This window comes from Euphorbia lathyris, chromosome 10 (genome assembly GCF_963576675.1).
Source record: "Euphorbia lathyris chromosome 10, ddEupLath1.1, whole genome shotgun sequence".
NCBI classification, from domain to species: domain Eukaryota; kingdom Viridiplantae; phylum Streptophyta; class Magnoliopsida; order Malpighiales; family Euphorbiaceae; genus Euphorbia; species Euphorbia lathyris.
In genome coordinates this window covers 58,813,799-58,957,977 of record NC_088919.1, presented here as the reverse complement: position 1 = coordinate 58,957,977, position 144,179 = coordinate 58,813,799, and the positions used below count along the sequence as shown (strand labels likewise).

The following is a 144,179-nucleotide window of genomic DNA, read 5'->3' as shown; positions in this document are numbered from 1 at the left end:
GGACTTAGAATGCAATTGAAATCCCCCAAAACTAGCCAAGGGAGCATTGACAACCCTGCCACACTCCTTAAAAGATCCCATGACTCCCGGAGCCTACTTCTTTCCGCATACCCATAGAACCCTACAAATCTCCACACTCCCTGAACCAGATCTTTAATGACTAGGTCAATATGATGATCAGAGTACCCCTTTACCTCCATGTCCATTCCCTCCTTCCATAACACAGCAAGACCCCCACTCTTGCCCCTCGCATTCACACTCATAACCCCTGTATACCCCAACTTCCTACCTAACCCTCGAACTCTATTCTCATCTGATAGTGTCTCCATAAGGAAAACCAAATCAGGTTTGTTAGCCCGGACTAACTCCCCCAATGCTCGAACTGCCCGAGTGTTTCCCAACCCCCGACAGTTCCAACTAATGCAACTCATTGCCCCGGGCGGACCTGGCTTCCAGGTCTCACCTCTTCAAATGTCAAAGGGAGCTCTATATCTGTCTGCAGAAAAGAACTACCCATTATAGTGCCGGTGTTATTCAATTGCCCTTGTCTCCCCTGATTGCTAATATCATGCAATGATGTCCCTTCCCCTCCTCTCATTGCTTCCTCCCTTCTCCTCTATCTGTCATCATGAATATCAATCCCCTCGTTCTCCTTCTCCCTCCCCTCTTCTTCGCTCGTACCTCCCTCTCTAGAGAAACCACCACTTGACCCCCCCTCTAAACACCATCCTCGTAGTTTGATTATGGATAGGATGGCGATTCAATCTTGTGTTCAACCTCAATTCTCCCATTGCTCTAGGCAAGTCCCCCTCTCCTACTCCTCCCTGCCCTGGTTCCCTCAACCACCTAGACCCCCCTTGGTTCACTCCTCTACGCACTGGTGCCTTTAACCACTCTCCCCACTCCCTTTTCAATTCTGCCCCCCTTGCTCAAACAGCCTAGGGCAAAAACGGTCCGTATGAGGCATGACCCAGTAACCCACACAGATAGAAAAAATACACCAAGCCTTTCATATTTAAAATTCACAAATTGCCAATCTCCCTGAGCCCGGTGAATTTTTTTGAACCTCTTTAGAGGTTTGGTCACATCTACAGCTACCCTTATCCTCATATAGGATCTAAAGATGCCACTATTGTTGTTCACATCATACTCCCTGAACTCCCCAATAAAATTACTCAGTTGTTTCCCTACATGTTCAGACATAGCACCTAAAGGCAGATCAAAAATTTGAACCCATATCTCCATACAGTTCAGGTTGACATTTTCTGGATTTTCAGCTAATTGGAGGTAATTAGTCACTAGCACATAATTATCAAAACTCCACGGGCCTCCCCCTAGCATTCTATCACGATCAATTATATGGTAAAATTCAATAGTGTACAGATTCATACCTATTTCTTGAATTGTTACCCCTCTGCCTGGTCTCCACAGGTTTGCCATTCTGATCTTCATCGCGGGGACATTTATCACTTTGTCCTACACGAACCTCCCGACTAGACACAGGCATTCTCGCGGTTCCGCCTCCACCGGAGCAGCCAGCCCCAAGTCCATCCCGGGCCCTTCGTCCCCCTCCTCTCGAAAACTCCCAGCATTCCTCTCCATCTCCCCCGCCCCTGCTATCGACCTCTTCTGTTTCCCCTTCTGTCTTTTCTTTTCCGGTCGGCGACGAACCTACTAGCCCCACCTTTTCACTCCCGCAGACCGAGCCTCCCTCTTCCTTCCAATAAACCGCCGGCGACACCACCGATCGTAGGAACCTCCACACTCTTCGCGTCGTCCCCTCCTCCTCCTATGGCAAGACGCGGCTCTCCTCCTCGCCACAAAAACAAAACCCCCCTACTAACCTGATTGCAACTGATCGGATCCCAAATTTGAACAAAATCAGAGAAGAAAAGACGATCAATCTAAAACTCCCACAGCAGGCGGAGACCTAAAACTCCCACAGGATTGCAACTGATCGGATCCCAAATTAGTTATTTTTTTGGTCATATTGTAAAATATGTTTTATAGATGTAATTACAAATTGAATATTCTCACTATTTCAAATAATAGACTCGTTCGCGGCATATATATTTTAACATTTTATGTAAGAAGCATAACTGATTGATTTATTTATTTATGAAAATACGTATATCATTTTATTAGATAAAAAATACAAATACAATATGAAATTGAAGTTGTAAATGAGTTGAGCCGTTCATAAATGGTTTGGTATTTGGCTCGATAAAAGCTCAATCATGTTCAATTCGATTTGTAAACGAGCCCAGTTTGAACACAGCGAAGTTCGGCTCGAAAGCTCATGACCAGGCTCGATTGTAGATTCATAAACAAGCTTATGAGCAAACTCGATATCATGTTCATGAATATGCTCGTCAGTATGATTGGTTCGATTTTTTTTAATAATAGTATTTTTATAAAGAGAGAAATATAAAACAATGTAGTTTTGTAGATTTGAAAACTATATAGTTTTTGCGTTAAAAAATTTTCAAATCAATATAATTAATGGACATAATTAATGAGTTGCTCGCGAGCGAAGTTAATGAACTGAATTAGTGAGCTCCTTGCGAGCAAAGCTCGCGAACAGGCTCGTTAGCAAACTCGCGAATAACTCATGAATTGCTCACAGACACAATGTTAAGCTCGAGCTCGTCAAATTTCTAACAAGTCAAACCTGAGCATGCCAAAGCTCAGACTCGGCTCAATTATAGTCCTATATGAAATGTACATTGCTAATATTAATTTAGAGTAGATCTGTTCATGGGCTGGGTCGGACCGGGCCGGACTTAACCGGATTTTGTATCTAATTACTGTGTCCAAACCCAGCCCAACACACACTATATTTACATCGGGCTCGGACCGGGCTGAACTAGACTAAAAAAATTAATTCCCAAGACCAGTCTCGCCCATCCACCTAACATATTTATATTAAATTTTTTTTAGTATAACTTAAAAAATTAATTTGTCATTATAAATAATAAAAATTAACACATTAAAGTATTTGTATAAATAAAGAAAAATGTAACAAACATATATTTATAAACTATAATTTAATAAATAAAAGTTTGTAAGAAACAATAAAAACATGCTTACACATACATTGCAATTTTGTTTTACAAAACATCAATATACTGACCATAACAAAAAAAAAAAAAAAATCAATCTACTGTAATTTAAACTAGTTAATACAAATGCGTAAATTTCATTTCATAGAGTCAGGGTGTGAAAATTCAATAAAAACTAACATTATAAATATAAATAAAATACTAAATGTAATTAAATTGTATAGAATTATTTTACAGTTCAGATTGGACCGGGCTAGATTTGGGTTTTGAGATAAATCCTAATTTCAACCTATTTTTTACGGGCTCAGGTCGGGCCCAGCATATAAAAGATGGGTTTGGATGAATTGGACAGGCCAACAGACTCATCAACAGGACTAATTTAAAGTAATAAGTGCCTTGCTGTAAAATGTAGCAAAATTTTGCAGCTCAATAGAGCTGCAAATAGTAAAGGTACTCCATTTTTGGAGTAATTTTCAAATCGCTCTAAACTATACAATCACTCAATCATATGAACTGACCAATTATTAGAGAGAAAAGTATAAAAATAAATTATGTTGTTTGACCTATTTTTTTGGAGAGTTCATGTGATTTAAAAGTTTACAAACATGAGTTTTGTGATTAATGAAATTTTGCAGTTAAATGATTTCTTAATCTTTTTTTTTTCAAAAATACTTGTGGTTTAGTTAATTTGCAAAGACAAACTTTGTATTAGGTGATTTATAATGTTAGTCTTTTTTAATTCATCAAAACCGATCCCTTTAGAGGTAGATAGTCACCACAACAATTTTTAATGGAATGAATGAATTTGTAAACTTAATAAAGCACAAAATTCATGTTTGTAAACTATTAAACTATGCGAACTGTCTTTGCAAATCGGTCAAATTACATTATTTATTTTTATAATTTTTTCTTAATTAAACTTTATATTATATTATTTAAAAAAAACCCAAAAAATTTAATTAACTATTCAATATCTATTCTCTTCAAAACAAAAAAAACTACTCACCGAGTTTCATAATATATGTCTTTTTACACAATTGTTTTGTTGTTGATACACGTTGTTTTCATTCAATCCATACACGTTACTTGCTTTTTACCCAATATACCCCTATTTAAGTTTGCATTTTTTATGTTGAAAATAGATAAAAATTAATTAATTAATGCGATTAATACAAAGATAACAAAGTTTTTTAGTAAAAATTAATTACATAAATTAATTTTTTGTGTTTTAAGCTTTTTTTTAAGAAAAGACCATGCACTAAATATAATCATAATACAAGGCTTGAAAATGAAATCTCGAGGACTAATATGCCACTCTATCAGTCCTGGCATAGAATAAGATGCCCTTGCAAGTTCATGGGCAATACATTCCCAGAACGATTAGCAAAAATGATATTAATATCATTAAACGAATTATCAACCTATTACAATCATCAAGAACAAGGCCGTAATAAGACCTGAATGCATGTTGATTAAGATCTAAAACCACCACCTATGCATGTGTTTCAACAAGACAATCATCCATATCCTTTCTGTTGGGCCAACTTAGAGCTTCGCAAATAACCATTGCTTCCCCTACATGAGGCAAGAAATCACCTCGCACAAGTTTGGAAAAAGCTCCACAAAATTTATGGTTGCAGTCTTGTAACACAGTCCCTAAACCCAGCAAACCTCATCCCGATATAATAGAGGCATCCACATTCAGTTTAAAGCGAGCTGAAGGAGACCGTAACCAACGGCAGCCGAGCAGATCCAGCCACACCTGGAGCAACTGGGCACAAACAGAATATTCAATATCAAGTAATCCAAATTAACAAAATGAATATAATAAATGGTTCATTATACTTAAATGTTTTTATTCTTTATAACAAAGAGTGAAGGTTTGAACCTCACTTTAAACATTGAGCAATCTTAAACCTTTAAATCAATTGTTCTATTTATATAAGGTGTCTACCAACCAAGGAATGAATATTAATCTGGATGTAGATATTACTTAAAGATATCGTCATAGTGATAAAACTATCTCGTAATTTGATAGAAAAATAATAATATAGAATTACAATTAATAGGTCCCACTAGCTTTGAAAGCAAGTGAATGAAGATTTAAAATATTTATCGAATCTATTAATCAGATAAATTATAAAAAAATAAAATAGTCAATCTTTGTTCTCATAGATATTTTAAGATGAGACAAAGTTGTACTTTTGATAATTATAACATGTGTCAAAACAATTATTTTGAAAATACAGCCAATCATTTGGATTTTAATAAAAAAAAACAGTCAAATCTCAATACTTTTGTAAAAGAGCATTAAAATTAATGGGTACCACATGTTTTAATCTTAGATGGTCAATTCTTACTAAGGCTAAAGGTGCAAAAATACATTATTTTTTTAGAATAAATAATTTATTTATTTATATAAATTAAATAGTGGGGTAAAGAAACACTTCCCCACTATTTATATAATTTAAACAAAGAAAAAATATAAAAAAATAATTGGTAAATAGATTTATAGTTTAAGAGGGTATTTACTTACTCATTTTTATGTTACTATTTGTTCTTTTTACTTTAAAATGTAGAGTTTTTGATGTTTGATTAGTTATTTTATGTTTATCTTGTATATTTAAAGTAGCATTTTATAAAAGCAGAGAATTCATGCTTTTTAAAAAAACATATTTTTTCAACAGCAAACAGCAATGATAAACAGTAGATAAACAAACGGATCCTAAACGTTTATAAAAGTTTGTAAATAGAAGTTTATAGTATTATTTAATTTATAAAATAAGGTATTTTAAATTACACCAAACACATGTTTATTTTGAAAATAATTATTTTTACATATATTTTATAAAACACGACCCTCCTCCAAAATACAACTCCTTAAATCGAAACCATAAATTATATGTTAGAAATTTTCATTTTTACTAATTTGACAGTTTATTGGGGATTGAGGAAAATATGGTAGTGGATAGGAAAAAATGGAGGGAGAGAATTTGTATCGCTGACACGACTTGATTTCACGATTTTATATGATGGTTCATGTTAGTCGACCCCGAATCATTTCGGGACTAAGGCTTTGTTGTTGTTGTTGTTGTACTAATTTAACAGTTTATGAACTAAATTGAGATTTAATTCATTTTACATATTTCCAATTTGATTTTAGGGTCTGTGTTTTGTCAATATATAAACGTAATTTACAAAATAAATAAAACTATTGAAAAACTATTTGAGATCATCAACATCTCAAGAAAGATTAAATGATTTAGCAATTTTATGTATTGAGAGAAATATATTAGAGAATTACGTACTCTGAAAGTATTATCCTAAAAAAGCATACAAAATAATAAAAAACTGAGTGACAAGTTCGCAATAAAAAAGATTTTACGTATATATGAATTGATAATTAAAAACGGAGTGTCAAGTTCGCAAACTAAGAAAGAATTAAAGAGTTAAAAGAAGAGAGAAAGAAGAAAGAGTAAAATTTCTAAGTGGTTATATATATATAAAGGACATTTTGAGAAAATCACAAATATATAATCTAGATAGGTAATGATTTGAGTAATTGGTATAAATTTGTAAATGATCCCATTTTATAATTTTACCATAGAAATATGGGTTATGAATATAATTTAGTATAAAATTTAATAGCTTTTATATTAGGCTTTTTAAAATTCACTAAACAAAATCCAGTTCTAATGGATAGGGATGTAAATGAGCCGAGCTCGAGTAGGCCAAGCTTTGGCCTACTCGAGCCCGGATCCACAATTTCTTATCGAGCTCGAGCCGAGCTTCGAGTTCGGTTCGAGCTCAATTTGTTGTTCGAGCTCGGCTTGTTTAGCAGCTCGATTGTTCACGAGCTGCTCACGAGCCGAGCTCGTTTATCAAGCTCACGAGCTTGCTTATAAACAGCTCGTTTTATTTATTCGTGAGCAGCTCATTCATTTTGCTCATGAGCAGCTCGTTTATTTTTCTATGAAAAACTCATTTCTTGTGTTCGTGAGCTTTGATCACAAGCAACTCATTTGTTTTGCTCATGAATGAGTTCGTTTATGGTGTTCACGAACAAAATAATATCAAATTCGGTATATCAAATAATATTAAATATACCAATGGGCCATTAATTGGGTATACTTGTAGTATAAATTTATACACATTACTAAACTTTATTTTTTTAAAAATATATAAATATTATAATTGAGTTAGCTCATGAGTTTTTTTATCGAACTTGTTCATGACCTTATTCACGAGCCTCTAATCGAGCTTGCTCGCGAGCTTTGGTCTGCTTAATCTCGGCTCGTTTATAACCCGAGCTTGAAAATCGTGCTCACGAGCAGTTCATTAAAAAATCGAACCGAACTTTTATCAAACTAAACACCGAACTGTTTATGAGCAGCTCGGTTCATTTACAGCCCTACTAATAGATATAATTTACTTTTTGTTTTCTTTCTTATTTAATTAAAATAATATATTGTGATGAGAAAACAAAAGTCATTGTCTCGAGGTATTTTAAGATGAGACAAACTGAACCTTTTGGAATTATTTTAAAGTTGGAGCCAATTATATCTCTATATCATTTAAAATATTAAATTATAACAATTGGATCCATAAAAAGTATAACCAATCATATGAGAAATCATGTCAGATTAACTTTTTAGGTTGTAAATAGTAATGTTTTAAAAATCGGATGAGAAGTCAATCAAAAAGTGGAACCAGATTGACAATTAGGTCAAGAATTAATTAGTTTAATTAATTGATTCGGATTAATGGAATTGGATGGTCTTACAAATGATATATATTTTTTCATTTAATTTAAATTATAAAATTTACTAAGAGTTTTAGATTTTATTTTATATATATTTAATCAAAGAGTGAGGGTTCGACCTTACATTGGGTCAGTGGGGAATTCAGGATTTGAGGGAGGGGGAGGGGGCAAAACTGTATGAACTTTTTTTTGGACAAAATAACATTAATTGAAAAAAATATACTTTAGTACATAATTGCTATTCGATACAAAATGTCTTAAAATTAAAAAAAACTTCTAATGCTAAGTAGATCGACGATTACGAGGTGGAAATTGACATCTACGATCTGTCATAGCTTGAAAACGATCCAAAATATCTTCATTAACCCAAAATTAAGAATAACCCAAAATCAATTCAATCAATAATAACAAATCAATTCAACTAATAATGCCAAATCAATTCAATCAATAATAACAAATCAATTCAACTAATAATGCCAAATCAATTCAACCAATTCAATCCATTAACCCAAAATTAAGAATAACCTAAAATTAAGAACAATCTATCAATCAATCAATATACATTAACCTAAAATTAAGAATAACAATTAAGAACAAACTAAAACCATCAAACAATTAAGAACAAACTAACTAATTGACAATATCCATTAACCTAAAATTAATTTAACCTAACATTTAATTTAACCTAAAATTTAAATTAAAGGATAAAAAAAAATTAAACTAACCTGTTTGGAGATGGTGGCCGCCGGCCGGACAGAGACGAGGAGAGGAGGAGGCGTCGACGCTGCCGGCGCTGCTGCTGGATGGAGGAGGGAGAGGAGGGTCGTGCGCTGCGCTGGAGAGGAGAGGAGGTTTCTAATCCTGGATTCGCCAAAATCGCGCAAGGAAGGAACGCGAGGAGGAGGGAGCGCAAGGAAGGGCGATGGCTTATGATTTGCCTAAGCGCTGCGTTTTTATGTTTGGGAAATAAACCATAAACCAAAACGACGTCGTTTTGGGAAAAAAAAAAAAATTTTCCCGGATGAAGGGTGGGGGGGGGGGGGGGGGGGGGGGGGGGGGGGGGCAAATGCCCCCTTTGACCCCCCCCCCCCCCTAAATCCGCCCCTGCATTGGGTATGGAACAATCTAAAATTTTTGTGCCAGTTGTTTTATATATTTGAGGTGCTTGTTAACCAGCAAACATGGATTAGTTTAGATGTGAATATGGCTTAAAGGTACCGCTGCGGTGGTATGGACCCTCCAGGATTACCTCGTGATTTGATTGAAAAAAATATTCATTACTTTAATTGTTAATTTTAATCCATATAATTTTGAATAAAAATATAATTTCTAAAAACATAATTATTAATTGACGTTTACCACTAAAATGTAGTTAGATTAATGATATGAACCTAGAAATATTTTAGTATTATAAAAGTAAGCATAGCCTAACCTTTTTAGTATCATAATGACTTGTTTTATTAAATAATCTAAACATTCATTAATAAATTCAAGTATCATATCTTTATTACGTGTTTTATTTTACTTTCCAAGGAATTAAGAAGATTTAGGATGAACTTGCAACTAAAAGTGCAAAAGAACCAAGCTTATGAAAAAAAGCTGAAATTCCAGATTGCGCGAGCACACAATTTCCAAATATTTCACAGATGCTGCAACAAACATTTCCTTCCTAGATTTAAAGATCATATTATTCGAGAAACATTCCATAAAACTTACATTCTTCCAAAAATTGCATCTTATCATCCCAAAAGACATTTCCTTCTAGAATGATAGTACTATTTGTTCATGATTCTTCCTAATCAAATCCAATGGTGCTTATCCCACATCTTTCATGTTCATGCAAATTTGAATAATTAATTGCTAGCTTTATCACTTTGCATCTCAACCTCCATTACTATCCACTTGCCAATAATAAGCAGCGACCCTTCAATGTTAACAACAACGCCGATAATAAACAGCGGCATTAGCTTCATGTCTATGATGTAAATAGTAATAAGAAAATGATGAACAGAAACAACTTTTAACAAAAATATGAGTTGTATCAATAATAAGAAGAAGGCATGTGAGGGTTGTTGAAGTTTTGTTAATTAAGGCACGAACAGAAAGGAAACTGGTTATAAAGAGGGAAATGGAGAGTTAGAGAGATATGAAAAGAATAAATGAAGGAGAGAGAAAATGATAGATGTGATGAAAAGGGTAAAAATGTAATTTTATATTAGGTGTGTCAATTTTTTACTTTTAGAGAGATTAAAATCCTGATGTGGCGCATTGACTTCGAGTCGACAGGTCACAATTATAGGTTATACACTTTAGTAGGAGGTCACCAAAAAATTTTATATTTTAATATATAAAATTGAAAGTTATATACTAAAGTGTGAAAATAGGTAAAAATTGTATACCAGTATATAATTTATGTAACTGTTAATTTATTGCGCAAATGTTGAAATTGAGCTTTAGACGCTGGTTAATGGTCATACTATTGACCATAATTAAATATTTTATAGATTCTTTTGAATTGTAATTTGTAACATTGTGATGTTTTCGATTTTTTTTATTAAGATTTCGATTTTTTAATATGATATATTGAATATTTGATCAATTATAATCGTATATATTGAATTTTTTAACATTAAATTCAGATAAAAGCATAGAATCTATTTTATTTGCTTGACACGTTTATAATTCTATAATTTAAAATAATATCCTTTTTAGAAATAAAATAAAATTTTAATCGGTCTAATGTGTTTATATGAAAAGAAATAACAAAAATATTCTAAATAATCGGAGAGATCTCAAAATTACATTTTCTAACTTAAATGAAATTTGTTTGATGTTTTGGCCAGTTTGATGTTCATTAAGTTACGGACGGGTCGGCTGCTGGGGCGCCAGGTCCTGCGGAGGCTGGTAGAATTTTCCGTGTCGGCAGGCATTCCGTGTCGGCAGAGGCAATGCTTGTGGCTGTTTTGCTTTTTCGATTCCAAATAGTTTTGCCATGTGGCCGAGATGAGGTCTGTCATTTTTGCTGTTGAAATGGTGTGGGAAAAGCACTGACATCGCATGTGAATTGAATCAGACTCGACACTGGTAGTGCAGATCCTTCGTGGTCGTTCTGTTCGAGTTCCCTAACCGATTCGTCAAGATTGGTTGCGTTGTCTAGACCTTTGTTCCCAAATGGAGGTGGTGATAACTCACATCTATCGTGAACGGAACCGTACCGGAGACTCCCTAGCTCGTTTCGGGGTCAGTGCTCAAAATTTAATTTGGTGGCAATCGACTCCTGCTTTCTGTCACCTGTTTATTTTTTATGATTTATGTAACATCGCTCATTTACGATTCTTTTAAACTCTCTCCTTGTACTTTTTGCAATTTTTTAACATAGCTCGGGTTTTGTTGGGGAGGTGCTAGGGATGCCAACCTAGCTGGGATGTCCTATTACCTTCCCTCACATCGTCCCAATCTTTATTCAAAAAAAAAAGTTCATTAAGTTAAGTTAATGAAAACCTTTTTTTTTTTTGAAAAAAAGTTAATCAAAACTTATATGCGATTATAATTTTCTTTTTTATGAAAAAATGCGTGACTGTATTTAAGAAAAAAAATTAAGGTATTTCCGACGATTTCACACATGTGAATATATATATTTTAGGCTCAATACATAAATTGCTTCTGAACTTGTTCCAAAAATTTAATTGACTCCTTGCATTGCAGTGCCGGACCTGGGCTTAGGACCCAAGATTGGAAGGGGTCTAAAAATTTTTTTAGGTCTATAAATTTATAGTGTATTTTTTTAATTTTTAAAAAACTTAAATAATTGACATTTTAGATTTTAAAAGGGTCCGCTTGATTTTTTTAATATAAATTAAGAGTTAATTTTTAATAATATATATCGTACAATTATTAATGAAATATTTTTTTATTTAATATTTATTAGAATTTTTTTATTTTTTACATACAATTTCTTATTATTATTAAAATCACCTTATCTCTTATTTCGTCAAGAGCATATAAATTGTCAGGACTGGTTCTGGTACCAAATCATCAAAACATCAAACCACATGTTTTTTTTAACTTATCCCTTTTTTATTATTATTATTAAAGGACTCTATCTGGTATTTGCATAAGGCCAATAAAATGTCAGGATCGGTACTAACTCCTTAAACTTACAAAGTGTATTTTTTTTGGCATCTTAACTAGCTTAAATTAACCTATTTTTCACCTAGATTTGTTTAAAATGATCTATTGTCCATTGAACTTGTTTAGAGTGATCCATTTGCCTTCTGAACTTGTTTAAAGTGATATACATTTCAATTTGTCTAAATCTGTAAAAACAAATTAAAACTTAAAAAAATAAAGGCCTAATTCGCAATTCTACATCATTAAAACAAATTAACTTTCTATTTTTTACATGTTTATGCCATTTTTATAGATTTAGAGACCTTAATCGTGGCATTTTAAGTAAGTTTAGAAGACTAATGAGACACCATGTAAGTTTAGACGGTCAATCAGACTTTTTGGACTAATTCAAAGGCCTGCATACCAATCATGTTTATATAGTGATATTCAAAACGATTTTTATTAATCGGGTGTATTACTCCCTATTTGTACAGTAATTAATTGAATGCTTAATATACAAAACTAGGCTTAATACATCATTTGCCCTCTCAACTTGTCCAAAAAGTTTGATTGCCTCCCTGAACTTTTAAAGTGTCTCGATAACCCCTGAACTTGCATAAAATGTTCAGTTAGCCCCCTGAACTTGCGTAAGATGTAATCAATTGATCACTCGGTTGTAAAAAAGTAAGTTAAATGCGGAAAATGTATTGCACGTGTCTTAAAAAAAGTAAAACAATCAAGATCGTGGTATTGTGGTTGTAATATTAAAGAATACAAGGTTTATAATTGAGCAAGTAATAACTTCATTTTTACTATTTTTGAATTATATAATAATGTTCTAAGACATTTGCAATATATCTTCCACATTTAACTTACTATTTTGCAACATAGTGATCAATTGATTACATTTTACGTAAATTTAGAGGGTTAACTGAATATTTTATGCAAATTCAGAAAGTTATCGGAACACTTTGAAAGTTCAAAAGTCAATCAATATTTTTGGATAAATTCTGGGGCAATTTTGCCATAAAACTAGAAATAAAAAGCATAAATACATAGGGTTTGGGAAAGAAAGAGATGCATGTGCCGAGTTAATTAATTAGTAGTACAATGCATTCCGAAATGATGATAAGAATGATAAAAAGGACAAGACATTACAAAACGACCAGCTTTACTCTCTTCTCATATTTAATTTAATTTAGTTTACCCAAAAATAAGTTAAAATGAATCTAAATGGAAAAAAATAAACTCCCTGGATTTGTAAAATAATCTCGTAATTTAAAAATTTGTAAACAATAATATTAGGTTTCTGAAGTTCGTAGTTAAAAGATCCGTGAATCCATTTTTTTATTAAATAATATTTGTGGTTTAATTAATTTGTAAAGTGAGATCTTATATAAAGGGTAATTTGTAAAATCTTTTTAATTGCTTCAAATTAGACTGTGTATGGACCGGCGAGTCCGTCCAAACCCAGATCTATTTAGCCGGGTTTGGACACATGAAATTGGTGTTAGGCCTGGGCCGGGCCCAAGTCCGTATAAACCCGTCAGAAACTGGACGGGCTTGGAATATATGAATTTTCCATTGGACTGGACTGGCCGGACCCGACCCGACCCTATATATATATAAACTAATTATATTTTTTATGAGATGATATATATACTTATCTTACCACCAATACACAATTAGTTTATTATAATTTTTCCAAACTTATTAAGTATTGTGTTGTGTGTACTATTTTTTTATTAAGAAAAGTTGGTGTGACATTTTAATTGTATTTTTTTTAAAATATACAGATGAACTTGGACGGACGGGCTTGGGATTCATATTTTAGACCCGAGCCTAGCCCGAGTCCGACTCAATTTATTACGGTCTGGGCTTGGGCTCGTCAGATTTTATTAAAAGCCCGACAGGCTCGACCCAGCCCAATTCATGTCCAGGTCTACTTCAAATCACTTCCTTTAATCATTCCGGCCCAGCCCAATCCATGTCCAGGTCTACTTCAAATCACTTCCTTTAATCATTACAATAATTTTTTTTTTACATAATGTCTAAATTTGGAAATTGTACAAACAAACTTTTAATGTACAAGACTGTTTTTCCAAATAGGTAAAACTAAATAACTTATTTTGGTTGATGTGGACATCTCCAACAAGAAGCTAAAGAGTAGGGTGAACACACCTTACAACACGCCGTGCGAAACTGAACCAAAATGAAGCATTGTGCGATTTTCTACCCACACGGCGTCATCGAGGGCACACGCCGTGTGAGCATCAAGCAAAGCTATGGAACTTTGCATTTAATTTAGTCGTCGTATGTCATTGTTGATACGCTGAGTGAACTTCGAAGATGCGCAATTGCAAGGAGACGAGGCGAAACTGGCTGGGCGCAGGATGAAGGCCACACGCCGTGTGGCATAGCTTTTCCAGAATTCTAATTTCCTTTGCAACCCCTTATTTTACTATTTTGTCGCTTAGGCTTCTTTCCCTAAATGTTATTTTAGCATACTTTTCTCATCTTATCCCTATCTTTTCTTATTGTTTTGCAACACTAACTAGGTTATTTTAGTCTTTTATTTTATTAATTGGGAGAGCTATTTAAGCGGCATTTGTAAGAATGAACCAACTTTTAAGCAATCAATTTCAGCTTCCATTGGAGAAAAGGTTTAACCTTGTACTTGGATTAACTCCTTCAAGCTAGCTAGGCTTGAGAAGGATCTCTTTCATTCATTCAATAGTTGGTTTAATACATCGTTTGCTCCATGAACTTGTCCAAAAAACTTGATTGGGCCCATGAACTTTCAAAGTATCCCGATAGCCCCTCAACTTGCATAAAATGTTCGATTAGCCCCATGAACCTACACAAAATGTAATCAATTGACCACTTGATTGTAAAAAAGTAAGTTAAATGTGGAAAATATATTGCACGAGTCTTAAAAAAAAAGTAAAACGACCAAAATCGGGGTATACAGTTCTAATATCAGAGAAGACAAGTTTTATAGTTGAGCAAGTAATAACTTCATTTTTAATTTATTTTTTAATTATGTAATAACATTCTAAGATGCGTGGAATATCTCTTCCGCATTTAACTTACTTTTTTACGACCAAGTGATCAATTGATTATATTTCACGTAAGTACAATGGGCTAACTAAATATTTTATGCAAATTGAAAAGGCTATCGAGATACTTTAAAAATGCAGGAGGCCAATAGGGGCAAATGATGTATTAAGCCTGAAGAGTTCAATATTACTTTCCCTTAATCAAATTAGAGCTTTTCTCACCAACCAACCAACCAACTAACCGAGCAACAAGCCAACAACCAGTACATATATGTATAAAGAGAATTATTAGTGGGTAGGTAACATAACTTCATTCATAAATAATTATGAAATACATTTCATTATTCATTATTCATTTTCACATTATTCTAACAGTTAGAAATTATGATAGAAAGTAAAAATATTTTGTATTTTTTTAAGCATTAATATTTTCAAGCAAATTAGTCAAAAAAAAAATATTTTCAAGCAAATTATGATATATAATGAAATTAATGGAAAAATTATAAAATTGTTTCAAATAGAAGACTCATTTACATATTTAGACCAATTACTCAATCTGTTACCTATCTAGACTATTTTTTTATAACTTTTCCAAAATACCCAAAACCTTTCGTCTTCCCCCTTCATTGTCTATCTTTTCATCTTCCCCTTCCTTTATATTGTGTGAATCACCTCCGTTTTCTTTATCATCGTGTCTCTTCTTCATCTCTTTGTTTCTCTGTTTTTGTGTAGTATGGTTCTTCATCTTCATGTTTCATGTTCGTCTCTTGGTTTCTTTCTTCTTTGGCAGATCGAAGGCATCGTTATACGACGTTCTTCTGCGTTTATCATATGTTTATTGTCGATTTCAATGGCAAAAAAGGCAAAAATAAGGTAAGTATCTACCGTTTCATCTTCATATTTTTTCCAGAAATTATTTCGAAAAATGAGTTTTCATCACATTTTGCAAAGTCGACGGACAGAAAATCACCTGGAAAATGATGATTTTGCTTCGCAGAAAGCAAATCGGCGAAGCCTGCGAAGCAAAATCATCATTTTCCAGTTTGTTTTTCTCGTCGCAGGCTTCGCAGAATCGCTTTCTGCGAAGCGAACTCATCATCTTCCAGGTGATTTTTGCTTCACCAGACTTCGCAAAATGTGACACAAACTCATTTTACGAAGTAAAAATCATCATTTTTAGTGTCTTTTGCTTCGCAGACTTCGCCGATTCTCTCTCTGCAAAGCATTTCTTTCATTATTTCCCTAAAATTCCTTAATTTTTGTGAAAGTTGGATATAAAAGCATCAATCACATAGATCCATTTATCTTGAATACAAAGACATCAATCAAAGTGAGGTGTGATTGAGATGTGATGAAGATGGTGAACCTAGCGATTTTTCTTGAATTCTTTCTTGAAAAGAGAAGAAAAATCACCATTATCATCCCAAAGGCCATTTATTCTACATGACACCGTTAATTTTTCTCGCCTGTAAAGCCTATAAGCAAATTCCTGGGGCTTATGGGTTGAATTATTGTTTGTAATCTTGTTGTAAATTTTGATAATGTTATGATTTTAATGTTAGAACTATTGCTGCAATCTTGTTGTTATGATTTTAATGTTATATGTCACTTCGCATTTTTCGCAAATTGTGAAGCCTGCGAAGATAATACTACTTAAAAACATGGCTTTTACTTTGCATTTTGCGAAAACTGTGAAGAAAAAGTCATTCTGCGAAGTAGTATTACCTTCGCAGGCTTCGCATATTGTAAAAAGTGCGAAGTAATTTTCATATTCTTAAGTAGTATTTACATTCACAGGCTTCGCAGATTGCGAAAAATACGAAGTACATTTCATGTTCTTAAGTAGTATTATCTTCGCAGGCTTCGCATTTTGCGAAAAATGAGAAGTAAAACGGAAGAGAGAAAGAAGGAAGAGTAAGTAATTTCTATGTGTTATATATATGAAGGGTATTTTGGGAAAGTCACAAAAAATACTCTAGATAGGTAATGGGTTGGGTAATTGGTCTAAATATATAAATGGGTTTCCCATTTGACACAATTTTATAATTTTCCCGAAATTAATTTCATTTAATCTTTCTTGTTACAATTGATCCGTAAATATGACTTTCATTTTGAAAAACAAATGCAACAATAAGGAAGAAAATCTGTTGTCCCCATTTCATTGTCTCATTCCATGTATCTCTCATAAAAAGTGGTCCTCACTTAATTAAAATAATATATTTTATGAACTAGGAGGACCCACATATTAAAAGTGGACCACTTTTTGTGAGAGGGACATGGAAGAAGATACTGGAATGGAGACAACAAATTTTCCTAATATAATCAATAATATTATATAAACAATAAATATATTAGAAAACAATCAAAACATTTCAAAATAACTCAATATCTCAATAATATATATTTTTCTCTTTTAGTAAAATAATTTGTAAATTTTTTAACTCTTTAAACAAATTTTAACTATCAATATCACAAATTAGTATTAGATTTATAAAATATTAAATATATCTAATTCTTCCAAACTAAGCACTTTTAATTGTTTAGCATTCAACACACCAAAACGACGAAAATTTAGGGTACTAGAGGCAAAAAAAAAAATTGTCCAGCCCGTACAGGTTGGACTTCAGAATTTTTTTAGAACTCTATAAATTTAACTCGATACCGTCCACACGACTAAAATTACACCCTCATATATAAATTGATGCCTCCATCACTGCACGGTCACACATCACGAACACCTCAAGGTCGGCCCTATATACGTTAGTGGAGATTATCAGGGTTGATTCAACTGTAAATCAATGACTTCGGTGGCCAAAAAGTGCACGGTACTTCTATTTATGTTGTTCTTTATATGGGATGGTGCTTTCAACTTAGCACATAAAGTAATTGATAATTACTTACCTTAGTAAGGAATTGAAGGAAAAATAAAAAGAACCTGAAATTTACCTCCAACCTACCTAGGTACGAGAGATCTCCAAACAACATCCTCACCATTTAGAACTTAGGACTACGTGTCTGGAAGCTAATTTTCAAAATTTAAAACAAATCAACGGTGAAAATTATGGAAAAGTCAAAACAGTGAAGCTAAACATCATAAGAATAAGAAGAAGAAGTCTCATGGCTGTTTGTTTACTCCATTTCTACCTCCTGTTTGTCTTTTCATATTGAAAATGAAAGTTTTAGGTGTTTGGTTAGGAGCTGATGTTTGTCTTTTCATACATGAAAATTAGCTTTTTATAAAAATAAGGAATCCCTGTTTTTCCAACAGGAACAACAAACAACAAACTGGAACATGAAATAGTAAACATCAATAGCAAACAGCAGGTAAAACAAATAAGTCCTTATCCTAGAAATGATGGAAATGTAGGCCAAATAAATGACAATTTTTTTTATTATCTTAATATGTAAAGTATCAAAACTTTCAATTCATAATTTCTTTTAAAGCTTTCCCCAAACTTTTAATTTACTCCTTAAGACATAAAATTAGTTTTTAAACTATATTTTTATTACCCAACTAATTCATCAATAGTGTAAACGCTATGATATATTCTAATATTGGGATATAATGAATACAAATTAAAGATTCGGGCGTGACCACACATATAGAATTGTAAAAGCGAAGGAACTCTATTACGTGCCATCTGCACCTTTAATACAATTTATTACCACAGTAAAAGCATCGTAATGGGATTGTTCTTAATCAACCGGTTAAAAATATTTCCTTCTAGAAAAATATTTCCAAACCATTATTAGGTTGAGAATTTTTTTTCCAAACAACACTAAAATGGCGTTGAATTTTGGTTATTGCGAATGGTTAATTGATTCATACTTATTTTGAATTTAACGGAATTATTTTATTATATATATTCTAAGTTAATTATTTAAATGCATTATTTATACTTAAGTAACTTTAAACTACAACATATTTAAAAAATAATATAATGAGGGTATGGAACCTCTTTGATGATTCTGTCGTCCGATGCTCCTCCTATGATAAAAACGGTCATTGGAAACATTCCGAAAGTCAAAGGAGAGAATGCGAAATATAAATAAAATATAATAGGAAAGGAATTAGAGATTGAATATTGGGGATCTCTACAAATAGCGCTAGTTTGCCTTTATATATATATATATATATATATATATATATATATAATATTTGATAAAAAAAATATTTATAATTTTCTAACATATTAAATCGTGTATCTACTATTAAAGTATATATTAAGTAACACATTAAAAGTATATGTAAACAGTCATTAACCATAACTTAATGGAGTTAAGTAAAGCCAATAACAGATTAATAGAGTCAATGACAGTTTGGCCGAGTGGTCTAAGGCGCCAGATTTAGGCTCTGGTCCGAAAGGGCGTGGGTTCAAATCCCACAGCTGTCAAAAAAATCATTTTTTTTTGTGTTTTTTTTTTACTTTACATGAGAGGAAAAGTTTGATTTTTTTTGTTATATATAAGGCTTATAAATATTAGGAATAAAGTGAAAAAATATCCCTAACGTTTATAGTCAGAAGCAATTTTAATTTTAATATCTAAAATAATGCAATTTTTTTTTGAACCAGAAAAGATGATTAAATAAATGATGGACTTGCATCCATAACAATAGTGTTCACAAGCCATTCCGGCACAACAGTTGAAAGGAAATCGCTAGCATTGGAACAGGCAAGCCTAGCTACCAAATGAGCTGCACTGTTCGCTAGTCGAGGAATAAAGACTAATTTAAAAGATGGGTTGGATCTTAGGATTAAACGACAGTCTTCTAATATCATTCCAAACTCAGAGGTATCCTGCTTTCCAGAGTGTATATTATCTACCACAAGTTTAGCATCAGATTCAAATTCAACAGCTGTATATCCCATATTAGAGAGCCAAATCAAACTCGTGCGAATTGCAAGAGCTTCAATGACCTTTGGTTCTTTGATACCTGGAATGCAGCTACTGCTACACAATACGAATGCTCCCCTTTCGTCTCTGATAACCGCTCCCATACCGCTGCTTCTTAGTTCTTTAAAGATTGCCCCGTCAATATTGCATTTGACGAAGCCGGGATTCGGTGAGCTCCATCTCTGATCTGTCGCCCCATTGCCAGCAACATTTGTCGACCCTGGTTGCCAATTGCTTGACTCCTTCCTCCTGGTACTTACGGTAGCGGCCTTGCTTTGATAAGCTCTCCAGTCTTGGGTCGCTTCCAAGCTGCTACGCCAACTGGCATCTGCCGGCCACCATCTCATATGCCAGAGGACTCTGTTTCGGTGATCCCAAATTGCTTTTACTGCACAGCATAATCTGACAATCATGTTGTTAGACAAGGTGCCGAACGGCCTCACCCGGGCGGACCGGGGGGTGGACACCTCATGGCGACGTAAGCGGTGATTGGCGCCGAAAGCAACCAATCGTGGAACCAAGCTGCTCGGCAGGACCGGAGCTCGGAGTATGGAAGAGTCGCCACCCACGAATGGGAAAATGAACACCGATCCCTTGCAGGAGACCGGTGAGGGTTCGGGAAACTTAGGTACGAGCCGAGAAGGCTAGCTCCTTTCCGGAGAAAGGCTACTAGGCACCCCGACATCGCCCGGTTATGAACCACCGGCCTCCTACTCAGCGTGTTAGGCGATAACGGACTAATCGCATATTTCTTTAAGTTTGAAATTCATTTGAAACATTTTCTTTCTCGTTTTGAAAACCGTTTTGATCATATATTATTGAAAGCCATTTTAGTAAAGAATCACCCATTTACACAAATTCAAAATACATAGGAGAGAGAGGGGGAGAAGAGAGGATGGGTTTATTCACAGTGTGATTTTATGCTTTAGACTATACACTAACTCTAAGCTAATCTCACTCCCCGAAAACGAGTTTATTTACACGGTTCGTACCTTAATCGCCGTTGGAACGATTTAGGTACGTTTCAAAACCCCGATAATTTACATGACATCGACTCGAATCGCCGTTGGAACGACTCGAGCGTTTGAAAACGTTTGAACAAGAAGTCTTAACCGAAAACGTGATTAAACATACAAGTTCATTTATTTTTGTACAAATCCATTTGAATAAGAAAACGATTCAAAACTCTATTATTTACAACAACACGATTTTAATTACAAGGTTCGCTTAATCCGTCGTTGGAACGAATTAAGGTTTCAACACGTGATATTTTGGAAATGGTTTAAAAATGACAAGAAAACGTTATTTACACTTTAGGAATATCTAGAAAAGCTTTAATTTAAACAAACAAATTAAACTCTCTTTTTGTGGTTTATTTTCCCCTTTTTCACTCAATTATCCTTTATGTAAATAAAATGACAACAAGTAATGAATTAAATCTCAAATTCACCCACATCAAATACATTTGAAAGAGTATATATATAAGTAGGAAAATAGAATAAATATACATAGATATACATATGTACAAAAAGTGAGTAATAATACCCACTAAAATAAAATAGGAAAAATAATACACATTAATAAGTAAAAAAATAGTGATGAAAATACTACTAGGTATAATATGTTTTTATTCTAACTAAAAACATGTAAAGGAAATGAATAAGGTTCATAAACAAGAAAATAAAATTTAACCCCCAAAATGGTTTATGATGAATATGTATAGAAAATAACCTCTAATAACCCCAAAATAACAAATATGTATAGTTTAAATGAATTAAATGGCAAAATCTATATATATATACATATAACTTTATTAAACCAAATTAAATGAAAACAATATACAAACACATTGAGTAATATATATACAAAATATTTAAAAATAGCATGAAAGTAAATATTACATAACTATACCTATATATATAAAGGACCTAATGTCTAAAAGTTGAGAAAGGAGGACCAAAACAGCATTTTTTACATTCTAGCAGCTTTACCGACGGAAAATCCGTCGGTAAACAGCCTTTACGGACGGAAAACGGGAAATTACAGACTTAGTCCAACAGTTTCCAGATTTATTCCAAAGCTTTAGATTAGATCTATTCTATCGTTTTGGGTCCCCGAACTACCAAAATTGGATCATAGTCTATAACGGAGATCCCTAAAACGACGTTTCATTTTTAAAACATTATTTAGAAATATTTTCAAAAAACTTATAATTACAACGTTTTTTTTAATTCCCGAACTACCTTTGAATCGGATCACGGTTCGTATTGGGATATTAAAACGAGGTTTTTATTTCAAAACAAAATCGTACGTTTATTTAACACGTGGTGAAAATTAAATAAATACGGGATAATAAATAAAACGTGATAAATAAAAGACTAAATAAATAAAAAACTATAACATAAAAAATAAATAAAATAAAACGAGTCTAGTCCTCGGATAATACCTTAAGATCGGTATCTGACAGTCGAAGTCGTTTGATTCCACGAGTTATGATTTTCCGGCGTTTTTTGTGTTTTCGATAAAATATTCAACTTTGGAAATTTTGGATTTTTTTGGGAAAAAAATATTTTCTCCAAAAAATTAACTTTCTCTCTCTAAAAATGTCTAGAGTGAGAAAGCTCCAAAAATTCTCTTTCTTAAATGCATGGGGATCCGTGCCTTATATAGGCACGGATCTCGGAGACTTTGGGCGACGCCCGATTAAGATTGGGCGTCGCCCAAAGCAGGTTGGGCGGACGCCCAACCTATGTTGGGCGGACGCCCAACTTGCGTTGGGCGAACGCCCAACCTGGTTGGGCGCGCGCCCAACAGGCGTTGGGCGTTCGCCCAACGCTGGTTGCGCGTTCGCCCAACGGCCGTCGGACGCTCGCCCCACCTACGCTGGGCGTTTGCCCCCACGTCGTTGGACGCTCACCCAACGGCCGTCGGGCGCGCGCGCCCAGCGGACGTCAAGCGTGCACCCCGCGCCGCCGGGCGCACGTCCAACTGTCGTCGGACGCGCGTCGGCTGCCGTTAGGCGTTCGCACCACGTCGCTGAGCACTCGCGAGCCGTCCACTCGACGACCGCGACTCCCACTAACTTCTTCCCTTTTTATTATATATTTTTGTTTTAAAACTTCCGAAACCAACCGCTTCGGCCGTCTTGTTACAGGTTTTCGTCACAGGTCCTCCGACTCGGTGTCTACACATGTCCTGGTTTGGGCCACACAATGATTGCAGGAGCCAATCTGCAAAATTCGCATTGTCCACACTCGGGGTAGGAACTCCTGCAATTCACCAAATGTCACCTGCAAAACAGCAATCGATAAATAAGTGGTTATCTGTTTCCTCTTGCTCCACGCACATAGGACACTCGGTAGTAATAGGGACTCTTCTTTGGGCCAGACGAGCTCTAGTGGGTAAGCATCTCGAGCAAAGACGCCAAATAAACTGCTTAAGTTTGGGTGGAATCATCAACTTCCATAACCTCCTCCACCCTTCCTGAGCTCTACTACCTTCAGCAATTCCCATGCCAGTCAAGTAGCCTGAATGAACATTGTATTGACCATCCCTTGACCAGTGCCAGATTCTCATGTCTTCCCCTACATGATATGGCAGAATAATGTCGCTAATAGCCTGCACCCTCTCCCATTCTCAAGTAGTAAGTCAGCCACTGTCAAATTTTCCAAACCAGGGACCACAAAGGAATTTATACAAAAATTCTCTAAATTTGGTACCCATGCATCTTCCCAGACTCTAATGGACTTGCCATTTTCCACTCTCCATCTAATCCCTTTTCTCAATATGCTAAGGCCTTCCCATATACTTCTCCAAACCATGCTAGGATTATTGCCTAATTTAGAGAAAAGTAAGTCATCCCTAGGAAAATATTTAGCTTTGAACATTCTACTTACTAGAGTATTTGGGAATTTTAGCAATTTCCAGCCCTGTTTACCTAACATTGCCAGGTTAAACATATGTAAATCTTTAAAGCCCATCCCTCCTGAATCTTTTGGCCTACATAATTTACCCCAATCAAACCAATGTATATTTTTCCTCCCTTCAGGTTTCATTCCCCACCAAAATGAATTCATTAGTTTTTGCAATTCATCACAGATAGATAAGGGTAAAAGGAACGTACTCATACAAAAGGTTGGCAAGGCCTGAGCCACAGACTTGAGAAGCACTTCTTTTCCTGCCTGGGAGAGGAATTTTAGGCCCCACGCACCAAACTTCTTGCGCAATCTGTCGACCAGGAAGGTGAAAATTCGACGTTTCGAGCGACCAATAAGGTAAGGTAGCCCCAGATATCGCCCAGTATCAAGCGGTGTACTCACCCCCAAAATCGATTTAATCTCATCTCTCACATCCTCTGTCGTATTTAAACTGAAGAAGATCCCTGATTTAGTTAAATTTACTACTTGCCCTGAAGCTACTTCATACTCAGTTAAGATCTCCATTACCTTTCTAGCCTCATCTGTCGTTGCCCCAAAGAATAAGAAACTTTCATCAGCAAAAAAGAGATGTGTAACAGCCGGTGCCCTACTGCTGATCCTACAGCCAGAGATAAGCCCTTCATCTTCAGCTTTCCTCATCAGTTTAGATAAGACTTCCGCACATAGGATAAAAAGATAGGGTGAAAGAGGGCCCCCCTGTCTCAGGCCTCTCCCAGGTATTACTTGATCAGAGCATTCCCCATTCACTGCCACTTTATATTTCACTGTTGTGATACATAACATCATCCATCCGATCCAGGTCTCATGAAATCCCATCCGAATCATAACTGCTTTCAGAAAATCCCAATCAACTCTATCATAGGCCTTGCTGATGTCAATTTTTAAGGCAACTTGACCATTCCTCCCCCTGTTCAACCTCTTCATACCTGCACATTATCAATTATAGACCTGCCTGGAACAAAAGCAGATTGGGTTTCACCAATAATCTGAGGGAGAATCTTTTTCAATCGATTGGCTAAGGCCTTTGCTATTATTTTATAGATGACATTGCATAGAGAGATAGGACGAAAATCCTTGAGCATTTGAGGATTATTGATCTTGGGTATAAGGGCAATTGTAGTATCATTTACCCCTATAGGGAATTCACCCTCTTGAAGCCATTTTGCGCATGCTGCACCCACATCTACTCCCAATGTATCCCAAAAGGCTTGATAAAATCCAGGGTTAAGCCCATCAGGTCTAGGGGACTTGTTGGGACTCATAGAGAAAAGGGACTGTTTAAATTCTTCCAGTTCAAAAGGTGCAATAAGAAGATCATTTGTATGGGGATCAATGAGTGGATCAATTACCTGGACCGTGTCTGCCCTTGCCAGATTCGAAGTGGAGAAGACATTCTGGAAATAACTCTGCACAAGATCCATTAAATCAGCCTAGTTTTCAATCACATCCCCATTCTCATCCATTAATGAGGCGATCTGGTTCTATTGTCTTCTTGTTTTGACATTTACATGGAAGAAGTATGTGTTTTTGTCTCCTTCAGTCAACCAAAACACCTTAGCCCTTTGTTTCCAATACATCTCCTCAGTTTCCAGAGTGTCATTAAGTTTCCTTTTGGCAAGGAAATATGAGGTAATAGCTTCCCTATCACTACTACCATGTAATCTTTCCATTTCGGTCCTCCATTTTCTGATCTGGCTTTTAAATCTCAAATTGAAACCCTTCCCCCACAGTGCCATTTTCTGTACACACGACTCTAATTTATCCTGCACCGGTTTACCTCACTGCTCTCTCCAGTGCCTTCTGACTAGAATCTGGAACTCCCGCTCTTTAAGCCAAGATTCCTCGAAAAAAACCCTATTGCCTCTACCTCTTCTCCTCCCCCTCTCCAATTGAAGGGAAAGTGGAAGATGATCCGAATACCATGTCATGCAAGATTTGAGATGGTAATTTGCAAACCTGTTCAGCCACTCTGCTGAAGCAAAGCTCCTGTCAAGCTTTTCTCTCACCCACATCTCAGTGCCCCTACCTCTTTCCCAAGTAAACGGGTCACCCTTCAGCTCCAGCTCACACAAACCACACTCCTCAATTGCTTTGGCAAATTCCTGCATTAGCAGGTAAGGGTAACTAGCTCCCCCATCCTTTTCAAAGCTGTTAAGAATGCAATTAAAATCTCCTATCACTACCCATGGAAGGGAAGCATCCCTAGCCAGTCTCCTCAATAGCTCCCATGACTCTCCATGTCTATTACGGTCAGCAAAACCATAAAAACCTACCAATTTCCAATCTCCCTGGGCCGAGTCAGAAATAATTGCCTCAATATGATGATCAGAAAAACTTTTAACCGCCACCTGAACTCTTGCCTTCCATAACAACGCTAATCCACCACTACGACCTCTTCTACTCACAGGGAATGCTCCCTCAAACTTCAATTGTTGCTTTATTAAACTTAACCTCTGATCCTCAACCAATGTTTCCATTAAAAATACAATACTGGGACTCTGGGAAGAAACAAGCTCCTTTAGGGAGCGAACTGCCCGGTGGTTTCCCAAGCCACGACAGTTCCAGCTTAAGCAACTCATTCTCCCCGGCAACCCTGATCATTAGAGCTCGCCGAAACATTTTCCTTAAGAATCCCCTTATCCTTTCCAAAAATAGAGATTCCTCCCTCCTGTCTACTCTCTCCTTCCTTCTCCCTACCCTCCCTCTCCCCCCTGACCTTCCCTTCTTCTCTTTCTAATATCGTTTAATTCCATCTCAGTATCCTCACCCTTATCTCCCTCTTCCTCCCCCTTCTTCTCACTTCCCTCATTTTCTAGGAGAACCTTAAAAAATGGCCCTGAAATAGGGCAAATCAGAACCTCCCTCTCCCCTTCCCCAACATGTCTGGTCGATCCACTCTCCCCTCTCCCTCTCCCTGTGTTAGTTATATCCCTCATGACACCAAATCCTCCTCCCCTTCCCCCTCCAAACCCCCTTTGATTCCCTACTATACTGATCCCAAAGCTCTCTCTTAACCATTTCGCCCCATTTTGATCCCCTCCTCTTCTTATTGGGGCCTTAAGCCATTCCCCATATTCTCTCTGGATTCCCCCCCTGCAGATTAAAAACTCTTTCACAAAAACGTTCCGTATGGCCCAGGCATCCACACACATAGCAGAAAATCCCTAACCGTTCATACTTGAATGTTGCTAGAGACCAGACATTTCCTACGCTCTTTAGTTTTTTAAATCTCTTCAACGGGTGCTCACTGTCTAGACTGACTCTGATACGCATAAATTGTCTATGGATACCAGTGTTGTTATTCAAATCATATTCCTCAAAGGACCCCAGAAAGTTGCCTAGTTGTTTACCTACTATCTCAGACATAGTCCCCACAGGTAACCCATAAATTTGCACCCAGATAGAGTAATTCAGTAAATTCACATCATCCACATGGACACCAAAATTCCAGACATTCATAATCAACACATAATTATCAAAGGACCAAGGACCTCCAGCTAACACCCTATCCTTATCAATCGGGTGAAAAAATTCAAAAGAGTAAAGATTAGGGCTTACCTCTTGAATCTCAACTCCTCTAACCGGTCTCCACAGCACAGCCATTCTGTTTTTCATGCTCAAGAAGTTGAGCGGTCTGTCCGCAACAAACCGTCCCAGAAAACGGAGTCCCGCATCCACCACCACCTCTGCTACAGGGGGCACAATCAGGTCAAGATGCCCCCCTTCCTCTCCCTCAATTCGAAGCCTCTCCATTTCCCTATCCATTGATCACAGATACAAATCCCTGCCCCCTCAGATTGAACCACAACACACAAATCACAAGCAAATCGAATTTGTCCCTGCCCCCTCAGATTGAAACACAACACTCAAATCACAAGCCAAATCGAAATTAACCCTGCCCCCTTCGATTGCAACATAGCAATCTTCCTCAACACCCGCCTCAACACTCCCTCTCAATAAATCACCAAAGTTACAGTAGAAAAAAGACACAATAGCAATCTTCCTCAATTCCCAATTCAGCAGAGAAAAATCCCAAAGTGGAAACAAAACTTTGGACGAATCATAATTCAAACAGCAAGCTTATTCAATTTGAGCAAAAATCAAGAAAGCACCCAAAATTAAAATTAAGCCTTGCCCACATTTCAGAAGAAATTAATCCAATTTGAACTCAACTCATATCTAATTACCATATCAAACAGCAACCATACGAGCAGTTTATCAAGAAAGCAGAATAATCAAGTCTAACCCGCTAGCATTTGATAGAAACCACCGCCAATCGCACTCAACTACTGCTCCCTGAGACCCAACTGGTAGCCGACCAAGAACAGCGATCCCGTATTCCCAAACGCAAACAGAAAAAAACCAGAAAAGCAACAATCAAATAACCCTCTCACACCACTCATAAGGAATCGGAGAGACGATTTAAACTTTCACGGCGGCCGGAGAGACGAAACGACACTCCTACAGAGAAACCTAGGCGGCGGCGCTGGAGAGACCTTAATTCCTTTTCAATTTTTTTTTTTTTTGATGGAAATAGTTGTATTTTCAATAGATGAACGAATAACAAGTACAGCAAACAAACATAAGGAATAAAAATCTTACAAGATCCATAAAGGCACTAAAATAAAAATTATTAATTGGTTAAAGCTCTAAAATAATGCAATTTTACTCATAAAGTTAACAATGAAAAGTTACCCATAACATTGATAAGTTTAATCAAGTTGAGATATAATTCATCAAACTGCCTTATTATTATTATTATTATTATTATTATATATATATATATATATATATATATATATGATAATAAAAAATATTTTAAATTTTCTAACATATTAAATCACATATCTAGAATATACTCCATCCGTTTCATATTACATGTCTTTCTAGAGATTTTTTTTTCATATTACATGTCATATTATATGATCAATGTACATTAAGTCGCATTCTGTGTGCTATAAAATATGGGTTTATGGAGATTAAAATAATGGATTTATTATAAAATAAATAAAATAGTGAAATCAATAAGACATGTAATATGAAACAAATGAAGTATTACAATATATACTAAGTAACACATTAAAATTATATACAAGCCACTAACCATAACTTAATAGAGTTAAGTAAAGCCAATAACAATTTAATAGAGTTGATGACAGTTTGGTCGAGTGGTCTAAGGCGCTAGATTTAGGCTCTGGTCCGAAAGGGCGTGGGTTCAAATCCCACAGCTGTCAAATAAATCATTTTTTTGAGGTTTTTTTTAAACTGCAAAATATCCTTAACGTTTGTAGTCAAAAGAGAATTTTGATCTTTAACATGTAAAATAGTGCAATTTTAACAATAACGTTAGTAATTAAGAGCAATTTTACCCCTAATATTGATAAGTTTGGTCAAGTTGAGATATAATTCATCAAACTCATGAATCTTATCATCTACATTTCATTTGTGCATTATTTTATCATTAATTAGTAATAGATCTTAAACATAGGATTAGACGTGAAAAAAATATACTGTATTTTATATGCGTTGGAAAAAAAGTTTTAAATATTTCGCCGGATCTAAAAATATTAATCTCCAATTCTATTATTAAATAAAAAAAATATGAATTTTTTTTTAGAACCAATGGATATTGGTGCTGAATCAAGAACAAAAAAAAAATCTATGTTTTATAATGATTTTCAAAATTGACCCTTACTTGTTAACTATAGGAGTAAAATTATTTTTGATTGCCTAGGATAAAAATTGCACTATTATAAACATTAATTATAAAATTATTCCTAACTGTAAATCGTTAGAAGTATTTTTTAATTTTATCCCTGAATACTAATTTGACATGTTCAACTAATTTGTGCAATGAATGTGCTTATTGTTATTTGTTATTGTTTTTCTAACGTTCAATATGGATGAGGTATCTTATACATTTTTTCTTGTCCTAATAACTCAAATCAAATGGCGTGATTTTTATTTTTAGGAGAGAGAAAAAATTAATATATGCAATCAATTTGATTAAGAACTTTGTTCCGTTTTGTGTTTTTTTATATAGTTTATACGACTTTTTGATTCAAGGTTTTTAAAAGCTTTCTGTATACTTTAGTACTCGAGACCTAACTTAAATGATTTAACCACTCGAGCCAATTTTAATTGGTTATGCTCTTTTTGGAAGGATATTAAATTTTTATCAATTATTTTTTAACTCATTAATTCTTAATCAATTATTTTGTAACTCATTAAATTCTTTTTTTTGTATGCCTTAATTGTATGCGCTATTGTTGCAAATATTAATTGATTAAGCATTTAGGCTTCAAAGTCCACGAACTTCCTCCAGAAAGGAATTAGACCCATCAAGAAAATCAGGCCGCCCTTTACAATTTGTGCAAATGAATGTGTTTGTTGTTATTGTTTTGATGTTTTATATATAACATTCGATGTGGATTAAGCATCGTATGCATTTTTATCCTGATGACTCAAGTCAAAATGACGTGGTTTTTGTTTTCAGGAGAATATATATATATATATATATATATATATATATATATATATATATGCAGTCATTTTGTTTTTAAAAAATTTGTTCCATTTTGTGCTCTTTTTAAAAAGGATATATTAAATTTGTAATCAATTATTTTTTAACACATCAAATTCTTTTTTGTGTCTTAATTATATTGTATGTGTTATTTATTATAAATATTAATTGACAAAGTATTTGGGCTTCAAAGCCCACGAACGATGCTCTAGGAAGGAACTAGGCCTACCAACAAGATCAGGCCGCCATTCGTATGTTACTTGTGAGTGACTGCAGTCTGATAGAAACTAGAGGCATCAAGAACTTTTCCCAACTTTATTACTATTATCTTACCCCAATAATGGATCCAATTTTCTATCTCTACTCATTCTCTCCCCACTTTATTACTATTATCTTCATATTAGAGACTGCTCAAAAACCGCTCCCAACGCATGTACAATAAGCAAGTATGTGAAGTCATCTGGAGCCCATTTTCTCATCATTAATTAATAAAATCGAAACGGAATAACAATAATAAATCAAATGAAATTATAGAATTTCTTTAAACCATCCAACAACAAAAAGTGGGACAGAGTAATCTGAGATCGTATTATTTCTTAAAGCGAATTTAACCACAATTGGCTTTCGTGATATAATGACTAAAAATTAAAGATATGAACATGACCACACATATAGAGTTGTAACAGCGAAGAAACTCCATTACGTGACATATGCACCTTTAATACAATTTATTACCACATTAAAAGCACCGTAATGGGATTGTTCTTAATCACTCGTTAAAAACATTTCCTTCTAGAAAAATATTTCCAAACCATTATTAGGTTGAGAATTTTTTTTCCAAACAACACCAAAATGGCGTTGAATTTTGGTGATTTCGAATGGTTAATTGATTGATACTTATTTTGAATTTAGACGTTATCTATATTCTAAGTCAATTATTTAAATGCATTATTTATACTTAAGTAACTTTAAACTATAACGTATTTAAAAAATAATATAATCAGGATATGGGACCTCTTTGATGATTCTGTAATCCGATGATCCTCTTATGTTGAAAACGGTCATTGGGAATATTCGGAAGGTCAAATGAAGAATGCGAAACATAGATAAAATATAATAGGAAAGAAATTAGAGAGAGAATGTTGAGATATCTACCAATAGCGTTGGGTTGCCTTTATATATGGCATTGTGTAGGTTATATGTATCTATGGGCATGTTTTAAATAATGGATCTGTCTTGTTGTGATGGATCTTGCTTTGTTGTGATGAGTTCTACTAGGTTTTGCCTTATTATTATTATTATTATTATTATTATATATATATATATATATATAATATTTGATGAAGAAATATTTTTAATTTTCTAAGATATTAAATCGCATATCTAGAATATACTTCATCCGTTTTATATTACATGTCTTTCTAGAGATTTTTTTTGTTTCATATTACATGTCATATTATATGATTAATACACATTAAGTCACATTCTGTGTTCTATAAGACGTGGATTTATAGAGATTAATTAAAATAATGGACTTATTATAAAATAAATAAATAGTGGAATTAATAAATAAGGGACAACATAGACTTTTTTTCTAATATTCTTAATTTCTATGCAACTCTCTAAAAATATATGTAATATAAAACAAATGGAGTATTATAGTATATACTAAGTAACACATTAAAAGTATATACAAACATCCATTAACCATAAGCTAATAGAGTTAAGTAAAGCTAATAACAAGTTAGTGGAGTCCAAGACAGTTTGGCCGAGTGGTCTAAGGTGCCAGATTTAGGCTCTGGTCCGAAAGGGCGTGGGTTCAAATCCCACAGCTGTCAAAAAATCATTTTTTTTAGGTTTTAATTAATAAGAAAGGAAAAGTTTGATTTTTTTTGTTATAATGATTTTGTTATATATAAGACTTATAAATATTAAGGATAAACTGCAAAAATATCTGTTAGAAGTAATTTTGATCTTAATATTTAAAATAGTGCAATTTTACTAGTAACGTTAGCAATGAAGAGCTATTTTATCCTTAATATTGATAAGTTTGGTCAAGTTGAGATACAATTCATCAAATTGTCTTATTGGTCACGAATCTTGTCAGCTACATTTCATTTGTGCGTTATTTTATCACTAATTAGTAACAGATCATAAATTTTTTTTAACTATTTCGTCGAATCTAAAAATATTAATCTCGAATTATATTATTAAATCACACAAAAAATATGAAGTCTTTTTTTAGAACCAACAGATATTGATGCTGAATAAAGAACAAAACATGAGCTAAATTTTATATTTTCTATTATTTTGAATATTTTTTTAATCTTATTATATTAAATAAATTATAATTTACTATTCAAACATGAGCTAAGGTAATAAGCTAATTGAAAAAGCTCTTTACCAAACATGAGCTTTTTCAAAATTAGTTTTTTTTTTTTTTTTTTTTTTTTTTTGAAAAAGCTAATAAGCTAATTGGAAAATCTCTTTAGCCAAAACAAAGAAACAAATCAAAACCAACCAAATAATTAGGATAACATAAAGTATTTAATGTTCTTATCAAAATTGTTGAATCCACTTTTTACCAAGCTAATTAACAAAATTTGTAAGATATAGAGGTTAAAAATCTGTGAAGGACATAATTATACTTTAGATTTTAATAAACCGTGTAAATTTCACTATGCATCTATATAAACATAGCTTCACTATTTTTATGTAATAGCTAAGATATCCTTGCAAGGTAATACATCCCTCTCTTCCAGTGAAATGCATACCTAAATCACAGAGAGTTGATAGCAGTTCCAAAAAGTTTGCAAACCAAAAGCACAAAGTTGAAAGCATAATTCCAGTTCTTGGCTTAAATGGCAACCAAATCCAATCGTTTTAATTCGTTTTTCTAAACATCATCACTGATATAGATGTATATGAAAAACACAGAATGATATGAAACAAACAATAAGATCAGTTAACTCTGGTGATTCATATACACATTCAGTTGGTTTGATAAGTAGAAATAATTAGACGAACAAACCTATAAGATAAATAAAACAAAGAAAATGTGAGAATTTCTCAATTACTATTGTGATGCAAAAGTGCCAATAAGCTAAGAGGCTATCAACAATACAAAACGTGAAATTCACGAAAACTTTTGTAAACCAACGGGGAGAGAAAGTTAATTCTTAAAAGCACTAATAACTTACATATCATTGACATAAATGTGGCCTAGAAGATGAATTGCCCTGAAACAGAACACCCTCAGCAGTGAGCTGAGAGAAAATTATCACCAAGTTAGAAATCGATTGAGGATGAGGGAAGAAAAGGATAATACAGAAGATAGATAAGGTGAAAGAAAACAATTGCCTTGATCCTGAGTTGATTCGCAGACAAGTAGTTGAGAAAGATGGAATGGTCAGTAGTTTAGGGATTTAGAGGGAGGGAGAGGAGCAGTTCCCATGTGTGAACGTGAGTGGAAATAGAGGTGTAACCGCTGGAGAAGGGATGAGAACAAATGTTATGGTAATTCAAAAAATTGAGACGAAGACATGTCAGCGTAAGTGATATGGAGAGAAAGACATGTCAGCATTTTTCTACTGATTTAGTATATTGTATGGATTCGATGCGTAAGCATGTTATGCATTTTTTATCCTAATGACTCAAATCAAAACGATGTGGTTTTTGTTTTTAGGAGAGAAAAAAAATATGCAGTCATTTTACCTAGAAAAATATTTTGTTACATTTGTGCTCTTTTTAAAAGGGATATATTAAATTTGTAATTTTTTTTTTTTGTAGATAACATAATTAATTATTTTTTAACACATCAAATTATTTTTTATGTCTTAATTATATTGTATATGTGTTATTTATTATAAATATTAATTGACAAAGTATCTGGGCTTCAAAGCCCACGAACGATGCTCCAGGAAGGAACTAGGCCTACCGATAAGATCAGGCCGCCCTTCGCATGTCACTTGTGAGTGACCGCGATCTGATAGAAACTAGGGGCATCAAGGACTTTTTCCATCCCTAGGAACAGACCTACAAATAAGGGGATCTTACCCCGGTAATGGATCCAATTTTCTATCTCTACTCATTCTCTCCCCACTTTATTACTATTATCTTCATATTAGAGACCGCTCAAAAACCGCTCCCAACGCAGGTACAATAAGCAAGTATGTAAAGTCATCCGGATCCCAATTTCTCGTCATTAATTAATAAAACGAAACAGAATAACAATAATAAATCAAATGAAATTATAAAATTTCTTTAAACCTTCCAACAAAAAAAAGTGGGACAGAGTGGTATGAGATCTTATTATTTCTTAAAGCGAATTTAACCACAATTGGCTTTCGTGACATAATGACTAAAAATTAAAGATACGGACATGACCACAGATACAGAGTTGTAACAGTGAAGGAACTCCATTACGTGCCATCTGCACTTTTAATACAATTTATTACCACAGTAAATGCATCGTAATGATATTGTTCTTAATCAACCAGTTAAAATTAGTTCCTTCTAGAAAAATATTTCCAAACCATTACTATGTTGAGAATTTGTTTTCCAAACAACACTAAAATGGTGTTGAATTTTGCTTATTACGAATGGTTAATTGATTGACACTTATTTTGAATTTAGACTGAATTATTTTATTATCTATATTCTAAGTCAATTATTTAAATGCATTATTTATAATTAAGTAACTTTAAACTACAACATATTTTAAAAATAATATAATGAAGATATGGGACCTCCTTGATGATTCTATCGTCCGTTGCTCCTCCTATGCTGAAAACGGTCATTGGGAACATTCCGAAAGTCAAATGAGAGAATGCAAAATATAGATAAAATATAATACGAAAGGAATTAGAGAGAGAATATTGGGGATCTTTGATTTGCCTTTATATATGGCTTTGTGTGGGTTATATGTACCTTTAGGCCTGTTTTAGTTAATGGATTTGTCTTGTTGCGATGAACCTTGCTTTGTTACGATGAATTCTACTAGGCTTTATATTCATCATCATTATATATATATATATATATATATATATATATATATATAATATTTGATAAAAAAACTATTTTTAATTTTCTAACATATTACATCACATATCTAGAATATACTGCAGTATATATTAAGTAATACATTAGAAGTATATACAAATAGCCATTAACCATAACTTAATAGAGTTAAGTAAAGCCAATAACAGATTAATAGAGTTAATGACAGTTTGGTCGAGTGGTCTAAGGCGCCAGATTTAGGCTTTGGTCCGAAAGGGTGTGGGTTGAAATCCCACATCTGTCAGATAATCATTTTTTGGGTTTTTTTTTTAAAAACAAGAGTGGAAAAGTTTGATTTTTTTTATAATGTTTTGTTATATCTAAGACTTATAAATATTAAGAATAAAGTGCAAAAACATCCCTAACGAAAGTTTGAATTTGTTTTTTTATAATGTTTTTGTTATATATAAGACTTATAAATATTAGGAATAAAGTGTAAAAATATCTCTAACGTTTATAATCAAAAACAATTTTGATCTTAACATCTAAAATAATGCAATTTTATCCATAACGTTGGCAATAAAGAGCAGTTTTACCTCTAACATTGATAAGTTTGGTCAAGTTGAGATATAATTCATCAACCTATCTTATTATAGTCATGAATCTTTTTATCTACATTTCATTTCATTGTGCATCATTTTATCACTAATTAGTAACAGATCACAAACATATAATTAGTCATGAAAAAAATAAAAAATATATTGTATTTTGTATGAGTTGGAATTTTTTTTTAAATATTTCGGCGAATCTAAAAATATTAATATCCAACTCTATTATTAAATCACAAAAAAAAATATGAAATCTTTTTTTAGAACCAACGGATATTGGTGCTGAATAAAGAACAAAAAATATATGTTTTATAATGGATCTAAAATTGACCCAACTTGTTAATAATAGGGATAAAATTATTTTGATTGCCAACTTTAGAAGTAAAATTTTCCGACGGTAAATGTTAGAAGTATTTTTAAACTTTATCCTTAAATGCTAATTTGACATGTTCAACTAATTTGTGCAATGAATGTGCTTATTATTATTGTTTTTCTAACATTCGATATGGACTAGGCATCTTATACATTTTTTTTGTCCTAATAATTCAAATCAAATTAATATATGCAGTCAATTTGATTAAAAACTTTGTTCCGTTTTGTATATTTTTTATAGTTTATCTGATTTTTGGTTCGAGGTTTTTAAAAGCTTTAGTATTTGAACTTGAAACCTAACTTAAACGACTTGAAACCCTTAACCACTCAAACCAATCTTAATTGGCTGTGCTCTTTTTAGGAGGATATTAATTTTTTATCAATTGTTTTCTAACTCATTAAATTTTTAATCAATTAGTTTGTAACTCATTAAATTCTTTTTTGTATGTCATAATTGTATCCATTATTTGTTACAAATATTAAGCGATGAAGCATTTAGCCTTCAAAGCCCGCGAATTACCTCCAGAAAGGAATTAGACCCATTAACAAGATCAGCCTGCCTTTTGCAATTTGTGCAAATGAATGTGTTTGTTGTTATTGTTTTGATGTTTTATATATAACATTCGATGTGGATTAAGCATCTGATGCATTTTTTATCCTAACCACGTGGTTTTTGTTTTCAGAAGAGAAAAAAAAATGGGTGTTGTTATACTTAGCCACAAATTCCCACCCCTAGCTCCGTGAAAGGACGAAAATGCCCTTTCATTGGTTTTGGGTAGAAAAAAGCCTCTTTTTTTTGCCTTTCCGACACACGGGCGTGTGGCTATCACGCCTCACCGTGTGGTCGGGCGTGATAGCCACACGCCTCACCTTGTGGTCGGGCGTGTAGCTATCACGCCCGACCACACGGTGAGGTGTGATAGCCACATGTCCGACCTCACGGTGGGGCATAATAGCCACACGCACGCGTGTCGGGAGAGCAAAAAAATTTAGTCCGCTATTTAATTAAACCCGTAAATACATGTTACGTGTTCAAACTACACAATTTTAATTAAAACCTGTAAATAACATACAATTTTAATTAAAACCCGTAACAATAATATAAGTTCATGAATAAATATTAACTAAAATTAACAAAATAAATTAGCAAAATAAAAATTTAGTTAAACAAAATAAAATTTACAACAACCAAACTTAAACAAATTAAATTTACAATATAAAAATTTAGTTAAACTAAATTAAACAAATTAAAAATTATAAAAATTTAATTAAATTCAACTAAATTAAAAAAAATTGCTCATACGCCACACGGGCGTATGGGCATCACGCCGTCACATTGAACATCACGCCTCACCACAGGTGACGGCGTATGAATATCACGTCGTCACCTGTGGTGAGGCGTGAGGCTATCACGCCTTCACCTGTGGTGCGGCGTAATGTTCATACGCCGCACCAGAGGTGACGTTGTGATCTCCACACGCCCGATGTCCTGATTTCGATTTTGAATAACAGCAAAATCCGATGCAAAAAAACGTCCAAAAAACATCAAAATCAAACGGAAATACGTATCATAGGTCCCTTTCTTTTACCGATCCATGTTTTTATTGATAAATTAGTCCGGATTAGATTAAAGAGAGTTTAGGTTGTTTGAGAGGATTTGAGAATTCTAAAAATTGTCTAAAGGGTATTTCGGTATTTTCACGGGGCTAGGGGTGGGAATTTGAGGCTGGGTATAGTAATTCACAAAAAAAAATATATATATATATATATAGTCACTTTACTTACAAAAATATTAAATTTATAATCAATTATTTTTTAACACATTAAATTCTTTTTTGTCTTAATTATATCATATGTGTTATTTTTTTTTAAAAAAAAATTTTGCGCACAATGCGCTTACATTAAAGAAGAAAGAAAAATCCCCACCAGACCCGTATGTGATTCGAACCCATGACCTCCCAAGGCATAGGTAAACTCTCAACCACTAGGCTAAAGCATTTGAGCTTCAAAGCCTACGAACGATGCTCCAGGAAGGAACTAGGCCGACCGACAAGATTAGGGACTGCGGTCTGATAGAAACTAGAGGCATCAAGGACTTTTCCCATCCCTAGGGACATACCTACAAATAAGGGGTTCTTACCCGAGCAACAGATCCAATTTTCTATCTCTATACATTCTCTCCCCACTTTATTACTATTATCTTCATATCAGAGAGCGCTAAAAAACCGCTACCGACGAAGGTACAATAAGCAAGTACATGAAGCTATCCAGATCCCAATTTCTCATCATTAATTAAAAAAACGAAACAAAATAATGATAATAGATCAAATAAAATTATAGAATCTCTTTAAACCTTCCATTAAAAAAACAAAGTGGGATAGAGTAATGTGAGAATTAGCTATCATGATATAACATAAATGTGGACAAACTTAAATCATGTGTAGAAGTTATCACTAGAATAGAAATATATATCAAGAAACAAAACCCAAAAATTACATGAACTTCGTTGTTGATTGAAGTTTTTTTTTATAAAGGTCAAAATTAATTTTTTATGATGAATGAGATTAAACAGCCATCAAGGGCAATCAATGTTTAACATGGAAATAAGAAAACTAGGAATCAAAGAAAACAACATGAAACAAGAATAAAAACGAGAAGATTGTGACGCTATGTGAGCCGCGCTGTTAGCTTGTCGCCTTAGAAAACTGATAGACTAACTGTTATTTGAAAGAGGATTGACTGAGATCGATCAATGATGCTCTCAAATGAAGGCATGCCAGTTATTTGAAAGAGGATTGACTGAGACCGATCAATGATGCTCTCGAATGAAGGCATGCCGCTTCTCGCCACACAACATATGCATATACACAACAAATGAAATGAAGGCATGCCAATTTTCAATTCCCATTCCGTAATGCACACAAAAATCCCAACTTCAACACCTTTTCGACTAAGATTGTGTTTGAGATGTAAGAAGTCCTAAGAAATCTCCAAACAAAGACCCGAACCTTATGAGGAATATTCGCCTTCCATATTTTATTCCAATCACCAGCAACATGCATACGATCTTTAAGTGCTACAACCTCTTTCGCCAGTAGATAACCACTCCTTACTGAGCAGATCCCATTTTTATTATTGTTCCAACTAATTGTATCCAGACAGCTAGTAACATCTTGAATATTTTTTTTTTTATAAATTTGTATATATAGTATACATACATTAATTTCAATGTTTTAAACAAGGTGTTTCTGGGAGAGCAAGTGACAGGTGACAAGAACCTTAATAGTTTTGATTAGATTGATGAGCATGACGTAAGCATAATTTTATATATATATGTATATGTGTGTGTGTGTGTGCGCGCGCGCGCGCGCACGCGTTACTTGAATTGAATGGTTTGAATTGTTGAGTACATACATTTGTTGTGAAATATTTGGATAACGTGAAAGGAGTGGTTATATTGTTGAGATTATTGTCATATGATCAGACTAGAATGGTTTGAAGTTCATAAATTCTGATCTATGAAGAGATTGAGATGTTTATGAATTGTGAGTTTGTGTTGGAATATATTTGTGTTAGAATAAAACTGTCACGACCCGAACCTGGCCATGACCGGCGCATAAATTAAGACTACCTTCACCTATGCTAGCCTCAAATTCAAAGTGCAAATTAATACTTGTTTAACTAATAAAGGCTTCTAGCCTGATGATACAACTTAAACTGTGAAGAAGTATATACCATAAATTTATCCAAAAGTCTCCAAATCAGTATAATAGCAATATCTAACTAATAATATCCTCCTTCAACATCGAACCCAAATGTCTGCGCATCTATAGAGATCTTAATCTGAAAAATATAAAATCAACGTGGTATGAGATTTCGTCTATGCGAGCGAAAATCTCAGTGAGTGATAATCATAGCACAACAGACGAGGGAACAGGCAGATATGCAGATAAGTTTCAAATTTATTTTTAGAAATTTATCAAACATGATGGTGCAGATTAATCAAACAATATTGCGATATTTGCTCAAATCAAGTAAATCGAATAATAGTAATTAAATTACAGATATGATCAAAACCACGGTACAGTAACATCAGAATAATGATATTCCACATTGCCAAAGGCCAGATAACAGATATAAATGGTAGCGCTACCAGATTCAGATACAGAATGTCTTCACTGACCTTATGCATGATTCTAATACAACTGACACAAAGACAAACACGTACACAGATAAAACAATAACAAATAATGCAAGCCTAATATGAAGGTCAGTGAGACATGAAAACAGATACAGATAATACTGAGCACATGTACCGGTTTCAAAGTGTGTAAATTATATCTCATAATATTTTTCAAATAACTTAAATATCCAGATGACAGAATTCAATTAAAATTCCAGATCTTCAATACAAACGGAAACAGATAAATCAATCGATGAACAAAATTAAATATAACCTCAAAATAGTTTTACCTTTCCAAATAAATAAATGATATAAAAAAAAAACTAATATATAAAAGGCCTGTTCCCAGAAGCCTACGCTCTAATGCAAAGAATATTTGACAAATAAGTTTAAGCTCAAGAAAATGTTTATCATCTAACTAAACAATGGCTATTTTGAACAAATAGCATTTTTAGGAAAATTCATCACAACTGTTTTAAAGGAACGAAAATAGGAGATAAATTTAAAAATCGGATCGAACTATTTTTATCAAACGTTTTAATATTAATCCCTAAAGGACAGAAAGATGTTTTAAACGAAATACTTTTATCAAACAGATTTCATGCCAGAGATTTCAAAATCAAACAAATAGTGTCATGAACCATAATTACCACTCACCTCGAACTCCAAATAATAGCCAGATCCAAATCTTAGTTATCAATTTTTCCAATCCATCTGAACACCGTCAAATTTCCTTTTGTTGTGAGAAAACTCAATGGCATATGTGAAAGCTCTTCCAAAGTGGTGGCTGCCAATATATTTTGTGGAAAAGAGTACAGCCTAAAACCTATTTTTACAGAATTGAAAAGAAACCCGTTTTTCTTAACGAATCCTAGTAGAAAACCGAAGCTTAAAGATAGGAGATATTTATGGTTTGGTAGATTTTTTTTTAAAATAGAATATAATAAAAACAAATATATAAAATACCTATACAACTAATTAGTTCAAAAGAAAGCCCACTACTTACAAAATTCATTTTTTTTTACTTTCGTAATTATCTAAACAATATCATAAAATTTTAAAAGTCATTATCTCCCTAAATGACAAATATTCATAAACTAATAAAATATAAAATTGGTAATCATTACCATTTTTTTAGAGATATTTATATAATAATAAATTTAAATATATATATTTTTTAGAGACATATATCTTAAACGGAAAAATACAGGATATTACATTCTCTCCCCCTTAATAAAATTTCGTCCTCGAAATTTAAAATAATGTTAATTTTCTATCGAAAACCTAGATTAACAAACCTGCGACATTCACTGAATGTCAAAAAAATACGGGATATTACATTCTCTCCCCCTTAATAAAATTTCGTCCTCGAAATTTAAAATACGAACGTCTGCCGAAAGATTGGACAGTACCTTATTTTAAAACAGCTCTGCACTGCACGTCTGTTGATCTTAATCCTCTAAAATGTCAATATTGATATCCTACCATCTTGCAATAGTTACATCTGCACTAACTCCACATGTTCTTAAACTATACATCCTCCTGATTATCCCAATCAACCTAGAAAACTAACAAGAGGTTTTTTTTCGGTCCACTTAAAGAGAAGTGAGCTAAACATATTCTTGCCAATCTCAAGGTCTTGATATAACACCTATTTACCATAACACTTTATCCATACTATTTACTTTCAATATAATGAATGAATAATATTTACATTTTTATCTTCCCTTCTAATTAATTATTCCACTCACTCTTTTTGCCTACTTAACTCTAACTATTTCAAATATCAATATAACCATAATTTCAGCATCCAAAACCATATATAACGATTATATGGTATATATATATATATTCTCAATCATTGAACTCTCAAAATAAATTAACTAAATCTAAAACACTTTCAATTCGATTCTCCAAATATTTATAAACCATTTTCTTTATAAGCCTTAAGCAAATATGAAAACTTAAACCCTTACTAATATCTTAATAATTTATAACCTGATAATGAAGGCTCTATAAAGCACTAAAACTCCATGTAAACATCAACTCACTTAAATTTTCCAGACCATGAAAGCAATACACAAAAATTCCTTTATTAAGATATTTGCTAACTAGAATTCTAATTAGACCAGCTTCAAATTATTACTAAACACGCACTAAAAAAATCCAATAACCATTCAAATCCTTTAATTAGACATCTCCAACATAAAATAAGTTGTAACTTTATCCTTATAATAATGGTCATAATGTTTACATTTCTTTTATCAAGCAAACTCCACTGAAATAATTTAACCACCAACACCCAACATATCCAAGGCCATATATAAGAATCCTAAACCATCAACAGGAAACTCATTTATTCTCTTCAAAACATCTTTAACTAATCACAAACATATTTCAATTTCACACCTCAAATTCATGAGTAGACTACCTGATGTTCAAAAACTCAACCATGGAATTTTTTTTTTAACTTCCAATTACCTTGATCGAAATTTGAGGGCCTAGAAAAAAAAATCAATAACTCAAACCTTAATAAGACAAACTCAATGGAATAACGCCACTCTCAAAACTCATATATCTATTACTATTCAATTTTACATACTCAATCAATAGAGCATTGAGAACCTCAAATGAACTTCCACTTAATTCTCCAAATCGTATAACAAGATCTCCAAATAATAGTTTGAACTTAAAGCTTTAACAAACCAACTCCAAATTATAATATCAATATTAAGGCATGTAAATCTACAACCATCAAGGACCTTATAATAACTAACTCTTTGATTCAAGAAACCCAAAATTAAGGTCAACCATATAAACAACCAATTTTTTTTCTAACCATCGAATGTACTCTTATGAACCCATAATTCAAACTCATCTTTAAGCTAATGCACCAATCTACCCCTATAAATAGCAAACCTTGATTATAATATTTAAACTTTTGACCAAAACTCTAAATAATAGATTCAGATACATCACTACCCAAAAAATCTAAACCTGGCTCTGATACCACTTTTGTCACGACCCGAACCTGGCCATGACCGGCGCATAAATTAAGACTACCTTAACCTATGCTAGCCTCAAATTCAAAGTGCAAATTAATACTTGTTTAACTAATAAAGGCTTCTAGCCTGATGATACAACTTAAACTGTGAAGAAGTATATACCATAAATTTATCCAAAAGTCTCCTAATCAGTATAATAGCAATATCTAACTAATAATATCCTCCTTCAACATCGAACCCAAATGTCTGCGCATCTATAGAGATCTTAATCTGAAAAATATAAAATCAATGTGGTATGGGATTTCGTCTATACGAGCGAAAATCTCAGTGAGTGATAATCATAGCACAACAAACGAGGGAACAGGCAGATATGCAGATAAGTTTCAAATTTATTTTCAGAAATTTATCAAACATGATGGTGCAGATTAATCAAACAATATTGCGATATTTGCTCAAATCAAGTAAATCGAATAATAATAATTAAATTACAGATATGATCAAAACCACGGTACAGTAACATCAGAATAATGATATTCCACATTGCCAAAGGCCAGATAACAGATATAGATGGTAGCGCTACCAGATTCAGATACAGAATGTCTTCACTGACCTTATGCATGATTCTAATACAACTGACACAAAGACAAACACGTACACAGATAAAACAATAACAAATAATGCAAGCCTAATATGAAGGTCAGTGAGACATGAAAACAGATACAGATAATACTGAGCACATGTACCGGTTTCAAAGTGTGTAAATTATATCTCATAATATTTTTCAAATAACTTAAATATCCAGATGACAGAATTCAATTAAAATTCCAGATCTTCAATACAAACGGAAACAGATAAATCAATCGATGAACAAAATTAAATATAACCTCAAAATAGTTTTACCTTTCCAAATAAATAAATGATATAAAAAAAACTAATATATAAAAGGCCTGTTCCCAGAAGCCTACGCTCTAATGCAAAGAATATTTGACAAATAAGTTTAAGCTCAAGAAAATGTTTATCATCTAACTAAACAATGGCTATTTTGAACAAATAGCATTTTTAGGAAAATTCATCACAACTGTTTTAAAGGAACGAAAATAGGAGATAAATTTAAAAATCGGATCGAACTATTTTTATCAAACGTTTTAATATTAATCCCTAAAGGACAGAAAGATGTTTTAAACGAAATACTTTTATCAAACAGATTTCATGCTAGAGATTTCAAAATCAAACAAATAGTGTCATGAACCATAATTACCACTCACCTCGAACTCCAAATAATAGCCAGATCCAAATCTTAGTTATCAATTTTTCCAATCCATCTGAACACCGTCAAATTTCCTTTTGTTGTGAGAAAACTCAATGGCATATGTGAAAGCTCTTCCAAAGTGGTGGCTGCCAATATATTTTGTGGAAAAGAGTACAGCCTAAAACCTATTTTTACAGAATTGAAAAGAAACCCGTTTTTCTTAACGAATCCTAGTAGAAAAACGAAGCTTAAAGATAGGAGATATTTATGGTTTGGTAGATTTTTTTTTAAAATAGAATATAATAAAAACAAATATATAAAATACCTATACAACTAATTAGTTCAAAAGAAAGCCCACTACTTACAAAATTCATTTTTTTTTACTTTCGTAATTATCTAAACAATATCATAAAATTTTAAAAGTCATTATCTCCCTAAATGACAAATATTCATAAACTAATAAAATATAAAATTGGTAATCATTACCATTTTTTTAGAGATATTTATATAATAATAAATTTAAATATATATATTTTTTAGAGACGTATATCTTAAACGGAAAAATACAGGATATTACAAAAACATAAATAGCTAATTTGGATGGACATGTACAATGGTCTGAAGGTTTGTTTGCATGATCTTGAGACAGTGCCGCAAACGTCTTAAAGAGCATAATCTCATTCACAACTCATCACAAAATTTTCTTCTTCGATATTCTCGTTCTTAGTCTAACTGTGATATAACAATTTTTATGGGTAACGTCAAAAACTCCTTGCTGTGGTTTTCGTTTTGCTAAAAACGAGGGTCGTTTAGTTTGACACTATAAAAATGACCGTTAACGACCTCAAAATGAAAAATTCAAGAATTAAAGTTGTTTATTACCATATTTACTATGGAACCAATTTTTTTATTTTCCAAAATCATCATGTTTGGAGCATTCTCTCTCTAGACATTCAGTTTTTCTTTTCTCATCAAACAACACATAAATGATCTCAAAATTAAAAAGTTGAAGAATTAAAGTTGTTTAGAATATAATTAAGTCTTTAAACTTTTCAATTTTTGTTAGCATCCTCTAAATTAAATTGGTAACAAGGTGATTTGGACAAAGTAAAATAAAGTAATAATAAAAGCATAAGGATAAAAATAAAGCAAAAAAGGAGACACACATATGTAGGAAATGTACAAATTATACATGGATCCTATCACATCAGATTACAGCTGTCAAGTTGTTAGAATTCCGTTAACAACTGTTAACAGTTTTGGAGCCATTTCTGCAGCAGTTTCTGGGTTCAGTTAAAACTGCATTTTTACTGTATTTCTATTTTCTGTATTCTCTATAAATACCATCATCTGTATAATGTCAAATTTACATTATTTAGATGAAATACACTTTCTTCCTTTCCATTTCTTTCCTTACAGTTTTGTTTTCATTTAAGCTTCTCTATAAGCTTTATAACATATTTACATGGAAAACCCTTCTGCAAGAAAAAACCACGGGCAACCGAAAATAATTCTACTAATAATAATGGGAATATAGAAAAATAAGACTCTCTCAAGCACACTCAAACTTGAGGTATATATTTTTAGAATACCATATTATACAAATTGCAATGCACACATTTAATATCCTCTAATTCTACATATTGGAAAGTCCTTGTTATTAGTAAAACGAAAAATCTCAATTATCTTCTATTTACAAACGAAAATCACAGTCATCGTCTTGATAAAAATTTTTTATTCAAATTAAAGTGAAAACAAATAGAATGTTTTTTTGAGACTTTACCACTTTTTATTGCAAGTGAAATAAATGCAAATAAATTGGCCATTAATCATAACTTAACACAGTTAAGTAAACGCAATAACAAATTAATAGAGTTGATGACAGTTTGGCCGAGTGGTCTAAGGCGCCAGATTTAGGCTCTGGTCCGAAAGGGCGTGGGTTCAAATCCCACAGCTGTCAAAAGAAATCTTTTTTTTTTTAGGTTTTTAGAATAATATTTTACTAAATTCTAAAAAGGAGGAAATTTTTTCTTGCTGTAGAAATATATTTAGGTAGATTATAGAAAGCACCATTTATTTAATTAAATTTTTTTATTGAGATTTCAATAATTAGAGTGGTTTCCAATCTAAATTTTAATTTAATAAATTATTGAAATTTCGATTCTTAAAAATTATGTTTATAAATAATTACTAATCATAATCAGTGTCCAAATCTCTCAACAACAATAGCCTAATGATGTATAAATTACACTCATGACCACTGAACTTTACCTATGGTCATTGAATTTCAATTTTTAATGTTATAACTTTACATTTTTTAACAGTTATGATCATTCAACATCTCAAAACAAAAATAAAAATTCAAAGAGTTAATAATATTATAAGGAACTTTAGTTCTTGAAAATTTTCGTTTTAAAATCATTTAGGTGTTTGGTTTGGAGAGAGAATGAATTTTTAAAGAGAGAAAGCTTAAAAAAATGGTGATTTTGAAAAATAAAAAATGTGGTTTGAAGGTAAATGTCGTTATGAAAAATTTTAATTTTTGAATATTTTTATTTTGAGATTGTTAACAATAATTTTGAGGAGTTAGTTAAAGTTGGCCACACGTACAAAAAAAATATTGTGGTTTATTCGATTTGCAAACACACTTCCGATTTAAAAACTTGCAAACATTAATTTGTAGTTTGCAATCGAAAGATTTGTGAGTCAATTTTTTCGTTGAAAAAATATTTATGATTTAGTTAATTTTTAAAGTTGAGCCTTATATATGAAGTAATTTGGATAGTCATAATTTAAACCACGGTCTTTTTTGTAATTCACTCTAACAATAATATTTCGTTCTCTCTAAATTATTCAAAAGGTTTGATCTTTATTTGGTTTTTCTTGTTCAATCTAAAATTAATTTAATTTTAACAAAAACTACGGCCTAGGACCTTTAAAATACTGGAGCCGCCTCTAGCTCTAAGGGGTATTCAATTTTGTAAAAGAGAAATGACCAACATAATACTGATTTGACATTCGACCACCATGCGTGCACCACCATCCGTCCATCGGACCGAACCTAATCGGATTGTTACGAACACTTATTATCTTTTAAAATCAGTTTTTAAAACGCTTATCGTGATTTTTCTCCACAAAATCTCCCCTACTAATCAAAATCTTCTATGCATGTTATTTTCTCCCCTTTCCATATAATAGTGCAGAGAAAAAATCTTCTGAATTTAGAAAAAATATTTCCCCCCTTCCATATTGAATAATTCTAAATTATGCAAATCAGAATTGTATTTATAGTGCGTTTTATTAGATGTGATTAAACTAAAAAATAAAGCGAATACAGAAAAATATGAGGTATGTATTAGTAGTCAAATTAAAAAAAAGATTTTATCGCTATTGACGATCGTCTCAATGATATAACAGATTACGCAATCGAACTTCAGAAAATATATTTTTCATCAATCTTTTTTGGCTCTGAATTTTAAAAATTCCCATTCTATATAAATAAACCGAAAAGACATGTCTGTTCATGAATGAACACGACTGTTCACGGACCGATACGACTATTCACAACGGAGACGACTGTTTACGAATGAACACGACTATTCATGAAGGGAGGTGTTTGTTGGTATTTAAATTAATTATTTAATTTTATTCATTTTTTTCTAACAAAATCAACACAAATAATCTGGGTGCATGTATGTAAATAAACACATATCTAGATAATTCTTGAAATAAATAAAAAAGGAAATTGTGTCAAGTAAAGTAATTAATCCTAACGAATAAAAAATGATAAATCAATCAATTAATAATCATGTAATTAAATAAAATCACAAAAATAGAAATTTAATTCCAAATTAACTGAATCCAAAAAAACGGCTATTTAATCCTCAAGAACTCACTGAAAAAACTCATAGAAATATTATGTTTTCTGCAATGGCTATTAGAGTTTGGATTTTATTATTTTTGTTAATTGGATTTTCTCGTGTTAATGGGAGAAAAAATTCATCTTCTGTGATGAAAAATTACACCATACAGGTCTATTTTTTTTTTTATTATTGCTCTTAATTTGGTTAATACTTATTTAATTTTCAGAATTTTTTTTATTTCTTGATGTTAATTGTTTTTTGAAATTTTGATTACTTGTTGCAGGGTGAGAATGGAGAAGTAATTGAATGTGTTGATATCTATAAACAACCAGCTTTTAGTCATCATTTTCTCAAAAATCATGTTATACAAGTAATTATTTCTATTCGGCTTGATATATAAACCAACAGTGACGGTTTTAGAATTCATTGTTAGAGAGTGTTTGTGGTGGTTTCCCGTGATTTATGAGGATTAAACTGATATTTCCTGGGTGTTTTTACATAAAATCAAAGCACTGTAAGCAGTTTCTATAGAAATTTTGATGTTTTTCGGCGATCAGTGGGTGCTCATCAAGTCCCCTGAATCCGTCGTGAATACACATGACTTTTCATGGTTTTACACCGTGTACTTATACTTTGATTTATCGTATATTTAAATTTGTAATTTCTTATCGATTTAAAATAATTTATCTAGAAAAGGAATTGGTTTTTCTTATTTTGGAAATAGTGTAAATATTTTAAAAAAAGAACTACGGTATAAGGAAAGTAATTAATGATAGGTTAATAACTTTTTTTCTGGAAAAATAATTTCTATTATTTATTTTCCCTTATTTTAAAATATTTATCTTTTGGTAAGAAAAAATTCTCAAAAAAGTAATAAATTTTTTAATTTTGATTTATACAGATGAGACCCAGTTCATCCCCTAATGTACTAAAAGAAGATGAAAAGCAATTTCAGAGGTGGCAAAAGTATGGAAAATGTCCAGAAGGAAGTATCCCAATTTTAAGAACAACATTATTTAACCACAGTAAAACTCAATTAATTCTGCAAAACACTCCACAACTTACTGCACTCGGTAAAAAACATCGTGAGGTAAAATTTTATATTAGTAATTATTGGCTTGAGCATTATTTTTTTATTATTAAATTTGATATTTGTGTTTTATTTTTATTATTATTATTATTATTTTTTTTGGAAGTTTGCATTTGTAGCGATGCCACAAGGTGGAAAATACTATGGAATAAATGGAAGATTAAATCTGTGGAATCCAAAAACATATAATGGAGAATATAGTTTAGCTGAAGTCCGCCTTACTGCTGGTATCATAGGCAATGCTGCAGAAATTAATAGTATTGAAGCTGGCTGGCAGGTACTTAATTGCATTACTTTTAATAAGTTCAGTGGGGTAAAAGACAATTTTAATCAAGTTTAAGGGCTTAAAGTGTTATTTGGCTCCCAAATCATCTTCCCAGGTCCAGCCCAGCCTATACTATTTAAAGGTCAGGCTTGGGCTGGACTCAGCCCGAGTATGGGTTTTGAGATAAATCCCAAGCTCATCTCATCATATATTCGGGTTTGTTTGGGCTTGAACCGGACCGGGTCAAAAACTAATTATGCATGTCCAAGCTCAACCCATATAGAGCGGTTCTGGGCGGGTCAGCGGGTCCTTGAACATATCTACTAGTGACTTACGTCTCTCCTTATATACGCGCTAATTTTAATTGGAACAAATGTGATTGATTACTCTAACTCAACTCAACTTTGAATATCAGGTTATAGAAGATAATCCGAAGCTGTTTATTCACTGGACGGTAAATTTGGTTAATTAAAACTAATTAATTTGTTAATCATGATTTTTAAGTATATACTAATATGTTTTTTTTAATTAATTATATTTATAGAGAGATAATTTCAATCAAACAGGATGCTACAATCTTAATTGCCCTGGTTTTGTGCAAGTCAGCAATGTAATTGCCTTAGGTGCTGATTTACACCCCGTATCTACCTATGATGGTCCCCAATTTGATCTAGTCATTACTGTTCATAAGGTACATAATTACTCAATTATTTTTTTTTATGGTTCCCTGATTTGCAGATTGGTAAAATACAAAATTTTACAAACCATTGGATTGTGTTTGTAAAAAAAAAAATACCACAGACACTCATCTGCAAATTCGTGTAACCACAGAGTATCTGCTTGTAATTAACTCTTATTATTATTATAAAATTAAGGGACTACGAGTGTAATTAACCCGATCAATTATGTTTTAGGACATGGCAAGTGGAAATTGGTGGTTAAAAGCAAATGGACAAGACATAGGATATTTTCCAGGGTCAATATTTACAAGCCTAGCACAAAATTCAAATCAAGTAAGTTGGGGAGGTGAAATTACTGATTCTAAAAGAAAAGCTTCTCAAAATCATACTTCTACTCAAATGGGAAGTGGTCATTTACCCTCTGAAGGCTATAAAAAAGCAGCTTATATTCATAGTATTCAGTATATGAATGAGTCTGGACAATTTCTTGATGCTGATCATGATAATAATATGAAGACATTTGCTCCTTTTCCGGGTTGTTATGAATTGGCGTTTGGAGAAAAGGGGAAATTTGGTCTCGGTGTTCATTTTTTCTACGGCGGACCTCCACCGAGCTGCGGTGGCATTCCTGGAACCAAACCGTAATGTAAATTTAGGAGAACCATGTTGTGTCTGAAATTCTTACTTACAGTATGTAAATAAATTGTACATTTTTCTTTATTGTAGGAATAATTATATTAATAATAACAAATAATTTGGTTAACTACCTCAACATGAAAATTTCAAGAATTAAAGTTGTTTAGTATCACATTTACTGTAGAACTAATTTCTCTCATCATGAAAAAACCGCCGAATGACCTCAAAACTAAAAAATTGAAAAATCATTAATGGTCAAATCGGAAATATCAACTAAAAAGTCCTTAATTTTGCAAATGACTACAAACACGGTCCTCATTATTGATATTTTATATAATAAAAAATGAAATTATGACCGAAAATCAAGGCTTAAGTTGAACATTAATGCGATTAATTACTGTTTTCATCAAGTGCAAGATTTGACTCACTTTAATACATTTCTGCATTTCCCACACTTGAACCCATAGAAGAAAGTTTGCATTCATGAGAAAGCCACACCTTCAGAAGGACAGGTTTCGGGTTTTGGTCGAAAGAGAAAAGACAAAACTCAAACAAATTTTTAATAAACTACTGTTCAGTTCTTATAATTTACAACAGAAGAATCTTGATTACATTAGCCACAATTTGGAAGAATTAAGTTTCCAGCATTCCAACAGTTTTGTCAACGAAATCATGGAATGTCCAACATCTCCAGAATAAATTTTGAAGCTAAAAAAAGTGGATTTTGATGCAAAATGACCCAAAATCTAATAAAAGTAGGGTAATATTCTCCAGGGAACAAGTCTACGGTATTCAGACCATATTTCTTTATACTTCTCTGCACAACGAGCCTCGTCTCTTCTTTCTCGCCATATCAACAAAATCAGGAGATATATCGGGTAGAAGTACGGAACCAAGGAACTACAAAACAAGGCAACTCTCAAATCGTAACTTGTCTGCATTTCAAATGGAATTGATATAGGAAAAAGAAAAGGAAAATTACCTTATACCACAAGGTAAGCTAAAAGATAGAGCTAACAACAGATCTCCAAGATAATTACAATGTCTTGCAATTCCCCTTCAACAAAGTCAACATCATAGCATTAGTTAGTTGAAAGTAGTGTTCAGATTGAATTTGGTCGGTCACAGTTAGATAACGGTGACTGACCAAATTCACATGGTCAGTCACCACTGGTCTGTCCCAATCCACAAACTTCTATTCAAAAGGAAAACTCATTGAAGCTACTCTGTAGAGACTGAAAAACAATCTATTAAGAACAAGAGAGCCATGGATGGAAGAGACAACATAGCTGCAGAGCTATAGACCCGAAACATACAGTTTACAAATGCTTCTTTAGTGTGAAATTTCTTAATTCTGCACATACGTTCATAATGTTTCCTATATAGGTTCAGCTTATATCATTCAGACAAACTGAATTTTCTAATGACTTGCACACCAGTCCATCAGTAATACCACCGCTTAATAACAAGGATAGAAAATTTTCATAATTATGATCAGGTAAATTCTTACCAATAACCAGAAGCGAGGAGCTTTCCGCCGATAACCCTTGGTGGCTTACCCCATATCAGTGCTTTTGGATCCTTTTTGAAATCATGCTTTTGCTTGTTAGATCCTCTGAAGACTAGGTACCTGGGCAGTTTCATGGATGATAAGTGCAACTTTGCCTAATGCAATAAGTAAACTTAATCTACAAGAGTATCTATTAATAGCCAGAAAAATAAGTTACCCCATAAGAAAGACGAAGCAATTTGCTACAATAGCAGCTGTTGTAAGTTCCACGTGGTTACCCAAAAGCCACCATCCCTACAGAAATTTGACGGTCGTCAAATTTATACTTCATACTTGAAGTGCTTTGCAAAGGTGCTAACATAGTACAAGGGGAAAAGACAAAAAAGAATTTTTTTTCCAAAAAGGTGAGTAAAACGTATATGAAGAAGTCCAACGTACCCCAACCTCATCATTTACCAAAAATATGGTTAATCTTGAGTGGGAAACAAAATTATCCAGCACAGTTACACAGTACCATCTAACCATAATCAGAGTAAGACCGAAAATGCAACTATCATGCTTATGAGGTTTTCAGTTATGTTCACATTATCTAAAAGGTCAACGTTCATGAACATACCTGGATACTAAAAGTGAAAGGTATCCAAACAAGATCACCAAACACCAACATGAAGCCCAATCTCTCTGCAATTATGTCCCATCTATGAAGTAGATGGATGAAATACATGAATTCCAACACATGTATTATACAATATATATTAACAAGGAATTAATGAGAAGCAGGTGAAAAAGGATAAGCAAACAAGTTAATGAACATAGAAGGAAGCTCATACAAGGTAAAACAAACACAGATACTATAAATATCTTAAAAAGACATGATAGAGAATGTGATAGATAATGCCAATATAAAATTAAGGGCAATAATGGAATAGAAAGAACACGTGGGTTGGCTTAGCTAAAGTTTGTTATATTTGAGGTTATATAAGGGGAGTGGAAGAGTATTCTGGAATTCATTTTGGGAATCGGCCTTTGGCTTGGGTGGAGAGTGTCAGAAGTACAAATTCTGACCTAGAATTAGGGAAGAAGAAGAGATATAAGAAGAGAGAGAGAGAGAGAGAGAGAGAGAGAGATTGGGAAGAAGAAGAAGATTAGGGAAGAATGAGAGAATAACTTTTCATTAGGTATTTTGATACCCAGCTAAGAAAGAGGCATGCCCTCTAAATAGCCAATACAGCAAACGGTTACAAAGGAAAAGGTTCTGCCAGCTGGCATAACCAACTACTACAATCCAAAATAAGCTAAAGTTAAAATAACAAAGCAATAAAACAACAAGGAATAAACACAATCTCTCGGAATGAGAATTGCACACCACTTAACAGAATTAACTACCCTTCAGGATCCTAATTACACTTTAGGTCCTTGAACTCTACGTTTATACGTAACAATACCCCCTCCTTTAGTGCATTCTTGTCCCCAAGAATGAAAAAATTCCGGAAATTGAGCTGCAACCATTGCCTGATCCTCCCATGTAGAGTCTATAGATGGCATGCCTTCCCACTGAATAAGCAATTGTGGAGTTCCTACCCCATTGATCTCAACATGTCTGGAATTGAGCACTTTAGAAGGTTGAATAACAAACTCACCGTCAATAGCAGGAGGCAAGGTAGTTAATGTAGGAGAAAGAGAACTGGGCTTGAGTTTCAAAAGAGAAACATGGAAGACATTGTGGATTCTACAATTTGGAGGCAGCTGAAGTTTATATGCAACCTTACCTACGCGTTCCAAAATCTGGAAAGGCCCGTAATACTTAGCAGAAAATTTTAGTGAGGAGCGTAGGGCTAATGTGGATTGTCTATAAGGCTGAAGCTTAAGGTATACCCAATCACCAACTTCAAAATTCCTGTCTGTTCTTTTCTTATCAGCAAACTGCTTCATTCTATTTTGAGCAGTAGTGAGATAGTCCTTAAGTGCAGCATTCATTCGAGAACGTTCCTGTAGCAAGTCTTCCACAGCAGCCACATTGGAAGATAGAGAAGGAAGAATTGGTAGTTGAGGAGCATACCCATACAACGCTTGGAATGGGCTCATATTGATGGCGCTGTGATAGGACGAGTTATACCAAAACTCTGCCAAACTAAGCCACCGAACCCATGTCTTTGAAGCTAAGAAGCACATACTCCTGAGATAATTTTCAAGACACTGATTTAATCTCTCAGATTGTCCGTCTGATTGGGGATGGTAAGCACTACTGAAGTGTAAGTGAGTGCCTAATTGTTTCATAAGCTCTTTCCAAAATGTTCCTGTAAATATTCGATCCCTATCAGACACAACTGAGTGGGGCATGCCGTGTAATTTAAAGATATTATCGAGGAAGACCTGGGCCACCTTTGCCACATTAAAAGGATGGGAAAGAGGAATAAAGTGACCGCCCTTCGAGAATCGGTCTACTACCACCATAATAGAGTCAAATCCATTTGATGTCGGAAGTTTTTCTATAAAATCCATGGCAATTTCTTGCCAAGCCCCAGCTGGAATAGGCAGCGGTTGTAGGAGCCCTGGATAGGCAGCATGATCAGCCTTACACCGCTGGCATGTATCACAATTTGCCACCCATTTTATGACAGATTTGCTCATGTTTGGCCAATAGAAGTGATGTTGTAACCGCGTTAAGGTGCCCTTGATTCCCGAATGACCTCCTATGGCAGAATTATGGCATGCTGCAATGATTCTGTGCTGCAAATCAGTTGTGTCGCCAATGTACAACCTGGTTTTGTAACGCAAAATGCCATTTGATAGAGTATAGTGTGGGTGTGAGGTGGGTTGTACTGTGAGTTGTTGAATCAGGTTAGAAGCTACAAGGTCGCCCACATATGTAAGATGTATATCTTCCATCCATGAAGGCATGTGAATGGAGATTGCCAAAACCTTGGCAGCTGGTTCTTGTTCCTCTTGTTGCCTTGACAAGGCATCCGCTACTTTGTTATCTGCACCCTTTTTGTATTGAATTGAGTAGTCCAGTCCCAAAAGCTTAGAAATACCCTTATGTTGCAAGTATGTGTGTAGCTTTTGCTCCAACAGGTGTTTAATGCTTTCGTGATCTGTTTTAATTATGAAAGCAGCTCCTTCCAAGTAGTGACGCCAAGTTGTACATGCCTGAAGTATGGCCAATAATTCCCTCTCATGGGCCGAGAGTTGTTGATTCCGTGGGCTTAGAGTTTTTGAAAGATAGCAAATAGGCCTGCCCTGCTGCATCAGAACTGCTCCAATACCTGTGCCACTAGCATCACACTCTAAAACAAATGGTTGTGAGAAATTTGGTAAGGCCAAAACAGGAGCCTTAGTCATGAGAGTTTTTAAGTAGTCAAAAGCCTGTTGAGCCTCTGTAGACCAACGAAATTGGTCCTTTTTAAGGAGATCAGTCAATGGTTTACTAACTGAACCATATCCTTTGATGAATCTCCTATAGTATCCCGTAAGCCCCAAGAACCCTCTCAATCCTTTAAGGTTATGTGGAGTAGGCCAATTAGTCATGGCAGAGATTTTAGAAGGATCAGTAGCAACTCCATCTTTAGAAATGATATGTCCTAGGTAAGCAACATGGGCAACCCCAAACTCACATTTCGATGCCTTAGCAAATAGCTGATGAGAAACCAGTAAATCAAAGACTAACTGTAAATGATGCAAGTGTTCTTTGTCAGATTGGCTATATATAAGGATATCATCAAAAAATACGAGGACAAATTTTCGGAGATAAGGCTGGAATATGGTATTCATAAGTGATTGAAAGGTAGCTGGAGCATTTGTTAAGCCAAATGGCATTACAAGAAATTCATAGTGTCCAGAATGAGTTTTAAAGGCAATTTTAGGAATGTCTTCTTTCTTCATCCTAATTTGGTGATAACCAGCTCTTAAATCAATCTTAGAAAATACCACTGCACCCTTTAATTCATCAATCAATTCCTGAATGACAGGAATGGGAAACTTATCCTTAATGGTAGCCTTATTAAGCTCTCTATAATCAACACAAAATCTCCAAGTTCCCTCTTTCTTCTTCACTAGTAAAACAGGGGAAGCATAAGGGCTGGTGCTAGGTTGTATTACCCCATTATCTAGCATTTCTAATACCAATTTCTCAATTTCATTCTTTTGGTGGTGGGAGTACCGATAAGGCCTGACATTAATAGGATCTGAGGCAGATTTAAGAGGAATGCCATGGTCATGGCTTCTCTCAGGTGGTAAAGTAGTTGGTGGTAAAAATAAGGTTGCATATTCATTGATTAAAGGTTGGTAAGTAGGAGATACCTTCGGGAGATGAACATCTTGTTCTGCAGCTGGTTGGATAGCTGAAACAGAAATGAGGAATAACTTGGCTGTGACTCCCTTCCATCCTCGAGAAACTAGATTGTTAAGGGACTTCATTATCATGGCCTTGACCTTAATTTCTCCGGATAATCCTTTTAGTTCCACCTGCTTTTGGTCCTTAAAAATAAGCAACCTATTATGCTCAAAATCAAATGTTACCGGCGTATGTTGGACCATCCAATCTACACCCAATATGATATCATAGTCTCCCAATGCCATGGCCCTCAATGGAAAAGAGAATTTGGTGTTGTTCATTGTCCACTGACAATCACTACACTTAGTGTTAACAATCAGTCGCCTTCCATCTGCAACAGATACGGCTACAGGTTTAACCTGAAGTAGAGGCAATTTGGCCTCCTTAGCCACTTGCAAATCCACAAAGCTATGCGTACTGCCGCTGTCTATCAATATCATAATGGCCTTCTTGTTCAACACACCGCGAAGCTGAAGAGAATTATCTGTTATGCCTCCATCCAATGCATGAATTGATAAGGACATTTGTGCTGGACTATAATCTCCTGCTACTGCAGTAACTTGTTCCTCACCTTCTTCTACAATTTCAGATTCAACCTCCTCATCCTCCTCTAGGTTGATTACATTGAGATGTTTCTTAGGATTGCATTGATGTCCTGGAATAAACTTGTCTCCACATTTCCAGCAAGCACCGGGTATCTTTTTGAAGGGATTTTGGTTTTGGTTAAAGGTAGGTTTGGTTTCTGTTGGCTTTGGTATAATAGCAGTAGAAGGGTTGAAAGTGTTTGAGGGTGGTTTATAGGTAGATATAGGGGTAGGGTTCCATATTTTTGTGGTGGTGGATGGAGAACGAAATTGGGCCTTTGGCTTGACTGCCTCAATCAGATCCTTGAGGTGAGTTTCTTGGTATTTAGCTTGCCTAATGGCAGCATAGATCTCAGTAGGTTGATAGGCCCTCACGGCAGATCGTAACTCAGGTTTCAGACCTGCTATAAAACTAGAAACATAATAAGAAGGTGTAATGGATGGATATTCCTTCTCCATTCTGATTTTGATAGCTTCAAATTGCTCCTGGTACTGTAACACTGATGTAGTTTGCCTCAGGTTAGTGATCTCCTCCACTACATCCTTGATGTCTGTCTCCTGGAACCTTTTGCTGATTTCCTCAATAAATTCTTCCCAAATGGCTTGTGGATTCTCCTTGATCCAATTTTTTAAACCATTTGTCAGCTCGTCCCTGCAAATACAAGCCTACCAGGTCTATTCTTCTTTCAAGACTTACTTCAAACAGTTGGAAGTACTTCTCACACTTGCTAGCCCAATTTTCTACTTCTACACCTTCAAATGAGGGCAACTCGCATTTAGGAAGCATTTTGTTGAAAATCGGGATCCTGGTGTTTGGATCTGAAGGTTTGGAAATTAATGGCTTCTCGCCCAAGAGTCCCTTATCCAAGTTAACACCCAAGCTCGTAGAAGCGTCTTTAGCAGGGTGAGAGTGAGCAAAAGTTGATTTAAGTGGGGAAGTTTGAGCAGAATTACCAGATTGAATCAGGCGATAGAGGTTGTTAAAGGATGTTTCGATCTTATCTTCAAGGGATTGGTGAGAAGTAAGTTGCTCTTTTCGAAGTAACGATTGCTCGAGACAGAACGAATCCATCCTCTGTTTCTGTGCAACTTGAGTATCTTCCATTTGAATCTGCATCCTCTGCAACTTGTCAGCCGTTTCTTCCGATTTTTCCAGGAACTTAGGAGTGAGTTCGTTGATTCTCTGATCAAGATCTTCCATATCGAGACGTAGTTGCGCAGCACGGGTTTTCTTAGGGGAGATGTTTTTCATAAAAGATAAGAGGCCGGAGGAAGGGTGTCTCTGATACCAATGTCAGAAGTACAAATTCTGACCTAAAATTAGGGAAGAAGAAGAGATATAAGAAGAGAGAGAGAGAGAGAGAGAGAGAGAGAGATTGGGAAGAAGAAGAAGATTAGGGAAGAATGAGAGAATAACTTTTCATTAGGTTTTTTGATACCCAGCTAAGAAAGAGGCATGCCCTCTAAATAGCCAATACAGCAAACGGTTACAAAGGAAAAGGTTCTGCCAGCTGGCATAACCAACTACTACAATCCAAAATAAGCTAAAGTTAAAATAACAAAGCAATCAAACAACAAGGAATAAACACAATCTCTCGGAATGAGAATTGCACACCACTTAACAGAATTAACTACCCTTCAGGATCCTAATTACACTTTAGGTCCTTGAACTCTACGTTTATACGTAACAGAGAGGTTCTCTCCTTAGGCTAGCTATGTTGTAGAGTTTCCTATTACTGTTTATTGATCTGTGTTTGAGTTTGAGTTTCCATCAAGACACCATTACCATAATGTAGAAATAACATACATATGGTCAGATTGCATTCTCAACCATAGGGCACAAAATGTGCAAGATCTTAATTTGTATAGAAACTGGATAATGATTTAAAAACTTGTGCAAACAATATTATGAGCTGAGTATTTGAGCTTGAGTTAATTTCTTCACTTGATTGGGAAAAGCAGCAGAAGTTCCAATAATATATCTATATACTCTTGAAATTTAGGTGTTGATCTATTTTTAACATTTCAAGTTTCTTCCCTGCTATTCCATTTTAATTTTACTCTTAAGAAAATTTCAGAATGTGCACATATTGATCTTAAGGTGTGAAGAAAATAAGCCACTATTGGTTCATGTCCTTGAATTGGAAGAGTTTGGTGGAAGCTTATAGTATAAAGTAAATAGATCAAGGCCTAGTTCCTTCTCTTTTGTATATTCAGATAAGTTATTATGTTTACAATGTACCAAAGTAAGAGAAAGAAAGAACAAGAGCGTTGCAAAATAATTCTGCAGTGAAGCAGAAAGTTGAGCACTTACGTGGAGGTCATGTATTCCTCGTGAAAGAAGTAATCTAAGATGTATAACTGAAACAAGGAACCAAAGAAAAATCAGATTTAGCAATTCAATATGAAATCAAAATAGATCTGGAAAGGAAATAAGATAAACTCCCAAGCATCACCAGATTACCGCACAGAATAGTTGGTAGAGGATCATAGAATGGCTCAATGTTTCATCTTGTATACTTTGTGCTAGAACTGATAGGTTGATAAGTAACCATCCCATCATCCCAGCTCTAACAAAGAAGAATCTACAAGAAAGAACTTTGTTGCTGTTAGTCTGTCATAATTCTGAACCCCTGATTAAATTGACAAACAATAATGATTTCCATATATTGGATCGTCCTCTATATGTTGTTAAAAGGTGAAAGTTACTAACTAAAGTGGAATTATGAAAGGTTCATGCTACGAGAACAATGAATGAAATTGCAGCACTATTAAGAAAGGCAGCACCAGCTTATTAATATTATATACAGCACTCAGCATCAGACTATTGAATTATGATGTCATGTATTGCCGATAACAAAACACTTCCAAACAATTAAAGATAGGATTACATACTTGAGGTCAATGCCCAAAAATTGGGGGTTGAGCTGTATACCGAACCACCTGTTGCATGACGAAGAGGGTGACGACATTAATGCTATGTTTGTTTTGAAGAAAGTGGGGAAGGAAATGAAGGAAATATGGATGCATCTAGACATATGTGTATTTATATATATTCGTATTTCCTTCCAACACTTTCCTCAAAAAGAACACACTAGCTTATTGAGAAAAGAAAATTACTCCAGAAGTGAAACAGTAAGAAAAGGTGATTAAATATTTCAGTTCATGGATAACATGATGAAAATATCTTTGAAACAATGAATGCACATTAAGAAGGGAGTGGATGCGATAGTGAAAATATTAAATGATAAACTCTTTGTCAAACAAAGACTCAAAAAATGGTAAAAGAGAACAAGTTGTCTGACCTTATTATAAAATAATGACACCCAACAATTGATGGAAAAGATCAATAAGTCCACCAATCTCAAGTTATGGACCCAACTTTTTTCGGTTAAAATAGTTAAAGTTGGATTGACATTTGTGATTTCAAAATTTCTAAAAACCCCTTTACAAGCTCATGTCTGCTCTAGCAATGACAGGATCATGAACATACAAGACTATTAAATCACATAAAAGATAATAGTATGGAAGAGGATGAAAATTTAGAAAGAAGTAATAAGGCCAAGCTTGCTTCTGCAATATATATTTTTTCCCTTATAAGTCATATTATGTGTTCCTTTAACTACAGACAAGAAACCGGAACCTTGGAAAAAACAGACAGGATGTTAATTGTGCAAGGACATGCTTAAATCCCGCTAGTAAACATATTAAATTGAAGAAAGCTATGTTTTCAGAAGTACCAGTCATGTATTAGGTTTCCACTGACGTGAGGCTTGAGAGAAGAACTCCGGTCTTTTGTATTGCAACCAGCAGCGTAAAGCATCAAGGTAACCTGAATGTAAGAAATAAATGGGAAATTAGGAACAAAAATTACAACTTCACAAACAAAATAAAGCAACAAGAAGCAACTACAGTGCAGTCGGTACATATTGGCCTCAGAAACCAATATCCAGAACACAACAAGAAGAGGACCGTAAGGAAATTTACACTAGATTTACATTTTTAGGTTTGATGGCTAGAAAAAAACTCCGCCTGTGAGGGTCACTTGGTGGCCTTTACAGCCGGTCCCAAACCCGGACAAAGGAGGAGGGTTGCGGTAGGTTTGTGGCGGCCAGCGTAAAACTTAGCCACATCTTATGACATGAACCACAATATAAATATCGTTGGGGCGTTCCCTACTCAGCGACGCGTTGCACTTCCTAGACCCGGGTGTAGTGATAAATGTGCAATGGTTGCTAGGTCGTCGCCCCGAAGCGGCGAGCCACCCCAGGACCTGGGGGTGGTGTCAAATATGCAAGGGTTGGGGGTAAATAAGCTAGTCCGCGGTAATGGTAGGGGTAAGGGTAGTAGGTTACGCTTTGGGACATGGAACATAGGTTCTTTGACAGGAAGATTAGCTGAAATTGTAGATGTTACGAAGAGGAGGAGAATAAATATAATGTGCCTACAAGAAACCAAGTGGGTTGGAGCCAAGGCTAGAGAGATAGCTCCTTGGGGTTATAAGCTTTGGTACTCAGGAAAGGATAAGGGTAGAAATGGAGTAGGTATTCTTATTGATCGGGAGTATATTGATGATGTAGTAGCGGTGTCTAGGAAGAGCGATAGAATTATGAGTGTTAAGCTAGTGATAGGGGATGAGGTTATGAATGTCATTAGTGCATATGCGCCACAAATAGGATTAGATGTCTCTATAAGACAAGCTTTTTGGGAGGACTTAGAGGAAGTGGTGCAACAGGTTCCTAGGGATGAAAAAATGGTACTGGGGGGTGATCTCAATGGACACGTGGGTTCTAGGCGAGATGGGTTTGAGAGTGTTCATTGAGGGTATGGTTTTGGAGATAAGAATGAAGCAGGAAATGATATTTTGGAATTCGCATCAGCCTATGACTTGAGTATCATGAACACATGGTTTATGAAGAGAACATCTCACTTAGTGACTTATCGGAGTGGCGGTAATGCGAGCCAAATTGACTTCTTCTTAGTAAGGAGTGCTTGGAGAAAGAGTTATATTGATTGTAAGGTGATCCCTGGTGAGAGTACGACAACCCAACATAGAGTAGTGGTGCTTGATTTTCGAAGTAGGAAATGCATAAGAAAACGAACACAACAAGTGGAGACTAAGATTAAGTGGTGGAAATTGCAAGGGGAGAATCAACAAAAATTTGTGGATGAGATGACCAAAAAAGATATTTGGACTTGTAATATGGATTTAGATATAGATTCGATATGGACTAAGATGGAGCATAGTATAAGGGAAGTAGCGAAGGAAGTTCTAAGGGAATCTAAAGGTAGCATGCCACCGGGTAAGGATACATCTTGGTGGACAGAAGAAGTACGACAAGCAGTAAAGAGTAAGCGAGAATCCTATAAAATATTGGGAAAATGTAGGAGTGACGAGAACTACGAAAAATACAAAGAGGCTAAAAGGGAAGTAAAGAAGGTCATACGAGATGCTAGAGCAAAGGTGAATCGGGATATGTATACAAGATTGGATATGAAAGAAGGGGAAAGAGACATATATAGAATTGCTCGGATGAGAGATAGGAAGACGCGAGATCTCGGAAAAGTTAAATGTGTGAAGGATGTGGACCAGAAAGTCCTAGTTGGAGATAAGGATATCAAGGAACGATGGGGGTCATATTTTGATGACTTATTTAATGGAGATCGCAGACAAGATGTTGGAGATATAAGTATCCCTCACGATATGATAAATCATGAATGCCTGCGGAGAATTCAAAAGGGTGAAGTCAAAATGACATTAAATAAGATGAGGTTGAAGAAAGCAGTAGGACCTGATGGCATCCCTATTAAGATTTGGAGATGTTTGGGAGAGAGAGGAATCGAATGGTTGACGACGTTCTTCAACAAAATTTGGAGAAACAATAAGATGCCATCAGAATGGAGGAAAAGTATTTTAATCCCTTTGTATGAGAACAAAGGCGATGTCCAAGATTGTGCCAACTATCGAGGAATCAAATTAATGAGTCACACTATGAAACTTTGGGAGCGAGTGATTGAACAAAAGCTAAGGAGGACGGTGAAGATCTCGGAAAACCAGTTTGGCTTTATGCCGGGAAGATCAACTATGGAAGCCATCCATCTAATGAGACAATTAATGGAGCACTATCGAAATAAGAAGAAAGACTTGCATATGGTTTTCATTGACTTGGAGAAAGCATATGATAAGGTACCAAGGGAAGTACTTTGGTGGGTCTTGATAAGGAAAGGCATTTCGCGGAAATATATTGACATCATAAAGGACATGTATGAGAGAGCATGCACGAGTGTACGTACTAGTGTTGGGAAGACTGAAGAGTTCCCTATTACGATTGGAGTTCATCAAGGTTCCGCACTAAGCTCATTTCTTTTTGCCATCGTTATGGATGAACTAACAAGTTCACTTCAAGATGGTATACCATGGTGCATGCTGTTTGCAGATGATATTGTGTTGGTTAATGAGACGAAAGAAGGAGTGGAGAGGAAGTTGGAACTATGGAGACAAACTCTGGAATCTAGAGGCTTTAAGTTGAGCCGAAGTAAGACAAAATATTTGGAGTGTAAGTTTAGCGGCCATAGGAGTAGGGAGGCAGGGACAATCACCCTAGATGGGAGAGTTGTTCAGGCCTCAGATTGCTTCCGGTATTTAGGATCTATTATCCAAACGGATGGAGAAGTAGATGGAGATGTTGCTTATAGGATTAAAGCTGGTTGGTCAAAGTGGAAGAGTGCTACGGGTTTCCTTTGTGACCCCGGCATGCCTAATAGATTGAAGGGAAAATTCTACTGCACGGCAATTAGACCAGCATTGTTATATGGTACGGAGTGTTGGGCAATGAAACACTGTCACATCCATAAAATGTCGGTGGCGGAGATGCGTATGTTGAGATGGATGTGTGGTCATACGAGAAAGGATCGGGTGAGCAATGAAATAATTAGGACAAAAGTAGGGGTCACATCTATCGAGAATAAAATGAGAGAAAACCGACTAAGGTGGTTTGGCCATGTGAGACGTAGAGCGCTTGATGCGCCGGTTAGGAGAACCGAAGAGTGGCAAAGGGATGTAGTGGTGAGGGGTAGGGGAAGACCTAAGCAAACTTGGAGGAGGGTGATCGAGAGTGATATGAGTTTACTGGGAATTGAGGAAAATATGGTAGTGGATAGGACGGAGTGGAGGGAGCGAATTTGTGTCGCTGACACGACTTGATTTCACGGTTTTATATGATGGTTCATGTTAGCCGACCCCGAATCATTTCGGGACTAAGGCTTTGTTGTTGTTGTTGATGGCTAGAAAAAGGAGGAGAAAAGGAAGGACCACTAAAGATAATGATTCAGCAATCAAAACATTAATCTTAAATAACTGTGATCAGGAATGGTGTGTCAAAGGCCAAAAAGTAGAAATTCAACAAAACTTACAAGAGTACTGAATATAAAAGTTGTTGATAGCAGCTCAAAACCTCTCTCTGATATCACCTGTAAACATTTTTAATAAATTAATAACAGTACCTATATGGGCTAAAAATGCCTCCTAGCAAAGACATCCAATTTACTGTTGATCCAAATAAAAGCAGGCAATCAGGATTCCCCGTCAAGTTCAAAAGAGTGTATTTAAACGTGGAAATCGGCAAAGGAGACAAAGATTGAACTGATGAATACATACGGTGGGTGATATAACATCCATTTTAGCACTCATCACAAGAAGAGCAACCAGCAGCAGCAATGACAGCAACCCTATAAAGCAAGGAACCATATTATTACAAGCATTAAGAGCCACAATTGAACACAGAAAAGGAAAAAAAGCTAATAATAATTCAGACTCATAGAGTAACAGACCATTGCAACGATAATGAAGACAAGAGCCATCCTGCAAGGTCACTCCAGGAACAACTTTTCCAGGTAGAATAGATCCAGCAATTGCCAGATACACAAAGAATATAGCAAGTATAGCACACTGCACAAAAGATAAACCAATAAGACCTTTTTCTTGAGGCAACACACATAACATTACACAGAAACTGGCAAAAGCCAATTACAAGCACCAAACTAAGGAGAGGGAGCAAAACATTCGCCCAAACCAGATTTTGAAATTGCCAATTTTGCTAAAGCATGAACAATTCCGTTATCTATTCTCTGGATAAACACAATACAAACATCATTAAGCTCCTGAATGAGCTTTTTTTACAATCCGAAATTATAGTTCCTAATAAAGATAAATCAGTGACGGCTATTGAATGCACGAACACTCGACAATCCGATAAAACAGTGAGATTATGAATACCACGAAACCGTGCCCATCAAAATGCTTCAGAACAGACAAAGCTTCTGTCATACTTGGAGTTGTACAACTAGCCAAAACACCCGATTCATAACCAATCCGAATTCCATTATTATTAGTAAGCACACAACAAAAAAAAGTGGAACATGATAAATGACAATGAATCCCAGCATCAACATAAAGCGTGAAAGCTAACCAGAATGTGTTCAAGTAGAAAACAAAGGATATATAGCAGTCACCATAGAAGCTTGTAAGACCAATTATTGATTATAAAATTCTAAGAAACAGAGCAATGCTTAAATGGCAGAGGTACCTACTGAGTTCCAAGAGGGAATTAGGGCGTGAAGAAGAAAATCCAGATCCATTTTCGTCAGTCACAGCTGCCCTTGCTATGCTTTTCACAGTTTCTGCTCAGTACTCTGCGAGCAGAAAATGTTTGAGCGCTGAGATCGATCTTGAATCTGGACCTTTGGAGAAAAATCCCACTCAAAGCTTCATGCCATTTTCGGCCTCATGGTCTAACTGAAAAAAAAAAAAATCTATTTCGGAAATTGAAAGTAATTGGAGGAACATGAAGAAAAGAAGAGTAAAATTGAAAATGGCATTATCTTCAATCAGTACTAAGTTAATCATATCTCTTGCTAGTTCATCTACATTTCAATCCAAACCCACTACACCGAAAAAACTGTTTTCTACTACTTCTCCGCTATCCAATTCTGTTAACATTGCTATTAGCAGCCTAAAACTCTTACCTTCAACAAGTAGGGTTTTTGCTGCTCCTGCGAGTCTGAATGCTGAAAAAATGTAGAATATCCTCCAGAAACACTTGATGAATCTGACGCTGATAGTTTTCAGGTATGCTCCGATATGTTTTCACAGCTGCTCTGCGTTTTTTTTTTCCAGTTGCGCTGAATTGGATAGTAACTTTAATATCTTGTTTTTACTGGGTGTTTTTTATATATAAAAATAAAAAGGGTAAATAATTTATTAGTGTCATAGTTTTTACCTAACACATCTATCTTTTACCGTCCTTTTATCTATTTTTTTTATATTTTTAACCGACTTAACTTTTAGGACAACCACACTAAAATACAAGTTGACCATGTTACTCTATTGTTTTATATATGTCTATTTATGCTAAAATATAACGGTTACAAGTCTAAAAAAACTAGACAAAAGGACCAAAGGATTAATATTGGTAAAAGCTAGGGGTCTTATAATGTATTTTTGAAAATAGAAAGACTATAATGTATTAGATAAAAATTAGGGAACTAATAAATTATTTATCTAAATAAAAATTAAGTGGCATAAAATAAATATTATTCTATAGAATTAAACGTGAATGGTGAAATGAACCGTAGAATGAAATCGATTGAGATTTCAATTTGGATCTTTTTTTTTTTTCATTTGTGCCCTCATTTTGTTAGAATAATTATCTTCCTATCTCCTCCCTCAAAACAACCTCATCTTAATCAGTTACTTTGTTTGTGTTTTTTTTTTTTTTTTTTTTTTTTTTTTGTAAAATGAGGAAAGAAAAAACAAAACAGTAAAAAGAGAAAAGCAAGCTAAATAATAATGTCTCTAGGAAAAGAGCATCCATGAAATCATCTCGGAGAACATCCTTCAGCACGGCAGGCGCAGAAGAAAAATTCAGAATCCCAGGGGAATGAGTGAGTCAAGCCAGCCAGGAGGTCAGCACATCTGTTCCGTTCCCTATGAATATGAGATATGAAAATCTTATCAAAACTAGGGAGGAGAGATTGAATTCCCCGAATAAAGGCCCGTGAAGGATGGTGTAGCGGGCAAGCTTGATTCACAATTCTAACAGCTTCAAAGCAATTTGACTCCACCACCACCGCGAAGCAGTGCCGACTAAGAGCTAGAGTGATACCAGTATGTACCTTTTATAAAAGGTATAGTCTTTCCTTTTTTTTTTAAGAAAGTAGATAACCTTTCAACTTCTCTATTATCTCTAATTTTGGTTCTCTCTCCATCTTTTGTCTCTGTTTTTTGGGATAACGTACAAAAATATCTTAACATTCGGTGTCAGGAGTAATTTTATCTTTAACGTCTAAAATAGTGAAATTTTACACCTAACGTTTGTAGCTAAAAGCAATTTTATCCCTAACGTTGATAATTTGTTAATTTCAAACACTATTATAAAACACAGATATTTTTATTCCTTATTTTGCACCAATTGCATATCAAGCAATTTTATCCCTAACGTTGATAATTTGATCAATTTCAGACAATATTATAAAACACATATATTTTTGTTCCTTATTTTACACAAATTGCATATCAATTCGTTCTAAAAAAAGATTTCATGTTTTTTTTTTAATTTAATAATAGAATTGGAGATTAATATTTATAAATTCGGTAAAAAAATTTAATTTTTTTTGTCTAATTCGTATAAAAGACAGTTTTTTTCATATCCCAACATATGTTTGTGATTTGTTACTGATAAAATAATGCACGTGTGAAATGTAAATGACAAGATTCATGACCGAGAAGACAGTTTGATGAATTATTTATCAAATTGACCAAATTTATCAACTTTATGTGTAAAGTTGCTCTTGGTTTCCCATGTTATGGGTAAAATTGCACCATTTTAGATGTTGGGGATAAAATTGCTCATGACCCAAAACATTAGTAGTATTTTTGCACCTTACCTTTTTTTTTATCTTTCTCAGTTCGTCTTCTTTTTCGATGTGGGTTTTATAGTTATCAGATAGATTGATCTACACAGTTGTGTGGTTCTATTTCCAGGTTTGTGAGTGGTTATTTGTTGCTAGGTGTGTGTGGTACAATAAGCTTATTTGATATGTGTTTTGGACATGACGTTTATTTTGGCCATTAGTAAAATTTCAAGGAATTTGGCTGCACCCAAGTTCTAGGAAGAACATGATAACCAGTTCTTGGATGTTTTTTGGACCAATATCTTTATGTTTTTAAGTTTTATCTGTTTGCAAGTCTCATGTATTGTGTGATGTTTTCACGGTGTTTTTTTTTGTGCGTCATATATCTGTATAATAATATATGTTTTCATAGTGAATTGCATATAATGTTTAATGTAATGGTTTTTTCAATCAAACTAATTATGAAGCACACGTAATTTTTTAAAAATGTTATAAAAGTTTAGGGAGATAAAAGAACATTTACACGAGTCATATGACTTTAGGCTTTACCAAATAAAATAATATTACCTTTATTATCAAATTGAAGAGATATATATGTACCAAATAAAATAATATTACCTTTATTATCAAATTGAAGAGATATATATGCGCGAGATTAGATGATAAATAAATCAATATATGTATAATCAAAATAAAGTAAATAATTTAATTTATGCTTGTATTTTCAGAAGCTCAATATGTTATTGTTGTGATATTTGCTTCCATCACATGTTAACTTACTAAACTATTGAATGCTTTTTTTTTAGAAAACATTCTTTTTTTAATATTTAAATTTCTATAATTATCTTCCCATTTTTTTACTAAATTTTATTTTTCAATTTATTAAAATGATTACATTTTCTAAATACCCGAAGCAAAGCAAAGCGAGGGATTTGTCCTAGTTAAATATTATAAATAATAAAACAATTAAATAAAGTAATGTGTAATTTTTTTATAAATACTAAAGTTAATTATATTTTTTTATTGGTAATATTTTAATTTATCTAAATAAGTACACTAAATATTTTTAAATAATGTTATTTAATAAGTTAAAATAAGCACTTCATATATTAATTTTAAATATTTAAATTGTATTAATATCAAACAACCACTTAATTTTTCTTCCTTTGATAAGAAGTCGAGGTTCACGTTTATTGTTTAGGTACATGCGCTGAGAACGGTCTTTGGAATAGTTCTGATGATCAAGTCAGTAAATGATAAAGATCAGTAGAGAGAGAAAAAGCTACTCCTCTTATAGTGCATGGTAAGTTTTATTTATAGGTTTTGGGTGAAATAGTGGTAAATGATCGAAGTACCCTTAGAATCTTGGGTCCACTGAATAGGGAACTTCCAGGGTGTCAGGATCTGATGGTTCCTCCAATGTCGAAGGGTCATGGAAGTTGGGTTCGACGGTCAGTCCGAAATCGAGGAATCTCAGATGCTTCATCAAAAGTCCCCCTTGTGGCGATAAGTCACGGTGTGCGATGCCTTCAAATGGTGATGAGGGAGGGGAGATGCATGCATTTTTATCCTATTTCTACGTCTGCGTGCTCTCTTTGAATGATTTTGGCAGCTGTTTTCTTCAGTAATAGTGCCACGTGGCCTGGTTTATGCTTTCTTTGAATGATTTTGGCTGCTTCAATAATTGAGTTTGTCAGGTGCCATAAATGGATTTTGGTTCCCAATGTTGGTGACCTTTGAGCTTTCCTTGTTTTGGTTATAAAATCGTTTTTTCTTCCCTCGTTTTGTCTCATTTTGCTTTTTTGTTGTGCTCTTGTTCGTATCTACAAGGTTCGCAACATTTCTTCTGACAAGCTTCCATTATTTCCAATGGCTCTTTGTTATTTCAAGCAAGTTATTATGAGGTCAATGATTTGCTACCTTCCTTGTTTCTTTTCCTCCTTTATGCATATCATTCCCCCTAGTTTAAGATGAACATTAAGGTTTCTAGAGTATGTTTATTAGTGAGCTTAGTTCAGATTGCCCAGTGGAGAGGTTAGCGAATGAGATGGTGAAGGAACAATTGGGAGAGGATTTACGGTCAGAGGTAGGACCGTCGGGGTCAGAGGGATCGAGTGAGAAGGTGGCTACGACCTTTGTAGGTGTTAGAAGGAAGGTGGTTGTAAAGAAGCACTCCGTTTTGCCGCGGCCTGGTGAGTGGGATTCCTACCAAATAATTAGGAGATAGTAGTGGGTTGAGTTCCTAAAAGTTCTATTTTCAGTTTTAATGATTAGCCTATATATAGGCATAATATTTACGTTTTTTTAGAAGAATTCTTGAGATTTTATTTAATAAAAACATTATTTTTCTGCCACTGTCTTCTACCCTTTTAATCCAAAAATCCTAACAATTGGTAGCTTTATTGATCTTAAGGGATTTGTGAGTATTTGTGAGAAAACAAAATCATGAATTCTTTCTCCTTCAATTTCTAATGGCAAATATTACTAAATTTAGGCTGTCAAAATGAAAGCTCATCTGAGAGGTTCGGGTTTATAGTAGTGGGTTGAATCTGATGGGGAGATACCACCTCTTAAAAACAATCTAACACTAAATCAAATTAGAGCTCATGGAGATGAGGCTCCAAGAGTTTTATCAATAATTCATGTTATTGTCTCATAATCAATTTTCACAAGAATCATAACTTGTAAACAGGAAAATAAACTTGGGATAAATTAAAAGAACTTTACCAAGGTAACGAAAGAACCAAGAGGATGCATGTCTTGAATCTTAAAAGTTATTTTAAGACTCTAAGGGTCCGTTTGGTATGCCGTAATGCAATGTAATGTAATCAAAGTTGTAATGGAATGGAATGGAATGGTAATTCCATTACCATGTTTGGTTGACAATCATGATGTAATGTAATGACCATTACAATATTTATATTTTCCTAATTCAATGTAATCATAAAATTTTATTTACATAATTAAAATCGACGAAAAACATGAAAAGCACGAAAAATGTGAAAAATCGAATCGAAATCAAATACAAAATTAGATTAACCGAAATCAATAAATTAGTATATAGTTTTCGTTTTTTCTTGTTTTTTTTTACATTTTTCTCGTTTCTTTTAATTTCCATTTTCAACAATTTTCACCGTTTTTTTAATTTCCATTTTGCAACATTTTTCACCGTTTTTCTATTTTCTCTTTTTTCCGGTTTTTCATTTTTCTTTTCATTTTTTCGGTTTTTCGCATTTTTTTCATTTTTCTCGTTTTCAATTTTCATGTTTTTCTACTTTTTGAGACGTGAGTAGGGGTGTGCATCGGTTCGGTTTAAACCGCATACCGAACCGAGTGAATTCGGTTTTTTAACAATTCGGTTCGCCATCAGTTTTAATTTTAAATGTATTTCGGTATTCGGTTCAGTTTGATAGAAAATGTAAAAAAAATCGAACCACACCGAATTACACATATTTTACATTTATATATATATATATATATATATATATATATATATATATATATATATATTACAAGTTTAGTTTTTTTTTATTGTTGAGATAATAATCCAATATAGATATATTTTGGAAATATTTCAATTTTGTTGTTGTTGAGGTAAATTTAATGAGAAAATATAGTGAATTTTATTTGTTATTTGTTATTTTTAACTTAATTCGGTTTGTTTTAAACCGAACTGAACCGCATATTTCGGTTCAGTTTTAATTCGATTTTACCTATTATCCGGTTCGGTGTCGGTTTGAATTATTTTGATCATTTCGGTATTCGTTTTTTTTTATTCGGTTCGGTTTTGTACCGATGCACGCCCCTAGACGTGAGATTTGAGAAATGAGAGGTTAGATGACAATGTAATGAGAATTCAAGTCATTTTTCTATGTAATGGGGATTACAAGATTTCTTCAACAAAATTTAACTCAAGGTTTTCTCATTCCATTACAATGAAATTGTAATATGCAACCAAACATGGTAATGAGCCTTCAATGTAATGGCCATTCCATTACGAAGCTCATTACGTCTTACCAAACGACACCTAAGTATGAAAGAAAGAGTTGATTCATGAGTATTATGATAAGTTGATTGCGGTGGTGAACAAAATTCGGCTGATGGGAGACAATCTACTAGATAGTAGAATTGTAGAGAAATTATTTGTGAACTTGCCTGAAAGGTTTGAGGCAAAACTTGCATCTCTTGAATACTCAAGAGATATAAGTGAATTGACCTTATCCGAATTAATTAATTATTTGCAGGCTCAAGAACAAAGAAGGGCAATGAGAAATAGAGAAAATGAACAAGTTGTTAAAGGAGCTTTCCTTACCAAAACTTCAAAAGGAAAAATGAAAATTATCTGTATGGTCTTTTTGAGAAGTACGACCACGAAGAAATGGCTGTTGGCACAAGAGGAAGCCTCGATGTTTTAAATCCAAAAAATTTGGGCACGTTCAAGGAAATTGCAGAAATAATAAAACAGAAGAAAATGTCAATTTGACATATGTTGTTGTTTTAATGTTGAAGAGAAGTGCTCCAATAATTGAAGGTGGGTGAGAAGTGCACCGAGAAGCTATTTCTATGAAAAGTTCTCCGATTACAAAGTGATGATGGGAAGTACATCATATGTCACAAACAAAAATCAACTTTGAATTAAGAGGGAATGTTGAGATTTGATTTTGATTCAAAGTTGATTTTCACTAAGTTTGAATTGTTAAAAAAAATAGTATGTCTTCATTATTTCATTGTTAGTGGAATTAGTGGGATTCCTAACAAATAATTAGGAGATGGTAAGTTGAGTTAAGTTTTATTTTCAGTTTTAATGTTAGTTTATATATAGGCATATATAAACTTTTTTTAGAAGAATTGTTGAGATTTTATTTAATAAAAAATATTATTTTTCTATCGCTTTCTTCTACCCTTTTCATCCAAAAAGCCCTAACAATTAAAACACAAAGGAAACAATATTATATCTTTAATCTCCTATGAATTTGATTGTGTCAAACTCTAAAACTAATAATGTCTTCAACTTTTATATATTTAAATGTATAGATATAGATTTGAATAAATGTTAAACTAAATTTCATCACATTTCTTTATCATATTATCATATTGTTACTCTTAAGTGTTGAAGCGAGCTTACACTCACTTGATTCAAATCTTTGTCAAGTTTCATATCAAGAAATGTCTTTCCATGATAAAACATTCATACTATTTTTCTCATATAGGTAACTAATTAGGACAGTAAAGTAGATCTAATTTTCCAATTATGTTAAATAAAAACCCACCTCAATAAAAAGTTGCTACAAAACATTTCTCAATATGGATTCAGATGTAATTAATGTATAAATCTGGTGCAAAACCTAATTCAATATATCAAACATATTTAAAAATTATCTAGCACTTACATGGTAACAGCGCTATGGTTAATCCAATTTTAGGACTCAATAACCGACCTCCTCTAACCCCATATCTACAACGTCGGTTGGCCATAAATTAAAATAATAAAAATGCAGGCTATGGGGTTCGAACCCATGCGTACTTATGTACAGAAGATCTTAAGTCTTCCCCCTTAACCTCTCGGGCAAACCTGCTTGTTTATGAATTAATTAAATGAGTAATTATTAGCTAGAGAATTTATTTTATTAAATAAAAATTATAACTTTTCATTTTATAGAAGGAAAATTTAGAAATTAAAAAGTGAAATATAATTAAATAAGATAAAATATTTTATTTCGAAACAAGCTATATTTTTTCCAAATAATCTTTTGTTGTGAAAAAGGAGCCATAGTTTTATTATTTTTAACTATAAAATATTTCTTTTATATAATTTTTTTAAAGAGTGGAATATTGGAGACTCCAAAGGCCCTAAGCGACCATCCATATCGTCTCCCACAAGAATCGATATTGCTTTCCAAATAAAGTGTTAATATGTATGAAAATTATAGATTTTTTTTAGAAAATATATATTAAAGATTTGAATCCTTTCAAATTGAGTTTCAATATGTTTAATACATCTTAACTATTCATTGTAAAATCAATGGTGAGCTCGAATTATTTAATAATTAATTAATAAAATTTTAAAATTTATTAATTAAACTTCCAACCATTACTTTTGTAAGTTGAAATTAACTCGTTTGGTTCAGGTATTAGCTCATAATTGTTGTAGTAAATTGTTTGCTATTAGCTAAAGATAAATTTTTTTGATCGGGATATAGTTAATTGTCTATTAGTTAAAGATAATTAGTGTTTGGTAAACTTATAAAAGGTTGTTGTTAGCATGTGAAAAATACTAATGTGACTATATTAAATTTTCAAACAAAATATGACTATATCATTTATCAATATAAAATAATAATATAAATAAACATGGTATACAAATATTAATAAAAATAATCTAAATAATTAGATAATTCAAAATAATATAAATTAAAAAAATTAAAAATATATTATATATAATGGAAAAGAGATATTTGTTTTAGAGAATGGTGATGGTTAAAGAGAAAAAAACGAAAAAAAGAAAATTAATTATAGGTAAAATCTAAAAAAAAACTTTGTGCTTTCCGTTTTTGTCAAATTGGTATTTGTAAAAAAAAAAAATTGTCCAAACAGTGTTTAAGGTTTTGTTAGGTTTGGAGAGGAAGTGGACTTGAAAGTGTGATTACCACTTCGATTGGGCTTAGACTGAAACTCAAACACCTCAATTGAAAGCAAACTAGTAATCATTAGCGGGGAAATGAGAGTGATTAACTCATTGCGTAGTAGGTGAGAGGATGAGAGTGAAAGATGAGAAGAATTCTGTCTGTCATTCATATCTTTATTTAATTTAATTAATATTTTATCTTTTTTAACAATGTAATTTCAACGGAATAAAAATGAAAACATCAAAAGAAACGTCAAATAATTATATTTTGCTTTCTATAAAAAATAATGTCAAGGCCATGGGCGGGAACTCCCCCGCCAAACTTTTGGACGGAAATATATAAACTATCAACAAGTTCCGTCAATATAGATGACGGAATTCCATAAAAAAATTACTGATGAATTTGTTTCATCTAAAAAATTCTATCAGTAATCAAGCATTTTTTAGTAGTGAATGTTGAAAAAGCTAAAAGGACAAAAAAAAACTAGAGGTTTGGAGGAGTATTTAGGGTTTACGTGATGTTCATTGTTTAGGGTTGAGGCGCATTGGGAATGGAAATAATGTATTTATATGGAGGGATCCTTGGATTACTAAGAAAGGTAGTTTCATTCCTATATTAGGATGTGAGGCTATTCTTGATAACACTAAGGTTTCAGATCTTTTTGTCGAATGGGAACATTGCTGGGATAGAGACAAGGTGAATGCAATATTTAATGAGGTGGAAGTAAACGTGGTTAACAATATGGTTTTACCACAAATGAATATTGAAGATCGTAAGATGTGGAACTTTACTAAGAATGGTATGTATTCGTTAAAAACAAGCTATAATGCATACAAGGCTCATCACCACTCTCAAAATGGAGATAAGGGTTATGACAAGCTTTGGAAGCTTCATATTCCTCTAAAGACAAAATTCTTCCTAAAGCAATATCGAACTACCTCCACACGTATGCAACTACAGTCTATAAGGATGGAGGTCCCGCTAATGTGCACGATCTGTGATGATGACACGCGTCTTAACGGGATTTAGCACGTTAGACGTCGTAGGCGGCACATATAGGCCACCCCCACCTTCTGGACCTTAGTTCGTCTCCAAACTTATTTCGGTCAAGGGGTTTTGGGATCTTCAGTCACGTTGGTCTGGTCCATTTTGTCGAGATGATAAATAAAAATTAGGGTTTGTGTTTCACACATCCATCGCCGATATTAGAACTGTTCAGATTCGAATCTGAAAATTTCTAAATAGCCAATACCAGACTATTTAGGCGATTTTAGTCTCTTTAGACAATCTAAACATGCATAAAATACAATCCAAAAGCAGTTCTCTCACAAAATAATTAAAAAATATATTTCAATTATATCCAATAAAAAGATTTATTCCTGCATATTTGCGAATCTAGAGCTGACAGGACACAAGATCTATAACTCTAACACCAATGAAAAAAATATATAACATAATCAAGTCGGGTTATCAGATTACATAATGGATGGTGGATAACTTTTGATGTGATTAACAATGGAAGAACATATCACCATGATCTTTGCATTACTGGACACGATTCGACTACACTGAGGTTAATCATAAGAGGAAATGATAGATCCACGAACTAAGAGTGGTTGCACGTGAGAGAGAGAGAGAGGGGCATCACATATTACCCGCGATAGAGGGAGGTAAACTTTTTATTTCTTAACTTGCTAGATTGATTATATTAATTTAATAAAAAAACAAGGTGTCTATTTATAAGGAGTGGTTAGGGCAAACGTTAGTCTCATTCTCTCTTAATAGATCCAGTCTGTTTCATTTACGGGTGCACTTTATATTCGACCTATACCCGAATATTTCCAACAAATATAAAAAGACTCAAAACTTATGAAATTATGAAATAATGTAACAAGAATGTTTGAATGCTTAAAACTACATCTGTTTACGGGTTCAGGTACTCGTCCGGTCCATTCAAGCCCGTGTCCCTTGGGCCAGGTTTGGATAAGAAAAATTGCCCTTAGGTCCAGCCCGTCTATATTTTGGACGGGCTTGGAATTTATAAAAATAGCACGGATTGGTCCAGCTTGGCCCGCCTAATACTAATTAATAAATTTATATATTAATATTTATTTTTAAGTTTCATAAAAAAATATTTATTTTTAAGCACAAATTTTATTTTTTTATTAGTAAATAAATATTATACATATATTTTTAGGTGGACTTATATGGGCTAGACTTGAGATTTGATTTTTGAATCCAAACTCGCCTAAATTAACAGCGGACTGGACTGAATCTGGACGGAATATGTTTAGATAAAAGCCTGATGGGTCCGACCTGAGCCCGGTCCATGAACAAATCTACTTAAAATTGGTATGCTCATTATAATTAAAAATAACAAAAGATAACATATACAATATGAAATCAAATACAAAATATAATTTGATTAGCCTTATTCTATATTCAGATTTATTTTTAGATAATTCTTTCGGTAAAATTTCAAATTATAAATCCTTAACTCAAACTTTAAATTACAAATCTTAATATATTTGATGAATTTAATGCATCATAAAATTTTATTAATTTTTTAGAAAATGGCAATTAACAATTATAGATTAAATGTCCTCTAAGTTTGAAAATTATAGAATATAAGTTATGAGTCTACAAAATAAAAAGGGGAAAAGAAATTATAGAATAAAAAAATAAAATAAACAAAAAAATGATATCAGAATTAAAGTGCAGGCTGTGGGGTTCGAACCCACGCGTACTTATGTACAGAAGATCTTAAGTCTTCCCCCTTAACCTCTCGGGCAAACCTGCTTAGATGTTAAAGTTCAAATAATTGTTTTAATAAATAGTATTAATTTAAAATCACAATATAATTCCAAGTAAATTTGTATTTGTAATCGAGATCTTATTTTGGGGAAGAAACCCTACGCAGATCGAATTGAAGAGAGAGAGGAGGCAAAGAGCGAACGAAAAAGAGGAAAACCATGGCGGAGCACTTAGCTTCCATATTTGGAACAGAGAAAGATAGAGTGAATTGCCCCTTTTACTTTAAGATCGGTGCTTGTAGACATGGCGATCGATGTTCCAGGCTCCATACCAAGCCCAGCATCAGTCCTACCCTTCTTCTTTCCAACATGTATCAACGCCCTGACATGCTCACTCCCGGCGTTGACGCTCAAGCTCAGTCTCAATCCCTTGACCCTCGCAAGATCCAAGATCACTTCGAGGATTTCTACCAGGATCTCTTTGAGGAGCTCAGCAAGTATGGAGACCTCGAGAGCTTGAATATTTGCGATAATCTCGCCGATCACATGGTCATTCTCTCTCTCTAGGGTTTTCATTTCCTCTTTATTTTATTTTTTTTAGGTTTTTGTTGATTTCTTATTTGAACTTGTTGAACAGGTGGGTAATGTTTATGTTCAGTTTAGAGAGGAAGACCATGCTGCTAATGCGCTTCGCAATCTTACTGGAAGGTTTTATGCAGGTTTGTAATTTCATTTTCCTGCACTCACTTTTGATTTGGTTGTTACATTGTTAAATTTTAGGGTTCGATGGTTAATTTTAATTAATTGGCTGAACAGATTTATTTATTTTTCCTGTTAGATGCTTCTGAATATGTATGTATTGACCCTCTTGACTTTCTGGTGTAATCTATTGCTGGGTATCACTGTGCTTTGTCCGGTGTCTTGTGTATGGTCATATGCATAACTTAAATGAAGTAAAATTGTAAGGAACCGAACAAGTATTATCCTCCTTCTGTTAAAAAAAGGCGGAGAATTATTTACTGTTCTGTCTAAATAATTGTTAGGTTATCATTCATGATAGTTACATGGATTCACCTATGATTGAACTTTCTACTCAACTTTGACAGTTCAAACTTCAAACTATTATCTCTAATTGTTGCTGTTCATGGATTTTATATTTCACCATTCATAAAATTGTGTATTCACATTATAGTGATGTGGTATGGTGATACGTAGACATGGTCATAGCACGCTTCATGTTTTGTAGTAAGTTTGCATTGTTTTTGATGTAAAGGAACCAAATGTAGGTCGAATTCTGCTTTAGTTATTTTGGACTGATAAGTGGGAAAATATTGCTAGCTTGGTAATTTAGGCATATAAATCTTATGCAGCAGCAGAGTAAACAGGTGTTTTAATGGCATGCGATTGTAATGTTCTTCTTGTATTAGAGCAGCCAATATAATACCTTTTTTTTCAGTTCATTCTATCTTGCTTTCTCAGTTCATGGATTTCATTCTTCTTGCTGGTAGTATAGAACATCTATAATTATGACGCTATAGCACATTCTGATATGCCATAAACTCTGAATCTAATAGGCCGGCCAATCATTGTTGACTTCTCTCCTGTCACGGATTTCCGTGAAGCTTGGTAATTTAGGCATATAAATCTTATGCAGCAGCAGAGTAAACAGGTGTTTTAATGGCATGCGATTGTAATGTTCTTCTTGTATTAGAGCAGCCAATATAATACCTTTTTTTTCAGTTCATTCTATCTTGCTTTCTCAGTTCATGGATTTCATTCTTCTTGCTGGTAGTATAGAACATCTATAATTATGACGCTATAGCACATTCTGATATGCCATAAACTCTGAATCTAATAGGCCGGCCAATCATTGTTGACTTCTCTCCTGTCACGGATTTCCGTGAAGCCACATGTCGCCAATATGAGGAAAATGTGTGCAACCGTGGTGGCTATTGCAACTTTATGCATCTGAAAAAGATTAGCAGGTAACTTTCTTTTCGGTGTAATTGTTTTTTTGAAGTATACTGATTTTGCTTCTGTAGTCCAGGTAGGATTTCAATGGTCCATTTGTTGACCTTTTCTATTGATCAATTTTAGGGAGTTGAGGAGGCGCTTATTTGGGAGGAACAGAAGAAGACGTAGCCGCAGCAGAAGCCGTAGTCCTAACAGGCATCGCGGTTATGAAGAACGCCCGCATGGAGGACGCGGAGGAAGACGTGATGATGATAGGGATCGTCTCCAAGAGAGGGGTAGGAGGCCTAGAAGCCGAAGTCCTGGACGCAGAGTAGGACGAAGTAGGAGCCCGGCATCAAGGAGGAATAGAAGCCCCCCTGCTAGAGAGAGCAGTGCTGAAAGAAGAGCTAAGATTGAGCAGTGGAACCGGGAGAGAGAACAACCAGAACCTGGTACCAGAGACAGAGATAGAGATAGAGATAGCCAAAACCCTGATAATGATCGGAACAGCAATGGTGACTCAAAGAACGGAGATTATTATGATGATCCTCAGCTCCAGTAGTAGCTCTGTCGATACAAATATCGACTCCATTGGATTCATCTGGTTTGTCTCTTAGCTACTTAATTGGCTATTAGGAAACCTGTTTTTTTCTTAGACATAAAGAGATAGCAACTATTCTATTGATAAGATGGCCCATTTAGAAAATACATCTTACTCCCCATTTCCACTGTGCAGGTGGAGTACAGGTCCACTTTCTTGTGTTATGAAAGTAAAATTCCAACTTTTGCCCTATAACTGCCTCATTAAATTAACAGGAATAAGGATAATAATAAAATAAGGAACTGGACCAAGAAACACCTTCACTTCTCACGTTTTCAACTTTTTCTTCTTTATTACAAGGTGTTTTGGGATTTTTCTCTTGATCATCAAGGATGGTTTTTTCTAACCTTGTCCATTTCAAACACGATTCACTTCATTTTAAATTACACATAGGTCTTTATGTAACCTTGAAATGAGATCCCACTTTTTTAAATGTCCACAACAATACCATTTCTGAGTAAACGAAACACAGGAGGAGGCTATATCTGCTCGATTAACATGTCTCTCATTATAGCCAATTGCAGGCAGGCATGGGTAATCAAATTGTACAGAGATTATGCATGTCCTTTTGTTGTTTGAATATCATTTCTCTTTTAAAGTTATCATCTTATGTAGTTTCCAAGTTTTGCAGGTTCAGGCTTTCCTGCTTTACAGGATCGGCCTCTATCTTTTATGGTAGGCTTACCATGATATTTGTATACAGGTTGGCTGTTTATCTGCAGAGGGTGTTTGCAGGATTCTAGTGTTTTGTTGTGGAAGGATTGAGAAAGCTACTAGACTTATCGAAACGAAGAGAACTTCCGACCTTAATATGGGGAAATAGCTGAGTTCTGCGATCGAACAATTTGTATTTCAATTTTTTATAGATGGTGAGAAGCAGCAATTTCTATTTTTTTCCTAGGTAGTCAAACATTGTTGGTATTTCGATTTGTCGCCTTTCTTTGTTTTCGATGAATGGGTTGAGCTTGTGAGCAGAGATATAATTTAAACCTGCATGTTTAGTATTGGAATTCAATTTTTAACATTAGAAACTTCTTGCTGACCTGTCTTGGAATTGCCTTGTAGTAGGAACCTTTGTATCCTACAATTTGTTTTACATTTGGCATCATAATATTTGGGTGGGTATGCATAGAATATATAGTGAGACTAAGAACCCTGCTGGATTTGTAGATGAGATGTTTTTGTCAGGAGCAGAAGGTTGGAACTAGAGTTTCTGTAGTTACGGGTGGCAATTCGGGTTGGTGTGTCATAATATATGATATAAATGCGTAAAAAATGATAGACGGGGTTGTATTGTGTCAAAAATTGCAATCTATATCTGTAGTGCTCATGTCATTTTGTAGGTGTCTAATACCAGTTTTTCTGTTTAGTGTTTAGTATATGATACTTACCAGTGTTGTGTTTTAGGATGAGGGATAATGAATTAATTTCTTGTCACCTAAAATTAAGTGGGTTTGAAATGTTTCTCTTATATCAGTGATTAATAATTTGATAATTTTAGGAAAAAATGATTTTAGGATGGGTGCATTTCATAGTGGATTTGAATGCAATGGGAAATTTACATAGAAATTCACTTTTGAAAAACTATTTACAATTATGTCAAATCATAGTTTTGAATTATGTCAAACTAATAAAATCATTATTTTTAATGATTAAAGTTTATAAATTAGAAGTCTAGAATATATTATCAAGAGTTTAGGATTTATGAATTGGGATTTAAACTTCTTAACTTAGGTGTAAAAGCATATTTTATTTGGTATATATAAAAAAAAAATAACATATTGAGAATTAAGTTTGATGATATAAATGTTAGAAGGGTCAATTATTAGATTGCATATTAGAAGGTTGAATATTGTTTTAAATAAATTAAAAAAGTTAAGGCAAAAAGCATTGCCCTCTTTGGTAATTGAGATTTTGATTAACAGAATTGTTTGGTGAAGAGAGGTTTAAAAGAGTTTATTATGTCTAAAAAGCAAATTTTGATGTCGTTTTTTCAATTAGATTGCTCTATCTCTTTTTGAATGATATTTTCATCTCTAATTACTATCATTTAGTTCCAAGTTTTATTATATTTTTATTTGTCATTTTACATAAATAATGATTGCTATCAGTTAAGTTTTACGGCTCTCAACTAATGGTTTGGGTAACATAATCATTATTAGTTCATGATTTAATAAAAAATATTTTATTTTTCACAAATAATATAGTTTAAAAAACATTTATTAATTCAAAAATTTAATCTAGTAGTAATAAAATTGTAAAAGAGGCTTTTATTATAATACCAATGAAATCAAAAGAACTATCATGTAGATAGGGGTGTAAACGGGATGGAGAATGTGTTTCTCATCCTCTTTTCCCAATTAGTTGAGGTTTTTCAATCATCGTTTTCGTGAGCTAAACATGGATAAATTTATACCTATCCTCATCCCGCAAGGAATCCTCGTCCCTATGAGGATCTTTATTTCCTATTTATAGATACTCTAAAAATGTTATCTATATTTTCTATTCCTCATTCTCCGCGGAGAATCACTGTTTATGTTAAAAAAAATTAGTAAAGTAAAAAACGTTTAAGAAACAATGACTAATAATATCAAGTATTAACAATCATTCTTAAATTTTTCAAATCATAAAAAAATTAAAAATTAAAAACAACCAATCATCTAATTAAAATGTATTTAAATCATAAAAAAAAAAATCAATTATAACGGGGATTCTCATTGTGGGTACCTTTCCCCTTCCCCTCCACATTCCCATCACGGGGGGCAAAACTATCCCATCTCTGTCTCATAGGGATCTTTATCGGGATATTTCTGTTCTGTCGAAGCAGGTCACCGATGGGGATGAGGAATCCTCGTCCCATTTATATTCCTACATGTAAACATAGGGTAATTAGCACCGGTGGTCACAAAAGTTTAATTTGTCTCAATAAAATCACTTAAGTTTGTTTTTGTCCTAATAAAGTCAATTTGGACGTTTTTCGATCATTTTTTCGCCAAAATTGCTCACGTGGCATCTAATCACATGTTTCAACACCATATTACATAATAAAAAAATTAACCATAAATTAACTCAAGTAAATAAGGGTTATCAATTAAAATTTTAATTATATAAATTAACCTACGTAGCGTATAGATTATCAATTAAAATATGTAGTTACATTTTTTAAATATGCTAGGTGGCACTAACGTGACGTTGAGATGCCACGTGAACAATTTCGGTGAAAAGATAATCGAAAAACATCCAAAGTGACTTTATTAGGACAGAAACAAACTTAAGTGGTTTTATTGAGACAAATGAAACTTTTGTGACCTTTTGGAGATATTGTTCAAACTTTTATGACCACCGATGCTAATCACCCTGTAAACATAGGCTTGCCACATTTTTTTTTTGAATAAAAGGATGCTTTATTGGCTGATATCAGCTAAAAGAATAGAGATAAAAAAAAGGGAGGAGTGCAATGCCACTCTCCACACGAACAGACGAAGAACTGACCGCTCTAGCTAGACTATGAGCTGCACAGTTCGCTGAATGTTTAACAAAGGAGATAGACGCATTGTCTAACTCATGAATCAAATGAATACAATCTGAAGGACCCAAAAGATGGGTTACCAATAACAACAATCAAATACGCGGAATACCAATAACAATACCACAAGGATCAATCTAACAAACAATCAACCAAAGCACAACCCAAGTCCAAACAAAAATAGCAACTATAACTACAAGAATGGAAATCCAAAACCACAATCAACAACACAAGATTTATACGTGAAAATCTCTTCGGTGTGAAGAGTAAAAACCACGGGACGTTTGAGGAGTCCACCCTACTTCTCTTATTATGATAAAATTGAGGGCAAAACAAACCCAATAAAGTCTTACAAAAGGTTTATAACCCACCAACAATCATGAAACAATAAGAGATTTGAAGAAGTAGACAAATACCAAGAAAGAGAAGAAATCATTCTACAATCTGCCCCAACTCCGAACAGACCTTCCCGACCTCCGAACGGCAATCCCAACGGTAAGAATAAGGAACAATATGTCTAGAAGCTCCTGTCCAAAAATCGTGACGATCCGACGGTTCAATCTCCGAGAATCGACAAAAACGTGAACTGACCTAAAGAGAGAAAGACCAAATCCGAAAATCTCTTTTGTGTGTGTCTTTTCTTCTTCCTTCACTAATATTAAATGAATACCACTCATTCCAATAAATACACATTAATATAGCTTCTCAAAGAAGACAAAATTAATAATAAATGGACTTTAAATATGGGCGGGACCCATAACAATCTCCCCCTCCAGCCCATCACGGAGAGAAGAAAAACTCAAATTCTTCAACGTTTGAATCTCATCCCGAAAAGCTTATTACAAAGCTCAAGCTTGCTTCCAGGAACCACCTTGGTTAACATGTCTGCTGCATTTTTATCTGTGTGGACTTTCTTTAACAGCAATTCTTTCTCTTCAATCACATTCCGCAACCAATGATATATGATATCAATGTGCTTGGTACGAGCATGATACATGGCATTCTTGCTCAAGTCCATAGCACTCTGACTGTCACAGAATGTCACATACTCACATTGCTTCAAACCCAACTCTTGAAGGAACCTCTTCAACCAAATCATCTCTTTACATGCTTCCACAGCTGCTATATACTCTGCCTCAGTAGTAGACAATGCTACACACTTTTGTAGCTTGGATTGCCATGAAATGGCTCCTCCTGAAAATGTAAACACATAACCTGAGGTAGACTTTCTATTATCAAGATCACCAGCCATGTCAGCATCTGTATATCCCTCAAGAATCGGTTTTCCACCTCCATAACACAAACTCAATTTGGAAGTACCACGCAAATATCTGAAAATCCACTTAACAGCTTCCCAATGAACCTTACCCGGATTGGATAAGTATCTACTCACCAAACCAACAGCCTGTGCGATATCTGGTCTAGTACAAACCATAGCATACATCAAAGAACCAACAGCAGATGAATAAGGAACAGAAGACATACTCGTTTTTTCTTATCTGACTTAGGACAAGCTCTATTACTCAACTTGAAGTGAGCTGCTAAAGGTGTATTAACAGGCTTGGCATTCTTCATATTAAACCTTTCAAGCACACGTTCAATATACTTTTCTTGTGATAGCCACAACTTTCTAGCTTTTCTATCACGAACTATCTCCATGCCTAAGATCTGCTTAGCTGGACCCAAGTCTTTCATGTCAAATGACTTGGACAAATCCTTCTTCAAGTTGGAAATCATCCCTGCATCTTGTCCAACTATCAACATATCATCCACATATAAAAGAAGGATAATGAAGTTACCTCCAGGGAAATTTCTAAAATACACACAAGGATCTGCTGAAGTTCTATTGTAACCATTCTTTGTCATGAAAGAATCAAACTTCCGATACCATTGCCTTGGTGCCTGTTTGAGCCCATAAAGACTCTTCTTCAACTTGCAAACAAGCTTTTCTTTTCCCTTTTCTTTAAACCCTTCAGGTTGCTCCATATATATCTCCTCATGCAAATCACCATGTAAGAAAGCAGTTTTCACATCAAGCTGCTCCAACTCCAAATCAAGACTTGCAGTTAAACCCAAAATGGTTTTTATAGATGTCATCTTGACAACAGGAGAGAAGATCTCATCAAAATCAATGCCCTTCTTCTGATTGCAACCCTTTACCACCAATCTGGCTTTGCGCTTCACTATCTTGTCACCATCTTTCTTGTTCTTGAAAATCCATCTGTTTTTCAAGACCTTCTTGCCTTTAGGAGGCTTCACAAGCACATATGTCTCATTCTTTTTCAAGGAATCCATCTCTTCCTTCATAGCATCAAGCCAAAGATTTTTGTCTTTACTAGACAACACTTCTTCAAAGTTCTCTGGCTCCCCCTCATCAGTGACAAGAATAAACTCTGAGCTTGGATATTTTGTAGAAGGTTTTCTTTCTCTAGTTGACCTTCGAACTGGTGCTTCTTCCACCAAAGGAGCTGGCTGCTCCCCCTGCTCATGAACATCCTCTACATCATTCTGATCATCATGTGGAACATCATCAAATTCTGGTACACCATCACCATCATTATCAAATTCTGGTGCATCACCATCTTCATTTGGTTGTACCTCCTCAACACCATCAAGTGTTGCTTCAACATTCTCATTTGTTGGCTGCTCAACAGGAATAGGAATAGAAACAGAAGAAGTATCAGTAATATCAAAAGACAAATCTGGAGTAGAAGTGTACCTTGTACTCAGAAGTTCTGAGCCCATCTCGTGCTCAAAGAATACTACATCTCTGCTTCTCACCACTTTCTTCTTCTCTGGATCATAGAGTCTAAAACCATACTCCTCATCACCATAGCCAACGAATACACAAGGATTAGTCTTGGAATCAAGCTTTGATCTCTGTTCTTTTGGCACATGCATGTATGCCTTGCATCCAAAGACTCTCAAATGTGAATAAGTAGGATCTCTACCCTTCCATACTCTCTCGGGTATCTCAAGGCCAAGAGGAATTGATGGTGAACGATTGATCAAGTACACTGAAGTATTAACAGCTTCAGCCCAAAATGTCTTTGGAAGATTGGACATTCTAAGCATACATCTCACTTTCTCCACAATTGTTCTGTTCATTCTCTCTGCTACACCATTGTGTTGAGGGGTGCCGGGCACAGTTTTTACATGTCTAATGCCATGGTGTGAGCAATAATTCTCAAATTCTTTAGAAGTGTACTCACCACCATTGTCAGATCGAAGACACTTCAATTTTCTTTCTGTCTCCCTTTCTACCATGACGTGAAACTTCTTGAAAGTTTCAAACACTTCACTCTTTGTCTTCAACATGTAAACCCAAGTTCTCCGAGTAGCATCATCAATAAAAGTGACAAAATATTTACTGCCACCAAGAGACTCCACCTCTAAAGGACCACAAACATCAGAGTGTATCAACTCCAACTTTCCTTCCTTCTTTGTAGACTTCTTAGAAAAGGAAGCTCTATGTTGCTTTCCTGCTAAACAATAATCACAAGGGTCAAAAGAAACAGATTTATCAACAGGAATAAGAGATTTACCTGCCAAAAGTTTTAACCCTTTATCTGTCATATGTCCCAATCTTCTATGCCACAAATTAGGAGAGTTCTTTTCTTCAACTGCATTTAGCTCACCAGAACATACATTCAAGTATGTTTTATACAAAGAACAACACAAATCACCTCGAGCAACTGTCAATGAACCCTTGGACAATCTCCATTTTCCATCTCCAAACGTATGTCTGAATCCTTCTAGATCAAGAACATTTGCAGACAACAAGTTAAGGCGTATATCGGGAATATGGCGCACATTCTTCAATATAAGCATGCAACCAACACTTGTCTTCACCCGAATATCACCCATGCCAACAATGCTTGCCGAACTCTGATTTCCCATCTTGACACTACCAAAATCTCCTGCTTTGTAGTTCAAGAAGTATTCCCTTCTAGGAACACAATGATAGGAAGCTCCTGTATCAACAAGCCACTTTGTGCCTGAACCATCAACATGATGACACTCACTAGTTGCATAAATCAAAGAAACACCATCATCACTTTTAGAAGTGACAGCTGCAGTATTTTTGTCATCTCCCTCCTTCTGAGAATCTTGCTTCTTACCTTGTTCTCTTTTCCAACGGTAGCAATATTTCTTTATGTGACCCGGTTTGTTGCAGTGATGACATACCATAGGCTCTTTCCCATCTCTGGACTTAGACCTACCTCTTGAGTTACCACGCCTCTTTGGACCTCTGCTCTTGCCTCTACCTCTGTTCTCAACAACAAGAGCTTGTGAATTATCGACTCCCATCTCCTTTCTTCTTATCTCTTCATTAAACATACTCTCTTTAATCACATCCAAAGAAAGTACACCATCAGGAGCAGAGTTACTAATAGTCACAACAAGAGTTTCCCAACTATCTGGCAATGAACTCAATAGAAATAAAGTTTGCAACTCATCATCAAGAATAATCTTCATAGTGGTAAGTTTGTTGATTATATCTTGAAAATCACTAAGATGCTCAGAAACTGACTTCCCACTTTTCAACTTCAAATTAACAAGCCTCTTAATCAAAGAAGCCTTATTATGAGCAGTCTTTCTTTCATAAAGACCTTCTAATTTCTTCCACAAATCATATGGGTCAGACTCTTGAGAAACATGGTTGAAAATGCTAATATCAACCCATTGTCTGATAGTCCCCAAAGTCTTTCTTTTCAACTTTTCTCATTCTCTATCTTCCATCTTTTCAGGTTTAACCGGTTTAGACACACTACCATCCTCTTTGGTTTCTGCATCAATTGGGTCATACAAATCTTTGCAAAATAACAAATCTTCCATCATAGGTCTCCATATAGAATAATTGGTTGATGTCAATTTAACCATAGAACTATTATTGCTATTAGATTCCATAGCTAACTCCAAAATTAACCTTGCTCTGATACCAATTGAAGGACCCAAAAGATGGGTTACCAATAACAACAATCAAATACGCGGAATACCAATAACAACACCACAAGGATCAATCTAACAAATAATCAACCAAAGCACAACCCAAGTCCAAACAAAAATAGCAACTATAACCACAAGAATGGAAATCCAAAACCACAATCAACAACACAAGATTTATACGTGAAAACCTCTTCGGTGTGAAGAGTAAAAACCACGGGACGTTTGAGGAGTCCACCCTACTTCTCTTATTATGATAAAATTGAGGACAAAACAAACCCAATAAAGTCTTACAAAAGGTTTATAACCCACCAACAATCATGAAACAATAAGAGATTTGAAGAAGTAGACAAATACCAAGAAAGAGAAGAAATCAGTCTACAATCTGTCCCAACTCCGAACAGACCTTCCCGACCTCCGAATGGCAATCCCAACGGTGAGAACAAGGAACAATATGTCTAGAAGCTCCTGTCCAACAATCGTGACGATCCGACGGTTCAATCTCCGGGAATCGACAAAAACGTGAACTGACCTAAAGAGAGAAAGGCCAAATCCGAAAATCTCTTTTGTGTGTCTTTTCTTCTTCCTTCACTTATATTAAATGAATACCACTCATTCCAATAAATACACATTAATATAGCTTCTCAAAGAAGCCAAAATTAATAATAAATGGACTTTAAATATGGGCGGGACCCATAACACAATCACCTATAATGTCAGAAAAGTAAGAGTTAGCCTGAAAACCACAATTAATTGCCTGTACTACAACTAAACAATCCGAACGCAACTCCATGTCCTTGATCCTGCTCTCCTTTAACCATGACAGGGCCTCCTTGACCGCCATTGCTGGTTCGAAGTAGCCATCCGTGTCTGGCAAAAACACAAGATTCTTGATGATCGCGAATTAAAAATCTATACGAGCAATAGCCTTCCCCTTGAAATAGTCCAGCATCTACATTACATACAAAGGAGCCTTCCGCCGGTCGAACCCAGCTGTGTGTGTGACTGTCCCTAGGAGCGCCTCCTCTATCTCGCAAAGGCCGAGCGACCTGCCATTCCGAGCATAGGATTGCCACATTAGGTAAACGGAAAAACAAGAAATGCCTCGAAGAAAATAGTCATTTTAGGGCTCAACTAATTAATCAGAAAGATTGTGTTTGGTTGATTTTGTAGTTCATTATCTTTTAGTCTACTTAAGTAATTTAATTAAATTAAGGGTAAAGTTCAAATAAAACCCCTGTGGTTTCACTAATTTTCAGATAAAGGACTGTGGTTTACTTTTTTGTCAAAACGAGGACTGAGGTTTTCAACTTTAGCAAAATAAAGACTTTTTCGATTGATACTATTAAAATCACTCTTAACAACTTCAAAAATGACATATTTTAAGAATTACTAATATTCTAAGCAACTTTAATTTTTCAACTTTTTTATTTCGAGATTATTTAGATGATGTTTGGTAAAGAGAGAGAAAGTTAATGTTTAGAGAGAGAAAGTTCCAAAACAGATGATTTTCTAAAATCGAAAATGTAGTTCCATAGAAAATATGACATTGAACAACTTTAATTCTTGAAAATTTTCATTTTCAGGTCGTTAAAGATAGTTTTAATAGCATTATTAAAAGTGCGAAACCTCAATCCTCGTTTTGACAAAAAGTAAACCACAGTCCTTTATCTGAAAATTAGTGAAACCACAAGAGTTTTATTTGAATTTTCCCCTTAAATTAATTAATTTGTAATTGATTACTAGATTTTTAATTAATCATTAATTAATTGATTGTAATTACTTGGCTTAATACATAAAAGCCTTCTGGTCCCCCTAAATTTACATAGTTTCTAGTTAGCCTTCAACTTGCTTAAAATAACATACTAGCCACCTGAATTTGTTTAAAATAACTTATTATCCCCTTGAATTTACTTATAATGATCCATTTTCCACCTGAAATTGTTTAAAGTGATCTACATTATAATTTATCTAAATCTGTAAAAAAATCAAAACTTAAAAAGTAAAGGCTTAATTCGTGATTTTAGGGTTTTAAAACAAATTAACTTATTATTTTGTACATTTTTATAGATTTAGGAACTTAATCATGATACTTTAAGCAAATTTAAAGGACTAATGAGACATCATATAAGTTTAGGAGGCTAATCAACTTTTTTGGATAAGTTCACGGGCAACTGATGTATTAAGCCTAATTACATTGTTAAATTAAAGAGTACATGTTGAAATAAAAACTAGCATCATTGGAATTGGGACGTATAAGTTATTAGACCACTTGAAAAAAGTTACTGAATTGGAGCAGTACCTTCATGGAGATTTTTTAGGCAAATGAGAGAACATATTTGAAAAGCAGTTATCTCACGTTGAATCAACAATATTAAAACGAGAGAAGGTGCAACCCAACAACTAAACTCAATCAAATTCAATTAAAATGTCAAATTTTGGTCAATTTCAATTCATAGTTTTTAATCTCTGTCTTACAATTTTCTTTTTGATGAGGGCATCTTGTGCTCGTGCGTGGAGCGAGAGATAGAACCCGTGGAGTGTGAGTCCGGAGCCAAGGAGGGAGGAAGAAAACCACGCGGAGGGGTGATCACTAACGCCTTCCACGCAGAGTGTGTTATAAGACAAGCAGAGCGTGAGTTTAATGCCAAGAGGGGAGGAAGAGAACCACGCGTAGAGGAGGCTACTAATCTAGTCCACGCAGAGCGTGTTATAAGACAAGCGGAGCGTGGAGGGATGGTTCGAGAAGGGGATGAAGACGCAGCTGACGGGGACCAATTTCAGAGGCCCACTCACGCGGACGGAGCGTGAGATAGTTAAAGCAGTCTTCAACGCCAAACAAAGAAGAGGGGGAAGAATAGGGTTAAACTTTATCCATTTGACCCTAAACCCTAAACCCTTGCCCTTGTCTCTTTCTATTTCCTTAATTCATTCCTTAATTGCCTCTTTCTATCTCCTTAGTTTAAATCCTTAATTTACTCCTTAATTTACTCTTTCTAAATTCCTAAGTTGCCCCTACTCTTATCCTTGTTTGTAACCCTAGTTAGGGGCTTATTTAGTTTTTATCTTTACCCTTTTATTAATTAAGTAGTTACCATTTTGTGTAATTGTTTAGGTTTGTTTTAGGGTTTTGAGATGATATAAATACATATCTTTCTTTGTAATTAAACAACTTTTATCAATCAATTTTATTATCTTCTTCATTGAAGCTTGTTAGGGTTTTCAACCTCAACAATGGGGGATCTATGATTTCCTACGGATTTTGGACCGTAAAACCGGGATTCACTCCTTCAAGTTCAGCTTGAGAAGAAACATCTTTGTTAGTTTACGATTAAAACTAACACGTTCCGAAATAATCTGCATCACTTTTCAATTTCAACTATCTGAACTATGTATATACATACTTTTTAAAATAAAGACAATTCACATATAAAAACTAGTGCTATTGCGGCTATACCTCCCGCTTTGTCAAGTACACTATGAAGAATGGCATAGATCGGTAGGAAATACCATTCCGACACGATATGAAGTGGGGTGGACATCGGATTAGTAGGTATATAATTGTCGGGATCTTTGGGAAAAGCAAATTCAAAGTGCAACTATTTCGAGCATCAATTTTCCCTAAATGATGAGTTTTCTAGCTACATCTAGTATCAATTTTTCGAGTTGAGAAAGACTTATTCTTACTGAGTAAGGCTGAGCGAGGATCAAACTCTTCTTTTGATTATGATTAAGCCTATAACGAAAGTGGTAGAATCTCGTGAATAGACGTAAGACTTATCTTTTTCTTCTCTTATGATATTTCGAGAAGTAGATCTAATTATCATGCTAATTAGATACCGTAATTTCAATTCCTAAGTTTATAAATTTTCATTCTAAATCTATTTTCAATTCGACACTATTTCGTTTAATTAAGTCATCCTTTTTACGGTATTAGTTATAAATCTAACTTTTTCGTCCTTTTTACCTTTCATAGTCTTTTGATAGTCAAATTTAAAGCATTTACTTCTATAATTTTTCATAAAAGTAAATAGTACTTAGCACATCTCCTTGGTGTTAAAGAAGGGGTTTGCTGTTTTGTAGAAGATCAAGTGCTCAAAATCTAAAAACTAGTCAATTCAGAATCAATCAATAGCAAAACCATGAAAAAAGTTTCTCCGATATAAGATATAAAAGAAGCTCAACTAAGTGTATTTCAATTTGAGAAAACTCCTCAGTACAACACTGTTCTTCAACCTCAGAACAAAAATTATTCGTAAAAAGGGTCGTGGTTAAACCCCATTTTACATTAACTTATTGGCATCATCTAACACATTTCACCTCCAAAAACGGCATCATTTTGTAGAATCCTGGAACGTAGATTTTAGTAGGGTTCGACGGGAGTCCTGAAGTTTGCTCCAGCATAAACTGCCTCTGCCCCAAGCTCTTCCTCAATTCGCAGCAGCTACAAGCATAACCAAAGGATGTAAAAATTAGTTCATAGAGCGAAACTAATTTATTTAGGAATGTCAAAAGGAGTTGTCAATGCACAGTAACGTGTTGTTGTTTTGGATGTGAAATTAACCTGGTTATATTTTGCAAGGCGCTCAGATCGGCAAGGTGCTCCAGTTTTGATTTGACCCTGTTCATTCAAAACAAAGAAAATGACTACTTCCGAAAATGCAAAACTCAAGAAAAGGAAGAGGAATAGAATTGAGCTATTATGGTGCACAGAAGTCTGGTTTTCTTCGGAAAATAGAATTACCGTGGCCAAACCAACTGACAAATCAGCAATGAAAGTATCCTCGGTTTCACCACTGCGATGGCTGGCCATCACACCCCATCCAGCTTTCTTGGACATTCTTACTGCTTCAATGCTCTCAGTTACAGATCCAATCTGGTTCACCTGTTTCCATAAGAGAGAATAATAAGTTCTTGACTCTTAAAAACAAGCAATGGTAGAAGAGTTCCGACTCCGAAAAAGAGTCAAATTTACCTTGAGGAGGAGGGCATTGCATGCCTTGTCATTGATGGCCTTCTCGACCCTCTGTAAATGGCAACAAAATCAGCAGATGTACAGTAAAAGGAACAGAAAATGGTCTCTTCTTTTCATAAAAGTAAGGCCAGCAAAAATTCATCCTACCTTAGGATTGGTGACTAAAAGATCATCTCCTACAATTTGTACTTTTTCACCGATTTCAGTGGTCATCTTTGCATAGTGCTCCCAGTCATCCTGGTCAAATGGATCTTCAATTGACACAATAGGATACTCGGAGACGAATGACTTGTAGAGGTCCTTTAGTTTGTCACCTGAGATCTTCTGTGAACCATTATTGTTCTGCATAAACAGAGTAACAGAAAAAAGAGTGCCATCAGCGATAATAAATAACACTATTGATTCATCCAGATAATTTTTATGAACCGTGCTAATAACCTAACCAGCTTATAAGCTTAGTCACGATTGGTTATATTATAGGATTGTATAGCTAATCTAACTATGCCATCAGCAATTCAGCAGACTCAATAGTGGCAGCAAGAACCACTGCCTTTTGACAGGACTTCAGACAATGAAACAGTAACAGTAGGCATGAGAATCCCACCTCTTCTTTGAAGTTCAAATCATAAGTTTTATCTGAGCCATAAAATTCGGAAGCAGCAACATCCATTCCAATAACCACCTAATAAAATGGTGAAGCAATCAGTGCACAGCACTTCTTTTAACATCAAGTTATCAAAAAACTACAGAAGTATTTAAGAATAGATATTCAAGAAGAAATTGTACTTTGTCTGTGTACCCAGCTTTAGCAATGGCAGTCTTGAGCAATTCAAGTCCTTCCTTGTTTTCCTGAAGATATGCCAGTTTCATACTGTGAGAAACTAGTAGCAAAAGAATATGAAAGAGAAAAACAAGAGTAACTTAAAACAAAAGATAATAACTAAAAATTCTTGACCTGAATATTAGGAGCAAAACCACCTTCATCACCAACATTTGTAGCATCCTGTCCATACTTCTTCTTGATCACAGACTGAATTCATAGGGAAAAGAGAGGATTAGCATGATAAAACAAGGAGCTGTCACGATCTTCATGATAAAACAACGATCTCAACAAGAGAGGATTCATGTAGAAATAGTGCCAAAAGATTCAGATATATACTATAAGATGTTTATATATGGCAGTAATTTAATTAGTGGCTTGAATTATATATGCTCTAATGATTAGGGTCTCATAACTCATAAGAGGGTCAAGAAAAGATCCGAAGAAACAACATTGCAAAAGTAAAGAGACATCATGAAGTAGAGAAAGAAGTAAAGGAATAGCAACCTTCAAATGGTGGTACACTTCAGCGCCCATCTTCATTGCCTCTTTGAATGAAGAAGCTCCAGTAGGAAGAATCATGAATTCCTGGAGAGAAAAAACCGTGAGAATCTCAATCAATGAACATCCTTAAGGGATAAACCAAATCAGTTGTTAGAAACATACCTGCATAGCAAGTTTGTTTCCAGCATGTGATCCACCATTGATGACATTAAAGGCAGGGACTGGCAACACCAAATTCTTGTTACCAGCAAGGTTAGCAATGTGCTGCAAGTAAAGGACATCTTATCAGAGTTCTCCAAGTGACCCGATCAGGAAAAAAAAAAAAACCTATACCTACTACAAATTTTAAGGAAACCCTGTGGTTTAGCCGATTTGCAAAGACAATCCTCGTGGTTTAAATTTTTTCAAATAGGGGTTTGTGCTTTGTGAAATTTGCAGTGAAAGGATATGTGAGCCAATTTTTTGGTCAAATTATACTTGTTATTTAGTTAATTTGCAAAACCAGACCTTATATTTTCGGTTATTTGCAAAATCAGTCTTTTTAATTGCTCCAAATTGCAATAGTCACAAGTCATGACAATAAGTTTTGAAAACTTTTAAACCATATAGATGTCTTTGCAAATCGGCTTTGTGGTTTATTTTTGTACTTTTCCAATTTTAAATGTCAATCAGTCATTTGCTAACTAACTTTCAGGCAAGTAACAAGCAAAATTCATTAACACTGCCACAACTATATTTACAGGAAGCATATTGGTAAGCCAAACTGCAAATGCAACCACGTGAACGAGTGAAAAGATGTTAAGCAAACAAAGAACCTACCTTGTAAAGGGGAATACCCTTGGCATGAGCTCCAGCTTTGCAAACCGCAAGAGAAACTGCCAAGATGGCATTTGCTCCGAGCTGAAAATTTAAAAATACTTATTTCAGTTGAATGAGCTTCCCTATAAAATACAACTTAAAAAAAATATAATGATCTACCTTCTGTTTGCACCATCCCCACTCATTTACAGTTCCGTCCAGCTTCTGAACCATGAAGTTATCAAGAGCAGTCTGCTCAGATGGGTCCTGGACAACACAAACACAAACACAAACAAACAAGAAAAATTTAGCAGCTTAGCCCCAAATAAACCTTCAATACAATAGCCTTTTACAGCAATTTAGTGGATCGAATACTAACCTTTCCAATCAATGCAGGGCCAATAATTGAATTCACATTCTCAACAGCCTTCAATACACAAGTAAACACAGATCAGTCAATGATCATAAATTTGAGATCGAAAAAAGTAAAAACATAAAAAAATCCGCGATTAACCTTAGAGACACCCTTTCCAAGGTAGTCTGATCCACCATCCCTTAGCTCAAGCGCCTCATAAATCCCTATAAGCAAGAAAATTACAGCACATAATTACAAAAAATGCAATCAAGCAATAGAGCAGACAATATGTTGTTGACCAAGTGTTATATTCTCAATCGAAAGCAACATACCGGTGGATGCACCACTGGGAACGGCGGCTCTAGCCAGATGACCGTCAGATAATTTAACATCAGCCTACCACAATCAAAATCCATCCAACAGAACCGATTAGGCATAATTTTAAAAAAAAATGAGGATAGAAAAGCTTAAATTGATCAGATTCACATGAACTGTACAGATCCGCCATCACATAGAAAGTATCGAAAAGCATTTCAGAGACAAACCTCAACAGTAGGATTTCCACGGCTATCAAAGATCTGCCTTGCCTTGACGGCGACGATGGTAATCGACATAGCTGAAGATCGGAATTAGATCTAGAGAGATAGAAGGAAGGTTATGAGATAAAATAGAAATGATGAGACAAGTGTTAAAGCAACGATTAGTTGCAGGGTTTCAGAGGGTATATGTAGATGAGTTGGGATTAATACTAGCCGTTGGATTAAAATGGGTTTTTTCCTTTTGTGGTGTTTAATTGAAAAATGAAATATGGTAATGGCCATTTGGCATATTCTTATTTATGCTCTTATTTATTTATTTATTTATTTATTTATTTATTTATTTATTTTTATTTTTTTTTTTTTTTTTTTGTAATCGGAGGTGTTTGAAAACTCAAACAAAAGAGTGAAAAGAAACTAATTAACGATCTATTTTATGTGAGTGTCGGTAAAGCCGATCCCCATAAAGAATAGCCTGAAGATTTATAGGAGGCGCATCACACCCGTGATCTTATTACAGTCTCAATATTTATTTTATTTATTTTTTTTAATAATATTTTATTTATTTTTTTATATTTATTTTATTTCTTTTAATTAATTATATTTAAATGGAAAATAAAGTATTTAACTTTCCTTAAGAAAGTTGTTGGGTCGGGACAAGTGTGATGGCCAAGAAAAGTTCTTATGGAGTTTGGTGACAAGAACTAAAGATGGGGTTGAAATCTTGATACACCGTATTTTTATTAGAAAAAGGAAAAAAAAAAGGAAAACTAATTTGATATGTATATAAAAATAAAAGTAGATTTATTCAAAAACAATAAAAGTAGATTAATTGGTATTTGTGTACTTTTTTCTCTTTCATGTTTGTCTTTTCATATTAAAAATTAAAGTTTTAAGTATTTGATTAGTAGATCACTGTTTGTCTTTTTATATATGAAAAATAGATTTTTAAAACATTAGGAATTTCTGATTTTCCAATAGCAAACAACAGTAAACTAAACAGATCTCAATTGACTCTGCGTGGTCTAATTTTTGAGTTAACTTCCATAGATATGCATTGATCTACGTTAGAGTTAACCTCTAGGTACACTTTATACCAAAATCATGACCGATTAGAATAAAGAAAGTGAAATATCAAAAAATAATAAAGAGAAAAGTTAGATATTAACCATTTATAAATTGTTCCTACTCCTGGTGGATAAATATTATTTTAGCTTTAGATTAGATGATGGGGCGTTTCCCACCATAGTAGATCTTGTGGAGATTCCTTTTATTATTAGGCTTCTTAAAGTTGAATGAGCTTAAAAAAAATGAATTTATGCCTCTACTTAGATTCGGTTTGAAATCGATTACACCCTCCGATTACTTTTATTTTGAATATTAATGTGAAAATGCAGTTGATAATCTATGTTTCTTTTTTGCTCTTATTCCAAGATTTAATTGTTATTGAATAAGGTCTAAAACTAACATCACCTACTTTCATTAACATTTGAACCCTAAGATGAAAGAACTTTCCTTTTTCCTTTTTAGGTTAGTTTCACTCATGATTCATCTTTTTGTTTCTCTTGGTATTTTGCTTGTTTCCATCGCATTCGATTAAGCTTAATTGGCCGGTCACCTCTGTTTAGAGTTATAGACTTTGCTCTCATTTCCCCTTTTCGGTGAGATGTACAAACTTTCTTCCTTTTTAAACATTTTGAAATTATTTTAAGGGATAAGTATAAAAAAAATGCCTATGGTATACCGGTTTTGCGAATTCGAACCTGTGGTATTTTTTTTGCAAACAGAGGTATGTGTTACAGGCCGTTAGCAAACAGAGACTAAATTGACTAACGGTGTTAAAATTCAAAGAGAAAAGAGTTAATTTGGTCCTTATATTTATTTATTTTATAAATTAACCCCCCTAATTATCTAATTATCACAAATAAACTTCAAAATAAAAAATAAAAATAAAAAATAAAAATAAAAAATACCATCTTTTCCATCTCTTTTTCATTTTTTATTTTCCTTCTTCTTTCTCTCTCTCCTCTCCTCTCTTCTTCTTCTTCTTCTTCCCTCTTTTTCTTCTTCTTCTTCTTCTTCTTCTTCTTGATTTTCCTGATTTTGTTCACTCACTTTCTTTCTTGCTCTTATCAATGGAAGCAGTGGCGAATCCAGAATTTGAGGGAGCGGGGGGCAGAATTCTAAGCAAAAAAAATTTAGACAAAAAATGTAATATTGTTCAATTTTTTATAACAGAAAATACAAAAAATTTCAATTTTTGATGACAAAAAATGCAAAACCGTTCAATTGTCATGCATTATTTTCATGATTTTTTTATAAAAAAACGTAAATTATAATGTTTCCGACTCGTAATCATTCATTTTCGGGGATTCTCGGGTTGTTACGCATCAAATATCCCTAACATTTTGGGTCAGGTGCAATTTTACCCCTAACATATAAAATGGTGCAATTTTACCCCTAATGTTTGTAACCAAGAGCAATTTTATCCTTAACGTTGATAAATTGGATCAATTTCAGACACTATTATAAAACACAGTCATTTTTTTCTTTATTTTGCACCAATTGCATATCAATTTTGTAATTTTGCACTAATTTTACCTCTAACGTTGATAAATTGGATCAATTTCAGACACTAATATTCATGACCGAGAAGACAGTTTGATGAATTATTTCTCAAATTGACCCAATTTATCAACATTAGGGGTAAAATTGCTATTGGCTTCCAATATTGGGGATAAAATTGTACCATTTTAGACGTTAAGGATAAAATTGCTCCTGACTTAAAATATTAGGGGTATTTTTGCACTTTAATCCTTATTTTTGGATTTAATTTTTTTTTTAGTGGGATGTAAGGGGGGGGGGAATGCCCCTTTGACCCCCCTCTACATCCGCCCCTGAATGGAAGCATCACTTCATGCGTTTCCTTCGAATTTCAGTTCATTGCTAACAGCACAATGCTCTACCCTCTTGATTTCCTTGATTTGTTTCTCATCAAGTTTCTCTCCCAAACACATAACACCTAATAAGCAATACACAGCGTATCGAAAATTATCCAAAACGCTAACAGGATCGCCGGAATTCGACTGAGATTGGAAGCGCTGGAGGAGAATTTGTAGAGTCCATTTGCGAGCATGTGAATACGACTTCACCCGCGAAGGATGGAGTATTTCGGATGTGATATTCCGGCGGAGGAGGCGCCAAGTAGGACCGTAAAAGGATGAGCTGATAGTACGCTGATTGCTACTAACAATTAAATTTGTAGCAGTAGGTGCCGGGCGGTTAGAGAAAACAGTCCCGTTCTCGACTAAGGCTTGGTGAGCAAGGGAATGGTCGGCGACAAAGATGGACGGCTGAGATTCGATGCGGAGAGTGATTATGGGGCCGAGCTTCGAGTGAAGGGAATGGAAGATCAATTCAATCTCCAAAAAAGATTTTCTCGACCATCTTAAGTGTCCGATGACAGGTACGATATGGGGCCCCGGCGGGAGCTTGTTAGCCGGAATCTTCGAAGAAAACAAAAGGTTTAGAAAAGCTCTGAGAAAGAAAGTAGAAGGGAGAGAAGATGAAGCCATGTTTGTGTAAATTGAAATTGATAATTGAGAAATTGTGTGTTTGGTTGAAGAGAAAAGAAAGGAAAGTGGGGCTGCAGTGGAGAGTTAAAGGTTTGGTGTGTGAAGAAGAAGAAGAATGAGAAGAAGAAGAGAGGAGATGAGAGAGAGAAGAGAGAGAAAATAAAAAATGGAAAAGGGATGGAGAAGATAGTAATTTTTATTTTTATTTTTGATTTTGGGGTTTATTTGTGATAATTAGATAATTAGAGGGGTTAATTTATAAAATAAATAAATATAAGGACCAAATTAACTTTTTTCTCTTTGAATTTTAACACCGTTAGTCAATTTAGTCTCTATTTGCTAACGGCCTATAACACATACATCTGTTTGCAAAAAAAAATACCACAGGTTCGAGTTCGCAAAACCAGTATACCACAAGCTTTTTTTTTTTTTTGTATTTATCTCTTATTTTAATTTATCAACAAACATATTAAATAATGTTTGATTTAATAATAATAATAATAATAATAATAATAGTTAAATCAATCTATTTAAATTTTACATCGGATAAATGTAAAATTAATTTTATCTGAAAATATTACGAATCAATTTACTATCTTTCATATTAAAAGGGTGTTGTTAAACCCAGCCCCAATTTCCCACCCCTAGCCCCGTGGAAGGACGAAATTACCCTTTCATAGGTTTTGGGGTGGAAAAAGCTATTTTTTTTGCTCTCTCAATGCACGGGCGTATGGACATCACGCCTCACCTCATGGTGGGGCGTGTGAACATCACGCCTCCCCGTGTGGTCGGGCGTGATAGCCCCACGCCACACCGTGTGGTCGGACGTGGAACTATCACGTCCGACCACACGGTGAGGCGTAGGGCTATCACGCCCGACCACACGGGGAGACGTGATGTTCACACGCCCGTGTATCGAGAGAGCAAAAAAATAGCTTATGAATCCCGTAAATAGACCGTTAAACCCGTAAATAGTCCGTTAAGCCCGTAACTACATAAATGTACTTAACAAAAAAAATTTAAAAACATAAAAATTAAAATAAACATTAATAAACATAAACATTTATAAACGTAATAGAGTAAATTTAATATCTACATCAAAAAGTGTTTAAATGTATGAATGTCTACAACAAAAAATCAGCTCGCTCGACGCCACGCATCCATAAACTCATCCATCTCCCTCTCAATGCGTGGAACATCCTCGTTAGATCGGTGGGTAGCCGATAGTTGGGTGACACGCCACAACCAGCTAACCCACTGCAAAAAAAAGAGTAATAAATAAATATTAAAAATTAAACACATATAAACTAATACTAAATAATAATATTAAATAATAATAAACTTACAAATTCGCTGTTGGCGCGAGCATGCTGTACCGGTCCAGCCTGTGGTGCATGAAGGAGATGGGGATGCGAATATTGCCTATACCAATCCATATAAGCAGGATCACAGGCAGTGAGATCGTATCCAACTGGTCGGCATCTCCTCCGATCAATGCCCCGAGCCGATGGAAATCTCCGCCAGGTGTCCTCAACTGTGACTAAGGAATGCGTGAGCCTGTACGATAACGACTTCCATGGTCGTACTGCTTTATCAGGTCTAATACGCTCAGCTGGGATAGGCTGAGTATATCCGACCTGTCGCAGCGCTCGATCGGGCATATACGGCTCGACGATGTCTCTACACCGTATCCAACCGGCGTAGGACACTCGAAGCCGATCATCATCGGCGACAGGACCATAAGGCAACCACGTCACCTGGAAAAAAAGTAATACTCAATAAAAAAATAATATACTATAAATAATAATTAAATAAATTCTAAAATTTTATAAAATACCTCTGCCGCCGTCATACGATCCAGCTGCCCCCGAAAGGTATCTAGTCGGGCGGTCGTCTTGCCTGGTACCCCGACCTCCCATCTCAGTGCACGGGCATGGTCAGCTGGGATCAAGTAAGCTCCTCTATGCGGCCGGAAAACCGGAAAATACTCATATATCTATGCCTGCAGTAGGGTCAAACATCCGCATATACCTGAGCAGTCTCCTCTGCTCGCTATCCCCAGCTGTCGGTACAACATGGCTAGTCCTCAGAAATTATACTAGATTATACTAAAATTATACTAGATTATACTAAATTATACTAAATTATACTCAAAAATATTAAAAAATTATACTAAAATTATACTAAATTATACTAAAATTATACTAGATTATACTCAAAAATATTAAAAAATTATACTAAAAAATACTAAATTATCCTAAAATTATACTAAATAATATTAAAAAATACTAAACAATACTAAAATACCTGTACTCGCAAAACGACCTCCTACGCGCTGGGTGTTATCTTGCATTTTCATATAGTTTTTAATATATTTTAATTATAGTAATCATACATTTTAAGATAGTTTTTAATATTTTATAATTGTTTTATGTTTAGTTTTGTGTTTTAAGAAATAATGCTTGTTCCATATGTTTTTAGGTATTATTTGAGGCAAAAATGCAATTATGGAAAAATAAAGTTGCCCAGTCAGAACTCCCTCCAGTCACGACCTCGTAGCAGTTCAAGAATGAAGAATCCATGACTCTTTAAATAAGTCTTTATTGTCATAAATTCCTCAATAACCATCCAAGGAATGTTATGACTATTTGAAGAGTTTTTTTGAATGCTCAAGAAGGAGTTACACTACTTAATGCTCTCTTTAATTCTATGAAAGTTAAAAAGTTACAAAGAAGAATTTAACTCTCCATTAATCTTCTTTTTAACTACATCAAAGTTAGGAAGTTAGAGCAAAGAATTCAATCCTCCATTAATCTTCTCTTTAATGGCATTAAAGTTGGAAGTTTCAAGGAATGCATGAAGACATGTGCAACTATAAATACCTACATTTGGAAGTATGAAAGCAGACCTGGAACAAACATGGAACAGGCCTCACCACATCTTTTTAGCTCTCTTTTAGACTTTTTGTAGTTTTCTTTTTGTTCATTTTCGTTCTACCTTTGTAACTGATTCTAGTTCTATTTCAAAGTTTATTCTCCTTCATCTTTTCTTTTCTTTTATTTAATTATGTTTTCTAGTTTGTTTTCTATTAAATTTATTGTTTTCTTTCCATCTACCATGAGCTAATTCCTCCATAGCTAGAGCTATGGCGGATCCTAATCGAAGTAGATGATTTACTTGCAATCCAATTTCAAATTCATAATTTATTAAATAGAGAATTAAACTATGGAGCTTAATTTCCTAGTTAGATATCTGATCAATATTTAGCTAAATTACAATTAATGATTTTGGTTCACCGACAATAAGATAATTAATGGAACTACATAGTTTAGACCTGTGTCTATGCGGTGCGGTTTTTCAGGGTTTAGTTTTACGACTTAACTTTGGGGTTATTTCAGAGAACTTAATGCTTTCATTATACCTTTATTCTTGACTGGGCCAAAGCTAGGATAATTGTATGTGAAATAGGATTAATCTTGACTAGACCAAAGCTTGGTTAATTACTTTAGGAAATAATCACCGTCTCTAGATTAAAACTTAAGAACTTGGATAAGATTGTTATGTGGATTATATACATTAGGTTAGGTGAAGCCTTGCTCTAGTGATTTACATCATATTTAAATCCATTTTATTTCCTTGCTTACTTCATTTAATTGTTTTAAATTATTAGTTTAATATCACAACCAATTCAAGTTTTGATTGCTTAGATAATAGAAATTCACAGAAATCAATAGATATAAACACAATTCTCGTGGGAACGATACTCTACTTACTATTTATTACTTGATAACGATAGGGTGCACTTGCCCTTAGTTTTGCACGATACATATTTCGTCCATCACTGGGTCGGCTGTCTCCCCGGGGTCAGCTGCTCATCGCTCTCCTCAACCTCGCGATCATGTGCAACAGCAAACTGTTGCACTGACCGGGCTGCCACATCTAGGTAGTCCTGAAAAGAATCGCTATCGGGCTCTCTGTCATCAAAATCACTCGCCCCCTCTGATCCATGAATATCGGCCTGATCCGCAATCGGCCCCCTCCTCACCTGCTCCGTCGCAGCCCCTCTCCGCCTACGACCAGAAATATCTATACCATGCAATCTCGTATGCCGTGGTGTATCATCCTCGTCGTCCATATCTAGACGACGAGCAGATGACGGGATGGATTTCCCACCCCTAGTAGGCCGCTCCGTCTACAAAAAAAAATTACAATAAATTAATAAAATTGTAAATAATGTAAATTATACTAAATTTATAAAATTATGCTAAAATACTACTAAACTAATAAAATTATAATATAGTTATTCTCAATTTATACTAAATTATACTAAAATTACACTAAATTACTAAAATTTTAAAAAATATTAATTTTTATACTAAATGTTTACTAAAATTAAACTAAAATTACTAAAATTTTAAAAAATATTAATTTTTATACTAAAATTTATACTAAATGTTTACTAAAATTAAACTAAAATTACTAAAATTTTAAAAAATATTAATTTTTATACTAAAATTTATACTAAATGTTTACTAAAATTAAACTAAATTACTAAAATTTTAAAAAATATTAATTTTTATTAAAAAAAAACGGGGGCGTAAGGGAATCACGCCCGAACCATTGGTCGGGCGTATGCACATCACGCCCTATCAGTGGTTAGGGCGTATGAGTATCACGCCCTACCATTGGTTCGGGCATGTGGCTATCACGCCCGAACCATTGGTCGAGCGTGATACTCATACGCCCGAACCGCAGATCGGGCGTGATGTTCATACGCCCGACTGCGATTCCGGCCGAAATTTTAAAAAACCACAACAAATTCAATCTGATGCAAAAATCAACGAAATAAAGCGGTAAATCGTACCATTTTAGCTTTTCCTTTACGGTTTCTATCACCATCCATGATTCGGCTCACTAATTTGTCCGGATTTGAGCAAAAATCGTTTCGGCTTCTTGAGAGGTTTTGGGTTTTTTGAAATTTAGTGCAAAGGATATTTCGGTCTATTCACGGGGCTAGAAGTGTAAAATTAGGGCTGGGTTTAGTAAATCACTATTAAAAATATATTTGCACTTTTTATAAAATGATTATCCCTTAATTTATGGGAGAATAAAAATAAATGACATCAAGGTTGCCTAAACATGCATGTTCTCGCGCATGCTATCTTGGCTTAAGAAGTTGACTCACTATTAGCTGCTTCACAATTAAATACTAATCACTATCATGTGACACTATCCGAAATTCATACCAATATTTTTTGTTTTTTTTTTTTTTTTTAGAAAACAAACCAATTACTTTATTCACCCAAAAAAAATACTGTTATTTTTTTTTTTTTGTAGGAAAAAGAAAAAGAAAACAAACAGACAATCCAACAAGAATTAATCAGGAATTAGCCTAGAAAAGCTAACCTCCGCAACATCATCAGAAAGCAGAGGTAACAGGAAATCAAGAGAAGAAGCGAAACTAGAAACGCCTAAGACCTAGGGATGGCAACGGGTAGGGTACCCGCGGGTAATGCCATTCCCAAACCCTTACCCTTTTATTTTTTAATTACCCGTACCCGTCCCATTACCCTAACGGGTATACTTTTTGCATCCCATACCCTTCCCATTTAATTCGCGGGTACCCGCGGGTACCCTTACCCGTTAAGAATCAATAAATAAATAAAATATTACAAATTTAACAAACTATAAATTTAATAAATCATCAATCTAAAAATTGAATAAATTGAACCTTAATTAATAAGAATAAAGTAGCTTAGTGGTATCACTCAATTGTTGAAAAATAAATGGTTGAGGTGTAAATTTCACGTTTTACATCTAAAAAATAATGATATTTATTAATATAAAAAAATTTTATGACGGGTAACGGGTACCGGGTACCCTAGGGGGTATTCCCATACCCGTCCCATTACCCTGACGGGTAATGGTTTTAATCTCATGCCCGTCCCATACCCTTTTATACAGGGTACGGGTAGTCCCATTAGGGTCGGGTAGTGTCGGGTACCCGCGGGTACACTACCCGTTGCCATCCCTACTAAGACCCTCTCATGCTCCTCAGCAGCAAGCCGATCAGCCATCCGATTCTGCTCCCTGTAAACGTGACAAAAGTTGATAGAGTCAAAAGAGGAGCAACTTCTTCTAACAGCTTTAACTAGATTTTGACTCCCTAAACACAGAGTCCTTTTATCAGAAATCATCCTGACAGCTTCGAGATTGTCTGACTCCACAAGCAGCCTCCTAATTTCTAAATCCTCTGCCATCCTAAGTCCAGACAAAATACCACAAAGCTCAGCAATAAAAGAGGAACCTAAACCCAGATTCTGAGCAAAGCCAGACACCCAGGCACCCCCTCGCATCTCTCAAAACACCGTCGGCAGCAATTTTTCCGTCCTCTTTGTGCGATCCATCAGTGTTCAACTTAACCATCCCTCACCTGATCTATCCCAACCAATAAGATGAACAGTCGACATCTGGATAGAACCAGCTATACTATCAATTTTGAAACTCTCAATAATAAAATTAACTTTTCTGAACGAGCTATATACTAATATTGTTACTAATATCATTAATCTATTTCTAAATACTAATCACTGAGTTAAAGTTGTGCATATTTCTTTTGGAATTGGATTTGAATCCTCTTTGGATGTTGAGAAGTCACATTTAATATATTTTTACTATTAATTACAAATTCTAACAGTTTGAGATTTAATTATTTAATAAATAAATATCTAATTTATAAAATTTAGCAATTTTGTAGTTAATTATTGAAATTACAACAGTTAATTTGGTAGTTAATAATTGAAATTACAACATTTACTGAAAAAAATTGAAATTACAACTTACATTCTAAAATTAAAACGTAATTTGAAAGGATCTCAATTCCAATTATAGTTTTAGTTGATTTTATTATCAGTTGATATTGGTGATTATGACTTAATAATAGTGAGAGATATGCGGACCGATTAACTAACATTAAACATTAAGTGGATTGCTATTTAAGTGGATTGCTATTTATCACTTCCAAATTGCTTATCACTACCCCCATATTGATCTTTTTCATATTTTTCTTTTAAGACATGTTAATTGGTTCTCTCTTCCAATCAAAACTGAAATTATGAAAATAATTGATGCATGACAACCCGATAATCCCGGAAATTAATGATTACGAGTCAGAAACATTAAAATTTATATTTTTTTATCAAAGAAATTATGAAAAAATGCATGGCAGTAAGCTGATCAAAACTGAAATTATGAAAATAATTGATGCGTGACAACCGAAGACCCCTGAAAATGGATGATTACGAGTTGGAAAAATTAGACGAGATACATTTTTCGTGATAATATACGTTATGGTATCTCTATTCCGATAAAAACTGAAATTCTGAAAACAATTGATGAGTTGCAAAAAAAATTGAACAATTTTGCATTTTGGGGTCAATTGTTTTTTATCCTAGGTGGGCAAAATATTCGCCTGGGCAATGGGCAGATGGGAAAAATAAAAAAATTCTCTTAAAAAAGATAAAATTTCAGTTTTGAAAAAAAATTATGAAAAGGAAAAATTTGTCCAATAAAAAGCGGTAACTAACAATTTGGGAGTGGTAAATAGCAATATTCAAAATTAAATGCTATTCTATCAAAAAAAAAATAAATGGTATGAACTAACTGAGATAATTTAACTTCATTTCACTATGCAATATTTTATTACAAACTATAACTTGAATAAATTATTATAAAAAAAAACATGAATAAACAGAAATTTTTTATTACAATTTTGAATTTTTTTTTAAATATTGGGAATTTTGATTATTTCACTATGGAGTTAATACTGGGAATATTTTATTACAATTTTAATTTTTTTTATCTGCTTTATCCGTTATATTTACATGTACAACAATACTCCATCTTACATCAGAAATAAACAGAATTTAATTTATATACCTCTCCTCTTGCCCATAACCCTATCCATAAAAATGGCATTTAGCTGCTCAATATCCACTGTTTCTTAATCTTAATTGAAAGCAAGCAAATCCCACCAAAAATATAGTCTACTTATGTGATTTAAAATATATAATATAGTTAGTTTAAATTTCATTTATGACATTGATCATTCGTGAAACCAACTGAGCTGAATCATAAGCACGGGCCCATCCCAAACTTAAGCCCATGGTTCAAGATTAAATGGACTCCTAATAAGGGAAGGGGCTAACCGCCCCGAAATCCCAACAAGGTACTAAACCACCCACTCAGAGAAACGGGACCACATTTGTGACTACTTGGAGGACGTGGCACAGAAAGGGTAACCGCCCTCGGCGGTTACCTAGAAAGACTTATAAAAGAAATAAGAAAGCCAAGGGAGAAAGGTTCACATTTTTTTCCTCAATACGTTTATCGATCTACTAAATTCCACACAAAACTGACTTGATCGTCGGAGAGTTTTCCCGGAGATCATGTCTCCGGTTTTGTTTTGCAGGTAACTACGACGAGGATCATCCAATCAAATCCGGCAAGTTATCATTGGTGCGGTGAACGTGGACCTTTTTTACCAACATCTGGTTAAAGGTACACCAAGAACATGTCAGAGCCATCACGAACAACCGGAGTTACAACCAGATCAACTAGTACGAACTCAAGAGGTCCACGGACTGTGAGTTCGCAGCCTGCGAGTACACAGCCTGTGATACCCAGCTCGACGAATCCTTCAGGACAGTTGAGTCCATTATTGGAGGTCCAAGTGCAAACTGAGATGGAGATGTCGAATAGTGAGTTTGTGCAAATGGCAGGACAGGTCTTGGCTACGAATATGAGCCAAGCGGCTGGAGATCGAATGATTAGTTTATTAACTGCAATCGCAGATCACAATACCGCTGTAGCGGCTGCCCCATAAGAACCCGTTGTCACTTCGACACAACCCTCGACTATTCCTGCCGTATCTACGCTTCCGCAGTCATCTCAAGAGACGAATCAGGTGGGTCCGAGTAGTCGCATGACACCACGTAGCCATCCAGGCAACTACTCGCACCAAGATCCTAATATGACGGTCCATCCGACCTGGCAAACATCCCAACCGATGTCAGGAATGCAAGGAATTTTTCCGCTACAACAAACGGAGCCTTTTGTCCACAGACATTCAGAGTTGATGACATCTGGAGCGAATGTGTCTGGGCGGGAGCACACTTAGAATTTTGATCCTATGACTGGACAGCGGTTAGACCCACAGCGAGAACAAGTGTCGGCACAATATGGCAGGTGGATATCACCCAGAATTCACCAACAGCGGATGGAAGAAGTTCGGCGGGAACCCAATACTGAATTGGAAGATCAACTGCGAAGCATGATGGAGCGAATGGGGTACACCCCTAGGGCGAGAGCAGTGGTGCAGAGTGATTCGCCTTTTGCCCCATCGTTGCGGGAATTTATTCTAGATCACAGAATAAAAGCGCCGGCGATACCTAAATACTATGGGGATCCAAATTCTGACCCTGAGGCGCATGTCAGGAACTATAGAGAGTTAATGGATGTTGCAGGAGCAAGTGAAAGCATAATTTGTCGATTGTTCTCGACCACTTTGGGCGGAGCAGCATCCGATTGGTTTCGGTCTCTACCTACTGAATCTATTCACAACTGGACTCAGTACAGTCGTGATTTCTGTGCAAAGTTCGTGGGCTGTAAAGCGGCAGATGTGACGGATAGGCAGCTGAAAGAGATCAAACAGAGAAATTATAATTCCCTAAGGGAATTTGTTGTAGCATTCAATGATATTCTGGTGCGGTTGCAGAACCCAGATATCGTGAGCATTCGCAACATAATGGCGGATGGAACCACGGATTGGAGCATGCGGGAGGAAATCATCCGCAACAAGCCACGCATAGTGGCCGAACTCATGAAGATGGCAAAGGAATTCATGGAAGTGGATGATGTTAACAGGGAACATAAAGCTCAGACCCTGCGAGAAAGAGATGCGGCTAGATCCACTTCGGACAATCGGCGCCATCAAAATCAAACCCAATCTAGGGGTAATTTTGTTCGAAAAGGTGATCGCTCCTCTCAAGGGGGGGGGATATCAAACACCATTGAACAAGACTCGCCATGAGGTGTTACTTTGGATTGAAAAAAACCCCCTGAAGAAGGATGTGCAGTTTCCTGAGGCGAAAGGTCGAACCAGTTTGGGGCGATATCCTAACAAATACTGCAGGTTCCACAGATTGAACGGCCATGACACGAATGATTGCTACGAATTGAAGAGGGAGATTGAAAAGCTGATTGAGAGAGGAAAACTGAGTCAATTCGTTAGAAAAGAAACAATTGATGAAAAAGCAACACTCCCGCGTGAGATAGAAGCAAGGCCAGAAAAGAAGCAGAAAAAAGGAGTGATTAACGTAATAGCAGGCGGGATCTATGAGCCTCCAACAAAAAGGGCTCACCGTGAACAGCGAAAAAGCAACACGAGTAGGGGGGATGCCCTCAATTATTCATTTGCGCGAATCACGGAGCCGCATGCGGATGCGTTGGTGATTACGGTGGCCATTGAAGGATGGGACGTCAAGCGGGTCCTTATTGATACAGGCAGTTCTTGCAATGTTATTACTCGAACTGCATTCAACAAGTTGGGAATTAACGATGAGCGAGTAGAACATACGTTCATGGACGTAACTAGTTTTGGAGGTCAATCATCTCAAACAAGTGGACATGTGGTGTTGGAGACAGAAATGGGCGATAAGAATCTAAAATGGAGAGGTGATCTAGAATTCGCAATTGTTGATCTCCCATTGGCCTATAATATAATTCTGGGGCGTCCGTTCCTGTCGGAAACGGAGTCGCTCATTTCAATGAAGCATTTGACATTGCATTTGCCAACACACCAAGGGCGAGTCATTGTTGAGGGTGATCAACTTATATCTCAACAAGCTTATACATTGTCACTTGAAACAAAGCCAGAGGAAGAAGATAAAGTTGATGAGAAGTTGTCGGCTGAAGCGTTAGGAGAAACAGAACTATTCGCCATTTCAAATGACAAGAAAGTAAGGATAGCGGCAGGACTTCCAGAGGAAATGAAGAAAGCCATTACCGAGGTGTTGATCCAATGCGAGTCGGCATTCGCCGCCCCAGATGAAGTGCTGAAAGGGATAAGTCCAGAAATAGCAACACATTGTTTGAATGTGGACAAAAGTGCAACCCCAGTGCGACAGAAAAAGAGAGGACATGCCCCAGAGCGGCAGAAGGCGATTGAAAAAGCAGTGGCGGATTTGCTAAAATCAGATGCAATTCGAGAGGTCACTTATCCGGAATGGCTAGCCAATGTGGTGCTAGTCAAAAAGCCGAATGGAACGTACAGAATGTGCGTAGACTTCAAGGATCTGAATAAAGCTTGTCCGAAGGATATGTATCCGCTACCTAACATTGACATATTGGTAGATGGGACTGCGGGATTTGAAGCTTTATCATTCACCGATGTGAAATCCAGTTACCACCAGATACCAATGGAGAAGGCGGACGAGATCAAGACGTCATTCATAACTCATCAGGCAACTTATTGATTGAAGGTGATGCCCTTTGGACTGAAAAATGCGGGAGCAACATATCAACGGATGATGAACAAGATATTTTCAGACAAATCAGGCGAGAACTTCTCGATCTATGTAGACGACATGATCATTAAAAGCAAGAAGATGCAAGACCATCCGCAGGATATTAAAGAAATCCTGGAAGTGCTGATCAAATATGGCCTCAAATTGAACCCGGAGAAATGCACGTTTGGAGCGAGAGCAGGGAAGTTCCTGGGTTTCATTGTTAGTGGCAAAGGAGTTGAGGCGAATCCGGAGAAGGTTAAAGCAGTGATGGAGATGAAGACGCCAAGGAGCATAAGAGAAGTACAGAGACTCAATGGGCGGTTGGTGGCATTAGGGCGATTCATATCATGCTCAGCTAGGAGATGTCTACCTTTCTACAATGCCATCAAAAAATCTAAGTCCTTTGAATGGACATCAGATTGTCAAGAAGCATTCGAGGGGATAAAGCGATTACTATGTTATCCGCCCTTAATGAGCAGGCCAGAGGATGGAGAAGATTTATTTCTTTATGTATCCGTCACCAGCACGGCGATATGCACTGTAATGGTGCGGGAAGAAGAAGGGCAACAATATCCAGTGTACTACGTGAGTAAAGTCTTAAAGGATGCAGAACTTCGATATTCGAGGTTAGATAAAATGGCCCTCGCGGTGATAACCACGGCGGCTAGGTTGAAGCCATACTTCCAGGCGCATACTATCATTGTGAGAACTGGAATTCCAATGCGAAAGGTACTGCAGAAACCTGATGCATCCGGGCGATTGATGGAATGGTCAATTCGCTTGGGAGAGTTCGATATTCGTTACGAAGGAAGACCAGCTCTAAAAAGTCAAGTACTTGCCGATTTCGTGAATGAGTTCACGTGGGATGAAGATGAATGTCCAAAAGCACAAAAAGAAGAATGGAGTATGTTCACAGATGGGGCATTATCCACAGATGGAGCTGGACTGGGAGTCGTCATCAAATGTCCGGATGTTATTCGCCTGTACTATGCGGCAAAGTTAACATTCAAAACGACCAACAATGCCGCGGAATATGAAGCAATGATATGCGGATTGAAGTTGCTTAATGAACTTATGCCAGAAAGAGTGGTAATCTACAGCGACTCTAAACTCATGATAAATCAGATCACAAAAAATTATCTGGTGAAACAGGAAGATCTGGTCAAATACCATCAGGTTGTCGGTAGATTGACGCAGGAGTTAACACATAAAGGAATCGTCTGGGAGATGGTGCATGTTCCAAGAGGCTAGAACACAAAGGCTGATGAGTTGGCAAAAGCAGCGGCGAGTAGAGACCCATGGAGTCAAAAAGCATGTAATTTGGAAATAAGGTCGTCGCCAGCATTCGAAGCCGATCAGATTATGGTCATCGAAGAGCTAGAAGATGATGACGATTGGCGGATGCCCATCCGCCAATATCTGGAACATGGAGATTTGCCGGTTGATAAAAGTTTAGCCAGAAAGCTAATCGGGCAGTCAGCGAGATACTCAATTCGGGATGAGACTTTATACAGGAAGTCATATACATGTCCATGGTTAAAATGTATTAGCCGCAATGAAGGAGATTACGTGCTGAGAGAACTCCATGAAGGAATTTGTGGTGCGCATGAAGCATCCGCGGCGTTGGCAAGAAAAGTCAAGTTGATGGGATATTATTGGCCGAAGGTGGTGGAAGATTCCCAGCAAATGATAGCGGAATGTCACAGCTGTCAAATCCATGCTAATGAAAAGCATGTCCCAGGAGCCGAACAAGTAACTATAATGACGGCGTGGCCATTCGCAACATGGGGGATTGATATAGTGGGGCCATTCCCAGAAACAACAAGGAAGAGGAAGTACTTGGTAGTCGCAGTTGACCACTTCAGCAAATGGGTAGAAGCAGAGGCAGTAACCGCTCAAACACCTGAGCGAATGATCGAGTTCTTACGAGAGAATATTATCATGTGGTTTGGAATCCCACAAACGCTTATAACCGACAACGGTACCCAGTTCAACTGTGTCAAATTCAAAGCATATTGCGAAAGCATGGGGATCAAGAATCATTTTTCCTCCGTAAATCATCCCCAATCGAATGGTATGACAGAGGTTACCAACAGGGCCATGCTTCAGGGAATCAAGAAGCGACTAGGTGATAAGAAAACAGGTTGGGCGGATGAGATACCTCATCTGTTATGGGCATACAGAACTTCTGTAAAGGCAGCAACAGGCGAAACACCTTTCTCGCTGGTTTATGGAGCCGAAGCAGTCCTACCTGTTGAAATCCATTCGCCTACAGATCGGGTAATTTATTACTGCGACACCCAAAATCCTATCAACATTAGAGATGCATTAGATTCTGTTGAAGAACGAAGAGAAAAAGCTTACATGCGAATGGCAGTATATCGCAATAGAATCAAGAAGTATCATGACAGAAGGGTGCGAAAGGTGATAATCAATGAGAGCGACTTGGTCTTGAAAAAAGCAGATAAAATACAGTCTAGAGAAGGCAAAGGCAAATTAGGCATCAACTGGATCGGACCTTACAGGGTATCCAAAAAGTTGGGACCATCAACTTTTGAAATAGAAGAAATGAGCGGCAAAAAGCTCCCGCGCACCTGGAATCTAGAGAATCTACGCCTATATAAACAGGCCAAGTAGTTCAGGGAAATGACGAGTACTCTTTTTCCTTTTATGAGTTTTTTCCCACTGGGTTTTCTGATAAAAGGTTTTAATGAGGCTTGGATCCCACACAGTTTATGTATCCATGTAATGAAAAGTCTTTTTTCTTCAATAGCAAAATAAAGACATTACAACGGTTACAATTATTCAATATGTTACAATTGAATGCGGGTCCTTTTGAAACTGATAAACTTAAACACATAAATGTGTTGTCTACAACAGAAAGGCGGATGCATGATTACGCATCATTCGTAAAACCTTATGGTTAACCTTAAACACATAAATGTGTTGCCTATAAAAGAAAGGCGGATGCATGATTACGCATCATTCGCAAAACCTTATGGTTAACCTTATGATTATTTGAAAGAAAAATTATAAGGCATAAAATTAAGCAAATAAACGAGTACTCAAAAAATTGCAAAAAGGGTCTGGCCACCCTAATAAAAACAAAACTAACTATGAAAAATTACAAGTATGAAGTCGGCAAAAGGTAAGGGTCGCATACGAAAATAACCGGCATTAAGGCAACGAAGAATAAAACAGCGATTGCACATATATGAAAAGCGGCAGGTGAAGAAAGCAAAGTCGCTCGATTGATATATATACTGGCAGTTTGTTACATACAATAGTTCAGATATAAATAAAATTATACTACAGTTCCTTCTCCTTCGCCTCTATTGCCCCCTTCGCCTTCAGCGGCTCCTTCATCTTCTCCAGTAGGGTGATCTGCTTCAAGCGAATCCCCAACAATCAGATCAGTAACCGCATCAGAGCGAGGTACCACTTGTTCAACGTGAGAAACATCTTGTGGTGCCCCTCCTTCTACGTTCTGATTTGGGATCTCACAGCTAATTGGAGAGTCATGAAAACTCTGCCAATCTAGGAGAAGTACCTCATCCATATCGGCATCCTCGGCCTCCAACTTGTCCCATTTTTCAGCTAAATCCTTTTCAGGAATGGGAACCTTGGGGCGATTAAGTACACGATCTGGATGTCCATGCTCATAAGCCGAATGAATCCGCTCTCCATACCAATAGATGCGAGCACCATCTTCAGCTGTGATCTCCTCGGCCCTCCTCTTTTGCATCTCCAAAGCTTCCTTGGACGAATTCAGATCATCAATGGCCTTCTGAAGCTCATCGGACTTAGCCTGGAGGGATTTGAGAGCTTCCTCCTTCTCGCTGATGGCCTTCTGACAAGCACCTTCAAGGACTTTTACTTTGCCTTGGACATTATCAAAAAGCGACTTCTGAGTCGCCAATTCAGTGCCAAGGCTTTCCAGCTCTCTAGCTCATTCAGCATCCCTGCAGAGGGCACCCTCCGCGAAATTGATAATCTGCATATAGGATAATACGTGAATAAAAAGAGCGAATGGAGACATGCATTTGAGGGATGGAACATGAGTAGAAAGCAATATACCTCTATAGCACGCTTCTCAATGCCCTCTATGGCAGTTGGAAGCGGCACCTGTTCGCGCACGTGAGAAGTAGAGGGGAGTCGCCCAAGGACATTGCATATGGAAGAAACAATGTCCTTACATGAAAAGCTCACGGCTTTACCAAAGGTCCTAGTCCACCACCCGCTAATGTCAGGAATTGGTTGCGAATACATAAAGAAAGGGATCAGGAGAACAACAAATAACTGATAAAGGAAAATAAACAACACAAAAAGAGTGAGTAAATCATGATACCTCGTGAAATGGAGTACTGCCCTTTTCTTTGGATGGGGTGGATATGGGTGTACCACCAACAGTCAAGGATACAGAGGTATTTTTCTTCCTGGGGCGAGAAGACTCCGTATCCGCATTACTCTTCCGCTTCCTATTTAAGAGAAGGTCCTCAGAAGCAGAAGCAGGGCCTTGTGAAACGGAAGCAATTGTGGGGGAAGCCGCCTCAACAAAAGGAGTCGCCCCCACAGGAGAATTCGCCCCTGCAACAGAGGTTGTTCCCGCCAATCGCCTCTTCCTCCTCGCCAAGGCTTTCGCTTCCCGATCTGCAGCGAGTTGGGATAAAGGGTCACCCCTGCAAAGGGTTAAGAAAAATCATCAACTAGGAAATAAGCTAATAGTACCTTGTACGAAAACGCGATAAGGGATATAAACGACGCGATCTTCCTCGCGGTAGGCAATCGCTACTCGGCTCCTTAGCATATGGAATGCCTGATCATATGTCCATACAAAAGGAGGAGTACTCTTCAAGAATTTTACAATAGCGGATTCTTCCTTGCTTGGATAACCAAAGTTCAAACTCTTTACATTAGGTCGGCCCCAGCAACGAAGAAAGTTCGGATTCCTTTCGTGGAACTTGATGAAGAAATAAGACCTGTCCTACTCGCGGATTTTGTTCGACTTCTCATCAAAGCCGTAGTAACCGCTCTGTCGGATGAAAGTAAAATACTCCCCCGAACTTTTGAAATGATGAAGCTTGGAGAAAATCTTGAGCGAGAAGGGAACCTCCAGACAATCCGCCAAAAACTTGTCCAGAGTCAAGTCGGCCCATCCATTGGGATGCAGTTGCCCGGGTGCGACAAAAATGGTAAAATACCCCTTCGGGAAGTCGCCGGGTCCTCTATTTTCCCCGGGAATGCTTGTTTCCAGGCCTTGAAGCCAAGGATACTGCTCCCGCAAGTCGTCAATCGTCTCGCGGCAAACTAGGCTTCCCGACCTATCCTTCTTCGGTAATAAACGGGGAGTGGGGATAGGTGGTGGAATCAACTTCTTGGGGTCGAAACCTAGGCCCTCATCAGTCGTATTCGCCAGATGGAGAAAATCGGCAGGATGAGAATCGGACCTAGGAGAGCTAGTTGAAGCTTCATCAACCATCTCATCAACCTCGTGAGACACCTCGCGATCGTAATTTTCGTCGAAGGGTGCGAAATCAAGTTCAGGGTTCGACATATCGGTGAAGGAAACGAACAGAAATAAAAGAAAAAATGGTTGAACGAGTTACGAGTTACAGAAAGGGAAACTTACATGTGAGAAAGAATGCAGAGAAGAACGAACGCAAAAGGGTTGATGCCGGAGAGGAAATGACAGAAAACGAACGAACTACTTTCGAATTTTGAATACCCAGATGAAGATGGAGAGTTGTCTAAGACATATGAAAAGACCCTAAAGGGCTCTTGCTAAACTAGAGGGGAGGCATGTGATGATTCGTGAAACCAACTGAGCTGAATCATAAGCACGGGCCCATCCCAAACTTAAGCCCATGGTTCAAGATTAAATGGGCTCCTAATAAGGGAAGGGGCTAACCGCCCCGAAATCCCAACAAGGTACTAAACCACCCACTCAGAGAAACGGGACCACGTTTGTGACTACGTGGAGGACGTGGCACAGAAAGGGTAACCACCCTCGGCGGTTACCTAGAAAGACTTATAAAAGAAATAAGAAAGCCAAGGGAGAAAGGTTCACATTTTTTTCCTCAATACGCTTATCGATCTACTAAATTCCACACAAAACTGATTTGATCGTCGGAGAGTTTTCCCGGAGATCCTGTCTCCGGTTTTGTTTTGCAGGTAACTACGACGAGGATCATCCAATCAAATCCGGCAAGTTATCAGACATAAAAAAAACTTAAACTTTATATTTTTTTATAGTATATCCGATGACAATCGTCGCATATCTTTTAAATGGATAATCTCCAACTAAAACTGAGTATAAAACTTTATATTATACTAACAACAAAATCCTATAAAAAAAATTAGGGGTGGGCACGGTTCGGTTAACCGGTCCAGTAAGTAAAATAATTAACCAAACTGTTAACTTCGGTTTTTTAACCATGTAAACCGAAACCGGTCCAGATGAATCGGTTAACCATACAATCGGTTAACTATTAATTTCGGTTAGGTTTTTCGGTTAACGGTTTTTAACCATTTCACACTGGTTAACCAAAAATCAACGGTTAACCATAATTTTTACCCAAACCTAAATTTTCAAACAATATTAAAATACGCATAATTTCAAAAATTCAAACGAAACGAATTCATATAAAAGTTCAGAATTCAAACATAAACACCGAACTAAAAAACAATCCATCAAGTTTACATTTAAAACATAAAGAAATGTAAATAATATTTCGTCAAAGTACTTATTACAACATTAATTCATCAAATCTTTTCAATCATCCTATTCATCACATTTTCTCAATCATCAATCATCAATTGTGCAAAGAGAATGATTATCAGTGACACAAAATTCCTCTACAAAACAAAAAAATATATAGTTAAATTAAATATCAAATTTTAACTAGATAGGATAAAGCAGAGTACTCAGTTACAAAGAGAAACAAACAGCAAAAGAAAAAATGAATAACAATTAATTTAAAAATAGTAATAATAAATCAAAATTTACAACAAACTGTGAGAGATCCGAACAAACATTAGCAAACAAACAGAAATACCTTACTGAGCTATCAAACAAACATCAAAATGAGGTATCAGTATTCAGTAAACAAGCTTTGTCAACACTAAAACAAAACCGAACCGAGGCAAAATAAGGTATCAGTATTCAGTAAACAGCAAAACTTCTTTTTAACAGTTCAACACTAGGCCAAAAGTAAAGAGGCAAGCTTAATTTAAAAGCTAGCTGCTCACCAAACCGAATACTAAAACAGTAAACAAGCAAAAACGCATTCAAGAGACTTCAAACACACTTATTTAACTTTTTAGACTTGGTTTTAAAGATGAATTTGTTTCAAGTCAAGTCATCAACTTCAACTTAATCCAACAAAATCTGTCTGCTCTAGCATGCACACATGCTAAAACTTTATATTCCAGAAACATGCTATCTTGGTTTCGTACACAGAGCAAAAGTGAAATTTATACTTCAATCACTAACATAGTATTAGCAACTAGTTTTCCTCTGGAACCACAACTTGGTAGTATGAAAAGTAAAAAACACCATGATTTCCTCTTATATATAGGCATTTATATATGATAAAAGTCAGAAACGTTTCTTACCTTAAAGATGCGCTACGAAGCGAGATCGAAAGATCGGAAGCTGCATGCGTGCGGTGGTGCTACGTGCGGTGTGGTGCTGCTTGCGGTCGGTGGTGCTGTGTGCGGCGGTGGAAGCAAGACAAGAGAACAAAGGTTTTTTTTGCGATTTTGCGTTGCGGCGGATGAAGCAAGAGAAGAGAACAAACAAACGAGGGTTTTTTAGTTTTTAAATTTTAGGTCAGTTTTTGGGTAGACAGTATATAATTAGTATTTTATGTTTAAGTATTTACAAAAGATATAAATTAGAATAGGTAGAATAATAATAAACGGTAGTACTTTATTTTATGTAAATAAATATATATTTTTAAATATATATATTAAACGGTTCGGTTAACCGCTAACCGCGATTTTTGTACACTTCAAACCGAAATCGAAAACCGAATCAGACTATTTTTTCAACCCTAAAAGAAAACCATCGGTTCGGTTAACCACCTTTTCCAATTCGGTTACCGGTTTGACCGTTTTTTCCCACCCCTAAAAAAAATCCCTTAAAATAAGTGGATTACTATACCTAGCCACTAATTCCCAAACTTAGCATCGGAAAAAGACTAAAATACCCTTTACTCAAATTTCAAAATTCTCAAATCATCTCAAACAACCTAAACTCTCTTTAATCTAATCCGTACTAATTTATTAACGAAAACATGGATGGAGGAAGGGGTGACAAAGAAAAGGGACTTATGGTACGTAATTTCATTTGATTTGGATGTTTTTTATACGTTTTTTGAATCGGATTTGTCTGTTTTTTGAATTCGGAATGGCGACACGGGGCACACGGCCATCACGTCGTCACCTCTAGTGCGGCGTATGAACATCTGGTTCTGAAATTTTAAGTTAATGATACCCCGATCTCAAGTCAATTTTTGAGAATGCATGTACTCCTGCAACTGATGAAATTCATCTATATTTTCCTAAAAAAAAGGATAACTATCTTTTTTTTTCTTAAGAAAAAAAAGGTAACGGTTAAACACATGGTTGTCAAAACCGGACAGGTCAAACAACCGGAAAAGACAAAGGGTCAAGGGTTTGAGGTTTAACCGGGATCCAACCGGGGTTCAATCGGTATTCAAAAATCATGTGCAAATTATATTTTTATTCATATTTAATCTTATAACATAGTATAATATCAACTATATTCACAAAAATTATACTAATTTACATTTATTTAGTATCAAAACATGATATCAAATTAATAAATTTACAAATAAATATAAAAATTAAAGAAAATATATACTTTTAAAATTAATAGTGATTATTTTTTATTAATAAGTAACATGTAAATATGCTAATAGGATATGTATTTTATAATTCAACTTAAATTTAAATTTATTAGATTTTTAAAATTTATTTGTATATATTTAAAATCTAAATGCTAATTAAACTGTATTAATATTGAGAAAATATAACAATTTTTTAATAATATTTATCTAAATAGAAAAAAATAATACTAAATCATATTTTAATTATTTAAGTTATAACAATATTATTTATTCTTAAATATTTAATAATAGACATAAGTGAAATGGTAGTGTAGTGGTGAGTATTAGAGTCTATAGACCAAAGGTCCAAGGTTTGAATCCTACCTTTGACAAAATTTATATATATTTTTTAAGTAAACATGTCTAAAAGCAAACCGGACCAAATCGCTTAACCGGTACTGGGTCAACCGATTCATGGTTGAACCGGACGGTTTGAGCGGGTCTGAATGGTTTTCAAATTTAACAACCGGACCACCTTCGGCACGAAATTATGACTGGTTCTGGTTGAATCGGGTTGGACCGGTCGGACCGGTCCGTGTTTGATAACCTTGGTTAAACATGACAAAATAGTAAAAGAAAATTGGATTTTTTAATGTTTTGACTAATAAAAAAAATAAAGAATTGTGCTAACCAAAAAAAAAAAACTGTTAAATTCAAACTTTTTCTCTTGTTTAGAATTGTATTTCTTATCCTCCTGATTTCCTGTTACTTCTGCTTTCTGATGATGTTGTGGGAGTTAGTTTTCCTAGGCTAATCTCGGATTAATTCTTGTTAGGTTGTTTGTTTGTTTTCCTTTTCTTTTCCCTACAAAAAAAAAAAGAATTGGATTTGTTACAAAAAAAGGCTAAAAAAAAACACTCGTTACTTATTTTCCACCAATTGTATATATGTTGATTCTAACAAAATTTCATATTTTTTATGATTTAATAATAGAATTGGATATTTATACTTTTAGATTCGGTGAAATATTTGAATTTTTCAACACGTACAAAATGCACCATATTTTTTATTTTTTTCACGTGTACTCCTATGTTTGTGATCTGTTACTAATTAGTGATAAAATGACGTACAAGTGAAGTGTAAATGACGAGATTTATGACCGAGAAAAGACAGTTTGATGAATTATATCTTAAATTGACCCAACTTATCAATATTAGGAGTAAAGTTGCTCTTGATTGCTAAGGTTAGAAGTAAAATTGTTCCATTTTAAATGTTAAAAATAAAGTTAGTCATCATGACTATAAACGTTAGGAGTATTTTTATACTTTATCCCTAATAAATCTTATATATAACAAAAATATTATACAAATTTTATATACCAAATTTTTTTAACTTTTTCTCTCTTGTTTAGAATTGAATAAAATATTATTCTCTCTGGTTAAAAAAAAATGTCGAAAAAATCACTAATTTTGACAGCTGTGGGATTTGAACCCACGCCCTTTCGGACCAGAGCCTAAATCTGGCGGCTTAGACCACTCGGCCAAACTGTCATCTACTCTAATAACTTGTTATTAACTTTACTTAACTGTGTTAAGTTATGATTAATGATTGTCTATTATATACTTTTAATGTGTTACTTAATATATATACTATATTCGAGATATTCGATTTAATATGTTGAAAATTAAAAATATTCTTTTTATAAATAAATAAATAAATATATTATTGTTATTATTATGATGAGGTATATGGGTTAAGCATAGCAAAATTCAGCACAACAAAGTAAGATCCATCATAACAAGGTAAACCCATTACTTAAAATAGGCCCGTAGGTACATATAACCCACACAAAACTATATATAAAGGCAAACCAACGCTATTGATAGACATTTCAACCTTCTCTCTCTAATTTCTTTCCAATTATATTCTATTTATCTTTTGCATTCTCTCATTTGACCGTTAGAATGCTTACAGGAACCACTTTCAGCATAGGAGGAGTATTGGTCGATAAAATTATCGAGGAGATCCCATATTCTCATTATATTATTTTTAAAATATATTGTAGTTTAAAGTTACTAAGTATAAATAATGAATTTGAATAATTGACTTGGAATACAAATTATATTTAATAAAATAATTTCCTATAAATTCAAAATAAGAGTCAATCAATTAACTAGTTATGCACTGATTAAATTGAATGGTCATTTTGGTGTTGTTTGGAAAAAAAAATTCCAACCTAAAAATAGTTTGGAAATATTTTTCCAAAAGGAATTGTTTTTAGCCGGTTGATTAATAAGAACAATCCCATTACGACGTTTATCCAATTATTTTTGGATCGTATCAAACTTAGCCTCGAAATCCTTGTCTTTTCTTAGAGGTTCCTTTCCTTGGACGCTATTCGATTCCGAGTCTTAAGCTCAACTACCTTTTCCTGGCTGACAGATTGGGACTTTGTATATATGTGATGATTCCTCCTACAGTTTGAGTCCGAGATCCTCTTATTTGGGGATGGTCGCTTTTCTTCTCTTACCCGGGTCAATCTCTTGAGGGACTGCTTTTTAGCATTCCTTACGTTTCATGCTTGGATTTGAGGTGTCTTATTAGGGAGTCTTCTCTTCCCTTTGACTAGGCACTAGATCCCCTCTGTCGATTTCTGAGTGATCCACCTCAATGATGACACCAAGTTTGGACGGTGGGCTCTATTATCATATTTGTTCATATATTTACTAGTTTCTATACCATCTCTAGCTTTTTTTAACTTCTGCCATTTGGACGTTGAATTCTTATCATATTACGATGGCGACATCATGATCGATCTAAGGTTTTCTGCCACTCATCGAGAAATTGCGCCTAAAGCCTTTGTTGTTGTGCCTCTAAGGCTTCATATCCTCCGCCATTTCTAGAGCTAAGTCATGATTGACCTGCAAATATCAGCGCACTTCTTCTTCCGCTACTCCTTGGACTCCAGATGCGGGGAGTACACTAGAGGATGAGAGTTGGATGGAACTACTTAAACGAGTCATTAATATGTTTGTTCCACGCTCATCGCACCAATTTGACGTGGTTGAATCTTGCAAGTCCACTTGTAAACCTGCAATTGGAAAGAAACAAGGTCAAATGGGAGCCAAAATTCGGCTAACCCTCTCTGATGGCTAAGTCAGTTTTGAGAGAACTCTTAAGGATGGACATAACAATAAATCAAAACTATGATGTAAGCTTGAATGAATGAATAAATTATTGTACCTTGAGTTGTGGGTACTCTATCTATATTGTGATCGAGCTGTAGAAGGCGGTTATAAGCTTAAGAACATAACGTGTTATGTGTCACCTGTTGATAGGTGAATGTGTCTCTGTATATTGAGGTTTGATATCTCCTAAGCCCACTAGGTCCATGATTTATGTGATTGGGTGTGATTGTTATAACGGGTGGATCCTTGACGGGATCGCTATAACTTCCTGAGCCAAAACCTTCAAGACGAGGTTGTATTCAGTAGTTTTGCTGTGGTGACTCCACATGTCATCTTTCCTGGGTAATAATCTAAGCTTCCTAAATTCCACATGGGCGAGTTTACATTCACGTGATATCACCATGTTTTTAATGTTATCACTTTTTTTTTTTTTTCCGTTTTTCACGTTTCGAAGATATGAATTAAGGGTTTATTAAATTATATTTTGATGGAGGGATAATTTTGAAAATGAGTTATTTCAAAGTTAAAGAAATAATAAATCATGATATTTGGTTACCCAAACAAGTTGTTGGGGTTTAACAAAAATATAAAAATAAAAGATTTGTCCTCTTGTAACAATCTTCTCCTACTCCTCTCATTGTTTCTTCCGCCCCTTCAAGCGCCAAATTCCTCATTTTCAGGAAACTCAACAACTCTACATAGAAAATATCCCAACCAAATCTCTAAACTTTTCCTCCCATTCTCACAAATGGCCGCCACTATCACCGTCTCTAGGCTTCTCCTTTCCTCCGCCACCGCGGCAGCCACCACCACAGCCGGTACAGCCAAATCCTTCCTCTATCCTATCTCCCTCTCCTCCAAAGTCTCCATTTCCTCTCTCCCACTTAAACACCAAATCAAACCCCTCAAATTCAAAAGATTCTCCACTAAAACAACCACCACTCCTACAATCTCCGCCACTATCTCCGTCGGGGACAAGCTCCCCGACTCCACTCTCTCCTATTTCGACGCAGATGGTGAATTGCAGACCACTACCATCTCCTCACTTACTTCCGGGAAGAAATCGATCCTGTTTGCTGTCCCCGGCGCCTTCACTCCCACGTGCTCGCAGAAACACCTCCCTGGATTCGTTGAGAAGTCCGCGGAGCTGAAATCGAAAGGAATTGATGTAATTGCGTGTATTTCGGTCAACGATGCGTTTGTTATGAAGGCTTGGAAGGAGAATTTGGGGGTTAATGATGAAGTGATGCTTTTATCTGATGGAAATGGTGAATTTACTAAGAAGATTGGGTGTGAGCTTGATTTGAGTGATAAACCAATTGGATTAGGAGTTAGGTCAAGGAGATATGCGATTTTGGCTGAGGATGGAGTGGTTAAGGTGCTCAATTTGGAGGAAGGTGGTGCGTTTACTTTCAGTGGAGCTGAGGATATACTCAAGCTGCTCTAATTTGTTGGTGAGATTCACTTATTTTCTTCTTCTGAGGTTTTTGATTTTTGTTGTGTTCTTAGTTTGAGCTTTTATCAGTAATAATGTGGATGAAATGTAGCTGGAATTTCACCTTATGAGAGTAGAAATTGCTTGATTTTCAAGTGCTGTGCTGTGTTTTTCTTTGATGAATTGCAGTTTCTGTTTGATGCAGTGGGGTTAGTTCTTTGATGTTGAATTGATTGAGTTTGAGCATTTGGGTCTCTCTAATTAGCTTTTGCTCTTTACTAGTTTTTCCATTTCAATGGATTAGCCTATTGAATAGTGAATTAGAAAAAGGAAAATGCTAAGCTTGAGAGGTGTTGTAACACCATAAATGACAAAACAGAATGTAGAATGTTCAGCATCAATCTGAGATTTTGCAGTGTTTGTTTAGGGAGCTAAACTACTGTTGTATTGCTGTTTTATACATGAAAAACAGCTTTTTCCAATACCGGGGAATTCCTGCTTTTTCTAACAGCACCAACAAAGGCGACAAGACAGAGTAGAAAACCATGTTATGAGATGACTCCTCAAAGGGAGAGAGAGGAAGTGCTAGATGTTCTGATGTAGAACAGCAAGTATGGGTGTTTTATGTCTGTGTTCATTATTAGATTAGTTTTTTTTTTTTTTTGTGCATAATTGTTTCAACCCAATATGTCCGCGTCGTTTTCGTTTTTCCGGTTGCATGTAAATTTACTACCTTATTTTTGGATTAGTAAGTTAACAGTAGAGATTTTACAATACGCCTGGCATACCACCTAATATAGGTGATGTGGTATGCCAGAACCATTTAAAACTTGACAAGTGTCAAGGTAATTAAAAATTAAAAAAAATTATCCCAATTTTACCGCCCCTTTCTCTCCTCACTATCTCTTCTCCTTGCTTTTTCTGTTGGCATCTAAACATGTCAAGAGTAAAATCTTCTCTATATCTCTTCAAGAACAACACTGCGCATAGCACTGGTTATGGCCGATTTGGACTTCTTTATACGAGAAGATGCAGTTTCCAAACAGAGATTCAGTAATACTTGTAATCTTTGAGAGATTTTTAAATCTGAACTCTGGGAACCTGGATGTATGCTGCAAAAAAACGATTTCAAATTGAGCTTTTGTAGTATACATTTTTGTCTTAGTTATCCAATCAAACAAGGCCAGATTAATAATTGGGATGCCATGGAAAGGTATTGGCAGCAGTTTTTTAATTATTTGCGCTGCAATCCAGATACTTCTGTTTGACCGAGAGTCGGTGTCGGAGAGTCAAGAATATACCGGCCAGATTATGTTCCAGACTTTTAATATATCTGGGCTTTATAAAGGGCGACCCGGTCGCATTACGCGTCCCCGCTGAGCGAGGGTCCGGGGAGGGGTCCCACCACAAAGGTGTATTGGGGGCAAGCCTTCCCTTGCCAATTTAATTGGCAAAAGGCCGCTCCTAAGACTCGAACCCGTGATCTCTGGGCTTTATATTGCGGTTAATTTTGTGCTTGCACTTGCAGCTATAGAGTGCATTGAATTGGAAAAATTGGTTGCTGTATGGCCGACATTTCAAATTTTGAGAATCATGTTCTTTTTTTCTGTTGAATTAAAGCTGTGCAATACATTTTGGATCTTGGTAGTGTAGATGGAGATAAAAAAAAAATAGTACATGAAATTGCTGAAGCTTAATGATAATTATGAAAAGTTCTGCAATGCAAAAAGAAAAGTAAGAAGTAAGGGGAGGAGATCGTGAGGACAGAAGGTTGGAGTAGTGGTAAAATTGGGGATAAAATTAAAGTTTTTTTAATTTTTAATTACCTTGACACTTGTCAAGTTTTAAATGGTTCTGACATACCACATCATCTATATTAGATGGTATGCCAGGCGTATTGTAAAATCTCTCGAGTTTTTGACCATTCAAAAGTCTGACCAAAAATCTATTTAACAAACTTCTGACCCACTAATATCATATTGGGTTTGTGTAATGTGTTCATAAATCACTGAATTATAATTAGACTAGAAAATATTACTTACCTGAGCTGAGTTGTAAAATATAGTTGAAGAAACAGTGCATCAGCAACCGCTGGTCTTTCTCTGCTCTCTTCATTTCTTTCCATCTTCTTTGTGCTTCTTTCTACATATTCTTTCTACCTTGGTTAATCCTAGGATTGTTTTAAAGATAAGGTAATGAGATAAGGCAGGGAGAAAAAACTCCTACAATTTTAATAAGATGGAAAAATCAATTCTATTCCTTAAACCAATATTATGTAGTTTAAGTAAGAGTAATATAGTACTCTTTTTATTTCACAATATTTGTCTTTTTATAATTTTTTTTTTGTTTCATAATACATTACGTTTTGATTCAGTCCATACATATTAATTGACTTTTACCAAATATACCTTTATTTAAGTTGCCATTTTATTTTGGAAATGGATAAAAATTAATTAATGAATGTAATTAATACAAAGGTAACAAAATCTTTTTAGTTAAAATTAATTACATTTTTTTAATTCTTGTATCTTAATCTTAAAAGACAAATATTATGGAACATATATTATTTTATACCCTATCCCTATTCCACGAAACAAATATAGAATAATAATTATCAACTATCTTATTTTTATCTTATCTCTATTTATTTAGGGCTTTTTATATGAATATCATAATTAACTACAAAATTACAACTAAATCATATCATTAAATTTAATTATTAATATATTATTTTTTTCTACATTATACCAAATAAAATATGTTTTTACACCTAATTTAAAAAGTTTAAACCCCAGTTCGTAAATCCCAAACTCTTGACAATATATTTTAGATCCCTAATTTATAAATTTTTTTTTTTTTAATCTTTATTCCTATTCCATGGAATACCAAACACCTCCTGTGAGTATTAATTTAAAATTTATGGCTTTTGTCCTATATATCCAAAGTATACTTTGCCTGAAAAGCAAGGCTTGTTATAGGTTTGGGCCAAGAGCCCATAGAAGGATGCACGTCATTTTCAGAGTGGGGCTGAGGAGCAAAGAGACATGGGTCATATAGCTCTTAGTGGATTTGATTCATAAATGCACAATTCCGAAGGAAAATTACACAGAAATTCATATTTTAAAAACTATTTACAACTATGTCAAGTTATCATTATGGATTATGTCAAACTAGTAAAATCAGTACTTTTAATATATTTTAAGGATTAGAATTTAAAAATTAGAACTCTAAAATATATTTTATAGGGTTTATGATTTATGAATTAGAGTCTAGAATTTTTAAATTATGGTCTAAAATCATAATATATAGAGAATAATGACATATTAAGAATTAAGTTTGGTGATATGACTTAATTGTAATTTTTTACTTTAAGTATGATATTACATTGACCCGTGGATATTTATGTATTTTATGTACATAAGTAGGGTTGCATAAAAATAACTGATCAAAACATTCCTTAAATTATATATATATATATATATATATATATATATATATATATATATATGATTTTACTTGATATTTTTATTTTATTTTAGGTAAAGACTATGCTTACTTTGTTTTTGACAAAGTAAGCCTTACTTTGTGTGTTTTCACCATTGGATTAATTTTATACTCTATCATCCAATGGTGAAAACACACCAAGTAATGGTACTTTGTCAAAAATAAAGTAACCATAGAAGGACCTTTATTTTAATGATATTAATAATTTATTTTATATTTTTTTTTGAAAGATGAATTAATAAGATCTTTTAAATAATGAATAGTAATGTTAATTTTTAGTAATTTGGCTCATTAAGGTGCATGTAAAAATTCCTGATTTGTTATATCTATGATTTGTAGTTTTATGATGTTTTAATTTTATCATTATATAAATTTGTGATTTTATTTGAATAAATATATGTTTCTTAAGTGTTAAAAAAATTAGAGATTATAATTTTATTTTTCAAGAGTTTTTTTATTATTATTTAAAGGTTGGGAATGGGGGAGGATTGTCAGACATCCCAGTAATGCTGGCACCCCTGAAAAGCACCCCGAGCCCTAGTATTTATTAAAAAGAAGAATAAAAAAGAGTACATCAAAGTCCAAAGAATTAAGTAAATCTATACAAATCACGCCCAATGACATTATCTCTAATAAGCAAAGTGCAAAAATCGGGTGACCCATCCCACCATTCTAAAACAGAAGCAGTCCTTCCGTAAGAAGCAAGCGAATCAGCAACCTGATTGCCTTCCCTGAAAATGTACGAACAAACAACGGTCATTGAATCCATATTCGATAAGCAATTAATCCAATCAGCTCTAAGTGTCCAAGGCACAGTAAGAACGCGAGTCCGGAAGAGATAAACAACAAAAGACGAGTCACTTTCCAGCCAAACTTTATTCCAACCCCGCTCAAATGCTGCTAAAATTGCGAAAATAGCAGCGTGCAGCTCCGCCATGTGCACCAAAGAGCAATCAAGAGGGTAGGCAAAGGCGGCCACTGAACGACCGCCGTGACCTCTAAAAATACCACCGCACCCAGATTGACCAGAGACAACCGAAGCATCAGTGTAAACTTTGATCCAATCCGCAGGTGGCGGGCTCCAGCGAATTGGAAGAACACGAGGCGCGGTCCGAAAGGGAATAAAAAATAAAAATATCAAATATTTACTTCCTTCGCTCAATTTTTTTTTTGTATATATATACATGTTATCTTTGATTGGTTTATAAAAGTAAAATTGAGTCATTTTGAACAAATTTAGAAAAATTGTATATTAATCAAATTGGATTTTGTAATTAAATACAAACTCAATGAGTTAATTAATCACAATGAATCTTAATTTGTCGGAAATAAAGTGTCGAAATCATCCATAATAGTATTGGTTCCAATGGCTGAGGGAAAATCTGAGACCATCATGATTAGGGTGGTTCTGGCGGCCGTGGGGATGTGAGTCTTTCATACTTTCCTCTGTCTCTAGCCTTAATAGACCTATAACTGTTTGACTTCGTTAAATTTCTAATCTAAGTCTTCTATCTAAACTTATTAAATTTAAGTCTTAAGATGAATCTAAAGCTTAATCTAACTGTAACTAATCAAATTTATTTAGTTAGGATGTATGTGAACACTTATATATATTTAATTGAAGAAGATGTTGACCTGTTAAGATCACTCCGTTTCGATTGATTTTCCATATGCAACATAACTTTTCCTTTTATAAAAATTTGTAATATTTTTCGAGATGAAATTTCAAATTGTGTATAAATTTAGAAAAGCTATTTTGCAAGGGGTAAATTTTTTAGAAGCGAAAAACCACATTACATATAGGAAATTAACCGAAAGGCTAGCGGTCAAAATATTCTCTGATTGAGAAAAATTAAAGGGCATACTATACTACTTTCAGGTAATTGAAGTGACTAATATATTGTCCTTAAATTTGTAAGACAACGTGATTAAAATGGAGAACTTTAAAACTATGGTATGATTTAGGCCATTATTTTATGCCATTATTAACACAATGATTATAATTCAAACATATGAATGCAAATCTGCTCTTTTTTCACAACTTAGCAGTAATAATTGTTAGCTAACGCTTTTATATAATCATTCATGAGACAGCAAATGGTGCCAACTTATACTTGCAAAGAAAGAAAATAGGATAAATTACATCCATACCCCCGAGCTCTGCACTTGTAAACTTCAAAACCGGATAGTATGATCAAGGTTCTAAAAAACGCTAGGCGCTAGTCGGACGGATATGGCCTTAAAGGATTAATTGGGGATTAGTCGGGGATTAATCGGATTTGTATTTTTATATTTTTTATATTTGTTAATCAATAAATTATTATATAAATTCAATTACTATGTATTATACTATTTAAAAACAATAGTATAAAATTATTTAATTAGAGAATGTCCTACAGTGATTCGGGTTGCCTTCGAGGATCCTTGCGTTCCCTGGTTCTCGTCTCTGCACGGGGAGCGGTCCCTGTGAACACTCCGACAATCAAGATAGTCAGATGTTCGAGAAGATTACTAAAGCAAAGATAATCGGGGAGCTTAGAGGGTACCCGACTTAGTATTGATTGAAAAAGAGAGATCTCCCTTACCTTCCCATGGTCAGGGTATTTATAGTGAGCTGGGGTGGCTTCATAGGCCTAGCTTCTTGGGCCATTGGGCCCTGCTTTGGGCCTTATGATATTCCGAATCAAGTAGTCCCCCCCGTGAACAGGTATGGCGAGTATTCCATGCGATTGGCGAGGTGAGTGCCCTAAATCAATGTGATCGATTTAGCGAAATGGGGACAGCGGACCGCTTTGAATCTCAAGAGGCACCTCAACTTCCGCGCCTGTTACCTTAGGGGCTACTGTTGTAGCATTAAATGCACTATTTATTGTCTTCTGCACGCACCGCCAGACGACTTGGAAGGAGTGTTTTGCCGGCTTCTTTACTTTATGCCTTATTATAAATATTGGAGAATTGATTTCTTCCTTTCCCTTGTTTGCGATTTTTCCTGGTGACTTCTCTTGCACCTGGAACTTCATCTCTGCGAAAGTTGGTTTGCCGTACTGTGGAGTTCGTCCGTTCGTAATTTTGAGGTGTCCGTTAGCTTAGTGCTTCTCGTGCCGTTTGGTAGAGCTCGTTCTAGCCGTGTCTTCTTTTGCTTTTCTCGAAGGTCAGTTACACCTTGCTATTTCTGCTTTTCTATTTTCTTTGGGGAGAGGGAGTATGTCAGAGGGTTCTTCCCGGGGAGCCTTCAGACGTTTGCCGCCTGTTACTCCGGGTGACTTTACGCTTCGTGACGCGTCGCGGACCCATTCGTCAAAGCGGAAGAGGCAGACCGAATTGGAAGGGGAAAGTAGTTCCCCTGTTGTAAAGGAGAAGAAGAAGAAAGTGGTTGTGGTTAGGGCTGTCCCAAGTATGGAGAGACCTATTGGTGGCGTACGCCCTGGTGTCCTTGAGGTTGTGGTAGTTATGCCGGACAATTTAATAACGCCGACACGCCATTTGGGTACATTATACGAAGATATGAGGTCCAAGTTATGGACGAGGCAGGCGGGTGCCGCGGGGACCGATGGTAGGCGTTTCGAGCGAGCGGAGCGTCCAAGGAGGCATGAGTCGTTTGCTGTTGAGGACGCCCATAGTATAATTGTGTCCGTAGACTTGGCCTCGATCTCCGCGGTGTATCGAATAGGTCAGCCGTACGAACTGGCTGCATTGGACAAGGATGATCGCGCTCATCATGCTGGTGGGGCTAATGAACTGATGGTTTACGAGGAGCAGTTTGAATCGGGAATGCGGCTCCCCCTTCTTCCTTTCTTTATGGAGGTCTTAAAGGAATATGACCTTTGTCCTGGTCAGATTCACCCGAATGGATGGCGAATGATGGTCGCTTTTTACTCGTTGTGTCAGTCCGTGGGATTTCGAGCGACTGGTCTTATATTCCGCCAGTTCTTCCGGCCGAATAAAGGACCGAGATCACAATATGTTACCTTCTCCCACCAAAAATTTAAAGTCATCGGGGGGCTCAGAGACAAAGTCAACGAGTTTAGGCATCGGGTTTTGCTTGTTCGGAAACTGGACGGGGATTTCCCATTTCGAGTGGTATGGAATGATGACCCTATGGATTCTGGTCGATGGTTGAGGCCGCAGGAGATGTTGGAATCAGAGATTCAGTTGGTGAAATACTTGAAGAAATTGTCGACAGGAAAAGATCAGAAGCAGGATGTGTACGAACTCATCGTGCACTTTCTTGCTTCTGGATATTATATTTGGAATCAGTGGTGGATGGCTCAGCTGCGGGGATGGGTGGCGTCGGACTTTGAGAAGTGGAAGAGAGGGTACAATTTTTCAGCCGGCGAGCTTGCCGAACTAGAGGCTATAACTATGAACATTGCTGTAGTAGGTGAGGAGTGAGGGGTCTAGTCGTGAATGTGATTTTTGTTCTTCTTTTGAAATTGTGTTAAGTCCTTGATCATTTTGCTGTATTTGCAGGTGCTGGGAATCCTCGGGTTAGTATGGATTTTGATCCAGATGAGTTCGGTGTTGGTATCGAAACTACTGAGGAAGCTTTTGCTGGTGCCTCGGCTTCATTGGCTTCATTCTCATCTCTCGAGGATGCGAATCAGGTGATTCAAAGTATAGGTGGTGTACTCTCCGCAGCTGATGACGGTGATATGGCTGTAGAGGTCCCCGAGGGGCTTCCTGTGGAAGAAAACAAGCTGGTCAAGGTGGGAGAGCAACGCGAGGTCGTGCTTGACGATAGTGTGGCGGATGAGGGTCAGATTGAGGCTGTGGCGTCTCGGAAATGAAAAATGAACAAGGGGAAAGCCGTAATTGGGAGTGAAAAGGAAGATTTGTCTGCTCCCGACGGTGCTGGTGGTGCTAGCGAGAGTTCAAAACGAACACGTGTCGAGGAGGAGGCCGAATTGATGGCAGACCTGGTCGACAGGGTGGGCGATCATCCAGAGATGGTGAAGAGGATGGATGTGAAGCTGGCCAAGTTTCACGAATACATCATGGGCTTATCGGTGCATGCCGATATGATGACATTAGACTTACCGCGGGCGATGGACCGTGTTGCCCGGGTGCTAGGGGAGGTATTTCGGATGGACGGGGTCTCGAAGTTGAATCTGGGGATAGAGACTTTGTCAGTGCTTGGTGTGGTAAGTTCTTAATATGTTGGTTTATTATTAAAAAATCAGAGTCCCACTGTGTTGTTTTACTTTGCAGGCCACCGCGAATGCTAACATGGTATTTGATATATGCGTTAATAATGAAAAAGTGTTCCGGGAGATGGAGCAGGGTCTGCGAGGTGGTGTGGCCGAGCTAGAGACGGTGAAGGAGAAGTTGGCTAGTGCTGTTGAGTTGCTCGAGCGCCGTGAAGCCAAGATTTCCAGCCTGTCTGGCCAGCTGGCGGAGGAGAAGAAGAATAATGCCGAGCTGCGGCAGGGGCTGTCGCGCGATACCGAAGAGCTGCGCCGTCGTAAGTTGTTGTTGAGGTTAGCCGTGCTCTGGACTCACCGCCTTAAAGAGGTTTTAGCGAATAAGACCCGACAGCTTGTTACGTCAGCCGAGGAGAAGATGGGTGCCCAAACGGAGAACGAGAGACTCCGTCGAGAACTTGAGTTGGCACGGAAAGAGGCAGCTGATCTGCGCACCTTTGCTAGGCAGCGTGAAGAGAAACTGGTCAAGATGGACCGGATGATGCTGATTGCTGCTGCTCATGCTGCTGGATATGCGATTCCTCCCGAGGTGATATTCTCGCCGGATGTCTTTGATAAGGAGGCCCAGGCCAAAGTCGTTGAGTTTTGCGGGCGCTTTAAGAAGAAAAAATAAACCAAAATAGTTTATCCTTTTATTGTTTTCTCTTTTGCAATGATGTAATCGTACTCTGTTGGATCTTGGAAGATCTTTTTGAATTCTATCATTTCATTTTTGCAATTGATATGATGTTTACTTTCATTGAACTGTCTTTCATGTCTTGTCTCCCTGGGCTATAAATGGGAGCCGAATTTGCGTTTAGTTTGGGGTGCTCCTTTCGGCTGTAATTTAGTTTTGGATATTTTGTGACTTATCCTTCTTTCTTTATGTCTCTTCGGGATATCGTAGATCCTGCCAGAGTGCTTGAAGTGTAAAAGGCGATATCGGCGATGCCACATCCCTATGTGTACTATCCGCCGAATGAGGATCATGATGTGGAGCGAAAAGCTCGATATGCTTCCTCGGTGTGGATGAGACGAGGTGCTAACTCCTAAAAAAGAAATATGGAGAGTGAGAGTTCTGCGCCCTATACTGGGTCTGTGACGGATTCCTGTGAAGTGGTTGTTAGTGCGCTTTCTTCGACGGAGAAGAAGACTTGGTCATAAGATGGTATCGACTTCCTTAACCCTGATGAGACAGTTGCTCCTGTGTTGAATCCTCATCCTTCCTGGATTAAGAGGCTCCTTACCGACGAGTTGGAGAGGGTAATGAACCTTCCTTGCGAGACGGTGTATCATCAAGTGGGACGCCATTCTTCACCGTCTCGCCCGTATGGCCCGATATTTTTCGATCCTTTGAAGCCTCGAAGCGTAGTTTTTCTTGAGTTTACCAGGCAAGGTTACCTTGGGCCCATTCCGGCGAACCCGAATCACCGTGTGACTCACGTTGGTAAGGCCTGTTTGTATCATAGGCAAAATGGTCATAATACTGATGAGTGTGTAGATTGGCGAGCAGTGCATCAAGATTTGATGGATGATGAGGCTATCCCCAACCCTGATAGTGCCAACGTGCAATTTTAGTGAATGTTTGCTAGATTTTTGTTTAAGGGCCTTTGATGTATGTGTAATGTATCATCCTTTGTTTTAATGGATTTTGTGGCATTTTTATCATTTCTCCAAAATTTGTATTGTGGTTCATGGTTTGTCTTTCGAGGACTTTTCGGCGTTTTTTGAGTGAGGACCGTGGTGGGTAGGTTGCGATTTGGTCAGTCGACAACAACATGGGGTTGTTGATGCGATTGGTAAGAGGCGTTCGAGATGCTCGAGAAGCCTTGAAATAACGTTCGGCGTTATTTGAGCGAGGACCTCATTGGGTAACTTGTGGTTTGTTCACTCGGTAATAACATGGGGTTGTTTAGGCGATTGTTTTGAGAGGCGTTCGAGATGGTCGAGAAGCCTTGAAATAACGTTCGACGTTATTTGAGCGAGGACCTCATTGGGCAACTCGTGGTTTGTTCAATCGGTAATAACATGGGGTTGTTTACGCGATTGTTTTGAGAGGCGTTCGAGATGCTCGAGAAGCCTTGAAATAACGTTCGACGTTATTTGAGCGAGGACCTCATTGGGTAACTCACGGTTTGTTCAATCGGTAATAACATGGGGTTGTTTACGTGATTGTTTTGAGAGGCGTTCGAGATGATCGAGAAGCCTTGAAATAACGTTCGGAGTTATTTGAGCGAGGACCTCATCGGGTAGCTCGCGGTTTAGTCAATCGGTAACAACATGGTGTTGTTTATGCGATTGTTAAGAGGCGTTCGAGATGCTCGAGAAGCCTTGAAATAACGTTCGGAGTTATTTGAGCGAGGACCTCATTGGGTAGCTCGCGGTTTGGTCAATCGGTAACAACATGGGGTTGTTATTAACAAGTAATCAATTTGATTTATCACTGATGGATTACATGAGCTATTGATAATATTTCTTCAACGTTTGGACATTCCAACTGTTGTCGAAAACCACCCCGTCTAAGGAGGCAATTATGTAGGCCCCGTTGTGTAGGACCGTGTCAACCTTGTAAGGCTCTTCCCATGTTTGTCCAAGCTTTCCATTGGCGAGCGGGGATTGAGCGACGACCGCATCCCGGAGCACAAGGTCCCCCACTTGGAACGTGTGGGGTTGTACCCGTTTGTTGTGATATCGTGCCAAGCTTTGTTTATGGGCCGTGATGTGGAGCAGGGCATTAAGGCGCTCCTCCTCCAGTCGCTCGTCGGCCTCAGCAAGTTCCGCGTTGTTGTTAGCCTATTCGAAAGTGATTTCTCGAGGAGAACGAAGGATGACTTCGGAGAGTGCCATTGCTTCTGCTCCATAGGTTAGGAAGAAAGGAGTTCGTCCCGTGCCGGAGTGCGGGGTTATGCAATATGACCACAATACCACTGGGATGTGGTCGGGCCATGCTTGTCCTTTGTAAAAAAGGCGTGCTTTTATTCCTCGCAGGATCGTTCTATTGCTTACTTCAGTGAGTCCGTTACTTTGAGGATGCGCAACTAAGGTGTAGCGACCTCTGATGCCCCATTCGGTGCAGAATTTGCGGAATTGACTGCAGTCAAACTGTCGTCCATTATCTGTGATGAAAGAATGAGGGACTCCGAATCAGTATATTATTGTTCTTTTGAGGAAGCTTATAACATTGCCGGAGGTTATCTTGGCGATAGCTTCTGCCTCAATCCATTTTGTGAAGTGATCGACTGCGACTACCATGAAACGCTTCTATGCTAAGGCTATCGGAAAGGGGCCGAGCAGATCAACCCCCCATACGGCGAAAGGCCAGGGTGTGAGGATGCTTTTGAGGGGAGCCACCGGCGCGTGATGAGTATTTTCATGTACTTGACATGCCTGGAAGTTGCACACTAGTCTCACCGCATCGGAGTCCATGGTCTGCCAGTAAAGTCCCTGCAGCCGGGCCTTTTTCGCAATCGATCGAGCACCCTGATGTGAGCTGCATACGCCCTGGTGTATCTCTTTTAGACAGTGATCTCCCTCCTCCTCGGATATACAACGTAACCAAGGGTGTCCGAACGACTTCCAATAAAGGAGGCCGTCATGCATTGCATACCGTCAGGATCGCCGAACCACGAGGGATGCCTGAGTCCTATCCTCTGGCAGGGTTCCATTTTTTAGGTACCTGATTATCTTACTTCTCCAACCGTTTGCTGCTGCATCTGTTGTGTCGATCTGCAAAGAGCACTGTGTGTTGATGGCTGGGGCCGCAGCAGTTTCTATAAGGGTATGCGGGTCACTAGACTGCTCGCCTGCTGTGAGAGCGGCAATGGCATCTGCCTCTTCATTTTCCTCTCGCGGTATGAGCTTAAGGGTGAAGGTTATTCCCTTACTATTGAGATCCTCAAGCAGGGACTTGGCGAGCTCCAAGTATTGACACATTATTGGGTCTTTTGCTTTGTAAGTACCACTGACGTGGCTGAGGACGAGTTTGGAGTCTGAGTACATTGTCAGGTGCCCTGTTACCATTGTTTTGGCTAGTCGGAGGGCCGCGATCAGGGCCTCGTACTCCGCTTGATTGTTTGTGGTTGGAAAATCAAGTCGGACGGCGTATCGTAAGCGGAGGTTGTTAGGTCCCTGAATGGCGATGCCTGCGCCTGCCCACCCTGGGCCGCAGGATCCGTCCACAATCATGGTCCATAGGTCGCTATTGTGAGCTTTTACCTGGGCAGGGTCATCGGTTGATGATCCGGTGAATTCGACAATGAAATCGAATAGCACTTGAGCTTTGATCGTAGTGCGGGGCTCAAAACGTACATCAAACTGCAATAGTCGAACCGACCAGTTGGTGATACGACCGGAGACCTCTGGTTTCTGGACTGCCTTCTTGAGAGGATAATTTGTCTTGACGACAACCGTATGCGCTTAGAAATATGGCCGTAGGCGTTCGGATGCTTGTGTAATGGCGAAAGGAGCCTTCTCAACCTCGGAGTACCGGATCTCTGCTCCTTTGAGCACCTTGCTCAAGAAGTATATTGGATAGAGCTCCGTACCTTCGACTTGAGTGAGAACTACTGCCACGGTTTTATCGACGATGGTGAAGTACAGTTGGATGTCTCGGCCCTGCTTCGGTACTGACAGTAGGGGTGGCGTGGCGAGGAAAGTCTTGATGGTGTTGAATGCTGCCTGACAGTCCGTAGACCATTTAAAGGGATGCTCCTTTTTTTATTGCTTTGTAAAAAGGCAAGCAACGCTGTGCCGAGCAGGAGATGAACCGCCCCAAGGCAATGACCCTTCCATTGAGTCTCTGAACCCCTTGTAAATTGTGTGGTGCTTTCATTTCTAAAATTGCCTCGATCTTTGCGGGATTAGGCTCAATACCCTTCTCCGAAACCACACAGCTAAGGAACTTGCCGCTACGAATTCTGAAGAAACATTTCTCCGGGTTGAGTTTGAGGTTGTAATCCCTGAAAATTTTAAACACCTCCACCAAATCACGCGGGTGGTCGCTTTCATCAGTGCTCAAGCTGACCATATCATCGATGTATACTTGTACCGACTTGCCGATGAGGTGAGAAAACATCTTGTCTATTAGTCGCTGATATGTGGCCCCTGTCTTCAAGCCGAAAGGCATTACGTTGTAGCAATATGTGCCTTCATGCATTATGAAGGAGGTCTTCTCAGCATCGACTGGGTCCAGAGGTATTTGCTGAAAGCCAGCTATGGCATCAAACTGCGATAGGATCTTGCGACCAGCTGTCTGGTCGAGAAGCTGATCTATGTTAGGCAGCGGGTAAGAATCTTTGGGGGCACGCTTTATTAACATCGGTAAAGTCTACACACATGTGGTACTTTTCACTGGCTTTCTTTACAAGTACAACATTAGAAAGCCAATCCGGATAGTGAACCTCGCGAATAAATTTTACAGCTAAAAGCTTCTCGATCTCTGCTTTGACAGCTGCCTGCTTGTCCTTCGCTTGCACCCGCTTCTTCTGCTTTAGAGGCTCGACAGAAGGGTCGATATTCAACTTGTGGGTTTCCTGCTCGGGTGAAATGCCTGTGATATCCTCGGTGCACCAAGATATTGGAAATTAGGCTAAGGTATATCAGCGGAAATATAAAATTTTAGCCTACTTCCTTTTAACCATAGGATCCGTTAATCATTATTTCATATAAAGAGGGATAAGAAGAAATACCTTTTGAAGAACAATCTACCGTTGTTAATGAAGTGCCCACAACTCTTCTCCGAGTTCCCAAGCACAAAGTAAGACATAGTGATATTAAGTTAGAATCAACCGTATGAGATGCAACCAAAATAGATTGCCTCTAATTAATCAACACAAGATCAAAGAAAAAAGGAGATAGATGAAATTAATCGATCGATGGAAGCCGTATGAATTCTTGTCCACGAACTAGGGGAGTCGAATTCTCTTTCTCTCTCTAACTTGCAAATTTCGAAAATCACAAAAGGGAGTATTAATGGCTTGGTCGAAATTCATGTATAAAAGGGGTATATATAATCACTTGTATCTAAACCCTAGTTAGATAGGATTAGGTTACTTAATAGGAATTTAATTCGGAATAGAATTCCTAATTATTATCTCATTATAGATCTAATATATCTAGGATAATAATAAATAACTTTATTGGATAATAATAGGAGTATATTAATCTAATTAAAACTCCTAACTTAATTATCCTTTAATTAATTTAATTCACAAACCTAATCAAATTAGGATTAATGGAATTAAAATAATTCCTTATTTATTATATATAAATTTCGGCCCCCTCTAATTAAATGGGCCTTACTGGGCTCAATTGGGCTTCCATCAATTAATAACATCCATCTCTCTTTTGGTTCCAAGTCTTATGTGTGATCCATTAGGTTCTTACTACTTCTGGCCGTATGCAACTATTAAATTAATTTCTTCAAGAATTATATTTAATCTTTGCATAACGGAATGATGTACTGAGCATGTTATTGGCAAGTCTGTAATCATTCCCCCAGAGTCCGTTAAGAAGACAGGTTGATTCTGTCGTTAACCTTTCCGTATTAGTTACAGTATAATTCGATCCTTTATCAACTACATCTTGAATTGAATCTTATGACTATGGGTGATGTCAAGTCACATATAGCGAGACGTTCGTTTTACTTGTACAGGCCGAGTCAACTCAAAAAGATAGGTTAAGTGAAATCTGTATTTCTTACTCTTAAGCTATCACCTTGCAAGGATTTAGAGTCGAGTCTTCCATAAGCGATCCTTGGATGTATCTCCCATTTATCGGGAGTGATAAATGCTCAATCCAATGTATAACTACCCTGACATTACCTCCTGTGACACCTAACCTTTGCCGTTCACACCCCAGAGTCATCTCTGTTAAGGATCGTGGGACAGCAGGATCAAAGTCTCACATTCAGTAATTCAGGATGACCAATTAACATTCCTTTGAGTCTGAGGATTAGTTATACCTATTAATACCAATGAGATGAACAGGTGACAAGGATGAATCTACCCATCCTGTTATCTCAAATCGGATCCCCAATCCTAATGAACAACTTTTCATCGGATCTATGTAACTGTCCAGATATCTGTATATATGAAGCTTGTGAGATCAGCTTTCTGTCGGACAGAAGACATTGTTACATACAAGTCTCAACAGTGATATATCAATCCTAAACATATCACTTGACTTGGGGTGGTTTTAAGTTTATTAGTTTATTATAAAGTTTTGTCTCACTTCATGCTTGTATGAACACTTTATAATCACTTTAAACAAACTTACGGATTTCCTTTTATTAGACTTTATTTAGTGCTTAAAAGGGAATGCCTTTATATAGTTATAAAACATATATCTCATTAAAAAAAATGATATAAAGAACAATTCATTTACATTAAGTTTGTATCCTAGAACAATTGTCTATAGGACACTAAACCCCAACATACTCCCACTTGGACTAAAGCCAATTGTTTCTAAAACTTATCCCAGTAGAAGTTAAATGACGATCATGTACTTTCTGGGTTAAAGGCTTTGTCAACGGATCTGCAACGTTGTCCTCTATATGTACTCTTTCTATTCTCACATCTCCTCTAGCCACAATCTCTCTTATGATGTGGTATCGCTTTAGGTAGTGCTTGGATGCATTATGAGACCGTGGTTCCTTTGCTTGCGCAATGGCTCCATTGTTATCACAGTACAGAGTAATGGGATTGACAATGTCAGGCACCACAGTTCTGTAATGAACTTTCTAATCCAAACCGCTTCCTTTGCTGCTTCTGCAGTGGCGATATACTCTGACTCGATCGTAGAGAAAGCTACGCTTCCATGCTTGGAACTTTTCCAACTGACCGCGCCCCCATTCAAGATAAACAGGTATCCTGATTGGGATTTAAAATCATTCTCATCTGTGAGATGACTAGCGTCTGAAAATCCTTCTATTTTCAGATCTCCTTCTCCGTACACTAGGAACATATCTTTAGTCCTTCTCAAGTACTTAAGAATGTTCTTGACGGCAATCCAATGCTCGTCTCCCGGATTCCCTTGGTAACGACTCGTTATAGATAACGCGAACGCTATGTCAGGTCTAGTGCATAGCATAGCATACATAATCGAACCGATTGCGCCGGCGTACGAGACTACAGCCATGCGTCGTTTATCATCATCGGTTTTAGGACATTGATGATTGTTTAACTTTACTCCATGTAACATGGGTAAGTTACCTCGTTTCGATTCAAGCATGCTAAACCGATTTAGCACCTTTTCAATGTATGTAGCCTGTGAAAGACCAAGCAGTCTTCTCGATCTATCTCTATAGATCTTTATACCAAGTATATAAGCTGCTTCACCAAGGTCTTTCATTGAGAAGTTACCAGATAACCATACTTTCACTGACTGTAAGAGAGCAACGTCATTTCCCATTAATAATATATCATCCACATATAGTATGAGAAATGCTATAGAGCTCCCACTTGCTTTCTTGTAAATGCAAGCTTCTTCGCAATTTTGTTCGAAACCAAATTGTTTTATGGTTTCGTCAAAACTCTTATTCCAGCTTCTAGATGCCTGCTTGAGTCCATAAATGGATCTCTGAAGTTTGCAAACTTTATTTGCATCCTTCGATATGAAACCTTCAGGCTGCATCATATATACATCCTCAAGCAGGTTTCCGTTCAGGAAAGCTGTTTTCACATCCATTTGCCAAATCTCATAATCAAAATGAGCGGCAATTGCAAGCATGATTCTGATTGATTTGGACATAGCCACAGGAGAGAAAGTTTCGTCATAATCAATTCCTTGCTTCTGACGATATCCTTTCGCTACTAACCTAGCTTTGTAGGTGCTAACCTTTCCATCCATGTCTATCTTCTTTTTGAAGATCCACCTGCACCCAATGGGAATTATCCCTTCGGGTGGATCAACCAAAGTCCACACTTGGTTAGTATACATGGAATCCATTTCAGAATCCATGGCCTCAAGCCATGCTTTAGAATCTGGACTAGTAAGAGCCTCTTCGTAGTTTTCGGGTTCATCGTCTAACACGGGAACCTCATTATCATCTCCCACTAGAAAACCATATCTAACTGGGAGTTCACGAACTCTTCGTGATCTATGAATAGGTGGCACTGGAGTCTCATTTAAAGGGACTACTTCGGGTACCTCAACCGCTTCTGTTGTTTCAGTCGGTGTTTCTTCTTCTTGAACTTCGTCAAGTTCAATCATGCTTCCCTTTTGTGTTTCTTCGAGAAACTCTTTCTCTAAGAAGGTTGCGTGCTTGGATACTATTACTTTCTGATCATCTGGATGATAGAAGTAATACCCTACGGTTTCCCTGGGATATCCAATGAAGAAACATTTATCAGATTTAGAATCTAGTTTGTCGGACGCAATGCATTTGACATACGCTGAACAACCCTATACTCTCATAAACGAGAACACGGGTTTCCTACCAACGAACAATTCATATGGTGTGGAACTAGCGAATTTAGTTGTCACTCGGTTCAGGGTGAAGAGGGCAGTTTCTAAGGCATAGCTCCAGAACATCTTTGGAAGTAAGGCCATGCTCATCATAGATTGTACCATATCCAATAGGGTACGGTTCCTCCTCTCGGATACACCATTGTGTTATGGTGTATAGGGAGGTGTCCATTGTGAGCATATCCCACATTCAGTTAGATAATTCAGAAAATCATCCGAAAGATATTTGCCACCTCGATCGGATCGAAGCGTCTTTATTTTCTTTCCTAATTGATTTTCCACTTCATTCTTGAAGCATTTGAACTTGTCAAAAGCTTCTGATTTGTGCCTCATCAAGTAGATGTAACCATATCGAGTATGGTCATCTATGAAGCTTATGAAG

The 144,179-nt window shown here is 35.7% G+C and overlaps 5 protein-coding genes and 7 non-coding genes across 14 annotated transcripts; 7 read left to right on the top strand and 5 right to left on the bottom strand.

Annotated features, from left to right (window-relative positions):
• The first annotated feature begins 19,307 nt into the window (after positions 1–19,307).
• Positions 19,308–19,387, top strand: TRNAL-UAG (transfer RNA leucine (anticodon UAG)). The gene has a single exon. It is a non-coding gene; the product is annotated as a tRNA-Leu (tRNA).
• Positions 19,388–28,981: 9,594 nt separating this feature from the next.
• On the top strand, positions 28,982–29,061 carry TRNAL-UAG (transfer RNA leucine (anticodon UAG)). The gene has a single exon. It is a non-coding gene; the product is annotated as a tRNA-Leu (tRNA).
• A 3,047-nt stretch (positions 29,062–32,108) lies between these two features.
• TRNAL-UAG (transfer RNA leucine (anticodon UAG)) lies at positions 32,109–32,188 on the top strand. Its single transcript has one exon. It is a non-coding gene; the product is annotated as a tRNA-Leu (tRNA).
• A 14,457-nt stretch (positions 32,189–46,645) lies between these two features.
• On the top strand, positions 46,646–46,725 carry TRNAL-UAG (transfer RNA leucine (anticodon UAG)). The gene has a single exon. It is a non-coding gene; the product is annotated as a tRNA-Leu (tRNA).
• Positions 46,726–48,695: 1,970 nt separating this feature from the next.
• LOC136208183 (protein neprosin-like) lies at positions 48,696–51,308 on the top strand. The gene is made up of 7 exons (XM_065998992.1): positions 48,696–48,797; positions 48,912–48,998; positions 49,530–49,718; positions 49,825–49,995; positions 50,399–50,437; positions 50,528–50,674; positions 50,898–51,308. Exons 1-7 carry the CDS (start codon positions 48,696–48,698, stop codon positions 51,306–51,308), a joined length of 1,146 nt encoding a protein of 381 aa, XP_065855064.1.
• Positions 51,309–51,789: 481 nt separating this feature from the next.
• Positions 51,790–66,906, bottom strand: LOC136208998 (delta(14)-sterol reductase). Its single transcript, XM_066000327.1, has 14 exons — positions 66,751–66,906; positions 66,316–66,520; positions 65,557–65,674; positions 65,384–65,454; positions 65,140–65,196; positions 61,467–61,558; positions 60,622–60,669; positions 60,191–60,311; positions 60,041–60,087; positions 53,426–53,507; positions 53,027–53,103; positions 52,810–52,929; positions 52,282–52,356; positions 51,790–52,199 (listed from the first exon to the last, which is right to left on the bottom strand). Exons 2-14 carry the CDS (start codon positions 66,361–66,363, stop codon positions 52,046–52,048), a joined length of 1,110 nt encoding a protein of 369 aa, XP_065856399.1. The 5' UTR covers positions 66,364–66,520; positions 66,751–66,906; the 3' UTR covers positions 51,790–52,045.
• A 7,224-nt stretch (positions 66,907–74,130) lies between these two features.
• TRNAL-UAA (transfer RNA leucine (anticodon UAA)) lies at positions 74,131–74,213 on the bottom strand. Its single transcript has one exon. It is a non-coding gene; the product is annotated as a tRNA-Leu (tRNA).
• Positions 74,214–77,979: 3,766 nt separating this feature from the next.
• On the bottom strand, positions 77,980–78,062 carry TRNAL-UAA (transfer RNA leucine (anticodon UAA)). Its single transcript has one exon. It is a non-coding gene; the product is annotated as a tRNA-Leu (tRNA).
• Positions 78,063–78,155: 93 nt separating this feature from the next.
• LOC136208797 (splicing factor U2af small subunit B-like) lies at positions 78,156–81,609 on the top strand. Of its 3 annotated transcripts, XR_010677288.1 has the most exons (6): positions 78,156–78,565; positions 78,654–78,735; positions 79,875–80,001; positions 80,114–80,573; positions 80,706–80,739; positions 81,274–81,609. XR_010677288.1 is itself a non-coding variant. In XM_066000026.1 (5 exons), the coding sequence occupies exons 1-4, from the start codon at positions 78,236–78,238 to the stop codon at positions 80,529–80,531; spliced, it is 957 nt and encodes a 318-aa protein (XP_065856098.1). In that variant the 5' UTR covers positions 78,156–78,235; the 3' UTR covers positions 80,532–80,573; positions 81,274–81,609. The 3 variants fall into 3 exon arrangements, 2 of the variants coding, with proteins under 2 accessions (XP_065856098.1, XP_065856099.1); XM_066000026.1 differs by lacking the exon at positions 80,706–80,739; XM_066000027.1 differs by having other exon boundaries at positions 80,706–81,609.
• An 11,577-nt stretch (positions 81,610–93,186) lies between these two features.
• On the bottom strand, positions 93,187–97,200 carry LOC136208834 (enolase). Its single transcript, XM_066000088.1, has 16 exons — positions 97,041–97,200; positions 96,828–96,891; positions 96,655–96,719; positions 96,520–96,567; positions 96,321–96,407; positions 96,162–96,242; positions 95,505–95,606; positions 95,346–95,426; positions 94,974–95,048; positions 94,805–94,867; positions 94,623–94,700; positions 94,166–94,360; positions 94,019–94,069; positions 93,788–93,928; positions 93,608–93,664; positions 93,187–93,487 (listed from the first exon to the last, which is right to left on the bottom strand). The coding sequence occupies exons 1-16, from the start codon at positions 97,107–97,109 to the stop codon at positions 93,407–93,409; spliced, it is 1,338 nt and encodes a 445-aa protein (XP_065856160.1). The 5' UTR covers positions 97,110–97,200; the 3' UTR covers positions 93,187–93,406.
• Positions 97,201–122,495: 25,295 nt separating this feature from the next.
• On the bottom strand, positions 122,496–122,575 carry TRNAL-UAG (transfer RNA leucine (anticodon UAG)). Its single transcript has one exon. It is a non-coding gene; the product is annotated as a tRNA-Leu (tRNA).
• Positions 122,576–124,831: 2,256 nt separating this feature from the next.
• Positions 124,832–126,391, top strand: LOC136209208 (peroxiredoxin-2E, chloroplastic). The gene is made up of 2 exons (XM_066000615.1): positions 124,832–125,667; positions 126,121–126,391. Exon 1 carries the CDS (start codon positions 124,962–124,964, stop codon positions 125,658–125,660), a length of 699 nt encoding a protein of 232 aa, XP_065856687.1. The 5' UTR covers positions 124,832–124,961; the 3' UTR covers positions 125,661–125,667; positions 126,121–126,391.
• The last annotated feature ends 17,788 nt before the right edge of the window (positions 126,392–144,179 follow it).

Coding starts and splice junctions, on each gene's coding strand:
- LOC136208183 (XM_065998992.1), top strand. CDS start 48,696: ATGGCTATTAGAGTTTGGATTTTATTATTTTTGTTAATTGGATTTTCT. Junction 49,996..50,398: donor GTATTGAAGCTGGCTGGCAG/GTACTTAATTGC, acceptor TTTGAATATCAG/GTTATAGAAGATAATCCGAA. Junction 50,438..50,527: donor AGCTGTTTATTCACTGGACG/GTAAATTTGGTT, acceptor TTATATTTATAG/AGAGATAATTTCAATCAAAC.
- LOC136208998 (XM_066000327.1), bottom strand. CDS start 66,363: ATGGATCTGGATTTTCTTCTTCACGCCCTAATTCCCTCTTGGAACTCA. Junction 65,675..66,315: donor TAATTCCCTCTTGGAACTCA/GTAGGTACCTCT, acceptor TCTTTTGTGCAG/TGTGCTATACTTGCTATATT. Junction 60,312..60,621: donor TTTTTGGGCATTGACCTCAA/GTATGTAATCCT, acceptor TCTTTCTTGTAG/ATTCTTCTTTGTTAGAGCTG.
- LOC136208797 (XM_066000026.1), top strand. CDS start 78,236: ATGGCGGAGCACTTAGCTTCCATATTTGGAACAGAGAAAGATAGAGTG. Junction 78,566..78,653: donor ATAATCTCGCCGATCACATG/GTCATTCTCTCT, acceptor CTTGTTGAACAG/GTGGGTAATGTTTATGTTCA. Junction 80,002..80,113: donor CATCTGAAAAAGATTAGCAG/GTAACTTTCTTT, acceptor GATCAATTTTAG/GGAGTTGAGGAGGCGCTTAT.
- LOC136208834 (XM_066000088.1), bottom strand. CDS start 97,109: ATGTCGATTACCATCGTCGCCGTCAAGGCAAGGCAGATCTTTGATAGC. Junction 96,568..96,654: donor TTGGAAAGGGTGTCTCTAAG/GTTAATCGCGGA, acceptor TGTGTATTGAAG/GCTGTTGAGAATGTGAATTC. Junction 93,929..94,018: donor GCAATGCCCTCCTCCTCAAG/GTAAATTTGACT, acceptor TTATGGAAACAG/GTGAACCAGATTGGATCTGT.
- LOC136209208 (XM_066000615.1), top strand. CDS start 124,962: ATGGCCGCCACTATCACCGTCTCTAGGCTTCTCCTTTCCTCCGCCACC.